The sequence below is a fragment of the Megalobrama amblycephala genome, linkage group LG15 (assembly GCF_018812025.1).
Source record: "Megalobrama amblycephala isolate DHTTF-2021 linkage group LG15, ASM1881202v1, whole genome shotgun sequence".
In the NCBI taxonomy this organism is placed as follows: Eukaryota; Metazoa; Chordata; class Actinopteri; order Cypriniformes; family Xenocyprididae; genus Megalobrama; species Megalobrama amblycephala.
In genome coordinates, this window is record NC_063058.1 from 29,712,951 (window position 1) to 29,839,665 (window position 126,715).

A 126,715-nucleotide genomic window follows, 5' to 3' on the forward strand; every position below is an offset into this window, starting at 1 on the left:
GAAATAAAGCCACAACACAACAGAATAAAGCCACAACACAACGAAATAAAGCCACAACACAACGGAAACAAGCCACAACACAACGAAATAAAGCCACAACACAACGGAAATAAAGCCACAACACAACGGAAACAAGCCACAACACAACGAAATAAAGCCACAACACAACGAAATCAAGCCACAACACAACGGAATAAAGCCACAACACAACGAAATCAAGCCACAACACAACGAAATAGAGCCACAACACAACGAAATAAAGCCACAACACAACGGAAAAAAGCCACAACACAACGAAATAAAGCCACAACACAACGGAATAAAGCCACAACACAACGGAAACAAGCCACAACACAACAAAATAAAGCCACAACACAACGGAATAAAGCCACAACACAACGGAATAGAGCCACAACACAACGAAATCAAGCCACAACACAACGGAATAAAGCCACAACACAACGAAATCAAGCCACAACACAACGGAATAAAGCCACAACACAACGAAATCAAGCCACAACACAACGAAATAGAGCCACAATACAACGAAATAAAGCCACAACACAACGGAAACAAGCCACAACACAACGAAATAAAGCCACAACACAACGGAATAAAGCCACAACACAACGGAAACAAGCCACAACACAACAAAATAAAGCCACAACACAACGGAATAAAGCCACAACACAACGGAATAAAGCCACAACACAACGGAATAAAGCCACAACACAACGGAAACAAGCCACAACACAACGAAATAAAGCCACAACACAACGGAATAAAGCCACAACACCACGAAATAAAGCCACAACACAACAAAATCAAGCCACAACACAACGAAATAGAGCCACAACACAACGGAATAAAGCCACAACACAACGGAATAAAGCCACAACACAACGGAAACAAGCCACAACACAACGGAAACAAGCCACAACACAACGAAATAAAGCCACAACACAACGGAATAAAGCCACAACACAACGAAATAAAGCCACAACACAACAAAATCGAGCCACAACACAACGAAATAGAGCCACAACACAACGGAATAAAGCCACAACACAACGGAAACAAGCCACAACACAACGGAAACAAGCCACAACACAACGAAATAAAGCCACAACACAACGGAAACAAGCCACAACACAACGGAAACAAGCCACAACACAACGGAAATAGAGCCACAACACAACGGAATAAAGCCACAACACAACGAAATAAAGCCACAACACAACGGAATAAAGCCACAACACAACGGAATAAAGCCACAACACAACGAAATAAAGCCACAACACAACGGAAACAAGCCACAACACAACGGAATAGAGCCACAACACAACGGAATAGAGCCACAACACAACGGAATAAAGCCACAACACAACGAAATAAAGCCACAACACAACGGAAACAAGCCACAACACAACGAAATAGAGCCACAACACAACGGAATAAAGCCACAACACAACGGAAACAAGCCACAACACAACGGAATAGAGCCACAACACAACGGAATAAAGCCACAACACAACGAAATAAAGCCACAACACAACGGAATAAAGCCACAACACAACGAAATAAAGCCACAACACAACGGAAACAAGCCACAACACAACGGAATAAAGCCACAACACAACGGAAACAAGCCACAACACAACGGAATCAAGCCACAACACAACGGAATAAAACCACAACACAACGAAATAAAGCCACAACACAACGAAATAAAGCCACAACACAACGGAAACAAGCCACAACACAACGGAATCAAGCCACAACACAACGGAATAAAGCCACAACACAAACGAAATGCTCCCGACCACTAGGGGGCTCTCAGAGCTCGTTAATATTAGTATTCCTTGCCAGTGTTCTATAAAGTCGACAGTCTTACAAAGATATCAATACCATGATTAGTTTTAAGTATGTAAACTATGTATATCGACATGAAATATTAATTCAAAATCACTTGAGTGCACAATAGCTTCATATTTATACCTGTGAATGATTTGACGCGCTACCACGGCGAATGATGAAGGGAACGTCTGACAATTCCACCAAGTGGTTAAAATGTATAATTTGTATTCATTACAATGACTTTGTTTAACATTTAAAAACAGACATGTTCAAATTCCAAAGCTTGTTACTTCCTGTTGGTAAGACTGACAAGCTTTGTAAATTGAACATGTCTGTTTTAAAAGTTTTAATGTTTTAATGAATACAAATTATACGTTTTAACCACTTGGTGGAATTGTCAGACGTTCCCTTCATCATTCGTTGAATACTGTTACTGTTGATACTGTTGAAACTAATCGTGGTATTCATATCACTGCCGACTCTGTAAAACATTGGCAAGGAATACTAACAATACCGAGCTCTGAGAGCCCCCTAGTGGTCGGGAGCATTTCCGTTTTGTTGTGGCTTTATTCCATTGTGTTGTGGCTTTATTCCGTTGTGTTGTGGCTTTATTCTGTTGTGTTGTGGCTCGATTTCGTTGTGTTGTGGCTTTATTCCGTTGTGTTGTGGCTCGATTTCATTGTGTTGTGCACTACTGGGCCACCGTAGTTAGGCCTAGGCAATCTACTGAATAAAATTCTATATAAATAAACGTGAGGCGACTTTACTGAAGTGCTAATTTGCAGAGCTCATGCTAACATACTCATGTTGTTATGATCAAATGCTTTTCTTATGCTTTATATTAAAAAAGCTTGCCGCTTCCTCATTTTTGTTGTGTTTATTTGGTTACTGAGAGGAAAGCGTGCACAACATATTTACATATTCATCTAAACGTCACTCTCAGCAGTGTGGGCGGCGTCAGATGTTCGATAACAGTATATCGCTGCTCACGCGTTGAGAACTTTACCCCTAAACGAAGAACGAAAAAGAACTTCGCCGTGAGTATAAAAATAGACATTACTGGCAATTAGTGTGTATGCATTCTATTAATATAAGTGTTACATGTAATTATTATTGTACTAAATTATCACTCGTCCTGTCTCTAATTAGCACAAACACACTCAAACAGAAGAGTAGCAATTTAACACATTAAATCAGCATGTGTAGAGGTCAGACAGGACAAACTTGTGTTCCACATGGGTTTTTGCTCTGAAAACAAATCTGCAACACAGCTCAGACTGAGCACATCTGGCTGGTGTGGCGGTTAAAGCTGGTAACTGGAAGATTAACTTAACCCCAGCTTGTCTGAACCTGTCATAAAATCAAGACATATTTAGTGTATTTCCTATTAATATTTAAAAACTAGGAATTGAACTCTTTTGACTAGTAAACAACCACACAGCAACTAGCTAAAAAAACACGCATAGCAACGCCCTGGTAACCCCCCAGAACACCCTAGCTGAGAGTTTGATACATTATTGATGCCTAAAAAGTGTATAATAATTATTCAGAGAGAATTCTAGAACCATGTCGAGTTCTTGAATGAGATGCAGAGAGTTCTGGCACTCCCTTTGAGTTCAGTTGCAGGCATCATTTCTGTCAGTTAAACTCCCTGGAGTTCCGTCAGGGCGATATATTGATCCGGCAGCTCCGTGTGTGACTGACAGCAGCCCAGCGCGGCAGGAGACGCTACTGTTTACATGATTCTCCAATGACTCACCGCCATGTTGTCTCACCATGCATAAATTTGCATCTCATTTATTACAGTACAAATTCATAAAGCTGAAGTAAAATTAATGTTTTATGAAGAGATTTCATCATTTTCGGAGCTAGAAAACAATATCGCTAACACTTTACACAAAGGTCCCATTTATCAGCATATTAGTTATTTAAACAAGAACCCCTGAAAACAAAACAACAAAATCTATATATTAAATATGCAGAGAACAAATAAACACGACACACCTGGATGGTTTACCCATAGCTTTAATATTTTATGAAATTATATTTAGGCTATATATACAGCAGGATTACTTCAGGCATTTTTATATTGTCTTATGACTGAATGTTGCTGTTTAAATAAATATAAGGAATTTGACATGCTACTGCAGTGTACTGGGAACTATTCTCTCCTTTCAAAACATGTTTAAAACCCACAACACATCTCAATCCTCTTTGAAATAATGATAAACAAAGATTTAGTTTTTAAAGAATTACTTTAATGAGTACTCACTATGAGTATGATTCCTGGTAGACTGGATTAAGGGAAAAGTTGATTTTTAAACCAATTTATTACACCAAAAAGTATTGTACACACTGTTTTTACTTCATAATATGAACTGTACTGTATGAATTACATATTCACAGATTCTTAATAAAGCTATGGAAGATATTCAGTCATTCAGTGAATGATTTTCTTTTGTTGTTTGATTAACATTAATGACAGGCTGCTGTCACTTTAAGACCTTATGCATGGATCCAATATAATGATAATATCACCCAACTGTTTCCTTTCACTTTAGACATAACTGGCTGTGTTTACGTGAATACTCACCAATACGGGCATTTGACACATACATGTGTGTATTTGACTGTTCAAGTGCAATAAGCCGCGAAAGTGAATTCACCACACAGTGAATTCGGATGTGCGCCACAGAAAGCCATCTGTCAGTACCGAATTCAGTTCTAGGTCACAGTTTATTGTGCTTTTAATCACACTCTTTCTTCTCATTAATCCATGTTTCTTTGCTGCTCTATAGTGTTTAAGGAGTCCTCCATTTACATACAGATATACTATGTAGAGAAATCTCTATCGACTGACATAGTCATAGAGCCCTTTTTAAAGCTAAATGTAAAAGAATAGCAGAGTCCACTCAAAGACTATAGATATAGAAAGACGGTTCACCCCTATTAGTTATGAATTGGAGTAACTCCAGCACGCAACATGGCGGAATAGGTCCCGCCTTCTAAGTTAAAGAGCCAATCGCTGATTGATAAAGTCGTTGCATCACTGCAGCTGCCGTTAGAGGCACTGGTTCCCATAGCTACTTTTCCATGTTTTTTCTATGTAAATGCACTAGACAGACGTGTGTGACCGCTATGCTCGTGTCTCACGTCTTTTGCGGCACCTTTTTTTTGACATTGCGTTTTTAAGACGCAATGTCACGTTGAAAGAATTTCAACTTTTATACGCAGAGCCACTCATCAATGTCAGTACCAAAACAGTGGACAAATCAGAAGAACTCGGATGCAGGGCAAGCGTTGCAAGCTTCTGTTTACAGTAGCAAGTTGGCATGGCAACTGTTTTATTTGTTCGTTATTGCATCATGTCTCAAAAGCGCATCTCGAGACCCTTGCGAATTGGCTCAGACTTGGCAACACTGGGTCCACTCCACAACTTTCACAGCGATTTTCTCCAGATGATGAACAATAAAAACACTGACAACCAATCAGAATTTTAACAGCCCGAGCATTTAAAGCAGCGGAATACGACATAACTGCAGAATTTGCTTATAATAAACAGAACAATACCATTGGTGAGGACGCTAATATAGTCATCGTTCTTGTTGTGAATGGGCCTTTAATGTGTGCCTTGAAATTGCAAAGGATTTTGAACTTTAACATGTATAATTGTAAAAGTAAACTATCAATTTTGCATGTCAGTGGCTGTTTTATGTCTTGGCCAGAATAAGTTGTCTAGCTATGCTCTACTACCACACACAGTCTATGAGAAAGTGAGCATCTGTTTCTGCCCTTTCATGAAGGTGAGGGAGATTTTCAGATGACTTTAATCTTGGAGACGGCGCTGAGCAGCGGTAATTATGAGCGCTTCAGAAAAGGAAGATTAACACTCTGCTTTTCAATTAACAGCCTGGAAATGTGATTATACAGCAGCACGTTTCTCAAGGGGGGAAGGTTTGTCCTGGCCACTTCATTCCTCTCTGCAGTGTTTGTTTTAATGGCTCTCAGTAAAGCTAACAGCGGATAGTGTTTCTGGCTTCATTAGAGATGAAACTAACACTTATCACGTTCCCCAAAAGTTCCTGAGCCACGGAGAGACGGGAAATGAGCGCGTGTGTGTCCGCGGATTAGACTCAAGGATTAACATTGACGCAGACAATGAGGAACCGACAATTAAAACAGATTAATTAGGGGGGAAATTTCCCTCGCAGGGGTCAACACAAACACTCTCACGGCCCTGGAGGAATGAACAAACAGCTCAGCACTAACAAAGCTTACTGAACCCTAGATAAATGAACTGGCAGATGTTCCGCACTGAATGTCCTCCGAGTTGCTCTTGATGTTGTTCTTAAGTGAATGTCGTGCTTTCGAGAGAAGCTGATTCTTCAGCGAGGGACTTCTTGAGAGTCACGCCTCATCACAGCCTGAGAGCTTTAAAAGCATTGTGAAACACCATCCGCAGTGTTTTTTAACTTCTGCTGTGTGACATTCTGTGTGAATAATCAGGAACTTTTTCAATGGACCATGCAATGCAAGTAGTCCAACTTCCATACATTAGGCCTATATTATACATTTCTAATCCACAAATTTTATTTGAGTGACGTGTGTTCGGCAGAGTAACAGTTTAACGATCTTAATCAGGGGTGTCCAAACTCGGTCCTGGAGGGCCACTGTGCAGAGTTAAGCTCCAACCCCAATTAAACACATCTGAACCAGCTAATCATGGTCTAATTAGGCATACTAGAAACTTTCAGGCAGGTGTGTTAAGGCAAGTTGAGGCAAGTTGGATCTGAACTCTGCAGGACAGTGGCCCTCCAGGACCGAGTTTGGACACCCTTATCTAGATCTTTGTAACGTTTTAATGATCTAGGGCATTAAAATATTTAATTACTACAATTAGGGGTGTAATGATACATGTATTCGTCCTGAATCGTCACGGTACGGATGCATACATTCAGACGACAAATACAGTCGGTCACAGGCGATCCACACTCCAATACAGAAGGGGGCATGCATGGTAATGCAACACTGTTTGCTAACCGCCACAACAGGAAAAATCACAGAAGAAGAAGAACAGACCATCTATGCATATATATATATATTTTACGTGTAATCTCTCAACTAGTGTTTCAACCGCAGAAAGACATCAATAAAACAGCTTGAGAAAAATATCTCACGTAGCATTACATTTACCTCAGGTCAGTCATTTAGTGTCCACAGCATGTTAGTTCACTAGAGAAATAAATTCTAGAGGGGAGCGTTTCACTAAATATATACAGTATATTAGCTTATGTATCTTAATATGTGTTTAAATAAATATGTCATGAAAACAAGTTATGACAGTGACTGGGTAAATGATCATATTTCAAAAATGAATTGGAATCACCAACCACAACTTTCAGACGGCATAAATTTTTTGCTCAACTGTCACAGGATGTGACAATGTGAATCGTTGGAATCACTTTCAGAATTAATTTTTCTAGCTGATGAACGATAAAAACAGTAACAACCAATCAGAATCCACCTGACTTGAACATTTAAAGTGGCAGACGACAAAACTGCAGCACGCACTTATTGTCCTTGGTCTGAACAGCCCTTAAAGGGATAGTTCACCCAAAAATGAAAATTCTGTCATCATTTACTCACCCTCATGTGACCTTGGTTTATCTTAGAAACACAAATTAAGATATTTTGGATAAAATCCGATGGCTCAGTGAGGCCTCCATTGCCAGCAAGATAATTAACCCTTTCAAAACACTGCTTCATGAAGCTTCAAAGGTTTATGAATCTTTTGTTTCGAATCAGTGGTTCGGAGCACCAAAGTCACGTGATTTCAGTAAACAGGGCTTTGTTACGAAGTGTTTCGAAACTTCAATAGTTCACGAAACATGAAGGAGTGTTTTGAAATCGCCCATCACTAGATATTGTTGAATAAAGTCGCTATTTTTGTTTGTTTGTTTTTTCGCACAAAAAGTGTTCCCATCGCTTCATAACATTAAGATTGAACAACTGTAGTCACGTGAACTGTTTTAAATATGTCTTCTGGGCATTAAAAGTGTTAATGCTGGCAATGGAGGCCTCACTGAGCCATTGGATTTCATCAGAAATATCTTAATTTGTGTTCTGAAGATGAACAAAGGTCTTACAGGTGTGGAACGATATGAGGGTGAGAAATTAATGACAGAATTTTCATTTTTGGGTGAACTAACCCTTTAAAGTGTTACTATTGTTTCAAATAATCAAATCAAAGTCAGTCATGTTGTGGGTTAAATTTATCAGGAATAGAGTATATTCCTATTCAAAAACTATGTAAACAATAAATTAAATAATAAAGTAAGTGTGTTTCTGGTCTTAAAGGTGACCCATGCACAACTGTATGAAGCATGACTGATTCTGAAAGCTGTTTCCCCATCCATAAAAGGGATCATAGCACTTTAACACACACACAAACACTTTCACAATGCCCTAGAAGGGTCATTCTTCACACTAAAGTGTCAGAGCTACAGATCAATATCACACTGAAGCAAAACTCTGGGTCTCTGTCTGTCTGTCTTTCTCTCTCGTGTTCTCTCCGCACTCTACTTGTTAAACAAGTTCTCAGGCACGTGTCATTTGGCAAATGTTCTAGCAAGATGAGAGGAAGGGTAAATATTTTCCAGGCAAATTCTGCCATCTGGTAGGCAGCTGGGACTTCCTGGTGGCGAGAAAGTGGATGACACACTTTTTGCAGAAACTTTTCATGCCGTTCATGCACAATATATTTATACACTTTTGCATAACTGTGTCTCATTCTCCAAGTTAGCATGAATGCGCTAAATGCTAAAGGCATATCATATCATATCATCTCACCACTGTGTTTTGAAATGCTAACTTACGGGTGCACTTACTTATTTAGTGGTGCTTACGACGATTAATAAAAGTATGAGCAAACTAAGTATTATATTTTTGTGCTACTAATATGATTTTTAGTAAGGAACACCTAGCAACCACTTTAGCAACTGCTTAGCAATGTGCTAACAACCACCCAAAGCATCTTAGCATTGAGGTGGCACAGACTAGTACTAATATAATAATCCAAAAATTATACTTTAACTTTCAAGAAATTTTGTGTTCGCTTGCAAAATGTTTGCGTTACCCTGAGAAACTTTGCGTTCACTCGCAAAATGTTTGCGTTCACCCGTGAAACAATGCATTCGTTGCAAAATATTTGCGTTCCACCAAGAAACTTTGTGATCATTGCAAAATGTTTGCATTCCCCCAAGAAACTTTGCGTTCATATGCAAAATATTTGCGTTCCACCAAGAAACTTTGCATTCGTTGCAAAATATTTGCGTTCCCCCAAGAAACGTTGCGTTCGCTCACAAAATATTTGCGTTCCACCAAGAAACTTTGCGTTCATTGCAAAATATTTGCGTTCCACCAAGAAACTTTGCGTTCGCTCTCTAAATGTTTGCGTTCCCCCAAGAAACTTTGCGTTCATTGCAAAATATTTGCGTTCCCCCAAGAAACTTTGCGTTCATTGCAAAATACCTGCGTTCCCCCAAGAAACTTTGCGTTCGCTCTCTAAATGTTTGCGTTCCCCCAAGAAACTTTGTATTCATTGCAAAATATTTGCGTTCCACCAAGAAACTTTGCGTTCGCTCTCTAAATGTTTGCGTTCCCCCAAGAAACTTTGTATTCATTGCAAAATATTTGCGTTCCACCAAGAAACTTTGCGTTCGCTCTCTAAATGTTTGCGTTCCCCCAAGAAACTTTGTATTCATTGCAAAATATTTGCGTTCCACCAAGAAACTTTGCGTTCGCTCACAAAATATTTGCGTTCCCCCAAGAAACTTTGTATTCGTTGCAAAATATTTGCGTTCCACAAAGAAACTTTGCGTTCATTGCAAAATATTTGCGTTCCACCAAGAAACTTTGCGTTCGCTCTCTAAATGTTTGCGTTCCCCAAGAAACTTTGCGTTCATGGCAAAATATTTGCGTTCCCCCAAGAAACTTTGCGTTCGCTCTAAATGTTTGCGTTCCCCCAAGAAACTTTGCGTTTGCTCTCTAAATGTTTGCGTTCCCCAAGAAACTTTGCGTTCATTGCAAAATATTTGCGTTCCACAAAGAAACTTTGTATTCATTGCAAAATATTTGCGTTCCACCAAGAAACTTTGCGTTCGCTCTCTAAATGTTTGCGTTCCCCCAAGAAACTTTGCGTTCGCTCACAAAATATTTGCGTTCCACCAAGAAACTTTGCGTTCATTGCAAAATATTTGCGTTCCCCAAGAAACTTTGCGTTCGCTCTAAATGTTTGCGTTCCCCAAGAAACTTTGCGTTTGCTCTCTAAATGTTTGCGTTCCCCCAAGAAACTTTGCGTTCATTGCAAAATATTTGCGTTCCACAAAGAAACTTTGCGTTCGCTCTCTAAATGTTTGCGTTCCCCCAAGAAACTTTGTATTCATTGCAAAATATTTGCGTTCCACCAAGAAACTTTGCGTTCGCTCTCTAAATGTTTGCGTTCCCCCAAGAAACTTTGCGTTCGCTCACAAAATATTTGCGTTCCACCAAGAAACTTTGCGTTCATTGCAAAATATTTGCGTTCCCCCAAGAAACTTTGCGTTCGCTCTAAATGTTTGCGTTCCCCAAGAAACTTTGCGTTTGCTCTCTAAATGTTTGCGTTCCCCAAGAAACTTTGCGTTCATTGCAAAATATTTGCGTTCCACCAAGAAACTTTGCGTTCGCTCTCTAAATGTTTGCGTTCCCCCAAGAAACTTTGTATTCATTGCAAAATATTTGCGTTCCACAAGAAACTTTGCGTTCGCTCTCTAAATGTTTGCGTTCCCCCAAGAAACTTTGCGTTCATTGCAAAATATTTGCGTTCCCCAAGAAACTTTGCGTTCGCTCACAAAATATTTGCGTTCCACCAAGAAACTTTGTATTCGTTGCAAAATATTTGCGTTCCACCAAGAAACTTTGCGTTCATTGCAAAATATTTGCGTTCCACCAAGAAACTTTGCGTTCGCTCTCTAAATGTTTGCGTTCCCCCAAGAAACTTTGCGTTCATTGCAAAATATTTGCGTTCCCCCAAGAAACTTTGCGTTCGCTCTAAATGTTTGCGTTCCCCCAAGAAACTTTGCGTTTGCTCTCTAAATGTTTGCGTTCCCCCAAGAAACTTTGCGTTCATTGCAAAATATTTGCGTTCCACAAGAAACTTTGTATTCATTGCAAAATATTTGCGTTCCACCAAGAAACTTTGCGTTCGCTCTCTAAATGTTTGCGTTCCCCCAAGAAACTTTGCGTTCGCTCACAAAATATTTGCGTTCCACCAAGAAACTTTGCGTTCATTGCAAAATATTTGCGTTCCCCCAAGAAACTTTGCGTTCGCTCTAAATGTTTGCGTTCCCCAAGAAACTTTGCGTTTGCTCTCTAAATGTTTGCGTTCCCCCAAGAAACTTTGCGTTCATTGCAAAATATTTGCGTTCCACAAAGAAACTTTGTATTCATTGCAAAATATTTGCGTTCCACCAAGAAACTTTGCGTTCGCTCTCTAAATGTTTGCGTTCCCCCAAGAAACTTTGCGTTCGCTCACAAAATATTTGCGTTCCACCAAGAAACTTTGTATTCGTTGCAAAATATTTGCGTTCCACAAAGAAACTTTGCGTTCGTTGCAAAATATTTGCGTTCCACCAAGAAACTTTGCGTTCGCTCTCTAAATGTTTGCGTTCCCCCAAGAAACTTTGCGTTCATTGCAAAATATTTGCGTTCCCCCAAGAAACTTTGCGTTCATTGCAAAATATTTGCGTTCCCCCAAGAAACTTTGCGTTCATTGCAAAATATTTGCGTTCCACCAAGAAACTTTGCGTTCACTCTCTAAATGTTTGCGTTCCCCCAAGAAACTTTGCGTTCATTGCAAAATATTTGCGTTCCCCCCAAGAAACTTTGCGTTCATTGCAAAATATTTGCGTTCCACCAAGAAACTTTGCGTTCGTTGCAAAATATTTGCGTTCCCCCAAGAAACTTTGCGTTCGTTGCAAAATATTTGCGTTCCACCAAGAAACTTTGCGTTCGTTGCAAAATATTTGCATTCCACCAAGAAACTTTGCGTTCGTTGCAAAATATTTGCGTTCCCCCAAGAAACTTTGCGTTCGTTGCAAAATATTTGCGTTCCACCAAGAAACTTTGCGTTCGTTGCAAAATATTTGCACTTTGCGTTCGTTGCAAAATATCTGCGTTCCCCCAAGAAACTTTGCGTTCATTGCAAAATACCTGCGTTCCCCCAAGAAACTTTGCGTTCATTGCAAAATACCTGCGTTCCACCAAGAAACTTTGCGTTCGCTCTCTAAATGTTTGCGTTCCCCCAAGAAACTTTGCGTTCATTGCAAAATACCTGCGTTCCCCCAAGAAACTTTGCGTTCATTGCAAAATACCTGCGTTCCCCCAAGAAACTTTGCGTTCATTGCAAAATATTTGCGTTCCACCAAGAAACTTTGCGTTCGTTGCAAAATATCTGCGTTCCCCCAAGAAACTTTGCGTTCATTGCAAAATATCTGCGTTCCCCCAAGAAACTTTGTGTTCGCTCACTAAATGTTTGCGTTCCCCCAAGAAACTTTGCGTTCATTGCAAAATACCTGCGTTCCACCAAGAAACTTTGCGTTCGCTCTCTAAATGTTTGCGTTCCCCCAAGAAACTTTGCATTCGTTGCAAAATATTTGCGTTCCACCAAGAAACTTTGTGATCATTGCAAAATGTTTGCATTCCCCCAAGAAACTTTGCGTTCACACGCAAAATATTTGCGTTCCACCAAGAAACTTTGCATTCGTTGCAAAATACCTGCGTTCCACCAAGAAACTTTGCGTTCGCTCTCTAAATGTTTGCGTTCCCCCAAGAAACTTTGCATTCGTTGCAAAATATTTGCGTTCCACCAAGAAACTTTGTGATCATTGCAAAATGTTTGCGTTCCCCAAGAAACTTTGCGTTCACACGCAAAATATTTGCGTTCCCCAAGAAACTTTGTTCGTTGCAAAATATTTGCGTTCCCCCAAGAAACTTTGCGTTCGCTCACTAAATGTTTGCGTTCCCCCAAGAAACTTTGCGTTCATTGCAAAATACCTGCGTTCCACCAAGAAACTTTGCGTTCGCTCTCTAAATGTTTGCGTTCCCCCAAGAAACTTTGCATTCGTTGCAAAATATTTGCGTTCCACCAAGAAACTTTGTGATCATTGCAAAATGTTTGCATTCCCCCAAGAAACTTTGCGTTCACACGCAAAATATTTGCGTTCCACCAAGAAACTTTGCATTCGTTGCAAAATACCTGCGTTCCACCAAGAAACTTTGCGTTCGCTCTCTAAATGTTTGCGTTCCCCAAGAAACTTTGCATTCGTTGCAAAATATTTGCGTTCCACCAAGAAACTTTGTGATCATTGCAAAATGTTTGCGTTCCCCCAAGAAACTTTGCGTTCAACGCAAAATATTTGCGTTCCCCAAGAAACTTTGCATTCGTTGCAAAATATTTGCATTCCCCCAAGAAACGTTGCGTTCGCTCACAAAATATTTGCGTTCCACCAAGAAACTTTGCGTTCATTGCAAAATATTTGCGTTCCACCAAGAAACTTTGCGTTCGCTCTCTAAATGTTTGCATTCCCCCAAGAAACTTTGCGTTCATTGCAAAATATTTGCGTTCCCCCAAGAAACTTTGCGTTCATTGCAAAATATTTGCGTTCCCCCAAGAAACTTTGCGTTCGTTGCAAAATATTTGCGTTCCCCCAAGAAACTTTGCGTTCATTGCAAAATATCTGCGTTCCCCCAAGAAACTTTGCGTTCATTGCAAAATACCTGCGTTCCCCCAAGAAACTTTGCGTTCATTGCAAAATACCTGCGTTCCCCCAAGAAACTTTGCGTTCATTGCAAAATACCTGCGTTCCACCAAGAAACTTTGCGTTCGTTGCAAAATATCTGCGTTCCCCCAAGAAACTTTGCGTTCATTGCAAAATACCTGCGTTCCCCCAAGAAACTTTGCGTTCGCTCTCTAAATGTTTGCGTTCCCCTAAGAAACTTTGCGTTCATTGCAAAATATTTGCGTTCCACCAAGAAACTTTGCGTTCGTTGCAAAATATCTGCGTTCCCCCAAGAAACTTTGCGTTCATTGCAAAATATCTGCGTTCCCCCAAGAAACTTTGCGTTCGCTCACTAAATGTTTGCGTTCCCCCAAGAAACTTTGCGTTCATTGCAAAATACCTGCGTTCCACCAAGAAACTTTGCGTTCGCTCTCTAAATGTTTGCGTTCCACCAAGAAACTTTGTATTCGTTGCAAAATATTTGCGTTCCACAAAGAAACTTTGCGTTCATTGCAAAATATTTGCGTTCCATCAAGAAACTTTGCGTTCGCTCTCTAAATGTTTGCGTTCCCCCAAGAAACTTTGCGTTCATTGCAAAATATTTGCGTTCCCCCAAGAAACTTTGCGTTCGCTCTAAATGTTTGCATTCCCCCAAGAAATTTGCGTTCGCTCTCTAAATGTTTGCGTTCCCCCAAGAAACTTTGCGTTCATTGCAAAATATTTGCGTTCCCCCAAGAAACTTTGCGTTCGCTCTAAATGTTTGCGTTCCCCCAAGAAATTTGCGTTCGCTCTCTAAATGTTTGCGTTCCCCCAAGAAAGTTTGCGTTCATTGCAAAATATTTGCGTTCCACAAAGAAACTTTGCGTTCGCTCTCTAAATGTTTGCGTTCCCCCAAGAAAGTTTGCGTTCATTGCAAAATATTTGCGTTCCCCCAAGAAACTTTGCGTTCGTTGCAAAATATTTGCGTTCCCCCAAGAAACTTTGCATTCATTGCAAAATATTTGCATTCCTCCCAAGAAACATTGTGTTCGCTCACAAAATACTTGCATTCTCCCATGAAATTTGGCAAAGTTTCTCGAGTGAACGCAAAGAAAGCATTGAAATATATTTTTTCCTTCACCATGTCCCTTTAGGGACTCCATATTACTGCAAAGTGTTCATCCCTTGAGTTAGACAAAGCAGTATAGTTGTTTGTTGTCAACATTGCGCAAACCATTAGGGCTGACCAACTCAAAAGCAGAATAAATCATCTTTTTAGACCACTGACATGACTGGAGTCTCAAGTGTACATAATTTTAGAACACATTTGTCAAAATTACGACTCAATCACAACTGTGCTCAATGTTGCTTCTCCTTGTCTTACAACCAAAATATCAACTACTGAAAATCCTCCCTCTGTAAAGAAAGACAAAATTAAAAGAGCATTTCCAAAAAATCCTAATGGCTTTTCCAAGAACCACATCACTTCTGATCCCAGTAAACGAGGGTACGACACACAAAGAGCATTAAGGTCTTCTATAGCTGCAATCTTCATAAACCCCCAACAAAATTAATCAGTTTCAGCATTACCGGAGACATTTTAATGTCTGTCCCTTGTTTCTGTTTCTGAGAAAGTAAACAGTCTCCGAGTGCATAAAAATATTAAGATTTAATTAAGCACCTTGCCTTCTTTGTCCCAGGTTAATTACAGTACTGTGTCAGGGTAAATAAAGCCCCGCTTTTGTACTCATTTATACTCAAAATGTGTCCAGATATGAGATTAAAAAGATTATATATGATGTTTTTTCCATTAGAGCGTTCATTATGGGGATCAAGAGCGTCTGATGTGCTGACTGCTCATGTTCATATGAAGCACATCTGTGTCCTTTCAGCAACATTGACCTCTGAGACTTTCAGCTCCTGCTGTGATGTGCTCCGAAATATCATCTTCATTGATGAATAAACCATCAGAATTGGTCATAATGTCAATAACGTCTTCGATTGGTGGTTTATAATTCTGAAGACGTGACAAACTTCTCCAGGCGGGGTTTATGTACTCAAATTAGTGGCCGCATTGTGAAGTTTTGGATTGAACCAGTAGAATATTTTCTTTAGTATAGGGAATAAACACAAAATGGAGGATAAAAAATAAAATCGTATTTATTTTATAACCCTTAATGTTCTATAAAGGTTAGCTAAGAAAATGTATTTAATACCCAAGGATTCTTGAAAGAAAAAAGAACTCAATCTCTTACAAAATTATATTCCCAGCTAAGAGGAAACATCTTTTTATGTTACTTGAGCTCAAGGTTAGTGTATTTGCTAGAGCTACAAGGTGAAACCGAACACACATTAAACAGAGGCAGACAGTCTTTCGGCTCAGCGTGAACCAACAGACTCAAACTGCTGTCAAAGAGCTGTCAGGATCATGGGTAAAGAGAGATACACACATCACAGAGAGAGGTTCTGACCCACTTCTGCTCATCCTGACAAGGAATACCTACACAACTGAGCTGCATTTGTTATGAGCGAACGAAGAGTTCACCCAAATAAAGTCTTAGTGGTTTAGAACGACACATAAACATGTTTCGTTTTTGGGTAAACTCTGTTTTTCTGGAGTTTAGCTACATGAAAAGCTAGATAGTTCACAAACACACGAATTATGGTTTGAGTTACCAAATTTCACAGCGACGGCATTTTGTAATCCATCAGGCGTCTCGTGCACTCCAGGGACGCGCGCAATCTCTGCCATTGATCCGCTGCGAGTCGCTAAATGGCAAAATAACAATAATCAAATCATATAAATTTATATTGTGTAAAACTTCTGTGACACTTTAACAAGTTATCATCAGAAGACTTCAAATTAATGATATTGCAAGCTGATAACTCGTGAAATTGCATTAACTGATCAATAAAGTGATTTATTCTTCATGTAGCGTTTATGTGATTATTTGTCAGCCAGCTCACTACTGTCCCCTACTGGTCATTTGTTTCTGTACCAGGGGCGATTCTAGGGTCAGAGCTTTAGGGGTGCTGAGCACCCAATGAGCCCCACTGCCACCACCCACCCCTTTTCACACAAAAACAAAAAATATGTCTATTGAAAAATAACTTTATCATTTTAACATTGATTCAACTAACTCCAAAATCCAGATTTTTTTTCTTTTTTTTTTAGCCTAGTTATTAATTGAATAACGAGACACAAATTCAATTGTGTTTGGTCCCATTTATTTTTGATCACAGTGCATACACACAAACTTTTAGTCCAAAAGTGTGCACACTTGGAGAAATACACGTTTACCTCAGATTTCATTAGATAGAATAAGCCGGGCCGCACGCCGGGTTTTAATTACCGAGGTCAGAAAATGTAGTTTCCTAGGGGGTTCGGGGGCATGCTCCCCCGAGAAAATTTAGATTTCCCTGGTGTACATATGTGCATTTTAAGACGTTTTAAGGCCAACAAATTGGATAACAATAGCTTTAAAACTATGTCAACAAATACATGCCTGCACAGTTTTGAGGCAGCTTTAATCGCATGTTTGGCAATTTCATGACTTCACTTACAACAGAACAACGACCATCATTGCTCGCAGTTTCTTTTGCGCTTTATTTAAGCTATAATAAAGTAATTATGCAGCACGCGCCGGCGCATTTGCGCATGCAATTCTTAAGAGCGCGCCGCGAGCACAGTAGCTATAACGGCTGATTGGACAGTCGTGTTCATTTTTCTGAGTTTTACCGACATAGCCTGACAACATCTCAACCGCAGTTCACTGTTGTTCAACTGAAGCTCCCTCGTTTAACTTGCGACTGGCGCTGAGGCGAGGTCGGAACGCGCGTCTGAAAAGTGTCCCGTTTGTTGTGGTCGTAAAGAGAGCGTTTTACTTGGCGATGTTTTAAAAAAAGATTTATATTTTTGGTATTTTATATGCTCTGTTGGTGGTTTGAGGAGTAGCATCACCCAGGGGGGATATTTTCCAGTACTCACCGATATGGTTTCGGAATCGGAACAACTCTAGGTAAAAGGAAAGAAGTGTGAGACACAGCTTTGGAGCAACTTAGTTGATTCACAACACTAGCCTACATATCGGGTTCTCACTCTGCGTGTGTTTCGCGCTGGATGACGGTCGTGCTGAGCGGTGCAGGTACAGAGGAGAAGTAGAAGAAGAGAAGAGGATGACATCATTTGCTAAGGGGGATGTTTTCATTTTCATCCTTAACACATAGGCTACATTTTAAACCACAAACTACGGAGTATGATTTGTATGGAAGCCCGTTTCCGCCACTAAAAAAAAAAAAAAAAAAACTCCACTAAAAAAAAAAAAAAAAAAAAAGCCACTAAAAAAAAAAAAAGATGAATTGCGACTTTATCTCAGAATTCTGACTTTTTAACTCGCAATTGCGAGTTTATATCTCACAATTGCGAGTTATAAAGTCAGAATTCTGAGATATAAAGTCGCAATTGCGAGTTATAAAGTCAGAATTCTGAGATATAAAGTCGCAATTGCGAGTTATAAAGTCAGAATTCTGAGATATAAAGTCGCAATTGCGAGTTATAAAGTCAGAATTCTGAGATATAAAGTCGCAATTGCGTGATATAAAGTCAGAATTCTGAGATATATAGTCGCAATTGCGAGTTATAAAGTCAGAATTCTGAGATATAAAGTCGCAATTGCGAGTTATAAAGTCAGAATTCTGAGATATAAAGTCGCAATTGCGTGATATAAAGTCAGAATTCTGAGATATAAAGTCGCAATTGCGTGATATAAAGTCAGAATTCTGAGATATAAAGTCGCAATTGCGAGTTATAAAGTCGCAATTGCGTGATAAAAAGTCAGAATTCTGAGATATAAAGTCGCAATTGCGTGATATAAAGTCAGAATTCTGAGATATAAAGTCGCAATTGCGAGTTATAAAGTCAGAATTCTGAGATATAAAGTCGCAATTGCGAGTTATAAAGTCAGAATTCTGAGATATAAAGTCGCAATTGCGAGTTATAAAGTCAGAATTCTGAGATATAAAGTCGCAATTGCGTGATATAAAGTCAGAATTCTGAGATATATAGTCGCAATTGCGAGTTATAAAGTCAGAATTCTGAGATATAAAGTCGCAATTGCGAGTTATAAAGTCAGAATTCTGAGATATAAAGTCGCAATTGCGTGATATAAAGTCAGAATTCTGAGATATAAAGTCGCAATTGCGTGATATAAAGTCAGAATTCTGAGATATATAGTCGCAATTGCGAGTTATAAAGTCAGAATTCTGAGATATAAAGTCGCAATTGCGAGTTATAAAGTCAGAATTCTGAGATATAAAGTCGCAATTGCGTGATATAAAGTCAGAATTCTGAGATATAAAGTCGCAATTGCGTGATATAAAGTCAGAATTCTGAGATATAAAGTCGCAATTGCGTGATATAAAGTCAGAATTGCGAGATATAAAGTCGCAATTGCGAGTTATAAAGTCAGAATTCTGAGATATAAAGTCGCAATTGCGTGATAAAAAGTCAGAATTCTGAGATAAAAAGTCGCAATTGCGTGATAAAAAGTCAGAATTCTGACTTTTTTTCTCGCAATTAACTGATGGTCAGTATCTCTGTCTGTAACAGTGCATCCAACGATAGCCGTGCTGCCGTGAAGTCTGAAGCTGTTGGTGTATAAAATGTGCCACTTCAGCTTTGTCTGATTTATTGCGCCTCCGCCACAGCTGATTCTTCTTCTTATTATGATTATTATTATATTGTTATTATTGTGTAAAATTCATTAGTGTATCCATTCTGTTAAAAACAACTTTTATTGCCCAAATACCTTGACTGTAATTTGCACAATTGCATGATTCTACCCTTGAGTTGCAAAGTTAATGAAACATGATAGGTATTGGTTGTTTTAGTATTAAGCCACTAGATGGCAGTAAAAGCATTTTTTTCTCCTTGAAACGCTGTGTACAAGGTTACCGTGGAAACATTCTATATGCATATTCCTGCATAATGCATATGTCCGGAGACTAATCTTTATGTGTCTCCTCCAGTAAAATCAATATTTCTTTATTGGTAAATCGGCGCTAAAAATAATTTTGATGTTTTTGATAATTTTGATAATTTATGATGTCCTTTATTTTATGTATAATAATAACAACAAAGCAGCATTCCTGATGGTCTATTTAATGTATAATAATAACAAAGCAGTAATCCTGATGGTCAGTCGCAATGAAAGGAAACGCAAGCAAAGTAAGAACTGTGAGAAATAACGTTTCACACATTAGTGATAAAAAGTCAGAATTCTGAGATATAAAGTCGAAATTGCGAGAAATAAAGTCAGAATTCTGACTTTTTATCACGCAATTGCTACTTTATATCTCAGAATTCTGACTTTTTATCACGCAATTGCGACTTTATATCTCAGAATTCTGACTTTTTATCACGCAATTGCGACTTTATATCTCAGAATTCTGACTTTATAACTCGCAATTGCGACTTTATATCTCAGAATTCTGACTTTATATCACGCAATTGCGAGTTTATATCTCAGAATTCTGACTTTTTATCACGCAATTGCTACTTTATATCTCAGAATTCTGACTTTTTATCACGCAATTGCGACTTTATATCTCAGAATTCTGACTTTTTATCACCCAATTGCGAGTTTATATCTCAGAATTCTGACTTTTTATCACCCAATTGCGAGTTTATATCTCAGAATTCTGACTTTTTATCACCCAATTGCGAGTTTATATCTCAGAATTCTGACTTTTTATCACGCAATTGCGACTTTATATCTCAGAATTCTGACTTTATAACTCGCAATTGCGACTTTATATCTCAGAATTCTGACTTTATAACTCGCAATTGCGACTTTATATCTCAGAATTCTGACTTTATATCACGCAATTGCGAGTTTATATCTCAGAATTCTGACTTTTTATCACCCAATTGCGAGTTTATATCTCAGAATTCTGACTTTTTATCACGCAATTGCGACTTTATATCTCAGAATTCTGACTTTTTATCTCGCAATTGCGACTTTATATCTCAGAATTCTGACTTTATAACTCGCAATTCTGAGATAAAAAGTCGCAATTAATCTTTTTTTTTTTTAGTGGCTTTTTTTTTTTTTTTTTTTTTTAATGGCCGTTTTTTTTTTTTTTTTTTTAATGGCGGAAACGGGCTTCCATAGATTTGGACATTATTTAACCTTGTAAAAGACGAACAAAAATTTTAGAATAACATTTCTTACTCCAAGTTTTAGGGGTGCTGAGCTCCTTTTTAGGGGTGCTGAAGCACCCCTAAAAAGGGGCTAGCCTCGCCCATGTTCTGTACCATGGGGTCATGACCCCAAAGAGGGCCTTGGGTCTGTTTTGAAAGGGTTGAGGGGAAAAAAACAAAAGCTAAATGCAAAAAATAAATAATAAAATTTAATCAACCATATAATCGTGCATAGTTAGGACTGCCTAACCTCTTTTATTTTTCATTATTATTATAGCTATTTTTCATACAATTTTTAAATTAGCCTACTGTTTATTTAATTTTCATTTCATCTGAATATTAAATTATTATTAATATTATTAAAATTGTATGTTTTTTTATTTAATTTTCATTTTATTTTTAAAATAATTCAATGATAAAATTATTATTAGTAGTAGTAGTATTAAATATATATTTTTTATTTAATTTTCATTTCATTTTAGTATTCATTTATTATTATTATTTAATATTTAAGTGTTATTTTTATTTTATTTTAATTTAATTTTTATATTTATTATTATTATTATTTTAAGTGTAATTTTTTAACGTTCATTTTTCATTTTATTTTATTATTCATTTAATGATAAATGTATGATGATAATGATCATTAATTTGTTATTATTATTAATATTTAAGTGTCATTTTTATTTAATTTTCATTTAATTTTAGTATTCATTTATTATTATTATTATTATTTAAGTGTTATTTTTATTTTATTTCATTTTCATTTTAATATTTATTATTATTAATATTTTAAGTGTAATTTTTTAAAGTTCATTTTTCATTTTATTTTATTATTCATTTAATAATAAATTTATGATGATAATGATCAAGTAATCATCATTATTATTAAATATTTTAATTATTTAATTTTCATTTAATTTCATTTGAATATTAAATTATTATTATTCCATTTGAAAGTCTTTTATTTCATTTTCATTTTATTTTAATAAATAATAATAATAAAAATAATAATCATAATTATTATTATTAAATATTTTCATTTCATTTCATTTGAATATTAAGTTATTATTATTATTATGTAATATTTTAAGTGTTATTTTTATTTAATTTTCATTTTAATTTATTATTTAATGATAAATTTATGAAGGTAATGATAATAATCATCATTATTATTAAATATTTTAATTGTTTCATTTTCATTTCATTTTCATATTAATTTAATTATAAAATTATTATTATTACAATTATTATATTTCACTAATTATTTTTATTTTATTTAATTTATTATTATTATTATTTTTATTTAATTTAATAAGTTTATATCATTAATAAGAATACTGTTATTATTTAAAATTTTATCAACAGTTCTGGTTCTGTGATGGTTCACTCAATGCAATCCTGACGCCGTTCCAGAAGCTTGGCTACAAACGTAGCCGTATTCCTCCAAACTAATAATAAACAACAAAAACACCCCATCCAGGCGAAGGGTCACCTCATTAACTTCATGAAATGGTGCTCACATTTCCCGAGCCCCGAGGCCTGAGTGGCAGAAACACCGTCTGTCACTCTCACATCATTCATGTGGACATGAAATTGATCCCTCAAACCACCTGGATTAATTACAGCCTTCAGCACATTGTCAGACTGTCTGTAATTCTTTCTGACACAAAGGAAAGTGTTTATGGAAACATGAATTGTCACAAACACAGTCGACTGTAATTCACACCTTCAGGTTACTTTAGAGAGTCAGAGAGTGTGCCATGATCAGCTGTCAGGTTTGCTGAGCAGCACATCCAGTAAATACAAAACTGGAAAAAGATTTTTCGATTTCAAATCATTTATTTACTTATTTACTATCTATATATGAGTTATAATACAGAACAGTCTATAATATTATCAGTGAACATGCAGCTTATGGCCAGTAGATGGCAGTGCGGCAAAGAATTTAAATCGGTAGAGCGTCAACTGACAAAACTTGATGTTACAAAGTGGGCGGGGCGACGTGTAGGAAAGTCGTTTTGGATTGGTCAGATGTGACATTCATAGTCACATGGTGAAGGGAAAACGGCATGATTTATTACTTTTTATTTATTTTTTTGCATTACACCATATGACAAAAAACAGAAAATACAATTTTAATAATTAATAGTTTAAATAAAAATTATTGAAATTAAAAAAGTGTGTTTTTAAAAAACATAAACATAAAAAATATGCTACGTGAACAAATAATATTAATTTTTTATTTTTTTTTTATTTTTTTTGCATTAAACCATATGACAAGAAGCAGAAATTACAATTTTAATAAATAATTTAAAGGAAAATTATTGAAATAAAAAAAAAGTGTTTTGAAAAAACATAAACATAAAAAATATGCTACGTGGCCGAACTGTATAGACAATATGTGAATAAATAATATTAATTCAATACACATTTTTATTCTCATGTTGTTGTGTATTAGATCCTTTTCCTCATGGAAATGTAGGAGAGGAGCGCCGCCATTACATCAGTTGCACTTGCAGCTTCTGGCCAGCGGAGGGCAGCAAAACACCACTAATCTCTCGTAACCCGTTTACACTCCAGCAGCGCTCCGTTGTGTCAGACAACACAATAAAGCGCGTTTACTGAGGATTTTAACGCAATAAATATTTTACTTATGTGGAGAGGATGATGATGAGGATGAAGTTTGGGATCTGGCTGGCAGGGCTGAGAGCGCATGACGGAGTCGTCCTGCTTCCTGTCGCCGCGTGATGACGTCAGCCGGCTTCGTGTATTGTTTTGACTCGGAATATTTTTCTCTCTAAAATTCCTGAAAAAATCGCGCGAAAAACACATTAAAGACGCACTTTTTCACCCGATTCCAGCTTCAGAACAAAAGACAGGTGAGACAATTGATGTCTGTCGGGTTTTGCGTGATTCTAATGCATCTGTTAAATTCATCTTCTGTAACAACATTATGTAAAGTACCGTGGCTGTACTATAGTAAAATGATTGTAATCAGATGGTTATGCTACTAAATTAATGCTATTAACCATACTTCAAATAATTATTACCATTAAGATAACATCATGGTACATGTCCCAAAAACATGTACATAATTGTTTTATATATATATATATATATATATATATATGTATTTGTATGAGTATATATATGTATATGTGTGTATATATATATATATATATATATATATATATATATATATATATATATATATATATATGTGTGTGTGTGTGTGTGTGTGTGTATATATATATATATATATATATATATATGTATGTATTTATATATATGTGTGTGTATATATATATATATATATATATATATATATATATATTCATTTTATATGTTATGTATATGTGTGTGTTTGTTAGTGGTAATAAGACTGAAAATTATTTATATATATTAATTATTTTATTTAAATGTATATTTATTTTACTTTTTAAAAATATTTTATATATATATATATTTATTAAGTTTTAATGTATTTTATTATATGTATAATTTATTCATTTTATTTTATATTTTATGTGTGTGTGTTAGTGGTAATTAAGAAAATGTATTAATATATAATATATGTTTACACATTTTATTCTTTTATAGATATGTATATTTATTTTATTTTTAAAAATATTTTTATATATGTATTTGTTTAAATATTGTTTGTACGGAAGAGGATTAGGGCCACGCAATAATAAAAAATTTCGAGAAAAAAGTCAAGATAAAATGTTGAGAATAAAGTCATTAAATTACGAGAAAAAAATTGTTAAATTACAAGAACAAATTCGTTAAATTATGAGAAAAAAAACTTAGGTAAAGTTAGTTTTATATTCGCACATTCGGACTTCTGATAAATTCAGACTTTCCAATAAATGTGCAGTAAATTAATGTTTGCGAATTTTAAGCAGCGACATGATATTGACAACCAACGATTGTCAACTTACAACATTTTTCACAGTCGATCAAAATAGGCAGGTATTGATTTAATGGCATATTTACTTGTGAATGTCCACTGAATGTCCAATGTAGTGTGATTAACAAGGCTATTGAATACGGATGTCCGAATGTGCGAATATAAAACCAACTTTACCCAAGTAGAAAAAAAGCGTTACATTTAGAGAAAAAAAGTCATTAAATTACGAGAAAAAAGTCGTTAAATTACGAGAACAAATTCGCTAAATTACGAGAAAAAAAGTCGTTAAATTTCGAGAAAAAAAGTCGTTAAATTACGAGAAAAAAGTCGTTAAATTACGAGAACAAATTCGTAATTTAACGAATTTGTTCTCGTAATTTAATGACTTTTTTCTCGTAATTTAATGACTTTATTCTCAACACTTTATCTCGACTTTTTTCTTGAAATTTAACGTGTTTTTTCTCTAAATTTAACAACTTTAATCTCGAGAACTTTAATCTTTTTTTATTATTGCTTGGCCCTAATCCTCTTCCGTAGGTTTGTGAGTATAAGATTAATAATTAAAAAAAATATATATACACACACACACATATATATATATTATATATATACACACACACACACACACATATATATATATATATATATATATATATATTATGTATATAAAATAAAATAAATGAAATATAATTCATCAAATTTTATACTTGATATTTTGAGTTTTGTTACAGTAGCTCAGAATTATTTTTAAATGCTGAGTTCAGTCATCTTCTCTTTTTACATCACTGCTATATGTGACACTAAAGGTCAGAGGTCATGGAGGAGCAGAGCGGGTCACCGGGGGGCAACACAGACAACAGCAGCCAGCGTAACGGAGAGGAGGTGAGCAGATCATGTGATCGCTGAGCCCGGGCTGTCGCTGCACAGGTTAATGAGTCGTGTGAAATGGTGTTTTTGGCAGAAACCTCGCAGGAGCAGCTGGACCAAAGGCAGGAGGAGGAAGAAGCCGCTGAAGGACAGTAACGCCCCCAAAGCCCCGTTAACAGGATACGTGCGCTTCATGAACGAGCGCCGCGAGCAGCTGAGGGCGGAAAGACCAGACGTGCCTTTCCCAGAGATCACCAGGATGCTCGGGAACGAGTGGAGCAAACTGCCCCCGGAAGAGAAACAGGTCAGGACACACAAAGAGCTTTTTTACATTTTCAATGCTGTTAAAGCTCCGCCCTCTTCTGGAAAGGGGGCGGGGAGCAGCAGCTCATTTGCATTTAAAGGGACACACAAAAACGGCGTGTTTTTGCTCACATCCAAATAGGGGCAAATTTGACTATACTATATTTATTAGCTATAATAAATGATCTGTGGGGTATTTTGAGCTGAAACTTCACAAACACATTCTGGGGACACCAGAGACTTATATTACATCTTGTGAAAGGGGCATTATAGGTCATCTTTAATCAAGATTAAAACCTCTACAGAGACATCTAACATCGCTCTCTGTCTCTCTCTGTCTCAGCGGTATCTGGATGAAGCGGATAGAGATAAAGAGCGTTATATGAGGGAACTGGAGCAGTATCAGAAGACTGAAGCCTATAAACACTTCAGCAGGAAAGTGCAAGAGAAACAAAAAGGAAAGAGACACAGAGGAGGTACGAAATCCAAAATTAACTTTTGGCATTCCTGCAAGTGACAGCCACAGCCAATCGGAAAACATTTGATGTTTACTATAAAGCTATGTGGAGCAGGATTTTGGACCGGTGAGATTTCACAGTTGAGGGTAAAACAAGAATAGAAATGAAGAGACTGACAAAATCTTGTGCATCACAAATCACTTGTCCAAACTAAAATTCCTCTCTCTTGCTTTTGTCCTCAGATGCTGGGCGGCAGGCACCTGGTGAATCCCTTCATGAGGTAAAATATCAACGACAGGACCCACATTTTTCATGATATGGAACAGCTGGAATTAACAGAAAATTGTGGTTTTCAGTCATGGAAAACTCTTTAATCAAAATCTATTTTAAAATATTTAATATGCTGTTTTTATGGAATTATTTTTTATGGAATTATCCAAAAATCATACAAGACTGGAAAAGTAATGGCAATAAAATCCCAAACAGCCCTGGGAAATTCAAGGAAAACTCTTTAGTCAACATCTGTTTTTATAGTCTTTTATTATTATCCTAAACTATTTAATTTACTATTTTTATACAGTAAACTTATCCAATATTTAGAAAAGTAATGGAATTTTTTATTTATTAAAAAGAAAATATAATAAAAATAATACTAAAATATTTAATTGGCTACAATTTTTATAAAGGGATTTTAATGAAATGGTCAAGTAGTCACAAACTGCTGCAAAATTACTGGAAAAGCACAGAAAATAATCAAAAACAGTCATTGGAAAGTCATGGAAAACTCTTATATATAAACCTACTTATATATATATATATACAGTAACGGTCAAAAGTGTGGAAACATTAGTATTTTTAATGGTTTAGAAAGAAGTCGCTTTTCCTCATCAAGCCTGCATTTATTTGATCAAAAATGCAGAAAAAACAGTAATAATGTGAAATATTATTGCAATTTAAAATAATGGTTTTCTATTTTAATATACTTTAAAATATAATTTATTCCTGTGATCAAAGCTGAATTTTCAGCATCATTACTCCAGTCTTCAGTGTCACATGATCCTTCAGAAATCATTCTAATATGATGATTTGATGCTCAGTTATTATCAAAGTTGGAAACAGTTGTGATGCTTAATATTTTTTATTTATTTTTTCAGGATTTATTGATGAATAAAAAGTTAAAAAGAACAGCATTTATTCAAAATAGAAATCTTTTCTAACAATATAAGTCTTTACTATCACTTTTTCTTTTTTTGTATCAATTTAACACATTCTTGCCGAATAAAAGTATTTAAAAAAAAAAAAAGAAAGAAAAAAAATTACTGACCATAAACATTTGAACTGTAGTGTATATTGTTATAAAAGATTTCTATTTTTTTTTTAAAAAACTGTTTTTTCTTAACTCTTAATTTATCAAAGAATACTGAAAAAAAGTATCGCAGGTTATAAAAAATATTAAGCAGCACAACTATTTAATAAATCATCATATTACAATGATTTCTGAAGGGTCATGTGACACTGAAGACTGGAGTATTGATGCTGAAAATCCAGCTTTGATCACAGGAATAAATTACACTTTAAAGTATATTAAAATAGAAAAACATAATTTTAAATTGTAATAATATTTAACAATATGTCTGTTTTTCAGTATTTTTGATCAAATAAATGCAGCTTTGAAGAGCTGAAAAGACTTCTTTCAAAAACGTTAAAAATAGTAATTTTTCCAAACTTATATTCCTATTTTTTTAATAAAATATTTAATAGGCTAAACTCTATCAAATTATCCAAAAATTAACTTGAAAATAGAAAGGTGTGGAAACCCTTATTTGATAAAATGTGTTAAATATGTTATTGGTAGCCGGAATATGACCAATTTAGCCAAAATATTTAATAAACTTGGATATATAAATCATTTTGACGGCTATTGTAATTCTGTTATGACAGTCTGAGCACTCAAACGTTCTGTCTGTCTCTCAGAAGGATCTGGAGATAAAGGATCGCTCTGTGTTTGATATTCCCATCTTCACTGAAGAGTTTCTCAATCACAGTAAAGGTGAGAGCAGAGTGCTGTTCAATGCATCAGTCTGTCTTTAAAGGTGCAGTACGTGATTTCTGAGAAATCACCCCAAACAAACACACCCCTCCCTTCATTGCTCCACCCTTAAATAATGCAAAAAGGTGTTTTGCTTCAGTGAAACAGCAAAACCAGTGTTACTCATGTGTGGGGCAGAAACAACACAACATTTGTGCCTGTTTTCAGACCTTCCCGCTTCACTCTCTCCAGCTCTGGAAAGCTTTTCTAATATTAACACGGGTCCTGAAGCTCTTGCCTGATCATAACCAGTGATATTCCTTTTGAGATTTTCTCTTTTGTAATGTCTCTCGGCCATCTCTCTTTCTTCAAATCTCCCTCTTATGCTGCGTTCACACCGAACGCATCTGGGGCGTCAAATTGGCATCAGACGCGTCTAGTTGGACGCTTGAACATTTTGAAGTCAGACGCGCGTCAAATTCGCTCTATTCGCGCATCTAAACAAAGTGTGTTCAGACGCGGATTCACATCATGGGAGGGGCTTCCATCTCTTTCTGCACAGATCCTCTGAATAAACACATCGTCTTGTCAGATGGAAACCAGTAGCGGTTTATGCTCGGTTATGCCGGCCGGCTTTTGCTAGCTAGCAGGTGGGCTAGTATCAACAGCTAAAATCGTTTTACAACTAACCAGATTGTCCGATTTCTTCGCTTATCCTCTTCCAGGCAAGGTCCTTTTTATTCCTGTCTAAAAATGTGATGACACATCAGAGTCCCTGATTGGTTAACGCGCCGCGAATATTCGCCAAAGTTCAGATTTTTCAACTCGGGCGTCTAGGGCGTCAGATGCTCAATTCGCGCTCAATGAACGCTCAATTCACGCCGTGCCATTCGCGCGTCAAAGGCCGATTTGTGCCGCGCTAGACGTTTGATTCACGCCGCAGGACGTCTAGACACTCGTTTGCATTGACTTAACATGTAAATCAGACACCCCAGACGTTTGGTGTGAACCCAGCATTACTCACTCTCTCTCCTCCCCCATCATGAGTGGACACACCCCCTTCTGCTGATTGGCTCACTCTCTCTCCTCCCCCATCATGAGTGGACACACCCCCTTCTGCTGATTGGCTCACTCTCTCTCCTCCCATATCATGAGTGGACACACCCCTTCTGCTGATTGGCTCACTCTCTCTCCTCCCCCATCATGAGTGGACCCACCCCCTTCTGCTGATTGGCTCACTCTCTCTCCTCCCCCATCATGAGTGGACACACCCCCTTCTGCTGATTGGCTCACTCTCTCTCCTCCCCCATCATGAGTGGACACACCCCCTTCTGCTGATTGGCTCACTCTCTCCTCCCATATCATGAGTGGACACACCCCCTTCTGCTGATTGGCTCACTCTCTCTCCCCCATCATGAGTGGACACACCCCCTTCTGCTGATTGGCTCACTCTCTCTCCTCCTCCATCATGAGTGGACACACCCCCTTCTGCTGATTGGCTCACTCTCTCTCCTCCTCCATCATGAGTGGACGCGCCCCCTTCTGCTGATTGGCTACAAGTGTGTTGTGCTGCTCAGTCCGATCCACTTTCAACAGCGTTTCTCAGAAAACTTACTGCACCATTTAATGTACAACTTGTTTCATTGAGCGTGTGTGTTTGTTACAGCGCGTGAGGCTGAAATGCGGCAGCTGAGGAAGACGAATATGGAATATGAGGAGCGTAACGCAGCGCTGCAGAAGCATGTGGAGAGCATGCGCTCCGCCGTGGAGCGCCTGGAAGGAGACGTGCTGCAGGAACGCACTCGAAACAGCCTCTTGCAGCAGCACCTGGACACCCTGCGCTCGGCCCTCACACACAGCTTCTCTACCGTCCCCCTGCCCGGTGAGACGCTCACACACACACACACTCACACACACACGACTGAACTCCCAGAGTTCACTGCAAAGACCTCCAGCCAGCTGGGTTCATTTAAAGGGTTAGTTCACCCAAAAATGAAAATTACCCTATGATTTACTCATCCTCAAGCCATCCTAGGTGTATATGACTATCTTCTTTCACACGAACACAATCGGAGATATATTTAAAAATATCCTGGCTCTTCCAAGCTTTATAATGGCAGTGAAGGGGGGCCAGATTTTGAACACAAAAAAATGCATTCATCCATCTGGAAGCTAGTTATTTGAATTTATGAAAGAAGATAGTCATATACACCTAGGATGGCTTGAGGGTGAGTAAATCATCTATCCCTTTAAGCAGTCTGATTGATTTTAGGTAATTTTGTTTAATTTAGTTCAATGATTCATTTGAGCCATGACCATGAAATATTACCTTTCATTTTCATCATTACTCCAGTCTTCAGTGTCACATGATCCTTCAGAAATCATTCTAATATGCCGATTTAATGCTCAAGAAACATGTTGAAAACATTTTTGATGAATAGAAGGCTTAAAGGAACACTCCACTTTTTTTGAAAATAGGCTCATTTTCCAACTCCCCTAGAGTTAAACAGTTGAGTTTTACCGTTTTCGAATCCATTCAGCTGATCTCCGGGTCTGGCGGTACCACTTTTAGCATAGCTTAGCATAGTTCATTGAATCTGATTAGACCGTTAGCATCTCGCTCAAAAATGACCAAAGAGTTTTGATATTTTTCCTATTTAAAACTTGACTCTTCTGTAGTTACATCGTGTACTAAGACCGACGGAAAATGAAAAGTTGTGATTTTCTTGGCCGATATGGCTAGGAACTATATTCTCATTCCAGCGTAATAATCAAGGAACTTTGCTGCCGTACCATGGGTGCAGCAGGCGCAATGATATTAGGAAATCACAACTTTTCATTTTCCGTCGGTCTTAGTACACGATGTAACTACAGAAGAGTCAAGTTATAAATAGGAAAAATATTGAAACTCTTTAGTCATTTTTGAGCGAGATGCTAACGGTCTAATCAGATTCAATGAACTATGCTAAGCTATGCTAAAAGTGCTACCGCCAGACCCGGAGATCGGCTGAATGGATTCGAAAACGGTAAAACTCAACTGTTTAACTCTAGGGGAGTTGGAAAATGAGCCTTTTTTTACAAAAAAGTGGAGTTTTCCTTTAAATAAAATGTTTTCAATTTTAAAAAATGTTCATATAACTTGCTTTGTTTTATTCCCAAACAAGCTTATTTGAGCGAAGGATGTTTCAGCTGTTACCATTGTGTGAAAGATAAACATTTCCTGACTGACTTTCCCATGTTCCTGCAGGCAGCGGAGAGACGCCCACACTCAATTCCATCGACTCCTACATGAAGAAGCTTCACAGCATCATCCTGTCGAGCCCACAGGAGAACCAGCACCTGATCAGCACCGTCAGGGACGTGGTCAACCGCCTCGACAGGTAGCTGCGCACCACAGTATTCTTGATTTTAATGTGACGTGTACGATAACACACTGCTCTGATTCACCTGCAGGTAATTGTGAGGCTCCGCCCCCTCTCACGCAGTAGCCCCTCCTCCTATCCTGCAATGACCACGTTTTTTGTGTCAAGCAATTATTCAGTTGTTTCCTATTTATTTTTTTACAATGCTGTTTTTATCTGCTAATTTTTATTTTTTTATTTAGCAGTTCATATTTGCCATGCATTTCATTATTTTAGAAAGGTTGTGGTTTCATCTGCATGTGTACATGTTATTTTGATTTTAAGCTGAATTTTATACTTGTAATTTCTTTCATATTATGTAAGAAGTAAGTGCGATGTTGTGTTCGTGTGAAGAGAGGCAGGTTCGTCTGCAGCTGGTGTCTTTGTGCTGAATTCCCTGTATGTTCTTGACATTTGAAGAATTCAATAAAGCAAATGTATGAAGACATTGATGAGTGTCTGATTCTGTCTCTCTCTCCTCCAACTCATTTGCTAGATGGTTGCTATTAATTAATTAGTTTTTGTTCCTTCTGGGATGGAGCGCTAGAGACAGCAGTGTTAGAGTTCTCAGGACAGACAGTTTGCTGGAAAGCTCCGGAAGGCTGGTACTGAACAGCTGTAACCCAGTTGGGCTTAAGCAGGTGTGAATTAATGAAAGGTTTTTATATTAATAAAGCCAATGTCTTGGGTGAAAAACGGTGACTCTGGTGTTTTTATTCAATGGAAGACTGCAAGAGCGATGTAAAAGAGAGAAAACTTCTGAAAAAAGTCACCGTTTTAATTCGGGCTTTGCAGTTTCTATTTGGAGTATTGATTTGATTAATTAAATGACATTCACACATTTGTAGCAGTGTTTTTTAGCATCATTGAGATACTTATTAATGTTTTGAATCAGTTTTTTATAATTTAAATTTTTGTAATTTTGTTGTGTGATTTTGTTATTTTTAATAGTTTTTATTCATTTTAGTTTTAGTTATTTTAGTGCATCAAGTTAAACTTAATTAACATTTGATGAAAGTGTAAAAATGTTATAGAAGTTTACTGTAAAACAAATGTACTGTACTAAACAGTTTTTTTTTACATAATATATATATATATATATATATATATATATATATATATATATATATAAAATAATTTGTCTAAAATTGCAATAAAATCAAAACCATATGTCTAACCAAGTTGTGTTCCAAATTTGAAGTTGATATCACAAAAATGGAAGTTCCCATGAGATTTTGTTTAGGCTCTATATCAAAAATAGACACCCATATTCCATTTTTTTGGTTGCATTCTCCTGTGACAAATGAACACATTTCTGTCACAATATTACTTCTATCACAAAACAGTCACCAAATATGGAACCTTGAGTCTCAGACCTTTCCGACAATATGTGACAATATGTGTCAAGATTAGAAAAGATTTGTTAAAATTAATTTTTTAATATGAAACATGACACCGCCCACTAGGGGGAGGAGACCACTAGAAGGTTAAAGGATTAGTCCACTTTTAAATAAACTTTTCCTGATAATTTACTCACCCCCCATGTCATCCAAGATGTCCATGTCTTTCTTTCTTCAGTCGAAAAGAAATTAAAGTTTTTGATGAAAACATTCCAGGATTATTCTCCTTATAGTAGACTTCAATGGGCACCAAACAGTTGAAGGTCAAAATTAGTTTCACTGCAGCTTCAAATTGTTCAACACAATCCCAGATGAGAAATAAGGGTCTTATCTAGTGAAACCATTGCTAATTTTCTGAAAAAAAACCATTGAAAATGATATAAGTTTTAGCCATAAATGCTCACCTTGAACTAGCTCTCTTCTTCTTCACCTCTATTAGAATTCCAGCAGTGTAAACACTGCTAAGTGTATTACTGCCCTCCACAGGTCAAAGTTTGAACTAAATTTTTATATGCAATATGCTAGTTCAATAGTATATAACAATTAGTTCAAACTTTGACATGTGGAGGGCAGTAATACACTTAGCAGTGTCTACACTGCTGGAATTCAAATAGAGAAGAAGAAGAGAGCTAGTTCAAGGTGAGCATTTCTGGTTAAAACTTATATAATTTTAATTTTTTTTTTTTTTCAGAAAATGAGCAATGGTTTCACTAGATAAGACCCTTATTTCTCATCTGGGATTGTGTTGAACAATTTGAAGCTGCAGTGAAACTAATTTTGACCTTCAACAGTTTGGTGCCCATTGAAGTCTACTATATGGAGAAAAATCCTGGAATGTTTTCATCAAAAACTTTTTTTGAATTTCTTTTCGACTGAAGAAGGAAAGACATGGACATCTTGGATGACATGGGGGTGAGTAAATTAAGTTTATTTAGTTTATTTAAGTTTATTTAAAAGTGGACTAATCCTTTAAAGCAACTGTTTCCATGGTAAAGCAATGTCTGATTTCAAAATGGTTTTCTCAGGATGAATTTTGAGTTTTTAAGCTTTCGAATGATACCTAAATTATGATCATTACTAAAATATGTTATAGGAAAAAAGTTCAGTTAATGGTTTTTTATTTCAAGTAAAGAAACTGTTTTATGGTTTCAGTTTAAGGTATTAGGTAACTATAATAACCCTGATTTGTAGGTGTGAATTTAGTGTCCAAATAATATTTGAGTCCTTGTTACTGCGCTTATATAGAGAGGAGATTGGCTACAGCTGCACGGGACTCAGGGACATGTGTAATTTCCTTTCTGTTGTCATGTCTATTTCCTGTCAGACAGCAGGACTTCCTGTCATCCATCAGGAATGGAGTGTACAGCATCCATGGCACAGGAGGGTCAGATGACCTAACTTCCTTTTAAACCTTATATCCTTCACTGTGTAAAAAGGGAGGGAATTTTTTAAGGGATGGTTCACTCAAAAAATAAAAACTTGTCATAATTACCCAACCTCATGGTGTTCAAAACTCATACTTTCTTATGTGGACCACAAATGACATTTTGAAGACATTTTTACATGTCCGATTGTGAACGGCTCATTCTTTTGAATTGGATCGTGTCAGTGATTCAATTATTCACAAAACCAGATTGAATGATTCAAACATTGGGTTCTCAAGTTCAACTCACTGAATCACTCAGTGATTAAAAAAATGAAGTACATTTGAAAAAAATGAAGACTTTGAATATAGTTGTAAGGACTACATTTATGATATTTTATGGTGCTTTTTTTTTTTAACTTGAAAGCTCCAGTCCATTTCATTGAAATTGCATGGAGGAAAAAAAACATGAATATAGTGTTTTTGTGTTCCACAGAAGAAAGAAAGTAATCCAAGTTTGGAACAACATGACATTGACTAGCTAAATGAGGACAGAATTGCCATTTTAGGTGAACTTTTCTCATGTTTACAAAGCATGGAATTGTTCCTCTTTCTCTCTCTCTTTTGCCCAAAGCGGAGAGAGACGGCTGATCTGAGCCCTGCTGTTTGTGTTCAGGGATCCAGCTGGATGCAAGAACTCATAATCATATCATAAAATGAGACTCCCTTTGCCCTAGAGATGTTTTTCATTTCCTCAAATGGGAGAAACAACATATTAGAGAGATAAGAAGAGGAGGAGAGGAGAGGAGGAGAGAGGAGGACAGGAGATGAGAGAGGAGGAGAGGACAAGAAGAGAGGGGAGGGGAAGGGAAGGGAGGAGAGAGGATGAGAGGAGAGGAGAGGAGAGAAGATGACAGGAGATGAGAGATTTGATTTTCAAAACCCCTTTTATTACAATTTATTCCAAAATCCAATACAACAAATGTAACTAATTAAATATTAAAGGTGCCCTAGAATCAAAAATTGAATTTACCTCGGCATAGTTGAATAAGAGTTCAGTACATGGAAATGACATACAGTGAGTCTCAAACTCCATTGTTTCCTCCTTCTTATGTAAATCTTATTTGTTTAAAAGACCTCCGAAGAACAGGCGAATCTCAACATAACACTGTAACACTGTTACGTAACAGTCGGGATCATTAATATGTACGCCCCCAATATTTGCATATGCCAGCTCATGTTCAAGGCATTAGACAAGGGCAGCCAGTATTAACGTCTGGATCTGTGCACAGCTGAATCATCAGGCTAGGTAAGCAAGCAAGAACAATAGCAAAAAATGGCAGATGGAGCAATAATAACTGACATGATCCATGATAACATGATATTTTTAGTCAGGGAGCAAGTGATTTAAAGGGGCCGCAGCCTGAATCGGTGCATAGTTAATGATGCCCCAAAATAGGCAGTTAAAATAATTAATTAAAAAAAATCTATGGGGTATTTCGAGCTGAAACTTCACAGACACATTCAGGGGACACCTTAGACTTATATTACATCTTGTAAAAACTGGTTCTAGGGCACCTTTAAAATTCAATAAAAAATCAACTCAACAAAAAAGAAAAATACAACTCTTCTTCAACAATTTCACAAAGAATTCCACTTAAACACCAAGTTGCTTCAAAGGATACAACATTATGCATTAATCTATAATGATTTTACTAATTTAACAAAAACAACTTCTAAGCTACTACAAACATTTTGCTCAACTTTTTCTTTTCTTGCAGCATAAATCGTCATTTTTGCTTGACCTAATAAGTTCAACAATTGAGACTTTTGTCGACATTTTTTCACATATGTAAAACCACAAATAAACATTTTCATTGAAAAGGTCACATCAAAAGAATTAAAAATCTTCTTTAAGATATCAGATAAAGGTTTGAATCTCTCACAGTGCATGAAAGCATGAAAAAAGAGTCTCTTTATGCAAACAAAAAGGACAATTTAAAAAAGAAACAAATGCATTAACTGTGATGGCACCATGCAACACTCTCCACTGTAAATCCCCAGTTTTTCTGACCAATGGTGACTTGTACAAAGCTCTCCATTCTGGTTTTTCATTGACATCAAGATTAAGTACACTTCGCCATGGAGTGTCACACTTCAAAGATTTCTCGTTAAAGGCTTTTACACAACTCTTATACAAATCCTTGCCACATACAGAATTTGAACCCACAAACATCAATTCTTTACAATCCAACAGCATACCATTACACTCAAGTTTGGAAAAGGGTTTTTATAGTCAAAATGAATAAACCCAGATGAGAGAGGAGGAGAGGAAGAGAGGAGGAGTGGAGAGCAAAGAGGAGTGGAGAGGAGAGAGAGGAGAGAGAAGGAGACGAGAGGAGGAGAGAGAGGAAGAGAAGAGGAGAGGAGATCCATCAGGATTAGGATGTGGTGTGTGTGAGTCATGAGATGTGGAGCTCATTTCCTGTCTCTTATACTGAATATCCACCCTGAACCCGCAGACAATAGACTCACACAAACCAATAACCCACACAATGAGCTCAGCAACACTTTCTCTGAATCAGCTTTGTCCTGTCATGAGGGAATAGGATTTTCCTGCATATCCCTGGCTGATGACGGTCTACTTCTGTCATTCTCATTCTTCAATATTCTGCCCTAAATATGGTTTCTGTATCATAGAGGGAAAAAAATATGTCTCAAATTGCATTGAGATATTTCATGAAGAGCTATGGTCAGATATGGATTAGATTAATATTGTAGTGATGGTTTATGCATGAGTTTCAGCTGACGCAAATGAAAAAAAAAATAGCTATCGGCTTTGAGGAATAATTCATGCCTTTCTTTCTTCTATATGACACAAAAGAAGAATGTTATGCAGAATGTTCACACTCCCCTTTTTTACAACAATGATAGCATCCAGCAGCTCCATAATGGCCAAATAAGCACTGTAAAAATAGTAAAAACATGGAAAGTTTAATTTCATTTTTGATTGGTTTTGAATAGCAGGATTAGTTCTCAACAGAGATGCAATGAGATTACACTGAGGATTCTAAAACAAAGATACTTTGAATGCTTCCATTGGGTTTCCATTACTGCAAATGTGTTTTCTGATGTTCTCCATAGATATTAAAATAAACCATAATACACTTTTCAAAAGACTGCAATGCTCAAATTAAGGCTGAAAGCATTTTAAAAGATCTGTTGTGAAACTATTTAGCTTTCACAGACTCATTCAGTCTCTGTAGGAGGATTCAGGGCCTCAGAATCTCTGAATCACATGGATGTTCTCATACATTGTCATTGACTTCATAAGCATGTGCTCTTCATTAACTGATGTCATTAAGTGAAAGAGATGACAACATGTGGTTTTAAAGTCATGTTGTACTTTCCTATGTCTTAAAGTAATTAATTAATTGTGCTTTACATTGTTTTACTATTTGTAATAGGCGTATCTAGTGCAACGCTAGTAACAAACTTGTAGTACGCTAGTAACTTGTAAACAAGTTAGCATTTTAGCACTTTTTTTAAATGGGTTTTTGGTTAAATGCCCAAAATAAGGTCTCAGGTTAACAAAGTCATGATATTTTCATGCTTTATTCTACAACATAAAATGCTCCACTAACACCCTTATGATTTTTAAAAGCTTTTACTTGCTAACAAGTTTTTTTAGCTGCTAACAAGTTGCTAAATAGGACTACAGAGGTTATCTGAGACATTAAAGGGTTAGTTCACCCAAAAATGAAAATTCTGTCATTAATTACTCACCCTCATGCCGTTCCACACTCGTAAGACCTTCATTAATCTTCAGAACACAAATTAAGATATTTTTGTTGAAATCCGATGGCTCAGTGAGGCCTCCATAGGGAGCAATGACATTTCCTCTCTCAAGATCCATTAATGTACTAAAAACATATTTAAATCAGTTCATGTGAGTACAGTGGTTCAATATTAATATTATAAAGCGATGAGAATATTTTTGGTGCGCCAAAAAAAACTAAATAACAACTTATTTAGTGATGGCCGATTTCAAAACACTGCTTCAGGAAGATTCGGAGCATAATGAATCAGCGTGTCGAATCAGCGGTTTGGAGCACCAAAGTCACATGATTTCAGCAGTTGGCAGTTTGACACGCGATCCGAATCATGATTCGATACGCTGATTCATAACGCTCCGAAACTTCCTAAAGAAGTGTTTTGAAATTGGCCATCATTAAATAAGTCATTATTTCGTTTTTTTTTTTTTTTGGCGCACCAAAAATATTTTCGTCACTTTATAATATTAATATTGAACCACTGAACTCACATGAACTGATTTAAATATGTTTTTAGTACATTAATGGATCTTGAGAGAGGAAATGTCATTGCTGGCTATGGAGGCCTCACGGAGCCATCGGATTTCAACAAAAATATCTTAATTTGTGTTCTGAAGATGAACGAAGGTCTTACAGGTGTGGAACGGCACGAGGGTGAGTAATAAATGACAGAATTTTCATTTTTGGGTGAACTAACCCTTTAAACATGATCACACTGAATAGGTAAATTCATCTACTTTTACAGCCTCTTTGTGTTTATAATTGCACTCTTTTAAACTATTATAACCCAAACTTTCAGGGAAAATGTTTTTTAAATAAAGTTGTGTGGCCATGGTGTTAGCTAGTTTGTTTATAGCCTGCATTTACTTGTTTACTTCTAGGCTTCAAAATTCATAAAAGTTATTATTCATTATTCAAATGATCTTAATGAATAAAATGCGAAACATAAATTTGTGTTGGTCACAGAGCTTATTTGCATTATAACCTAAAAGAAAATGTGTTAAAAAAAAAGAAAAATGTACCATATATGTTGGCAATATAGGCTACTTTACAAATTAAAAGTGTGGCCCTGCTTTGTAAAATTGTGCCCCCTTAGCTTTCCAAAGTTGAGTAGAAGAAAAGTGGTGAAAATGTCACTTGTGGGCGGGGTTAATAGTTTGCGCGCAAACGTTTCGCGGCAAAATTTACTTTTATGGCAACACAGATAGATATGTGCACGATTTATGCAAAACTGGACCTGTATTAACAAATTAAATGTTTTACTTAAGCATTTCTGAGTAGGCTACGCACGTTTTGATACTGTACAAATCATAATAATATAGTTTCTAAGAAAATGACTTCAAAAATAATACCTTATAATTTCAAATTTAAGTTTGTTTGTCACAAAATATAATACGGGTTCATTTTAGTCAGTATTATTATTAATGTTCTTCCAGTCTCAAATGAAAATCACAACAAAACTGGCTTGGAGCAAAAGCGCGTTTCCGACATTCCAACACGAAGTGCGCGTCCACAGCGCCCTGCCCTCTGCGCGTCCCCGTTCAGTAGGGCTCGAGCCGTTAACGGAGCGGCGGATCACGGACGTGTGATCACACATTTCTCCCCAACAAAATATCCATCAGAGCCCACGTTCAGTTTAACGACAGTTCCGCGATATTTGGATTACGATGGCGCACACGGGTTCGTGAGGAGAGCGTTGTCGTTCGCTGAAGGTAAGAGCAGAAAGTTCGTACGGAGTTTCACAGAAAGATCCACGCGGCGCTCCGCGAGACGCATCAGCTCGAGCGAATGGCGCATATTTAGACGCGAGAGACGCGTGACGGCGACGCGCAGCTGTGATTTTTCAACCAGTTTATTGTCGGTTTAACGAGTTAAACAATACAGAAAGGCCATGAAACGTTTGTGCTGTGGTATTTTAACGGTTAAACTGAGTCATTACGTGTTTTATGTCTGATTGAGGTGTGTAACAGCTTCAGGAGTGATTATTGTGAGGAAATGATAGTGTCATTCCTGCTAAATCATTTCTGTGAGGAGATAAAGTTTCATTTTCTCTGTAAAGTCCGTGAGGGAAAACCTGATGAGATCTGACGCCGGTTCTGGAGAATTCCTCAGTGTTTCTGTCAGGATGCTGGTGTGTGTGTGATCAGTTTTGATATCAGCTTTCACTTCAGTAACTATTAAGAAAATATGTTTCAGAAACGTGTATGTCATATATCTGTATGTTTTGAGTTGTCAATGTGATACAGGATTTTTGGATGGTTTAGCATTTTGCATTCACTGCCAACTAGTTTGTAAATAAGTATACATCAATTAAAGCTCACAGATTATACCTGTATAATTCATATGTGGTTATTAATAAGGCTGCTCTTTCACCTCTTATGACAGATGATAAACAGGAATTGCTGAAGTCTTATCCAGAGGTCACAGACAGTGAAAAGCGAGCTTGAGAGGCATGAATCATATGGGTTTCATTTTGGGTTTTGGTTTTGAGCGCTGGGCCTTTACCATGGTAACCATAGTTACAGTTATTCAGTTGTTATTATTAGCATTAGTTATTGTTATCGACCAATATTTGCTCAAATCGGCCAATTAAAGGTGCAATATGTAAGAATTTTGCAGTAAAATATCCAAAAACCACTAGGTCAGTGTTATATATTTTGTTTACTTGAGTACTTACAATATCACAAATGTTTCCAACTATTTGTAAATCGTGAGAAAATTGCAATTTTAACCAAGGTTGTCAATTGTGTCATACCCTCTGTTTCCCGTTTTATTTCGTAGAAACCATGGAAACACCAAAGACGCTTCAATATTTACATGTTTTAATAGACAAGGGAGCAACTGTTTGGATATATTTATAAACTAATTATTGTTATATAGCTCAACACGTTTAGTCTTATTGTTTAAATCTAATTTTCTTGATTTTTTGCGAGTACCATGCTTTACCATTCCTCAGAAAAAACACTATTTTGTGAAGTAGCTAACATAGGATAATCAGATGCAGCTTTATTTTTAGTAACAGTAATACAGCATTTTCTCCATCATATAATACGTTTTAAAATTAATTGCATGCCATTTATCAACACAATCATCCAGCATTTAATATGATATTGTAAAATCGATCTATCTTACTGCAGTGTGTAACGGTGTCTCACAGCAGCCGCCGAACGAACGCACAGAGTAACGCTATAACATAATTTTCAATGCACTCAAATGTATCTAATATGATAAACAGAGCTGCGTTACCTCATACTCATGACCAGAAAAGCGGAAGCAGCGCCGGCGACTGTGTCATAATAAAAGTCCCGCTGCTCGTGAGGCGTGTGTTGCGCAATCACTCCATCGGCCTCGTTCAGCTCCACAACACTCGCTCCTGCTCTGCTTCATACTACAGTAACGTTAATAATCGCATCCATGAACATGATTTCTTGCAGAGTCCTATCCCGATTTATTTCCATCGGATGTGAGGTGAAGACCACATGTCCCAAGATTCCGCGCTCAAACTCATCAAGCTATGCCTTTGTTTTGAATAGGCCTCTAGTGGACAGAAAATTCTACATATTGCACCTTTAACAGAAGAGCTTATTGCGCCTATAGTGTGAGAGTTACAAAATTAATAGACTGGCCCATGGATAGAGTTTTTTATTTTATTTTTATTTAAGAAAAAAAGGCCAAGCCCAAAATGGCTAAACACTAAGCGTTTAATTGTCTTGACCATGAAATTAAGAAATTAGCTAAATTTAAGCAAATGCATTACTTCAAAAGCCACTGCTGTCTCAGAAAAACATCAAAGACAGAATGAAGTTTTGGGAGAATATGGGGAGTTTTGTGGAGTGATGAATCACAATGAAACACGAGTTGGATGGTGATTCTCCTGAGCGACGTCTTCGAAAATCTGCTGAGAAATATAATAATAAATGCATCTCTACCACACTGAAGCATGGAGGAAGAGTGTCATTGTGCGGGGAGCCTTTTTAGCTGCTGGCATTGGTGAGATACTTCACTGTGAAAAGTCATTTGATGCTTTGGAGTACAAGAGGGTATTGCAGAATGGCTTGCTTCCCACAAATGAAAAGTTATCTAAAGAGGATGACAATGATCCTGCCCAAATAGTAAAGACAACCAAGAAGTGTCTTGAGAACAAGTCCATCAGGCTCATGTTTTGAACCCTACAGTGAATATTTGGTCTCTCATTAAACTCAAATGAACTGACTTAGAGACATTTTTCATCTACTCATGAACTCTTTGAAGCCTTTAACACTGAGTGGAACAACACTGACTCTTCTTGTAAGAAGATTATTCAGTGCCAGCTTACTTTATCTACAGTATTTGTGCAATTATTGCTAATTTCCTGACCAGTGATTTGAGATTAAAATGGTTAAGACCCTTAAAAGACCACTAAATGTTTTGCCATTTTTAGCTTGGCCCAATTTGTTCCCCCCAGGAGTGTATATATTAGCATAATGAGATTATGACATCGGAAGCTTATAGCAAGTTACTTACGTTTTTAATGGTCTCTGTAGTAGTTCATTGAAATTGTGGTTTCCATTGTGCATTTTTGTGAGATAGTGTCAGAGCTTGGAGAAACATCAATTTAAGGGTTTTTGTTTGTTTGTTTCTTGAGATTTTCTAGAGTCGATCCAGAGGTTTTAAAGTCCATGAAATCAAAAAGGACAATTCTTATTTTTTATGAAATATTGCAGTAAATGAATTATTGGCCTATGAGAAAACTTGCATACTTGAGTTTTACCTTTGCATAATCATCTTTCTGTTGGTAATCTTTTTGAGCAACTTCAAGGGTTAGTTCACCCAAAAATGAAAATAATGTCATTAATTACTCACCATCATGTTGTTACACACCTGTAAGACCTTCGTTCATCTTTGGAACACAAATTAAGATATTGTTGATGAAATCCGATGGCTCAGTGAGGCCTCTATTGAGAGCAAAGCCATTCAAACTCTCAAGGTCCATAAGGCCATCCTTAAAAATATTTTGGTTTGCAGTAACAGTAAAAAAAAAAAAAAAAAGGGTCGGTAGGTAGGTCTATATTTTTTTTTTCAAGTTTCAATGTAAAAAAAAAAAAGTACAATTTTGGTGATGGTGATTACGTAGGTATGAATTTAAACAAATTAGCATATTGTGATGTCACTGAATGGGTCTTTCAACCCGTGCCTTCGGGCGCAGCCGTGTTTCCACTGTCGGGCCTAAAGCGGGCGTGCTAGTGCGTGCCAGGGCCAGTCGCGTTTCCACTGTCACTTCCGGGGCTTGATCGTGCCTCATCGGGGCTTCCTCGGGGCCAACGGCCCGGGTTTTTCGGCCCGCCGAATACCTTGGTCCAAAGCGGGCCAGCTCGGGCTTGAGGATTGAGTGGTTACGAACAAAGGCGGAGTTTATCTGTGTGTGGAGACGGAGGCGCCGATGATTACATGTAGGTTACCAGCTAACACCAGCATTAAAGACTTTTAAAATCATTTTAGCTAAAAACTCACTTTCAGACAGCAGCAAGTGTTTTAAATAACTTATGTTTGTGATCCAATGTGGATTCTGATCACCAAGACTATGCGCGCTATTACCATAGTAAACATGGTAAATACGACGGCTTGAAGAAATCAGACAAATATACGTAGGCTATCACAATCATGTAATTATTTTATCTGTCAGCACCATAGACTCGTCTCTCAACGGGTTTGAGACGAAGCGAACGCACCAGCCATAGTGTGACATCCGTTAACCAATAGTGTAAACATAGATGACGGTTTTTATTTAAAAGAAAGAACGTAGCCTTCGTTTGTATGTAGGCCTAGGCTATTTATATATTTACAATACTTACTAAAATATAATTAATATTATTTTATTGCTTTTGTATTAGTTGTTTGAAGAGTAAAAAAAAAAAAGGTCGGTCTTAACGCAAATTTACAACCGGCAAGTCAGTCGGACTTAAAGTGAAAAAAAAAAATAAAAAAATTTTGAGTCGGTCCTAAATTGACAGGGTCGGTCGGGTTACGGCAAACAAGAATATTTTTAAGGATGGCCTAAAGGTACTAAGAACATATTTGAAAAAGTTCATGTGACTTCAGTGGTTCTATCTTAATATTATAAAGCGACAAGAATACTTTTTGTGCGCCAAAAAAACAAAATAAAGACTTTTCAACAATATCTAGTGATGAGCGATTTCAAAACACTGATTCAGAGCTTTACGAATCGAATCAGTGGATTGGAGCGCCAAAGTCACGTGATTTCAGCAGTTTAGCCGTTTGATAGAAGATCCGAATCACTGATTCGAAACAAAAGATTCATAAAGCTCAGAAGCTTCATGAAGCAGTGTTTTGAAATCGACCCATCACTAAATATTGTTGAAAAGTCTGTTGAAAAGGGTTTTTTTTGCCGCACAAATAGTATTCTTATTCTTATTCTTATAATATTAAGATAAAACAACTGAACTCACTCGAACTGTTTCAAATATATTTTTAGTAGTAGTTTTAATTTTTGGGTGAACTAACCCTTTCATTCTGGTTTTCGAAAATTTCATAGCAATGAAAAAAGTTATTAAAGTGATGAACAACTTACTTTTGGCATCTGATGCTGGATCTCCCTCTATTCTTATTCTCTTAGACATTAGTGCCACTTTCGACACAGTAGATCATACTCTTTTACTGAATCGCCTTTTTGGTATTTCCGGCACCGTCTTATATGCATGTTTGATATTGGGTCAGTTTCTACTGGCATCCCTCAGGGCTCAATTTTAGGACCTTTACTTTTTAGTCTTTTATTTATTCCCGCTTGGTCAACTCTTACAAAATGTGGGTATCAAGTATCACTTTTATGCCGATGACACACAAATCTATATTCACTGTAAACATGGTCAGAGTGAGGTCACTAGATGTACCTCTGAAATAAAATCATGGATGGCTCAAACTGTTCTGTGCTTAAACAGTGATAAGACAGGTCTTGCTTATTAGGGCTGACCAATGTCCTCTTATCATGGTTCTGTACTTGAGTTTCAGTGCAAATTAACGAATCTAGGAGTTGTTATTATTATTATGTGCACATCATTTTTTTAAATTCATGTGCCCTCATAATATTTAATCAAAATAACTTCCCCTCCCTCTTGCAAATGACTACAACCCAACCAACCTATCAATTCACAAAGGACACAATCAAGTCCCGCTTAATTTTTTCTTGTTCGAGAATCCGTTTCACTCGGATATACATCACAATAGTGAAAAAAAAAAGACTTCCTGACTTTCAGTGGAGTTTTGTGTTCTGGTGAATAGTTGTCAGAGGGTTGTGATTTGGTTAGGGAAGGATTTGAGCTCTAGGAAACAGGTGTGATGAGCACCCTGGGGAGGAGCGTATGTGCGAGTATGTGATTATGTTCACAGAGTGAGGACACTGAATCAGATCAGCACCTGACTGAGAACAGGGTTTTGAGCAAAGATCAGATTAACCAGACAAAATCATCCCTTCCTCTCAACTCTGGCTACTTTAACCTAACCCGTTATGGCCGTTCACACTGACAGCAACAAAGTGGTGATGTACTATAGAAGTTCAAACAGTGACACTTGACCTTACGACAGATAAATGAGTGACAGGCTAAATAGCCAATCAAATCGTTGCACCGAGAAGCCTTGTTGCCATCTGTCATTTTGTCCATCAAGCTTAAATGAACTGTCAGACACATACAAACCTCCTTTTTTGCCAAAATAAATTGCTGTCTATGGACATGTCAGATACCGCTTGGATTTTATCAAAAATATCTTAATTTGTGTTCAGAAGATGAACAAAGGTCTTGCGGGTGTGGAACGACATGAGGGTGAAGAATTAATGACAAAATTTTCATTTTTGGGTGAACTAACCCTTTAAGGTCAATTGGATTTGATGGTCAAGAACAAACAAAAACCAACAGCAAAGTGACTCGACAGTCTCCAGCGATTTAATCCCTGTCAGTATGAACCAGGCTTTGGTCAGATGTCTGTTTGATGTGTGTGAGTCATTACAGACATACCATTCAAACATATCAGTGCTATCATATAATCCAAACACATGCATGCAGTAGACAAACAAAATACCAAGCTGACGGTCATTCACCTCTGTGCAGTTGCGTGTGAAAATGGCATTAGTGCATTTGTAAAATAACAGGTGGTGTGAGTGTGTGACACACTCGATGACACAGAAGTTGTTTGTTGTGCGATAAGTCTGTGTTATGTAGCTGGCGTGAGTCGGACAGACAGACAGAGAGCTATGGGAGCATTTTGCCTCAGGTGTTTGGTATGAGACACACATAAGCTCTAGTTTCAGCCAGACAGGTTTAAATATACACCTCTACTAGCCCTGTGCCCAAACACTCCCAGAGTGGTTTGACTCTCTCGCAAGTTCAAGTTCAATGAAGCTTTATTGCGCTGGGCTGCATTTCATTTGTGCACATTAGCTCTGCCGCTTTAGAGATGATAGTAACATTATTTAGTGCTTTATCGGATAATGCAAGAGATGAGCAAAACTGCATATTTTCAGTGTAAACAAGTCAACAATGCCTGAACATCTAGTCGACAAATTGGTATTAAAGTAACAGTTCATCCAGAAATGGAAATTCTGTCATCATTAACTCACCATTATGTCATTCCAAACCCATACGACTCAACAAAAATTAAGATATTAAATTTATATTTATTTTACATCTCTCAGGTTTCATTAAAAATATCTTCATTTATGTTTTAAAGATGAACAATACATGTTTGGAATGACAAATGATGACATTATTTTATTTTTGGGTGAACTGTCCCTTTAAAGAAGATTGGCTGGTTTGCACCTGATTGATTAGATGCATTTTTAGGGGGCGTTTACATAAGATGTATTCTTGCTTTCAGAAATCCCCAAAACAAAAATGAAAATTTTATCACTTACCCTCAAGTTGTTCTTTCAAGTGTTTCTTTATGTTGAACACAAAATAAGATATTTTTAGGGCCCTATAATTTAATTTAGAATCCATTCATAAAAACGGAATTTACTATATAACGCGGAATGTCATGGAATTTGTCACATTTTTGATGAATGAATTAAAAGCAGGTCAGTACGCTTAAATTAAATCGCGATATAGACTAGTGTCTGTGAATATTAAACTGCAAAAAGACCATTTAAACATGAATCCTGCATGGCTGTGTGACTCTGAAATGAATGATGCGGAAGCAGTTTCATTTACCTCACACCGCCTCACACACAATCGCGCAGGCGCACGCACGCTGAAGCACATGCAACGCTCGCAGTGTTTTCGTCCTCTGTCGCCTCACTATATGAACGTACGAATTCATCTCCAGAGCTGCTCTGAAAGTCACTTCATCAGCATTTAACCGCTTCGTTTGAGAAAACTACCGTCATAAACACAGAGAAACTCAAAGGCAAACCGTCAAAATAAAAGTTCGATTTAACTTGACAGAAACATATTACTGTTGTACAGTAGAATTTAGATAAATTAATTTAACAATAAATTATTAAAATATATTTTTAAACTATAATCTCAGTGTTTCTTTCATGTTTTAATTTTAACAGTAAAGCTCTGTTGTGCAGGACATTGTTTGACAAAAAAGTTTAATTTCATGATAAAAAAAGATAAATTAAATGGTATGCGTTCATTTGATTGCCAGAAAAATTTAAATACACAACAGAACTTCTGAAGAAAAAAATCATAAAAATATATTTTTTAATTAATAAATATTGTTGTTTTTAAGAATTCAATTAATTAGACATGCTTTTTGATTATTAAAATGGAATTAAACCATTAAAATGGAATCCAGAAAACAGAATTTGGTAAAATTAAAAGAATAAAACGTTTATCATAGGGCCCTAAAAAAAATGTAATTTTTTTGTTAAACTTTTATTAAATTGTTGGTAAATTGGACAAGATTCATTATTTCAATTAATTAGACATGCTTTTTGATTACTAAAATTTAATTTAACCATTAAAATGGAGTCAAAAAAATAAATAAAACGAAAAAAAAAAACGGAATCCAGAAAAATTAAAACGGAATTTAGCAAAAAAATAAAACGGATTTCGTAGGGCCCTATATTTTAAAAAATGTTGGTAACCGGACAGTTGACGGTAGCCGTTGACTTACATAGTAGGAAGATGAACGATACAGGTTTGGAATGGCATGAGGGGGAGTAAATGATGACAGAATTTTCAGTTTTGGGTGAAAGTCCTTCAGCCAGGATAAAGAATATGAAAAGTGCTCAGAGTTGCTGCAGAAAACAGAAAAAAGAGAAAAAAACACGTTGCTGGTGAGCATAATGAGGCACTGAGTGCCAATTTCATGCTGAAGCGCTGAGGGCTCTGCGTTTTTTACCGGTCGCCAAGAGTCGAAGAATGATCAACTTTGGGTAATACGCTGCACTCATCACTGTCACTTTTTACCCAACCGTCCAATCACAGTGGAGGAGGGGCGGGACAAATACAACACTGATCAACCGCCACATTCTGCTTGTACAACGTCAACAGATGAAAACAAGCATAAGACAAAATTATTTAAAACAAGCGCCAGAGCAAATACTTTACATTGTATTGCCATTTTTAGATAGAAACAATACAGAAACAAACTATCTGTGAAATGAGATACTAGTAACACTTCCGCAGATTTTGAATATCATTGCAAGCAAAGCGTCTCAACTGAAAAAAAAAAAAAAAAACCCGCGCTCCCAAAACACTTTCAAGCGCTCAAAGCAACCCTTTTTCATCCGAGCGCCACTGCTTAGCTTTTTCTGGCTAAAATGCTTTGGTGTACATGCGCCATTTCTGCTCTTTCTGACAGCTGTGATGTAACTATATTGAAATATTGGAAATGTTTAAAAATCTATATATGTGGATATTAAATTATTGTCCAGCCCTAGTATTATTCAAAATAAAAAAAGGTCTGCCATCTTCTATACCTCTTTTTAGAGTCCTTCTTGAGCAAACAGCCAATCATGCTTATCGAAAGCTTTCATTTTGTCTGTTCTGCAATATGTAATTCTTTAGATGCACATCTTTGTATTTAAGCAATTTGCATTTCTTGTTAAATGTCAGTCTGAGAGGGTGGATGATCAAAAATACCTGCGGCTGTTTAAAAAGTACCCGCATTTGGCTGGTTACGAGTGTTAATTTCGTACTGTAGATGCATGACTCCAATAAGATCCGAATATACCAATAAAAATCTTAATATTGCTACTTGGAAGCACACAGCATCTCCTCAGCATTGCATTTGGGTGCCATCCAATATATTCACTTGTAACAGCAAGATTTAGGAGAAGGATTCAGTAGGAAAGTACTTTTGTTGCCTGCAGCAGGCAGAGGTTCCGAGGAAAATCAGTTTCTGCAGTTTGAATGGTGTTTTTACTAGTTGATTACTCATGCACATCCTTAGTATGTAAAAGCATGTGAATTGGGATTCATTGAAGTACATGATTATCTCCGTGGTGATGATGGGGTCATATGTCATAGAATTTTGAGTTTCAGTCATAGTGACATCATGACAACAGCATCAGCAGTTCCCATAGCAACAAAAGGTGCCAGTTAGCTCAAGGCTACTCTGAGTGAAGTGCAGATAATCCTGGCAGGGTCCGCAAAAATCGTCTCCAAAAACCCTTTCTGAACTCCATGATGTGTTTTCATTTGATGTTGACTTGAAACTCTGAGTCAAACGGCAGTCTCATACTGATCCAGGATCTGTTTGTGTGTCTTTCAGCGGATAACGTGCACCATCTGCCTGTCGTAGCACCTCAGGACCTAAATGTGATATACTGGCATGTTTTATGATCTGCTTTTCCACAGAGGGAATATTAGGCTTAATAATAGAGGGTGATATCATACATGATGTCATCGCCGAGACGTCTTCTCCATCATGATGACAGCATGCTTCTCTTTAAGTGATCCCTTTGGAAATCCTGATATCAAAAACATGTTTCCTCCAGACAGACTGCCCTGATTTGCCCTAATTGTCATGGAGATGGTTCGTTCTTGCTGTCATTGAATAGGAATTTGCTGGAATTGGCTCGGTTCTCACATGGGTTCTTTTTGTGTTGAGGTCTTGCATGCTCCGCCCACTCTCTAGGCCACACCCACAGCACATTAACCCCACCCCTGCTCTGCTTCAAATCAGCTGCTGAAATCTTGTCTGCCGTCTCAGGCTGCATGCAGAGACTTTTATAAGTTTCCAGACTCAGGCCACCCTGAACTGCATTTGGCTTGGCATGAGGGTCAGGAAGTGAAATGAATGAACTGGATTTTATACAAACTATCTGCTGGAAATAAAAAAAAAAAACTTTAGATCTTTACAAAACCACCTTAGGATAAAAGTAAGAGAAGACGTTATCAAACAAGCATGAGTGAGAGAGAGATACAGCCCACGGGCGTTCAGAGGGAATGTGAGAAGCCGAAGGAAAGAGAGACAGACTGCAAGAAAGAAAGAGTGGAGGTGGTATGAGGTTGGCATTGAGAGCCGTGTAGGCTGAAATTGTGTTAATGCTGATATTTTAGAGCTCTAGTGCTACCACTCGTTCACTCTAAAGTTTCCCATCAAGGTTGCATAATTGCCTGCCCATTAACACATGCACACTCATACATAACCGAACAAAGGGTTTTGAGCTGTGCATGAAGCTTTCAGCCTGAAACACACTCTCAGAGCCAGCTTTTTTCTCTTTCATTCTAGTTTTTCCGTATTTGCGGTGTATTTTTGAAGGCTTTCTATTCCCAATTTGGCCATTAGGCAGACTTTGTTAGTGTAATACAAAGTTGTTTATAAACACGCAAAGACGACTGATTTACACGTGAAGTAAGCATTGGTAAGTACTAATTTTTCTAATTTGTCGATTTGCTTAGAATAAGTTTACTGACATTTAAGCTACTCGTGTCTCTATTGTGAGTGTTTTGAAATGTCATTAGTAGGGGTGTAACGGTACATGTATTTGTCCCTAATTGTGACGGTTCGGTACGAATACGTGTACCATTCAGTGCTTCCCACAGGTTTGAAATATACTTGCGGTGGTAGCCGGGCGAAAAATCCTATTACCCACGGCACAAAAATGGTCTACTACATGTGACAAACAAACAATGTGTGATTTTTAACAGTATTTTTATTTATCGAAATTAATTTTAATTAAATAACATATTACATCTAATATTATGCATTATTATGCATTGTAAATGATGCAAAATTGCAGCATTTAAATGGTTCACATTTTCCTATGTTCTCCTTGCTGTCATATAGTGTCTCTCTCAGTGAATGGGACACAGATTTTACTAGTAAAATTTACAAAATGAATAATATATGTGTCAAATTATGTTCTTAGTCTTTTCTTTCTGTGGGGGAGACTACAATAATTTACTATGAATTAAATGGAAATCAAATTAAATACAATTTATAGTAACCAAAATACCAATAATGCCCAAAAGAAAAAGAAAAAACTTAGCGTGTGACTTTTAATTATAAACAAGCCCGAAATACACCGGGACTCTTATTTTGAAATGGCTGTACTATTGCAGGCTGATCCTTCAGATTCTTACATTCGTCTAAAACATTTTATATAAAGGCCATAAAGTAGACATTGTAATAATTCATCAACTTGAGTTCATTAGCAATCGCTTGGCATAAATCTGCGCTTTTCATTGATTGAGAATCACTTTGAAGCAGTCTGAAGCTCTGTTGCGTGAGCTTGTAGAATGCGCAACAGCGCCCCCTTGTGACTTTGCAAAATGCAGCGCCCGTGGGAATCTCAACGGGAGTAAACAGTTCTGACGCACACATAACGAGCAGATACGAAACGACTAGTTATTCGATCGCGGATGGTTTCATTATCTTGTGCGGATATAAGAGGATAAAAATAATAAAAGCAACAATGTGTCTCCGAATATACTTGGGCGGCCGTTATTATACGTGGGCGGCCCGCCCAAGTAAGTAGTCTATGTGTGGGAAGCACTGACCGTTACACCCCTACTAATGACACACAGTCAGGCGACGAATACAGTCAGTCACAAGCGATCCACACTCCAATCCAGAAGGGGGTGCGCGGTAATGCAACAATGTTTGCTAACTGCCACAACAGGAAAAGGGCAGAAGAAGAAGAGACAATCTATGCACTAAACTAAAACAAGAGTTCAGATGGCACGCAAGAGCTTGCTAACCTATACGCTTATACGCTTACCTATACCTATACTTTGTGATTAATTTTTGTGACGTGCTCCACAAGCTTCACGGAAAGGAACCCGGGACAGCAGAAAGCGCCATCCTGTTTGTTTACTTTATTTTACAAAAGCGCAATGTTTTGTTTTCATTGTGAGTTTAAACAAGTAAAAGTAGACCCTTTGCTGTTTCGAATGATTTCTTATCTCTTATCTGTATCACCATTAGAGTTGTCAGAAGTACCGACTTCGATACCAAGTCGGTACTGAAATTTTAAAAATGTGACGCTTTGAGCGCTGTTGAGCGGATTCGTAAACACCTCTGATTGGCCTTTGTGTTCACACGCTCATCAGATATGTCTGTGATTGGCTACAGTGATCAGTGCACAAGAGCGTATGAAAGCACACAGAAGTGTTTGAAAGTGCTTTGAAAGCAGGTGACTATCAGCAGACCAGTCCGCTAATACAGTGTTTCTCAAACTGGGGTACGCGTACACCTGGGGGTACGTGAGGTGACAAAATGGGGTACGCGAACAAAATGCGGAGTAGTTAATTTAACTCTACCATACCTTAAATTATTAAAACCTAGCATGTATTTCTAACTGGCAAAATGCCGTAAATCCTTTACATTTAATCAAATTACCTCATGTTTTGCAGTCTAAAATGACTGCATCCACACAAGCAGCATGCATATGATAGATTGCGTGCTAAATTACTGCTGTTCTCGACAATGCACCTTTGTAAAAGTGGGGATTTAGCACTTGCATGAAGAACAAATATAGACACAGATAGTGGATTTATGTCAATTTAAGACTCAAACTTTCTCCGATACAAAAACATACCTTGTGTGAGTTCTTGTATTTAATGTCGATAACGAGGAAGTATGCAATTGTGCCCAAAAATCCACATGACTGCAAACGTGCATTATTATACAACAGGTCAAAAAATAAAACGTACATTTTAAACACAGTACTGTCAGTATTTACTCTATTTTCCAACAAAAAAATATTTCTAACGAAAACCAGAGCAGAACTACAACACACAAATGCGGCTTTGAATGAATCGAGTCAATGATTCAATGATTCATTCACAGCCACTTGCTTCGTTACTGAATGAATGACTCGATGACTCACTCATAAAAACAGTGACTTGCTGCCACCTACTGGCAGTTTTAGTTTAATATTTAAAAGTATCACTTCGTTTTACCATCATTGCATATTTCTCTATTAAACATTTTTTATTTAAAACATTGTTTATTTTTTATTTTAAGTTATTCATAAACATAAAAATATGCACTGGAAAATCAATTTATTCCTTAATGGAAAAGGTGTGATTGCAGTCGAAGTGGAAGAGAGGGGACCAGAAGGATGGGAATCCCTTCAGGGGGTACTCCACGCTAAAAATTTTGAGAACCACTGCGCTAATAGATGCCTGCTTTCAAATGCTACCGTGTGTATCTGTGTAAGCGCTCGGTAAAGAGCGTCATTGATGTCTATTTACAACATGTTTTTGAAGTGTTGATCATTGTAGCCAATCACAGACATATCTGATGAGTGTGTCAAGACAATGTCCAATCAGAGGTGTTTACAAATCCGCTCAACAGCGCTCAAAGCGTCACATTTTTAAAATTTAAAAAGCACCAAAGTCGGTACTTTTGACAACTGTAGTTGTAGCATATATTTCTTAGTAACTAAAACCCACAGCTGCATTATTATTAGAGAGACGCTGCCACGTAGAATTAATTTACGTGCAATCGCTCTTTCACTAATGAATTCATATAATTATAATATTTACTGTGCTAAATCTGTATTTGATTTAGAACGAACAGAAATATGTGTTATATGCCATAGCTGTGCGCAAGGCAACCCGCGTTCGAGTCTCAACTCGAGGTTCAGGCTTATTTTTTTATTGACGCCATCGGCGAACAGTCGACGTCGAACTTTAATCACATAAATGTCGACTTTAAAAAAATCTGAAGCCCCTAGTCGCTACTGCTCTGCGCAAGTATAAAGTGAGACTCTTTTCTTCTATGGTCAGCTTTTTTCTTTTTGCAACCGTTCGAACAGAATCCCATTAATATCTAGTTACACATGTTTACTTATAGCGTTTCCATGTTGTGTGCATGAAATGGATGCAGAAAAATGCATTTCAAGGTAACTCTATTGCCCCCTTGAGTTCTTGAGGTTATTTATTTTAGTTATCATTACCTCTACAGTAACTAAAGAGCACAATCCGATGGATAAGCATTTGCATTCCTGCATATTTTCAGCACACTACCATACTACCATTTCTATTTTCTGTAAGCATAAATTACCTGGATGATGTGCAGTATACAACACTCACGAGATACTGTATCCCACAATGTCATCCTCCATTTCTAGTCAGGCAGACAACTTTTTTTCCAAGATACTAATCCGACTCTACGTTTAAATTAAACATTGAGGTAATGTGAAATACCATGGCATACTAATGCACTTTTTAAAAAAGCTGTGCAGTAAGCAGCTAGTATTCTCAAGCTTGTTAATTTAACCCACAGGGACTTCCGGTCGTTCACCCCAACAGGAAGTGATGTCAGAACCCCCACCCCCATAGGAAATGATTATTCTAATGGGTGTGTGTGTGTGTGTTGGTGCTCATATAAACAGTTGTAGCACAAACACACACATTCTCTGACCTCTCTAGTGTAAATATTAGCCCTGCTCCCTTATAAAGCACTAACAGTGACTCAGCCCAATGGAAGACGCCTTATATAGAATTGTGCCTGCGTTGTTTAGGTGTCTAGCAGAGGTACTTCCCTACATGTGAAAATATGGACTTGCTTGTCTTTGTCTTGCTTTTCTGTTTATCTCCAGGGAGATTTTGAGGTCATAATGCCATAATTGGTTCTGGATGCTGATTGGCCGATAGTGAGGCCATTATGGCGACAGAGGAATGCAGGAATGAGATCCCTGTTTTCTCAAAGCCACATCCTGTGAGCACACTGAACCCAAAAAACGCCTGATCTCTGTATCAAATCGGCGTTGAATGGTTGAGAAATGGTTAAAAGTGTTCATTGAATCAGTCAAATGGCACTCAAAAACCAATTACTGCAAATAAAATGATGCCCTTGCAAAGACCTCTCTCTCACACACGCACTTGAGTGGGTGACAGCGCTGAATTCCTCTGGTTTTTATCACCGTAGCTGCTGTTTAGTCTTAGACACGGTTGGAATGTGCCGTGGCATGAGAACATGCTATGAACGCTCACACAAAGGTTAGCGAAATGCACAAACATCTGTGTATACGTGTGAATCACGTTTCAGTTGTTCTTTAAACAGAACAGCTTGTCCCAAACACAGCAGCATTTCTTCTTCGTATTATAGTTAGTGTGCATCTCTTTGAGTGTGTTTGTAAGGTCTGCTTTGAAAGGAGGAGGGGAAGTTTACGGTTCGGATTAGAGCAGTTTGTGTCGGTTCGAGGGGCTTGACTTTATTGGTCGTCCAGGGAAACCACAGAAAAATCACACAACTACAACATCAGATAACGCTGCACCAATATGGCATTTGCTCATTTGGTATTGTGATATGATTAATTTCAGATGAACCTGTTGATAAAATGTTATGTAAAAAAAAAAGGTTAATGGATTTTTATGCTCATTTACCTTATTTGTCATCATCTAATGCTGACTTAAAGTTGATCTTTAAAAACACTAATAATTTAATAATGTTGTTATATATAATCTCCAGCAGATCTCAAAATCAACATCCATTTTTCATACTGTTATGCAGTCACTCCTACTAGCAACTTTGGTGGGTTGAATTTTATGTGTAATATATACATTTATTATTTATAGTCTGATATGATACATATCGATACTGAAATATTTGAAATACTTATTTTCCTCAGAATAGATACACAATACCAGCTGCGCTTTTTCTCTCTCTCATCTCTCCGACAGCGAGTGACACACAAACCCGCCTCCCATCACTCCCTCGTTTACTTTGCTCCAGATGAATATCGTTGGTGTTACTGGGCTTTAATTTCGGCGTGGGATTGGGAGTATTGCGCATAATTTGACTCATTCCTACAGTACTTGTGCTCACACCCAGAGTGCGCAAATAAAGCCAACTCACAGTACTAAACTAAGTTCCTTTTCGCTGCTTAATGTGCTTAAACAGTCAAATACACACAAAATTGCTGAAGAGTATTGACATAATCACAGTCAGTTATGTTTTAAGTGAACATAAACAGCTGAGAAAGAAAACGCATGTGTAACAGTATATTGGATCCGTGCGTCAGGTCTTAAAGTGACAGCAGCCTAATATTCCTGCTGCCAAATTATGAGGTAATATTAAAAATATCTATATGGCAGTTTTTCCCCATGGTATCAATGTCAAAATTGTGGCCAGTGAAAAAGCTGAGTGGCTAGTAACTTTGGAAAACCACTAGCCACAGTGACTGGTGAGCAAAAAAGTTAATGTTAAAGTTAAAAGTTAATTTTCTTTTTAATTTATTTAGACAAATTTTATTGATATTGTAATTAAATAACCTGTTTATTGGTTATGGTTATCGCATTCCTAAGGCCCTATGAAATCCGTTTTATTTTTTCCCAAATTCAGTTTTATTTTTTTCCCAAATTCCGTTTTTTCCGTTTTAATTTTTCTGGATTCCATTTTTTTTTCCCATTTTATTTATTTTTTGACTCCATTTTAATGGTTAAATTAAATTTTAGTAATCAAAAAGCATGTCTAATTAATTGAAATAATGAATCTTGTCCAATTTACCAACAATTTAATAAAAGTTTAACAAAAAAAATATATTTTTTTTAGGGCCCTAAGATAAACGTTTTTTTCTTACTTTTATTTTTACCAAATTCTGTTTTCTGGATTCCATTTTAATGGTTTAATTCCATTTTAATAATGAATAATTAAAATAATTAAATAATTTTTCTGGCAATCAAATGAATGCATACCATTTAATTGATCTTTTAATCATGAAATTAAACTTTTTTTGTCAAACAATGTCCTGCACAACAGAGCTTTACTGTTAAAATTAAAACATGGAAGAAACACTGAGATTATTGTTTAAAAATATATTTTAATAATTTATTGTTAAATTAATTTATCTAAATTCTACTGTACAACAGTAATATGTTTCTGTCAAGTTAAATCGAACTTTTATTTTGACGGTTTGCCTTTGAGTTTCTCTGTGTTTATGACGGTAGTTTTCTCAAACGAAGTGGTTAAATGCTGATGAAGTGACTTTCAGAGCAGCTCTGGAGATGAATTTGTGCGTTCATATAGTGAGGCGACAGAGGACGAAAACACTGCGAGCGTCGCATGTGCTTCAGCGTGTGTGCGGTAAATGAAACTGCGCTTCCGCATCATTCATTTCAGAGTCACACAGGCATGCAGGATTCATGTTTAAATGGTCTTTTTGCGGTTTAATATTCACAGACACTTGTCTATATCGCGATTTAATTTAAGCGTACTGACCTGGTTTTAATTCATTCATCAAAAATTTGACAAATTCCGTGACATTCCGCGTTATATAGTAAATTCCATTTTTATGAATGGATTCCATCCGCGATTCTGTGATCGCGGAAATTATAGGGCCCTACATTCCTAAAAATCTAAAAGCTTGGTAGTTTTAAAGTCCGCGTGAACCGGAAGTTGCAAACGACTTTTCTCCAGTGTTGTGACGTATTTCCAAGTGAAACGGAATATTGAATAGAGGGCAGAGTTTTACTTTAGCGCTCCTCCTCTCCGTCTCTCGCTCATAGCAGACTAACGGTTGCAGAGGAGTGGTTTATGCGTTTTCAACCCAAGCCGTCAAACTGACGTTATCAGAGAAGGAACGCCATTCCAGACCAGAAGTAACTTTAAAGATTACCGCGACAAACTATTTTTTTCTGTGTTTTTAACTTGCACGGATTAAGTGCTTACCACAAGACTAGTAATTTGCACTAACAAAGTAAATAAGGTAAATTTTGATTTCATGTGTACTTCAAGGCCCATTCATACAAGGATGATAACTATAACAATAAAGTTTTAATAATTGCTCTAATTCTATTAGGGTAATGATGTCCACACCGCAGAGGAACAATATTGTTGGTAAAAACAACATATAACAAACAGAACATTATCGCTAGGGCTGCAACAGCTAATCGATAAAATCAATAATGAAAATCAACGACAACCAATGTCATTATCGATTAATCGCGTCTGCCCACCGTGCACGGAAAATGTCCACCAGCTGGCATCAAATTACAGCACTGAATAACATTTCTATGGACAAAATGCATCTAAAAATAGTGGAGGAAACGGCGAGCTGCTGTGACGTGATCCAAGCTGCCCAAAACATGAGAATTCTTTCTTTTTTAGCTCCAAGCTAATGCATTAGCACAATGTTTAACATGGCTTGCCCTGTCAGGCGCTGTTTAATGTGTGATATGTTTCCTCAGCGCAAAACTTTCATTTTATGGTTATATCCTTATCTGTACGTGTTACAAATTCACACGAGTATTTCCATTTTGCATGGAGGTTTGTCCTGACAGTCTGCGTTAAACTTCAAACAGATGGGAGTCGGGACGCATTAGGGAGGGAGACAAATAATATTCAGCGAAAAAATATTCATTTTGCTGAAATATCTGTTGTTGGATGTTAAATTTAGGTTTCAAAGTTAACATGTAATTCAAGGATTTTATGAGAGTTGTTACTGCAAAGGGATTTGGCACGTTTGTTTGAAGGACAACATTGGGCAAGATGTGGAATAGTGTGTTTTGTCAATAAAATAGAAAAAAGAAAGGCTTTTTAATCCGATTAATCCGATAAATGATCGGCCAACTAATCGATAATCAAAAAAATCATTAAAAGTTATCGCTCATTAGCATGAACGCCAATATAGTTATAGTTATTTTGGCGTGAACAGGCTTTTTGGCTACTAGTCCATTAACTTCCTGATTTTCCTGATTCCATATTGGCTGGAATAAGCTGGATCAGTGCCGACAGTAAACGGTCGTGAGACTAGAGTTTAGGGTCTGTTGTGGTTCAGGTATTGATTACTTGATGAAACATACAGGCCGAGTTCAAAGCCTCTGTGTGTGTGTGTGTGTTTGAATTCTCACAGTATTTCCTCAGGACAGCTGCTTTGACCGGCTTAATGTGTGCAGGAAGATCACAGGCCATGGTGGCCCCCAGGGGCCCGGTGTAATCCTGAAGGCTTTTTGTGTCATCCGACTTACCCAGTCCTGCTCTGTCCTGCCCTGTTCAGGGTGGCCTGTTGTTGCAGCTGTGCAAGAGGATGCTGGAAATTATGCCTATATCAGCCTCTCCCTCTCCTACTGGAAAATCACTCTCTCATTCTTAATATTTTCATAACAGAAACGGCGACATCCATAATGTGACTCATTTCCGAATCGAACTGAATAGTTAGTGGGAAATAATGAAGGGTGGGACTTGATCAAATGCATCAGGATTTGCTCACGAAAAGCATTGCGGTTAAATTCAAATTTGTTTGTATTGTGCTTTTCATTTTTAATGCAAATCATTCTAAAGCAGCTTTACGAAGAATAGTGCATGCAATCCCCGAGCAAGTCAATATCACAGAGGCAAGGACGATAGAAGCGGTTTGTGAAAGAAACCTTGGTAGCAAGACAAAGCAGGCTATAATATTATTAGATGATAATATTTTTCTGTGCCTCTGCAGAGTTTGTTACATCAGCAGAAAGGAAAGGTCTTTTCAGAAGCAATGAAACTTATTACATTTTGATTTTAACTTCAGAATAACATGCAACATCCTGTCTTTGCAAATCCATACAACCTATTTTCTTCCATGGAGTGCATGCTTATTTTTCACAATGTTTGACTGCTCAACTAGTCATCCCAACAACCGACTAGTGTTACTAGTCATGATACTGGAATTTCCAACTTGAAAAATATCGACATTCGATGCCATTTCCGATACCACTGGGAAAACTGCCATAAATACCTCACACACAGCACAGGGAGGCTTAATGTGAGTCGTTAAACTACATTTACAAAAAAAAAGACAAGTCAACAGTAATATAATAAGAACAAATAAACAAATTGCAAACGATAACACAAATAAATACAATAGAATAAATAGACAAATAAACATGGATTTAAGTTTTGACATAATTTTGTATTTCAGCATTTAAGCGCAATAAGCAATGAAAAAGAAGTTAATTTGGCACTTGTGAGCTGTTTGAGAGGCGGCTTTATGTGCGTACCACTTATATAGATCAATGATAAGTGTGCTTTTTGGTGTAAGCCTGAAACCTGACTAAAATTATGTGCAATACAAACACTATTCAACCGGACCCTTTGAGACGAGTGAGTGAGAGGAGACGAGTGTGACTCAATTCGCCATTGGAGAGAAGAGAGAGTGAGAAATCAGATATTTCAGTATCGATACATATCGAAATATCGATATTTTTGACAACACTACTATATAGATATTTTTTGTATATATGTTAAAGGTGCCCTCGAATGAAAAATTGAATTTATCTTGGCATAGTTGAATAACAAGAGTTCAGTACATGGAAATGACATACAGTGAGTCTCAAACTCCATTGTTTCCTCCTCCTTATATAAATCTAATTTGTTTAAAAGACCTCCGAAGAACAGGCGAATCTCAACATAACACCGACTGTTACGTAACAGTTGGGATCATTAATATGTACACCCCCAATATTTGCATATGCCAGCCCATGTTCAAGGCATTAGACAAGGGCAGAACGTCTGAATGTCCACAGCTGAATCATCAGAATAGGTAAGCAAGCAAGAACAATAGCGAAAAATGGCAGATGGAGCAATAATAACTGACATGATCCATGATAACATGATATTTTTAGTGATATTTGTAAATTGTCTTTCTAAATGTTTCATTAGCATGTTGCTAATGTACTGTTAAATGAGGTTAAAGTTACCATCGTTTATTACTGTATTTGCGGAGACAAGACTGTTATTTTCATTTTTAAACACTTGCAGTCTGTATAATTCATAAACACAACTTCATTCTTTATAAATCTCTCCAACAGTGTAGCATTAGCCGTTAGCCATGGAGCACAGCCTCAAATTCATTCAGAATCAATGTAAACAATATAACAGTATACAATACTCACATAATCCGATGCATGCATGCAGTATGCATGACGAACACTTTGTAAAGATCCATTTGAGGGTTATATTAGCTGTGTGAACTTTGTTTAGGCACTGTTTAAGGCAAGCGTTGCATGATATTCTAATTGAAATTCTAATATGAAGTTGATATTCTAATTGAAAGGCCGCATTTACACTGCAAGTCTTAATGCACAGATCCGATCTTTTGACCATATCCGATTTTTTTTTGGACGACGTGCTTACATTTCTTTTAAAAGTGACCTGTATCGGATGTGTCCTTTTTACACTGCACTTGGCGAAACGTACCAAAAATAGCCTATTTGACATCACAAATCAATTTCAATGGTACATTGAGCTTAATTTATTGACATGAATTCATATAGAAACCCTTTTAATGCAATAGTTACATCCCTGCATAAAAATAATACAAATTCTTCACGACAGTATACGTACGCAGCTCTGCTGGAAGCGTGTGAGTTGAAGAATACTCGGGTACGGGTAGATATTCACAGCTTCTTGGGCTCGAATCCGCCATCCTATACTAGGTTTTTTTTTGTCATTAAAACAAATGCATTCATCAGTGATTGTATATCAAGGGCAGTTGCAAGTTTGTGTGCTTTTTATTTTGTGGTTTCAATGGAACGAATAGGGACTGAAGCGCGCGTCTGTGCACGAGCCGTCGTCACTGACAACAGTGACAACGAACACTCAGTGTGATTTGAAGAGCAACACATTTCAACGTCAGATCGCCTTTTATTTAACACAAACAAATTAAATTAATAATCTGCCAGTCAACTAGAGATGTTCCGTTTGTTATAGGTATGTCTGTACCGCGAAATGTTAAAAAACCCTCACTTTTCAATGACGCAGGAGTCGCATTTACAGGGGAATATCCGATCTGTCCGCTTACACTGCAGGCGCAAACGCACGTATCCGATTCATATCTGATTTATAACCACATATGAATGAGGCCTGAAACCGATCTGTGAAAATCGGAATCCATGCGCTTTTTTCCTGCTTACACGGTCGTGACTCATATCCGATCTGTGCCACATGGGAGGAAAAAATCGGAATTGGGTCACTTGAACCGTGCAGTGTAAATGGGGCCAAAATGACACCAACACTGTTTTTTCATGTTTAAATAGTCTTATTTTTAATGTGCATTTGTAATTTGTCTGGCTTCTGGTGTTATTTTTAGCTGTACAAAAAAACTCGATGAAATTGCAAACTGATATTTAATTCCATATTATTTTAATGTATTGTCATAATTATAAACGCACTGGTTTGCAGCACAAATCATTTGACCTTTTTTATGCACTGATTTACTTCTTGATATTTACATTCACAGAAAATAGTTCTGCATTGCAAAATTAGGTGGATACTGTAGATCTGATGTGGCTTACTAAAGCAATCTATTTGAGTGCTGAATAAATAAACATGACGTGACTGTACTTGATTTGAGTGCTGAATTGCAGAGCTCTTGCAAACATATCCACATATGATCTCACGCTTTCTTAACTGTTTTTTTTTTTCTTACTGCTGTCATTTTTGTTGTGTGTGAATTTTGTTATTGAGAGGAAAGTGCACAGTTTATATCTACATATTCATCTAAACGCCGCTCTCAGCAGCGTGGGTGGCGTTGGGATGTTCCAGTATATCACTGCTCAGGTATTTCGAACTTTTTTATTTTACCCCTAAGCAAAGAACTTTGCTGAATATATCAAGGCCTGTAGTGTGCCATATAAAGTTGCTGCCTATAAAGAGAGTTCCAATTCAATTCAATATGAGGATGTACCTCACTAGTTTTTGGAACAGACCCGTATTGTTGCTCGTCTCAGTGATTTGGAGCAGATGTTTGTGTGTGTGCTTGTATTATCTGTGTGCCATATTCGTGAATTTCCTGTCCTAGTTGCATTAAACATGTTTAGCTCTTCAATGAACCTCAACTGAATTATTTCAGCCATGGGTTTCTCGAACATATGCAGAATCGATTACCTGCTGAGAGAGGCAGAGACTGGAGTGATGGAAGGAATAAAAGAATTAGATGAATCTATTGTGTAGTGAAGATGAGTCGGTTATGTAACGCTCCCATATGGAAGCTGCATGCACATTGCCGGGGGATGCCAGCGCGCGCGCTCGTGTGTGTGTGTGTGTGTGTGTGTGTGCGCGCTGCAGATCAGTTTCTCATTATTATTCACTGTGTGATTAGAGTAAAGCTTTGATCCTGTATTCAGCTCACTGAGGGAATCTGTCATCCCTTTGATGACACACACGAGCACAATGGTTCATCTGCATGAGTCGGACTGAGCATATTTTTCTCAGACCATTCTGTTAAACATGCTTTTGTTTCCTTGGGGATTCAGGCTGATCACCCCTCTTATTTGTGTTCGGGAAAAACTGTGAGGTGTGCATTCAAGCGTTGTTAGGTCTGATTACAAGAAAATTGACTTGGCAGTTGCTTATATTACACAATCTTACAGGACAAAGGTGATCAATAAATCGTTTAAGGAGACAGGATATTTATTGCACTTTTGAAATAAGAGTTTAATCTATAATGTGTTTAACTACCACCCATTTTTTTTTTTTTTAACTTGGTAGTCAGTTGCAGGTGGTTTTAGTGAGAGGGACATACTCATTCCAGAGCCAATTTGATTGGACAAAAATCTGTGTAGTGCAGTATGAGTCATCAATACCATTTTCACAGAAAAGACAGACCTAAGCAGACTTGGGCCGCATTACACTGCATGCTACCCATGTGGCACAGATTGGATATGAACGTGTAAGCAGGAAAAAAGTGCATGGATTCCGACATTCTCTGATTGGTTTTAGGCCTCATTCATATGTGGAAATAAGTCTGATGTGAATCGGATACTTGCATTTGCGCCTGCCGTGAATCAGTAAATCGTGCACAGGATTTATAAATAAAGGGAACGAATCAGTAAATCATGTGCACGATTTATAAATCAAGGGAAAGAAATAGTAAATCGTGCACACGATTTAGAAAATTGAGGGAACAAATCAGTCAATCATGCGCACAATTTATACATTGAGGGAACGAATCAGTAAATCATGTGTATGATTTATAAATCAAGGGAACGAATCAGTAAATCATGCCCACAATTTGTGAATCAAGGGAACGAAATAGTAAATCGTTGGAACAAATCAGTAAATCATGCACATGATTTATAATTCGAGGGAACGAATCAGTAAATTGTGCGCCCGATTTATAAATCGGGGGAATGAAACAGTAAATCAAGCGCACGATTTATAATTTGAGGGAATGAATCAGTAAATTGAGCGCATGATTTATAATTCGAGAGAACGAATCAGTAAATCGAGCGCACGATTTATAATTCGAGGGAACGAATCAGTAAATCGAGCGCATTATTTATAGTTCAAGGGAACGAGTCTGTAAATCGAGCACACAATTTATAATTCGAGGGAACGAATCTGTAAATTGAGCTCATGATTTATAATTCGAGGGAACGAGTCAGTAAATCGAGCGCACAATTTATAATTCGAGGGAATGAATCAGTAAATTTAGCACACGATTTATAATTCGAGGGAACGAGTCAGTAAATCGAGCGCACAATTTATAGATCAAGGGAACGAATCTGTAAATTGAGCGCATGATTTATAATTCGAGGGAACGAATCTGTAAATTGAGCGCATGATTTATAATTCGAGGGAACGAATCAGTAAATCGAGCGCACGATTTATAATTCGAGGGAACGAATCAGTAAATCGAGCGCATTATTTATAGTTCAAGGGAACGAGTCTGTAAATCGAGCGCACAATTTATAATTCAAGGGAACGAATCTGTAAATTGAGCTCATGATTTATAATTCGAGAGAATGAATCAGTAAATCGAGCCCTAGATTTATAATTCGATGGAACGAGTCAGTAAATCAAGAACACAATTTATAATTCGAGGGAATGAATCAGTAAATTTAGCACACGATTTATAATTCGAGGGAACGAGTCAGTAAATCGAGCGCACAATTTATAGATCGAGGGAGCGAATCTGTAAATTGAGCGCATGATTTATAATTCGAGGGAACGAATCAGTAAATCGAGCGCACGATTTATAATTCGAGGGAACGAATCTGTAAATTGAGCGCATGATTTATAATTCGAGGGAACGAATCAGTAAATCGAGCGCACGATTTATAATTCGAGGGAACGAGTCTGTAAATCGAGCGCACAATTTATAATTCGAGGGAACGAATCTGTAAATTGAGCTCATGATTTATAATTCGAGGGAATGAATCAGTAAATCGAGCACACGATTTATAATTCGATGGAACGAGTCAGTAAATCGAGCACACAATTTATAATTCGAGGGAATGAATCAGTAAATTTAGCACACGATTTATAATTCGAGGGTACGAGTCAGTAAATCGAGCGCACAATTTATAGATCGAGGGAACGAATCTGTAAATTGAGCTCATGATTTATAATTCGAGGGAATGAATCAGTAAATCGAGCACACGATTTATAATTCGATGGAACGAGTCAGTAAATCGTGCACACAATTTATAATTCGAAGGAACCAATCAGTAAATCGAGAACACCATTTATAAATTAGAGGGAACGAAACAGTAAATCGAGCACACAATTCATAAATGAAGGGAACGAAATAGTAAATCGAGCACACGATTTATAATTCGAGGGAACAAAATAGTAAATTGAGCGCACAATTCATAATTCGAGGGAACGAAACAGTAAATCGAGCACGCGATTTATTATTTTAGGGAACGTGATTTATAAATCGAGGGAACGAATCAGTAAATCGAGCACACCATTTATAAATCGAGGGAACGAAATAGAAAATCAAGCACATGACTTATAAATCGAGGGAACGAATCAGTAAATCATGCTCGCGATTTATAAATCTTTGGAGACCCCAACATCCTGATTGTACATTCAAAACGAACAGTTCATAAGGGTTAATGTCACGTTTTTATGCCCAGGATATTTCAGAAAAGTTTCACTGTCTTGAACATTAAACCCGCAGGAGAAATTCGAAATGCACATGCACTGCATGAAACCTTTAGATCCCATGATGCATTTCTCTCAGTGGGGCACTATATGCATGCACTCATCTCTGCACCGATTCAATCAGACAACAGGGAGCCATCCACCAGCAGCCATCAGTTCAGATTGAAGGAACGTAAAGACTCCACATGGCACTTTACATTATACTGATAGATAATGGTTTCTGTTGTCCAAGAACATCACTCTGAAGATCCCATTGGTCACTGAGTAACATCCCGTACCAGAGGATCCATTTAAACATCATTTAAATGCAGGCAGAGAGACTCCAAGCCAAGTAAAGAGCTTCTAATGTTATAATGGATCTTACCCTAATGTCTTTTCTTCTTAGCTTTCCAAAGACTCGGGTTTCCCAAGCTAATTTGTTTAGGAGATTGTGTTATAAGTACTTTTTCCTCCCCAACTGTTTCTTTGTTGCCCATTCATGCATTTGTTGTTTAAAAGCCCATGAGTGCTGTTCAGCCTTCATAGCGGACAGTGATGAAGATGAATCATCTTTTATCAGATGCTGATTATTTTAGACAGGTGCCAGCTGTGTTCAGGAAGCTGTAAAATGTACTTGATCCACCAGGTCAGGCTGGTTCTGAGGTTTGGAGCATCTCTGGGTCAAAGGTTTATTGGAATGTGGGCAGATGAGTAACGGATCTCAGGCTCTCAGGGGTTTGGGTCAAATGATTTTAATGATCTTAAAGCTGCTGTGGTAAGCGCTCTTAGCGCTGAGAATTTTTTTTCCCTCCAAGTTGTGAAGAAGAGTAATTTTGGAACCTGCATTTCAGGTCTGTGTGCATTAGCTTTTAGGTTGTCATGGTAACCCAACAAGACCTGACAGTGGTGTTGAGTCGTTTCCAATCAGTTTTATACTAGCACAGTAAACATTCATCTTGTTGTTCACAAGCAACACGATTCCATTGGTTGTGGATCAAAAATAATTAGTTGTTTGGTTCTCTTTCTAGATCTGTTCATGTAATTGGCTATTTGTGTAGTGCCTATAAATATGTATTTTTGTCAAAGGCACAATAATACACAGATTTTATAACAGCTTGTTTTTCTAGCAAAGTTTATGGTGTTTCTTATGGAAGTTTGATTCCATCAAGGAATAAAACATTTAAAAGATAATTTCTCACAATTTAGATTTTTTTTTATCTTAGAATTGTGAGATATAAACTTGCAATTGAGAGTTATAAAGTCCAATTCTGAGGGGAAAAAAGACGCGTTTATAACACACAATTCTGACTTTATGACTTGCAATTCTGACTTTATATCTCACAATTCTGACTTTGACTTGCAATTCTGACTTTATATCATGCAATTCTGACTTTATAACTCGCAATTCTGACTTTATATCTCGCAATTCTGACTTTATAACTCAATTCTGACTATAACTCGCGATTGTGACTTTATATCTCGCAATTCTGACTTTATAACTCAATTCTGACTATAACTCGCGATTGTGACTTTATCTCGCAATTCTGACTTTATAACTCGCGATTGTGACTTTATCTCGCAATTCTGACTTTATAACTCGAGATTGTGACTTTATATTGCAATTCTGACTTTATATCCCACAATTCTGACTTTATAACTCAAGATTGTGACTTTATAACTCAGTTCTGACTTTATATCTCACAATTCTGACTTTATATCTCACAATTCTGACTTTATATCGCAATTCTGACTTTATAACTCGTGATTGTGACTATATCTCGCAATTCTGACTTTATAACTCGCGATTGTGACTTTATCTCGCAATTCTGACTTTATAACTCGCGATTGTGACTTTATATTGCAATTCTGACTTTATAACTCGAGATTGTGACTTTATAATTCGCAATTCTGACTTTATAATTCAATTCTGACTATAACTCGCGATTGTGACTTTATATCGCAATTCTGACTTTATAACTCAATTCTGACTATAACTCGCGATTGTGACTTTATGTCTCGCAATTCTGACTTTATAACTCAATTCTGACTTTATAACTCACGATTGTGACTATATCGCAATTCTGACTTTATAACTCGCGATTGTGACTTTATCTCGCAATTCTGACTTTATAACTCGCGATTGTGACTTTATCTCGCAATTCTGACTTTATAACTCGCGATTGTGACTTTATATCGCAATTCTGACTTTATAACTCGTGATTGTGACTATATCTCGCAATTCTGACTTTATAACTCGCGATTGTGACTTTATATTGCAATTCTGACTTTATAACTCAAGATTGTGACTTTATAATTCGCAATTCTGACTTTATAATTCAAATCTGACTATAACTCGCGATTGTGACTTTATATCGCAATTCTGACTTTATAACTCAATTCTGACTATAACTCACGATTGTGACTTTATATCGCAATTCTGACTTTATAACTCGTGATTGTGACTATATCTCGCAATTCTGACTTTATAACTCGCGATTGTGACTTTATCTCGCAATTCTGACTTTATAACTCAATTCTGACTTTATAACTCACGATTGTGACTTTATATCGCAATTCTGACTTTATAACTCGTGATTGTGACTATATCTCGCAATTCTGACTTTATAACTCGCGATTGTGACTTTATCTCGCAATTCTGACTTTATAACTCGCGATTGTGACTTTATATTGCAATTCTGACTTTATAACTCGAGATTGTGACTTTATAATTTGCAATTCTGACTTTATAATTCAATTCTGACTATAACTCGCGATTGTGACTTTATATCTCGCAATTCTGACTTTATAACTCAATTCTGACTATAACTCGCGATTGTGACTTTATATCTCGCAATTCTGACTTTATAACTCGTGATTGTGACTATATCTCGCAATTCTGACTTTATAACTTGCAATTGCTTATTCTCTAACCACATACCTGCTTTTTTAGCTTCTTTAATTGCTGAATCTATATCTGCTCTATTTTCTATAACTATACCTGCTCTAGCCACTCTAATTCTACACATACACAAGCTGCTATAAACCTTCTCTCTCTGCTCTAACTCTACATTTGCTCTAGCTTCTTTTGCTATATAACTGCTCAGTCTTCTCTACCCCTATATACCTGCTCTAGTTACCGCTGTAACTATATCTCTTCTATCTGCTGTCAATTTATATCTGTTCAGTCTGCTATAACGTTACATCTGTAACTCTATACGTTCTCTGCTGTAACTCTATCTGTTCTAGCTCCTCTAGATCAATCGGATCATACCTACACACTGAACACCCTGCACATCTCAGTCACTGAGCGTCACACAAACTGGCGGCTCTGGAGAGAGTGTGAGGGTGGAGTTTAGATCTGAGTGGTTGGAGTGATGTCATCACTCAGGTATGCGAAACATGAGAGAGACTCTGTGAAGGAGCCAGAGAACAACAAACTGAGATTGTACTGAGAAAAAGAGACTCATTACTATTTTGTCATATATTTGTTCAAAGGTGTCATATTTTATTCAAAGCGACTTGCAGATCTAGTCCCCCGTATTAACTTGGTGTTGCGTTCCTTTACTCGAGAGCTCCGTCATGGTGGTTTATCAATCAACCCTTCTGGGATTGAAGAACAATGTTTCAATGCTTTCAGATCTTTAACAGCAAAGATACTTTCAAAGATTCTCAAGCTCTGGCCTACAGAAGCAGGAGCCTTAAGGTTCTTCTCAAAATTGTACCTGGTTCCTGCCTCTGTCTGCTGTCAGGAGGAGAATTTCATGAATAAACCACACTGATTTTGTCTTTTTTTTTTTTTTTTTTTTTTTTTTTTTTTTAGCGAATGTGGCAGCATGTTCCTCATCTAGACAGCAGTGCCATATTTCCTGGCACTGTCCCAAAGCACATCTCTAAAAAACATCACATCTGCCTGTTTGATTCTGTGCTAAGGACATCTGGTGTGACTGTGCACACATTGTCCAGCCCTGTTCGGACAAGACTACTTCTTCTAGCTTAGATGTTTTCTGTAGTACAGTAACAGTTGGTGGTTCAGAAAATATATCCCATCCTACCAGTACTATGGAGCCAAATTTGACTGAGACAATTACTAAACATCTTAGTTTGGTTGTATGACAGGATTTTGTTTCATTCTTTACCTTGTTTTGTATTTTACTTGGAGGTTAAGTATTGTTTGTTTGGGTTTTAATAAAGCTACGAGTGCAGACTTAAGTCAACAAATCCTGAAAAAGAACAGTGGTGGAAGATAGTAGAAGTGACATGAACTCTGTGGAGGGAAATGAAGGGTAGAGAGATGTTTCTCCATCTGTCTGAAAGCCATAAAGAGCTTCATTAACGCACGAGCTGCTGCATCCTCCTGAGATCGCTCTGTCTCTCCCTCTCTTGCTTCCTGTCTCTCTCTGTGTCTGTCTGTCTCTCTCTCATTAATCTCAGATGCTGTGCAATGGAATGTTGTTCTCAGTCTGCAGATGGATTTAGCAGAGAGCACAAAAATATATCTGCCCCTAGACACTCACTCACTCACTCATACAGACAGACATGACAATAGGAAGGAGCTCTGTTAACCCTCAGTATTCCAGCGGTCATGAAAAAATAAGAGAAACATACAGCTGGGTTAGTAAATGTGTGTGTGTGAGAGAGAGATTAGAGTGGGTTTCTCTGTGTTCCTAAATCCTGATTTAGATTATATGCAATTAGCTGGTCTGTAAAGGGATATTTATTATGTTTCAATAGATTTACAGCTAATGAGGTTTTATAGATTTTATAGCTTTTTAGTTGTAGCAAGTCCAAACCCACATTTTCCAAACAGTAAATCTGTTTTAGTATGATTAATCAATGCTAATTCTCTGTTTTGCGTCTAGAAGGCAGGTACAGACACAATTACATATGAAGTAATTGATGGGCACTTTGTTTAATTGTTTTCTTAACCTTTTAAATGTAATGCCAGACCTATTATAAAAGTACAGCCATAAAGGTCCTATTCAGTATTGTACAGCGAGTAGCTTAGTTCTGCCTTTGATTTATATCAGGAATTTTAAAAAGTGAACAGTAGATCCTCTGTTAGATAAATTTTCTCTGTTGATTCGTGTTCTTTTATGGTTTTTGGTTATTTTAACCCTGAAGATCTGACCACTGTGACCCTCATTTGAGAGTCTTTGCACTGAGCAAGTGTCAAGCATTAGGGCACAAATTAAGAGTTTGTAAAACCTTGCCAGCACTCATCTTTTCATTCATTTATGTTCTTGACTGTATCACATATAACACACATAAAAAACAGAGCCACTACCCTAACCCTACCTATCCACCATGTTTTGCAACACGGTAGTAAGCAATTTTCTTTAAATGGTTCTGATTCATTAGCCACTAGAGGAAACTAGAAGAATAACAAAGTGCAGTAAATGGTAAAACAATGTGCGCTAAAAGTGTTTATGATTATGATAATAAATTAAAATAATAGTATAAATACCAGTTTGCAATATAAAGCAGCATCTCTACAAAAGCAGCGGACTGTTTTTGTAGAGATGAAATAACTGTAAGTGTAAGCCTTGTACATTCAACTTACAAATGGCCGCACCCACTCTTACGTTAAAAATAAGGTGAATAGTCCCTAATTTTTCCCCAACTGAGTTTGATACAATTGCTGTCATGTGTAGGTGGGATATTTGTGCAACACCGTGTCCTAACCAGACCCACCGCGATGCCGCGACACGCGATTAAATGTATTTTTTCCATGTTAATCTGGGTTTTTGTCCTAACTAGCCAACAACACTAGAACAACACAAACTATAGCATTGATAATCTCAAGTTTATGTGCTTTTTTTTTATTGTTAAAAGCATCTAATGTCCAATTGAATATAATTTTTTGTTCTCAGCTTTGTAGCTGTATTGAAAGTAACCATGGATAATTCACCTTGGATCATGAAAATAAAAAAATGGGCACAAGAACGTTTAAACTGTCAACTCATTGTGAACAAACAAGTGTATTATGACAAAGATTGTTTCAGTCACTCAGGATGTACTTTAAATAATGTTTAAATTGTGTATTACCTTGTGATTTGCTGTGGTTTTTGATTGATTTTGTTGTGTCTCGTAGTCGCGTCGCATCTGGTGTGGACAAACAAACTGCTTGTCCCTAGAATCTTACCACATCTCATTTGGTTAGGACACGGTTTAAGGGGTTTGGGTAATTGAAGTGTTTTAAATGTTGGGAGAAATTGGACACAATTCAACAGGTGTAATTGTTTCATTACTTTTGAGGTCCTGATGTCTGAGTATGTCCTCATAAATATAGTAAAACCTCTTTAAACTGACTTGTTAGAACGTCCCACACTTGTAAAAAGATTTACAGATTACAGGGCAGAGTTTGTTTTGGGTTACAGTTAAAGTACAGGTGTTCAAGTTTGACTGTGTGTGTATGTGCTGTCAGTATGTCACAAGGCATGATGTTTACCTGCAACTGCTCAGCGCTGCGTTGTGATCCAAAAATAAAGCTGTGAGAGTCTGGCAGCCTGTGTTTGTGTATGTGTGTAAAAGAGAGACACTAGAAAATCATGTTAAGAGTAAAACTCTGACCCCTGCTGGAAAGAGTAATGAGTACCTCATTCAGCTGCCTACATGTGAGATGAAAACAGTGATTACACTTGGTATCGAAATAACCCTGACTGACTCTGTTATTCTTTCTTTGCAGGTACTGACAGCACAGTTTATAAACTGTGTGTGGGTGTGAAGTTCAGCCTGCAGTTTGTGTGTGTGATGGAGGGTTTTCCTGTCCACTGATGCTGCAGCACTGCCCTTGCAGTCATGTCTGCATGCAACACCTTCACTGAACATGTATGGAAACCAGGGGAGTGCAAAAATTGCTTTAAGCCTAAGAGCCTACACCGGCCTCCAGAGCAAGCCAATGAGAGCAAAACGAACGTCAATGCCAAACTTACAAACAGCCAGAGGAGCATTTCCTCATCCCGTGCAGGGCAGGTCCGCCCACCTGTTGCCAAGAAACCTACTATTGCAGTAAAGCCAACCATGATGCTGCCATGCTCTCCACCAGGTCTAGACTCTGAGGGAAATGTGCCAAGGCTTGCAGAGGGAGCGCAGGTCACTAAGAGCTCACCTTTCACTGTGTGGAACCACAACAGCCTGAATAGCCAGAGACCTGCAGGAACAAACAACAATCAAGGAGAGGATTTGGTTGGGCAGACAGAGGCATATGGTGCAATCTCCCCACAGCCAACTAGCAGCAACAATGGACTGACAGACGTGCTGAAAGAGATTGCTGGTCTGGGATCTTCTCCAAGTTCAAGTAGAGATGACTTCTTTGGCCGGATCTGTAGTTCATACCGGCGCTCATTAGAGAGGGGCCTTCCACCGTCAAGCTGTCTCCATGCTGGGAGTGGTGGTAGAGGAGCAATGAAACGTGTTTCCCTCAGTGACAGTGCAGAGGTTATCAGCTCTGAGGGAGGACGGTTTTGTTATCCAGAATTCTCCAGTGATGGTGACGATGAGGAGGAGGAGAGTGGTGATGAGGATGATGATGGAGAGCATGACAGTTGGGATGAAAGTGACGAGGAGTTGCTAGCAATGGGGATACGAATGCGGGGTCAACCTCGTTTTGCCAATTTCCGTGCAGCCACGCTATCCCCGGTTCCCTTCGCTTTAGGGAAGAAGTGGAATACAGTGCCTCTACGTAACCGTTCACTGCAACGGTTCTGCGCAGTGGACTATGATGATAGCTATGATGAGATTCTCAATGGATACCCATCTGTTGACACAAATGGAGCACCTGCTCTTCTATCATATGCTTCTGACCACCAGGGTAGTGGCTTTCTGTCCACTTCTGAGTCCACCACCTCACCCGAGTCCTTGGCTTCTCTGCCCGAAGAATCCTGCGCTGGCAGCAGTAGGGGCACTGGTGACCAGAGAAATGGTCTTCCTTTCACACCCAGTAAAGAACCTTCAGCCAGAGGACTGAGTTCGCCTAAATCCAGTGAAACTCATAAAGCTGTTCTAGCCATTCGACTGGAAGAACAAGATGACAGTCAGAGAGAGGGTGGGGTTCTCCCGCAAGCTCTTCCAGGCCAGCCAATCACAATCAGCTTCAGCCCAACTGAGGAGCAGGCCAAGCCTTATAGGGTAGTTAATCTTGAGAAGGCTCCTATCTGTAAGCCCTATACGGTGGTGGATGTGTCAGCCTCTATGGCCACTAAAGATGATCACAGTCACTTGAGTGAAAGCACTCCAAAGTCAAGTGGGCACAACGTTGTGCTCTGCCCCTCTGCTGACCCCTGTCCTGTCTCACCCACCTCCCCTCAGTCCCCTAGATCTCCCATCTCACCTGTGGCATCTCCCTCCAAATCATTATCTCCACTGATGCCTCAGTCTCCCACAGGTTCTGCCTCTGCAGCCCCTGGCTGTTTCCGCACAAAACCTGGCAGTATCCGTTACCAAGAAGTGTGGACATCTTGCACCAGCCCTCGACAGAAGATCCCTAAAGTTGATTTTACATGTAGCGGTGCTGCTCCAAGACTCATCAATCACAAATCAGCTCCCACATCTCCAACTACAGGCTTCGGCTCTGCCCGTACAGTCCCGACTAAATCGCCTAACTTATCTGAGATCAAGTTCAACAGCTACAACAATGCCGGCATGCCCCCGTTTCCCATCATCATCCGTGATGAGCCTGCATATGCACGCAGCTCAAAAAAAGCAGTAAAGGTTCCCATAGTGATTAATCCCAGTGCTTATGATAACCTGGCTGTTTACAAGAGTTTCCTGGGGCTCAACGGTGAGCTGCCACATTCCAAGCCTGGGGCTGGAGAGCGAGTGGCCAGCCACACATATGAGGAGATTGGATCTTCTGAAAGTTCCCAGCCCTCTCCATCTGAGCAGACACCTCCTCAGTTGAAGCACACAACAGATGTATCTGTTACTGGAGAACTGAGGACCACAACAGTATCTGGACAGACTGTAAACGACGGTAAATCCAGGACTACAACAGGTGTCTCAGTCCTTCCTGCAGGTAGCTTAAGCCCTAAACCTGCTGTTTTGCCCCACAGCAGCCTGGAACATATTCGTAACCCCAGCAGTGAGCAACAGCCAGAGGGCAGTAGAGATTGCCAAGTCACACCAAGTGGAAGTACAGGTCAAAGAGAGAAAGCAAGTGCTGTTCTGTCTCAGATTGTGGCCTCCATTCAGCCGCCACCTTCTCCTCCAGACTCCCCTGCTGGCCAGAGTAAGACCTACAGTGCTGAGGAGCTTTACTCGCTGCCACCAGATGCTTCCAGAGATACTCTTACCCGACCTAAATCACTCCACTGTTCTGCAGAACCTCACAAAGACACACCACATAAACTCCTTCCCAAATCTCAGAGTGCCTCTGCTGCTGTACCGCCCACAAGCCCCAAATCTGAACCTAGTGCCCCATTTCCCCCAGCCCGGTCTAGCTCCTCTCCTTACCACTCAACCAACCTGCTCCAAAGGCACTTCAGCAACTGGACCAGACCAGCTGGGGCCAAACCTAGTGATGGAGAGACCAGTCCAGGTGCGGAAGGCAGGCGTTCGACTGACGCAAACAAGCCCAAGCGTTGGATATCCTTCAAAAGTTTCTTCCGCCGGCGGAAAGACGAGGATGAACAGAAAGAGAAAATGGAGCGAGAGAAGGAAAAAGGGAAGTTGTTGGGATTGGATGGGACTGTCATCACTGTACTGCCTCCTCCACCTTTACAGAGACAGCACTGGTTTTCAGAGTCCAAGACAGATGACCCTCACCAGAAACCCACGATCATATTCACCTACAAATCAGAGAGCGTCACCAGTGGAGAGGAGGGGGAGCTTCGAGTTGAGGAGCACAGAGAGGGTATCACAGCAGAAGGTGCAGCTTCCAGTCTGTCGACTCCACCCAAAAGCAGAGCCAGCATTCTCATTAGCAAAGTCATGAAGTAAGCTAACTTTCACTGTCAATACCCTCTTTCTCTTAGTTTTTTAATTTAAAAACATATACTATGGTCTTTTCTATGTCCTTATTTTCCTGTATTTCTTAGTATGTGTTTCCTTGCATGGCCTTCATATTCATCCCAGATAAAAAGAAGAATAGTTTTTGAGACACCCTAGTGATAAATGTGTGCCCCTATTGGTAGCTTTCTGTAATGCCTGGCAGAAAAGCTTTCACATTATCCTATTGTATCTGATAGCATTTTATGCAGTCACAGTATGTCAAAACTGAAAATACAGTATAGCATATTTTTCTTCAATTCACTATTGTAAAGGTTTAAATGAGACATTAGCATTTATGATAAAACAGTATTCAAAGCTGCTAACTTTTTGTGTTCAAAATCAGTTATTGAGCAAGTACATAACCAGCTAGTGTTCAAAACGATCTCCTTACCTGATTCACAACAGTAAGCTTGCAATAATGTTTTTTAATTTGAGTGGTACTGGTAGGTTTCCGCAGGAAATACAAGTTTGCTTTTGCGTCATTATGTCACGTCTATATACATAAAGAAGGAGTTCCAGATGCTGATCATTTGAAGGCTCTTTTTTCTCAGTTGGTCAGAACAAAAGTGGCAGATATGTTACTTGTTTAGATGACATTTTAAGGTGAAACTTCTTATTTTAGTCGTACTTCCAAGACGTAGTATCTGTAATTCTGAAGTACAGTATCCACCCTGGTGCGGTGACTGACAGCCTACTCCTCAAAACATTTGATTCATTCGTGCTGAGGAGACGTGCCGATGCACAACCCACATAAAATGATAATTCCACAAATAACTGCAATTGCAGGTTTCAAATAGAGATGGCGACAAAGAGGCAAAACTTACGGACTGCAGCTTTAAGTATATACATATGTTTTGGGGTACTACAAAGAGTGATAGTATAAGAAAAATAATAATGACCATATATCCTATACCATAATTATAGTATTTAAATATGATTTAAAATAGCAAGAAATTAGGATTTGGGTTTAACATCAAACACTGAGATCACAAATGCTACACAAAAGTTTTGATTATGTGTAGTAGTTAGGGTATGTTAGCTTAGGAAGGAAAGAGCTATGTTTAACTTGAATTCTAAGAACTTATTCTGTCATTTTTTTGCATTTAATTGGAATTGTAGTTTAATGGTAAGATTTGATTTCTAATCATTCTGTCTTCAGGTCATATTTAATTATTATTTTTCGTTAGTATGTGATTTCCTAACACTTCCTGTTATATTAGTCATACCATAAGAGTGCGAGTGTGTGATCTGCGGAAGCGAAGGACTTTGATCCTGATATGTCACAGTTGTGTGCTGATGAACAACCACAGGTAGATGTCTGTTAAGGGTTAATCATGTAGAGGAAATATTCATACCGAATGTTACAGCAGAGGGAGGAGGAATAAGAAAAACAGAATCCAAGAGAGTTTTGTCTATTAAGTATTTGAAAGCAAGGAATTCCTGTTTCTGATTTTAACTTTCATTGTCTCTGACCTTATCAAATGGGTGATTGTGTGAGCCAATATGGTGGGTAAGCATTACTTCCTCAAATTCCTTTAAACAGACCAACACTTTACTGAAGCTCTTAGCTGGGTGTTTGTTTCAGCTGCTGCGTGTGTGTGTTTGCAGAGCGTTATCTGCCTCAGTAAGAGAAAGATATAGTTCAGACACGTTGATTCAGGTTCTTTCTCACTGAGAGACACAGATACGCTATCACTTGAAGAAAAACACTTTTTTTTGCAGGGATATCTTCCCCTGTGTGTTTACAATACACTTTTGCACTGGTGTTTCAATAGAAGCTTTAGGAATCTTATCTTCATTTTTTGAGAGAACACCTTTCGTATAATAGATTTTTGAGGGTGTCATACCTTAATGGAACAGAATGTTTTTATATGTCCAGACATGCTCTGCCTGCAGAAGATTCCTCCCATTTAGTGTTCCTGGACCGGTTATTTAGGAGGGATAGTTTGGCACTGGTATACAGGCGGGATAGTTTGGAATCTAAGCAAAGGACGGCTGTATTTTGTGTCTGATTAGTCCAGTATAGATGGATCCCACCATGCTAATTAAATTAAATCTTTAATTAAAGCACTCTCACCAGGGTTCCCAACGCGCCTTGAAAGTACTTGGATTTCAGACACATGAATTCAAGGCCTGGAAAGTTCTTGAAAACAAATATTGGTCCTTGACAGTGCTTGAATTAAATTTGAAATAAATTTTGTGAAAATTATAACACACCCCTCTTAGTCCTAGTATATTTGTTTTGGAACCAAACAGATATCGCCCCCCCATTGACTACCATAGTAGGAAAAATAATTACTGTTAAAATAAAATAATGTTTGTGTTCAGCAGAAAAATGAAATTCAAACAGGTTTGGAACAACTAGAGGGTGAATAAATGATAGAATTTTAATTTTTGAGTGAACTAACCCTTTAAAAAGTCAAAATTGCATGATTATAAAGCCAAATTGTGTCTTATAAAGTCAGAATTGTGATATATAAATTGCCATTCAGATTTTTTTTTTTTTCTAGGAAGTGCTCATTTACATCTCTCAATTCTGACTTTCTTTATTCAGAATTGCAAGCTTATATCTATAATATATTGTATATAACTCCAACTTTAAGCCACAATTTCGATCCATATAATACTTTTTTTTTTTACTCAATTGCAAAATGTATTTTTATAATATTCTCTCTATATTATAATGTTTTTTACTCACGTAATGATTCATAAAAAATGAAAACCAAAACTAGTTTGGAATAACTGTTATCATTAGGGATAAGAAAGCTGCAAACGGTTTTAATTTATTTCCCAAATTAATGTACAAATGATTCTGTACCTCTTCCGGGTTAAAATGGATGCAAATGCAATAGGAGGATTAAAATGTTAAGAATTGTAAGAGGTCTTTCCTGACGCTCCGTATGTGATGTGAATTTGATAGGTGCTTGATATAAAATAAACGGTGCTTTAAAAAGTCCTTGAATCTGGTGTTCATGAAATAGTGGGAACCCTGTCTCACACAATTATTCATTCTTACAGGGTTAGTTCACCCAAAAATGAAATTTCTTTCAATATTTACTCACCCTCATGTCATTCCAAACCCACCTCTTTCATTTTCAGAAAGGGTCATTGACAAATAAGGTTTTTAAAAATGTAAAAAAAAAAAAAAAAAAAAAAGGAGATATAATTTATTTTGAAATTTTATTAAGTGTTTACAATGAGATTTTGTTTTTTATATAATCAATTAACACTGCTTTTGTCATTTTTTTTACAAGATTTGTCACCAAAAAAGTTTAACCAAAATTTCGGTTTTACCGAATGACAATATTTTCAAACAAAGCTAACAGGCTGATATCTAGCTAGCTAGCTAGCAAAAGGACAATCAAACATTTTATTTTTAGTACAAGTTTTTAAAGTATTACAACATTTTCCATGTTTTATAGCGGTTGCACCGAATGACCTGATGTTTCGAGACATGCGTATGATCAAGTGAAAACATTAATTTTTCAAATAGTTAAAAGAGAGTTAGTTACTTTGCTTCATGACCATGTGGTCCTTTGCAGGTGTCTGAATGATGTCACATCCTGTCACATGATATTGACCGCATGACTTGATCCAAAATGGTCTCTTTATATTGGTTACTCCAAATGACATCAATGAAATTCATTTTTCCGGACATTCTTTCTCATAACAAAGCAACGACTTCTACACATAATTTTAATACTATTTTGCACTATGTTGATATATGATGTTATAAAATCATGCCAGAATAAAAAATATATACATTTATTACATTTTAAGATATTTTAATCACAAATTAAATGGCTGTATTGGCCTTTGGACGGTTAAACCAAATGACCTTTTGACACTTCAAAATACCTTTTATATGTATCAAAATATAATTAAAACCTTTTGGATTCAATAAAAGAGATCTAGTTTTACTACCTTCTGAAGATGAACGAAGGTCTGACGGGTTTGGAAGGACATGAGGGTGAATACTTAATTTGTGGGTGAACTAACCCTTTAATCATTAGTCATCTCATTATTTACTCACTCTCATGACTTTCCAAACCTGTATGCCTTTATTTATTTATTTATTTTATTATTATTATTTTTTTTTTTGCTTTTTCAAGCTTAAAAATGGTGCAAGAGCATCATAAAAGTGTCATAGTAGTGGTCCATATGACTTGTACCAAGTCTTATGCAGCCATATGATAGATTTGAGTGAGAAATAAACATTATTTACAGTCAAATGGGTTTGAAACAAAATCATGGTGAGTAAATAATGGCAGAATTTTTATTTTGAGTGAACTATCCCTTTAAAAAAAGAAAAGAAAAAGAGGTAGTTCCAAAATAAGCTTTGTAAAATAACCCACATCCTCAATTTCTAAATCCTTGCTGTTTAGGTTGGAAATCTTTGGGCTGGAATAATTCTCAGTTGTTGTTTGTCTCTCTTTTATGCAGTCAGCTTCCAGTTCAGGATACTGAGAGCTCATCAGCCACCTCTCTTCCTGCTAAGCTGGAGCTGTCGCCCCTGCGTGAGCCGCCTGCCTCCTGTCCGCCCCCAGTGTCGCCCACCTCAAACAGCAGCAGCCAGGCAGAGCGAGAGGAAGAGGGAATCGCTCACACCATCTCACACTCTCCTGCGTCCAGCAGCTGCAGGGCCACGTACACCAACCTGGGTAAGTCAAACACACACACACATTTGATGGGTCACTTTGTGTGCTCTGTCCATTTATGTGGGCCAGCGGCGGGAGGTTCTGACCTGATTTGGCCGGCTCAAGTTGATATATTTAGGTTGTCATGGCAGCAGTGTGTGCAAGAGCATTTCTGGACCCATAAATAAGATCACTTCTCAATCTCTCAGTTTGAAATCATTTTGCTGATTGAGTCTCTCTGAAGTTTGTGCAGTGAGAGGAGGTATGGCTTGGTCTCTTTCTCTGCTTTTCTTTGCTCTTCTTCTTAAGGCTTTTAGTTTTATTTGCATGAATATGTAGTTTTGCTAGCAGGAAATGTAAATTACAACAATATGTCCTAGAAATAGTGCAAAATCTTAAATATTTCTTATTTTATGTCTTAACTTTTCTTTGTTTTAAAACGTTTAAAATTCTAATGCATGCTTATTTATAATTTTGAAATAGATTTTAAAACTCAGTTTTCATTGTGGTCTCAAACTTGACTCATGCATGACAGAAATTCTATAATTATATTTATGTTATGGCTGACAACTGATATGAATGTATTTTAATACTGTTTTTCCTGTTGGTTTGTTAAGTGTTTATAATAATGCTCCTAGAAGACATCGAATTTAAAATTCTTCAGACATTAAAACGCTATAATCTACAGAAAATATTAATGTTTGTAACCTGACGTAAAGATATAATATACTGTTAGAATTGAAAAAAATAAATACTTAAATTACCTTCTTCTAATATTAGCCATTGCAACAATTAAAAACATAATACCCTAAAAATATGACCTCAAAAAAGACTTTTTTTTGCACTCAAACTACTGGTTGTCCATGTAATCATGTGAGGTTTAATGAAGACGTTAGATGAGAAGATGCAGTAATATTCTCGCAAGCTGGCAGTAGTCACTGTGTGGAAACCAGGGATTCAGTTTGTGGAAGAAATTTTAATTTTAACTTTAATTATAATTAATCATAACTAACATTTCTTTCCTTACAGGGATAACATTTATATATGTTTTGATACTGAATGTCTCTTAACACTTGGGCCAGAATTACTGTGTGTCTGAAAATAACAAAAGGAGAAATAAAACTAGACAGGTGTCCAGTTTTGATATGTATGTCCAACCTCTACCTTGCCCCTACCTTGTTAGTTAGTTATTTTACTTTTACTTTACTTACTAATTTATTGTTCAGCCTTGGCTGAAAATTGGTCTTTGGCCTTGCCATACAATGACAATACATATAACAATACACAACATCCACTTCAAAAGCTAAAAATATTCACATTTCCTACCGCTTATTCAGAAGACCTATTGCATTCGGTACAAAAGTTTGCTTATACTGCAAAAATTGCTGTTCTTACTTTGAATTTTTGTCTTGTTTTCAGTTCAAATACCTAAAAATTCTTAGATCAAGAAGCATTTTCTTGACAAGTAAAAATTAATTTCTTGGTTTTAGGAAAAATAAGTCAAAATTAAGTTAGTTTTTCTTTAAAACAAGCAAAATAATCTGCCAATGGGGTAAGCAAAATAATCTTAATCCAAACTGAAAACATGATTATATATCTTATGTTTGCTTACCCCATTGGCAGATTATTTTGCTTGTTTTAAAGAAAAACTCACTTAATTTTGACTTATTTTTCCTGAAAACAAAAAAATAATTTTTACTTTTCAAGAAAATGCTTCTTGATTTAAGAACTTTAAAGGTCCCGTTCTTCATGATCCCATGTTTCAAACTTTAGTTAGTGTGTAATGTTGTTGTTAGAGTATAAATAAAATCTGTAAAATTGTAAAGCTCAAAGTTCAATGCCAAGCGAGATATTTTATTTAACAGAAGTCGCCTACATTGAACGGCCAGTTTGGACTACATCCCTCTACTTCCTTCTTTAATGACGTCACTAAAACAGTTTTTTGACTAACCTCCGCCCACAGGAATACACAAGAGTTGCGTTTGTAGAGTGTGTTTGTCGCCATGTCGTCGAAACGCTGTTATTTTCATCCCGCAGTCCAATCACCGGGTCTGATTCCGGCTCAAATTGATAGGGTAAAATTAAAGACATGTTTACAATAACACTGAGCGCGTGCATCTCCACGTTATGGTAAGAGGCGTGACCTTTCCGGGCAAGGTTCGCTAAGCTGCTGTCGAATCACAACACAGGAACCGCTGGCACAATCAGAACTCGTTACGTATTTCTGAAGGAGGGACTTCATAGAACAAGGAAGTCATCAGCCCGTTTTTATGACAGTGGAAACAGCGGTATACAGATAAGTAAATTATGTGAAAAATACTGTGTTTTTTTACACACGAAACATGAACACGTTATATTGCACACTATAAACACAATCAAAGCTTCAAAAAAACACGAAAAACGGGACCTTTAAGATATTTTGACTAGAAACAAGACAAAAACTCTAAGTAAGAACAGCAATTTTTGCAGCTTTAATTGCTTTGGGTGTTCAATAACGATGACGATAATTCAAAAGCATGACTCAAAGGGTGTGTTGTGTCTCTCATAATAGCCAAACCTAGTAACAAAGAATTATACATATGTAGAACCAATCAGGTTGGAGGAAAATGATGTAATGAAAGTGTCACCTTTACCATGTTCCTTTTTTATAAAAACTGTCGTACCCTCTTTGTCGGGAGATTTTCTCTGAAATTGGTCTGAGATCCTCACGGCTACGATTAAAGCATATTGAAGGCATTGACTGGAGTCTTGTCTGATTACTGCCACACAGCAGGTTAGTGGAACACTAAAGAGCTTAATCCCAAGTGTTAGGCCCTGTTTACACTAGTGCCTTTTCGTGTTAAAATGGCATTTTAAAATGAAGAAAATGATCTTCATCTACACTGGCATTTCCACAGCGTTTCAGAAACGATCTGCACTACACGACCGAAAACGCATGTCACATGACCATTCATGCACACTGGGCATGCGCGTACAAGTGTAAACGGTTGCCTCTTACGCATGTAGACAGACACTTGGCAGAATGCGAATGCAACAATGACATGATGAATATTCTAATTGCCTTATGACATCATCTATTGACATTTACCGACACATAAGGTGCGTCCCAATTCGCGTACTTGTGCACTATTCTATGACGTTTTTAAGTACAAATAGTGCAGTAGTGCGTTCACACTGAAAATTCCAAAAAGAAAAAGTGCACTTTAAATACCCGGATGGTGCACTAAATTAACGGAAAAAACGAAGTGTGGAATGTTGGACACTTCGTGCACTCAACTGTCACAACTTTAATTACGTAGCAGAGGGGAAGGGAGGATCGGACTCCGTTGTTAAATGACAAAATAACCTCATACAATTCACGCACTACATGGATGAGTGCATAGTGCACAAGTACATAGTGTATAAGTGCATAGTGTATAGTGCGTCACTTGGGACGCAACTATATATATATATGGCATTCAAAATTTTAAAAATTGGCATTAAAAAGCATTAAATTAGATTTGATGAAACCTGTAGACACCTCACGCTAGAGGATAAATTCTAACTCAAAACAAGTTGTTGCCAATAGACCCGCTAGAGTTCATAAGTGTCGATTAGGAGACGTTACACTTAGTTTCACTTAAGTCAGGTTTGTAGGGGAATTTGTGAAAGTGTTTTTGTGACTTTAATGACCACAGCTTTGAGTGATTGACAGGTTATCAGACAAAGTTCATTGGCTCCACACAGTATATTAGAAAAAATAATGAATTTTCAGTCTCGAGAGTGTGGGGTTGCTCCTTCCCTCTTTATTCTGTTGACCTCTGATATCTCACAATATAGCATTGCTGAGCTGATGACTAAGGCTTATGAACCTCTGAACTGCATAACAGGAGGGGTCTCCAAGGGGCTAAAGTGCTGTCTCTAATTTTGTACCACTGACTCTTTGATCGTTTTATAGACGTGACCTACAAAAATCCCTGTCCTGGTGAAAGGGCCTCAGAGGAAGCCCCAGTCTGATTATTGGGAGATTAAAGCAGATTAGTGAGGAATGTTAGATGAGGTTTCACGCTGTTAAATAATTCCTAACTCATATCCCACATCCCTGCGGATGGAGCATGTGTGAAATGCTTTAAGACCGTTCTTCCTGCAGATGGAGATATGGTAAAAGGGAACATTTAATGACAGGATCAAGGTTAGACAATGTTACTTGCTTTTAAAGGAAATCCAATAATGCACCAGTTAACAAGCATTTCAAATAAGCATTGTTGGTCAGAAGAATGATCACATTTTCTTTTGATATTCCTTCATATATATATGATATAACTTCAAAGTTCACGAAACTGAGATTCCTCATCTCTCACTCTACAGGTCAATCCAGGGCCAACATGATCCCTTTGAAACATCCTAGACACCCTAAAGCATCTGATGACACTTTAATGTCTGACCCAGAGGTCACTGAACCCACGAATAAATCCACCCCTCCTCCCCTGCCCAAAAAGTCAGTCCCACGTACTCAAACAGAGCCATCCGCTCTAGGTAGAGAACTCACTGCCCCGCGACCCAAAGGAGAGGCCAAACCTGGCGGGACCAGTCTGAGCGTCGCCAATCCACTCTACGATCTCGAGTCCACATGGGACACGGCCAGTCAGAGCTCCTCTCTAAGTTCGGAGGCACGACATCCCGATGAATCCGGAGACTCCCTGGAGCGTCCCGTGGGTGGGCGGAGCCTGTCTTGCCTTTCCAACAGCAGCTCCATGCAGGGATGTGACCGCCGAGGCTACCGCAGTACAGAGAGTCTGACGGCCCGAACGCGAGGGGCTGGGAGACCCGCCAAAGGCCAGAAGCAGGTGCCATATAGAGGCATGGAGAGCTGGGAGGAAGTGGTCGGGAGGATCCGAGGCCTCCACACGGACACCCTTCGTAAGTTGGCAACAAGATGTGAAGATCGATTCATGGCTGGACAAAAAGATCATCTGCGCTTCGGGACGGACAGCTGGTCTCACTTCCGGCTGACTGCGGGAAAACCCTGCTGCGAGGCTGGAGATGCCGTGTACTACACAGCGTCTTTCGCCAGAGAACCTCTGGTGAACTACGCTGTCAAGGTGAAAGCTTTTTACTGTGGCATGTCTGATAAATGGATGAACTGATTAGCTATCTATATAAGCATAATCTTTTAAAGGATTAGTTAACTTCAGAATTAAAATTTCATGATAATTTACTCACCCCCATGTCTCGAAAATAAATTAAGGTTTTTGAGGAAAACATTCCAGGACTTTTCTAAATGCAATGGACTTCAGTGGTTACCAACGGGTTGAAGGTCCAAATTGCAGTTTCAATGCAGTTGCAAAGGGCCCTACATGATCCCAGCTGATGAATAAGGGTTTTATCTAGCAAAACGATCAGTCGTTTTCTAAAAAAAATAAAACTTTATATACTTTTTAACCACAAATGCTCATCTTGAACTGCGATGCGATGCGCCACGCATTCCGTTATCATGTTGGAAAGGTCACATGTAATGTAGGTGGAAGTCAAACGGCCTTTACAAAAAAAGGTAAAACAACAATGTCTGACAATTTTGAAGGTGGAGGCGAAAATGAGACCGCGGTACTTCCGCCTACCTCACACATGACCTTTCCAACGTGATTATGTAATGCATGTTGCATCGCAGAGCAGTGCAAGATGAGCATTTGTGGTTAAAAAGTATAGAAATTTTTATTTACTTTTTTAAAATGACCAATCGTTTCACACCTTTATTCCTCATCTGGGATCGTGTAGAGCCCTTTGAAGCTTCACTGAAACTGCAATCTGAACCTTCAACCCGTTCTTCCCGTTGAAGTCCACTATATGGAGAAAAATGGAAAGTTTTCCTCAAAAACCTTAATTTCTTTCCAACTAAAGAAAGAAAGACATCTTGGAAGACATGGGGGTGATTAAACTATCATAAAATTCTTAAGTGAACTAATCCTTTAATTTTCTCTTTCTGTCTGATCTCAGATCTGTCGGGGTGTGGTGAAGGAGACTCAGCAGCAGTTTTTTCACAGCCTGGCAGTTCGGCAGAGTATCGCTGTGCACTTCAACATCCAGCAGGACTGTGGGCACTTCCTGGCAGACGTTCCAGCCCGTCTGCTGCCTTGGGAGCGAGAGGAGGATAGAGAAGACGAGCGAGGCGGTACAGAAGGAGGAGAAGAGGGAAAAGGAGACAAGGAGGATGAGAGAGATGCGGCAGGACCGGGTGGAAAACTCTGCAGCCGTGTTGTGGTGATCACTCGTGAGGTGCCGTTCCAGACGGTGGCGGATTTCGTACGCGAGGGTGTGGAGCGGCACGCACGAAACCCTGAGCTGTACGAACGGCAGGTGTGTCTGCTGCTGCTGCAGTTGTGTGCGGGACTGGAGCACATGAAACCCTACCATGTCACGCACTGCGACCTACGGCTCGAGAACCTCCTCCTGGTGCACTGTCAGCCCGGGAACCCTTGGAACCTGGAGCTGCTGGAACCGAACAACAACGCCGCGTCCGGACCTTCCTCCGCCACGGTTTCCGCTTGCCCCGCCCGCCTCATCATCAGCAACTTCTCTCAGGCTAAACTCAAGAACGTGGTGCTGGAACCCGCTTCGCTCCGAGACCAGTCCCGTCTGGCACCTGAGCTCCTCACTGCCACTCAGTACCGCAAGTGCGATGAATTCCAGACCGGCATACTGATCTACGAGATGCTGCATCGACCCAATCCGTTCGAGGAAAGTCCGGCGCTAAAGGAGAGGGAATACTGCAGCTCTGACTTGCCCCAGCTGCCTCTGCGCTCTCTCTACTCGAACGGCCTTCAGCAGCTCGCCACATTGCTGCTCAACCCCAATCCTTCTGAGCGCATCCAGATGGCGGACGCCCGGGCGTGTTTGCAGTGTCTGCTGTGGGGCCCGCGAGAGGATCTGTTTAATTCGCTAAACCCTGCTGTCGGGACAGTCCAGCGCCACACCGTCCTGCAGAACTGGCTGGACCTGAAGCGAACGCTTATGATGATCAAGTTCGCCGAACGTTCTTTGGACTCAGGCTGTGGCGTGAGTTTGGAGGACTGGTTGTGCTGTCAGTATCTGGCCTTTGCCACCACCGAATCTCTCAGCAGAGTGATCAAGATCCTGCAGCAGCCACAGGGCGTGCTTATCTGATCACGGCAATGAGGCTTTACACATGTGCGCTGTACAGACGTGTAATTTTATTTGAGGAAACCGTATCAGTTGACTCTTGTTAGTGAATGTGTTTGGGTTTGCTTTACTTTTAATACCATGCAGAGAGTTCGATCAAACCGTTTACAGGATGAAAAGTGACAAAGTGAAGTCATATTTAACTCCACAGATAATGGCACATTTATAGAGCTGCTTTTATAAACAAAGTGAAACTGCATGACGTGTTTGTATGTGTGAGCGTGTTGTGGGTTTTCTGCCGGTGTGTTTAGTTATGCTTTTCATTCTGCTGTAAATCAGCAGGAAACCACTGATCCAACATCAGCTGCATCATGATTTATGATTCCACTAACTCATGAAACTATTGGATAATTATTATGTAATCATCACGTATTGGAGTTTGTCTAAGGAGCCCCTAAAATAAGGCTACGTTCACACTACCGCCCCCCTTAGTTACTGTTGCTTTGTCCGACAAGCCATGGCGCTGTCACGCCGCACAGAGTGAAAAATACATCGCGGAGCAAAGAGGACACTGACAACACATCGACAGACAAGACAGAGCAGGTTACTTATGATATTAAACAAAGTCCCAGCTTTCAAACTGTGTAATTTAAGAAATTCGAACAATAAAAACTCTTTAATGTGTCGTGACAGATCGCTGTAGCTCCTCAGCTCAAGAGGCTCGTGAACCGATCATCTCTTCCTACTAGTTAATTTATAGCATCAAATAAACATGAATGAACATCAGAAGGTATGTTGTTTCAAACGCGGAAATACGTCAGTACACACCATTTTTCAAGTTCAAGTCCACCGAGGTTAATCTTCTAACTCCTGACTGCTTTATCAGACAAAATAGCAGATTCAGCGTTATGATTGGTTAGATCGCTTGTCAATCAAAGTCCCAGTGAAGGGTCAATTGAGCATTATGGCTCGCAGTGTGAACGTAGCCTAAGGGTCCTCCATTGGGTCACTGAATGAATGAATTTTAGTCTAACATGCCTTACTCTGTGTCTGTGTATGTATGTATGTATATATAGAGAGAGAGAGAGATTCATGGAAAGAGGGAAAAACATCGTCTTTATTCAGTCATTTCAATTGAATATGTTTTTATCAGATCCTGATATATCATACAGATTAGTTCGAGAGTACAGATTGGATATTTTTCTACCACAACAAGAGCACTGTATAGTTTACCAAAGACTAAACACTCAGACTTAAACATATTTTTACATTTTACATATTCAAAGAACAGATATTAATACTCTCCCTCATAAAGAAAGTGTCCTTATGTATCTAAAATCAAATGCAGTTTGGCTCTTTAGCAGTACTTTGGCTCTCAAGCATTTCCAATCACAGAGATCGGCACCGAACTCGCTTTAATCAAACTAGAGTCACTCCAGATTCTGATCGTAGCGTTCACACTTGCAGAAAAGGCTCTGAACTGCTTTTGAGACATATAAGGATTAATCTAACCCTGACCTTACAGAATTACGAACCGAATATTGCTATGCGGATATATGTGCAATCATTAAAAGTAAGTGTTAACATTTGTTACAGTATTTTAGATATATTTATCGCACTTGATATTCTCAGCATGCAGTTATTCTTTATCTTCCTGTTCCTGTCCGGCACATAATTGATGAGAATGCGAGATCTGGGATCAGACCCCCAGCAAGGCATATGTGAGAATATTTGATTGTGTGTGTGAATCATTAGTTTGAACCAGGGACGGCACATTCTTCAGCATTTTGTCCTTGTTGTAGTTTTATTTTGAGGCGTGCGTGTGTTTCAGGCAATGGCAATGTAGAGACGACATTAGAGTGAAGTGTGTTACGCACACACAGGCTGCATCCCAGTTTGCTTACTTCTGTGTACTACAGGTATGTACTTCGGCAGTTATGGGAAAGTAGTATGTAGTATGCTAGTATTGCAATTATATAACATTAACGCAGTATGGAAACGTTAACATCTAGCTAAATTCATTATTACTTTCACATGCATTTAAATTGCTGTGGCAACTTTGGCATTTTGTTTTTTTTTATCATTTTTCACTATTACAAAAAAAGTTGAAGATCTGTTACAAGCCCTCTTCTGTAGTACAATTGAATTGTGGGTAATATTTATAGCATGGATGGTATGCAAATTGGGATGCAGATATTGTCACGGTTCCCTGTTTCTATTTTTATTTCATTTACATGTTTAGATGAAAGAAAGGGATTGCCAGAAAGGGATTTAATGATTGATAGTGCATGAGAAACGGTTCGTGTGAGGTCATTGGATAGAGTCTCTGTCAATCACAAACTAGGGCGGGAACATTGGTTTGCTCCCATCTTCCATTTCCAAAGCAGCAATTATAGTTCAATCAGTTCCGTTAGAGAGAAACGGGAATATTGTGTGTGTGTGTGTGAGAAAGAGATTTCGGTGTGTGTCGCGCTGAATGTTTGCGGGTCACGCCGTAGCAATATGTTGTATTGATTTATATTTGTATATAATAATTTTGAGTGTAGTTTAAATTCATTTTAGCATTACGGGCACAATTCTGTGTCACAGAAAGAACTTGAGAGAGAGCGTGAAAGTATCAGCATATGTCTGTAACCGGAAGAGTGTGTGCAAGCGTGTGTTTTTGCTCATCCACCACCATTTTATCAGTTTCATTCACTTCATTTCACTGAAATCATGTATTTACTGTTATTTACAAATGTTTATTGCCAGTGATGATTTCACAGAACTGCTTTTTACCTACAACTGCATATCTCATGGTATTTAGCTCTACATTACTGAGTTAACTGCTCATAATAAAACTATGAATATGTTTTTAAACAAGACTTGTGTGTTTTTATAGAAAGACTACTTTCTTGTTATTCGTTATTAATGCTACACTGTATGAGCAATATGTCACAAGGTCCTAGAAAACCTGGAAATGAATTTCCGAAGGCCAGGAGAAGTCGCGAAAATTAATAAAATGCTAAAAATGTCATGCAAAATTAAAAGAAATTCCTATAGTGTATAGAAGTTTCATTTCTAATGTATTGAAGTGTCTAGAAGTGTCTTTTGTGAATGCAGGCTTTTTATTTTTAAGACAAAAATAGAAAAGTCAGAATGCAAAATGTTGAAATCATTGAGTCAGAACCATGATGTTAATATTAAATATTTTATAACTTTTAACTTTTTTTTGTTTTAATGCACTGGGAACTGTAAATGACCGTCATACTTTAGGTCAGAAAACAAAATAATCCTGCTGTTTTAGTTTAGGGCCAGTAGAGGGCGACACAAACCACATAAACCATCCCTGTTTATGCATATGGCCCAAAGCTCATAAAGTGTTTGTCATCTCCTGATGCCTTTATCAGATTCACGGAGAGTAAACAGACACTCAATAACAATAACGCATTGAGAATCTTCACACTTCTGATAACATATTGCATTTAAACAGCATCACGGTTCATGGTATCTATTGGAGAAGGAGTTTAAAACCTCTTAGTATCTTTAGCACATCATGTGAGAAATGGATAGGAACATGATGATGATGTGCGTTTGTTCCGACAGGATATGAAAGGATTATTGTGTGAGTCAGTGTGTAAGCCTGATGCTGTTTGTATGTGTAAGCCTGTGTTGATTCACCAGGGACATCGTGCTTCTGTTATTATGCACACGTGAACCTGATTAGTACACTGTGCAACCGAGGAACATACGATACACACATCCTTCAACTCACACACACTTCCAAACACTGCAGGTAAGACACTTTCATTTAATGTCCTGTAATCAATACTAATATACAGATATACCCATTTACAGTTGGTTGCATTGGACAAAACATTATGATTGTTAAATAATAATATATGTTTAAATTACATATTTTTGTCATTTAAATTAGTTAATTATATAAAAAGTTTTACTACAGTGATTGAGCATCATGTTGTTATTATTACATTGCAAAATCTTAAATTATTATAAGTTTTTGTCATTTAAGTTAGTTAATTAAAGGTTTTTACTAAAATTACATATGTTAGTAGTAGTATTATTTCATAGCAAAATCTTATTTTATTATAAATATATATTTAAATAAAATGATAAATATTCATTTTTTAGCTACTATTTTAAAAGTTTTTACTACAGTGAAGTGAGTATCATATTATTAGTAGTATTCAATGTTAAGTGTAATGCATTACTAAGTAATTACTGTATTTTTTACTAAAATAAAGTAAGGGATTACTCTCTTTTTCTGCAATTTAATTAGTTACTTCTGATGTAATGCTTTAAATATAGTCTATATAAAACAATAGTGTATTTAACATATTTAATGCTTTTAATGTAACCTTCTCCCTTTAAATACTTTGTTCAGCCCAAGCATTTTTTTATTGTTTATTTGAAAATTAAAAGAGAAGTTTTATGTCTGCTCGATGTTGATATGGAATTTATAAAATAATTAGTAATAAATAATGCAATGCATTTTAGAGAGAGAGTAATTAATCTAACAAAACTGTTGAAGATGTAATTAGTAGCTAGTAATTAATTACTTTTTTAGAGTAACTTACCTAACACTGGTATTATTATTATGACATTGTATGATTTTAATAGTTTTTTCATGAAGGTTTGAGGCAGCATGGGCCAAAAGCTCCCAATGTTGGATACATTAATTTAATGTGTTCAAAGCTAACAATTTTCCATGCTAGATTAATGTTGTTTCCATAATAGGTTATTAATCATTTGTAATAGCGCTCATAAAAAACATAGGATCTTTATGCTTAAAGCTGCAGGCTGTAACCTTTTTTGGTTAAAAATGATCCAAAATCAACTTTTGAGGCAGTGTTCAAAACTATCTACTTACCTTAGCTCGATTCATAACGGTAAGCTTGTAATAATGTTTTATAATTCAAGTGGTACTGGCACAGGAATTTTGAGCATGCAGCCATTCGTCTTTGCATCATTACGTCACGTCTGTTTACATAAAGAAGGAGTCCCAGCTAGTAGCTAAATCATGTGAGGATGCTGCAGGTGACGGATCATTTATAGCCTTTTCTCACAGCAGATGCAATAATTAAATTTATCATTTTGATGGCGTATGGTATGACAAATTAACGTTAGAGATTAGACTACAGAAACTGAAATACGGCAATACACTAAATAGTTACGCAACGCTGATATTGTTAACATGAACAATTTGAGAATAAAGTATAACAATAATAATAATTTGCACGGTTTGGCGTGATCCTAGCTAAGCGATCGTTAGATGTAATCAGCATTGGTAGCATGATTTATTGTAATGTTTTTTTTTAAGTCCTCAGTCTAAAAAGTGTCAGATTTGTTCCTGTTCATATGACATTTTCTGGTGAAAATTCTTATTTTGGTCATACTTCCAAGACTACAATCTGTAAAAATACCTGTACAGTATCCACCAGGGTGGTGACTGACAAACATTCAGCTTGTGCTGATACACAACCCACGTAAAGATGATAATTCCACAAATAACTGCAGTTGCAGGTTTCAAACAGAGATGGCAACAAAGAGGCAAAAATATGCCATTAATAGAAATATTGAGTAACAAAAATACTGAGGTACTGATTTACATAAATATGAACTGTTTGTGCATGTCAGCAGAATGTGTAGTCTGGATGAGGTTCCGTTTAAAGTCGCACTGGACTCTGTGGAGATACAGTTGGGTCAGAAAGAGCCGGTCACAGCTCCTGAAGTAAAGATCCCAGATTGTGCTCAAATACTGCGTGATACAAAGGTAAGAATGCAACAGTAGACTCATAACTAATGCTTTACAATCTGTAGGATCTTCTTTCTCTTAATGCTCACATGTTGTCCTGTTCGCCAGTATTCATTCACTTTGGAGAAACGGATCATGGCTGTATTGGGAGAACAGCAGCGGAAGAAAAGGAAGACCAAAAAAGCGCCCCCGAGTGTGTCCCCCACTTGCCCACCATTTTGGCTGATGTTCAACAGCCCACAGCAGAGCCGTATGGTGCGCATCAGAAGCGCAGAATTTTGGGAACTGGGCCCACGTCCCCGCAGCTTAAGCCTCAGCGCTGCTGACTCACATAGGCCCCGCCCACTGCGGGCGGTCCAGTTCCTCATCGCAGATACGGACTGCGAGGGCGGCTCAGATGACGAGAGCTCATCTACTGAGGAGGATGATGCTCGTTGCAAAGAAAGACCGAAGAGCTCCGGCTCGCAGTGCCTGCGATGTTCTGTTCGTCAGACCCACCGAGTCTCCACCCCTCGCCCCGCCCCTTCCTGCCCCCCTCCAATCCACAAGGCCCGACCGAGCTCCGCCTCCTCTCTAAAAGACATACGGAAGCCTGTCCCCTCTGCCCTCAGCCAGACGCCGCAGGGCAGTCCTCACGGCTCCAGAGCCCCCCGCAGGAAACCTGTCGTAATGAGAAACAGCGGGCGGCGGAACTCGCTTACCCTCCTACAGCCGAGACCTTCGTCCGCAGGACCGCTACCCTCAGCCAGGCCTCAGAAACCCGCCTCAAATGTAATATACACACACTGTTGATCCATAAATTTTATTTAGGATTATTGTTGAGCTGATGTGTTGCTACTGGTGCGTTTTAGGGTGTGCGCCCGCGGACGTCCGCAGGGCTGCAGGACACTCCAGTAGACTTACTGTGTGCTTTGAGTCAAGAAGAAAGGGATCTTCTTGAAGCCGTTACACAACAAGGATACACACTGCGCACTGCCATACTAGCACTGCAGAGGACAGGACCCAAGAGCCTTGATCAGGTAACACACACACACTGCACGCAAACGCACACAATATAAAAAACACATTCTGTCTGTAATTCTTTATTGATTTCCTCCAGATTTTGAGTTACCTGACCTCATGTGATCGTCTCTGTCGGCTGGGTTATGAGAAGACTCAGGTGGAAGAAGCTTTGGAGATGTTCCAGAACTGTGAGAGCAAAGTGAGACCTGGAAAAAACACTCAGCCAATCGGCATCCAGCACACAAAACACCCCTCAAATGAGCATATAGCGCTCTAAACACTCAACTAATTGGCATCCAGCACACGAAACCCCTCAAACCCGGGGCACGTTCAAGCTCAAACCGGTGCGCAGCGTTTTGCTACTGTTTCCAGGTTGAACGACATGTTTCCTAGAAACGGTGTGCAACGGGGTTTGAGATACATTTTCTCTTGTTTGGTGGGTGTGTCAAAAATGTCAGCCCAATCAGCAGCAACATGTATATAAACCACCCGAATAAAGAGACAGCTCACACAATGGGTCCAAGTAAAGTCGTTTACAAATGTGTCCGCTGCAGCTCGGTATACACAAGGGCAGTGACTGTGACACTGAGCGTATTTTGCAGTATTAAACACGTATTTATACTGATTTCGTCAGGCTCCGAAAATTGTTCAAAAAGAACACAAAGAATGAATCGAACAATCGGCATCTACCACGCAAAACACCCCTCAAACCAGTATTTAGTGCTATAAACACTCAATCAATCAGCATCCAGTACACGAAACACCCCTCAAACCAGTGTTTAGTGCTATAAACACTCAATCAGTCGCCAACTAGGGCGCGAAACACCCCTCAAACCAGTGTTTAGTGCTATAAACACTCAATCAGTCGCCAACTAGGGCGCGAAACACCCCTAAAACCAGTGTTTAGTGCTATAAACACTCAATCAGTCGCCAACTAGGGCGCGAAACACCCCTCAAACCAGTGTTTAGTGCTATAAACACTCAATCAGTCGCCAACTAGGGCGCGAAACACCCCTAAAACCAGTGTTTAGTGCTATAAACACTCAATCAGTCGCCAACTAGGGCGCGAAACACCCCTCAAACCAGTGTTTAGTGGTATAAACACTCAATCAATCAGCAACTAGGACACAAAACACCCCTTAAACTAGTATTTATTGCTATAAACACTCAATCAGCAACTAGGGCACGAAACACCCCTCAAACTAGTATTTAGTGCTATAAACACTCGATCAATCAGCAACTAGGACACAAAACACCCCTCAAACCAGTATTTAGTGCTATAAACACTCGATCAATCGCCGACTAGGACACAAAACACCCCTCAAACCAGTATTTAGTGCTATAAACACTCAATCAATCAATCAGCAACTAGGACACAAAACACCTCTCAAACCAGTATTTATTGCTATAAACACTCGATCAATCAGCAACTAGCACACAAAACACCCCTCAAACTAGTATTTATTGCTATAAACACTCAATCAGCAACTAGGGCACGAAACACCCCTCAAACTAGTATTTATTGCTATAAACACTCAATCAATCAATCAGCAACTAGGAGACAAAACACCTCTCAAACCAGTATTTATTGCTATAAACACTCGATCAATCAGCAACTAGCACACAAAACACCCCTCAAACTAGTATTTATTGCTATAAACACTCGATCAATCAGCAACTAGCACACAAAACACCCCTCAAACCAGTATTTAGTGCTATAAACACTCAATCAATCAATCAGCAACTAGGACACAAAACACCTCTCAAACCAGTATTTATTGCTATAAACACTCGATCAATCAGCAACTAGCACACAAAACACCCCTCAAACTAGTATTTATTGCTATAAACACTCAATCAGCAACTAGGGCACGAAACACCCCTCAAACTAGTATTTATTGCTATAAACACTCAATCAATCAATCAGCAACTAGGACACAAAACACCTCTCAAACCAGTATTTATTGCTATAAACACTCGATCAATCAGCAACTAGCACACAAAACACCCCTCAAACTAGTATTTATTGCTATAAACACTCAATCAGCAACTAGGACACAAAACACCTCTCAAACCAGTATTTATTGCTATAAACACTCAATCAATCAGCAACTAGGACACAAAACACCCCTTAAACTAGTATTTATTGCTATAAACACTCAATCAGCAACTAGGGCACGAAACACCCCTCAAACTAGTATTTATTGCTATAAACAATCAATCAGCAACTAGGACATAAAATACCTCTCAAATCTAATATTTAGTGCTATAAACAATCAATCAGCAACTAGCACACAAAACACCCCTCAAACTAGTATTTATTGCTATAAACACTCAATCAGCAACTAGGACACAAAACACCTCTCAAACCAGTATTTATTGCTATAAACACTCAATCAATCAGCAACTAGGACACAAAACACCCCTTAAACTAGTATTTATTGCTATAAACACTCAATCAGCAACTAGGGCACGAAACACCCCTCAAACCAGTATTTATTGCTATAAACAATCAATCAGCAACTAGGACATAAAATACCTCTCAAATCTAATATTTAGTGCTATAAACAATCAATCGGCAACTAGGACACAAAACACCCCTCAAACCAGTATTTAGTAGGGGTGTGACGAGACCAGTATCTCACGAGACGAGACGAGACTCGAGATTGAGTTCACGAGACGAGACAAGATGGCGAAATACATGACTAGAAAAAATATTCTGCAGGTGTATTTGAAATGTTTTAACTAATCATTTTGTAATCAATGTCATTTCAGTTCTACTTTCTGAGACTGAATTATCATATGCAGTAAAAGACAACAATACTCAAGCACTGTAAAAGGTTTTGCCACTAACTCAACTGACTGGCTTCTCTTCAGATCTTACTGTACATGAATTATGAACTTCTACAACTTTTGACCTCCTAACTGAACTCCTCTCCACAAACTGATCACAGAAATAAAAACAGTATAAATAAAAATGGTAACACTTTACAATAAGGTCTCATTTATTAACATTAATGTATTAACCGACATCAACTAACAACGAGCAATATATTTGCTACAGTATTTATTAATCTTTGTTTGTTAGTTGATAAAAATAGTCATTCATTGTTAGTTCGTGATAGTTCACAGTGCATTAAAGGCAGGGTAGGTAAGAAATTTTGTTCCAAATTTGTTTAAACTTTCTATATATATACATGCATAATTAAAATGTAAGAACTCTGATAAAAAGAGTATAAAAATCGAGTGACTCTAGACCGTTTAATCTGTATTAAACACAGCTCATTATTTCCATCCGGGACGAAACATAGGATTGGCTTAGGCGGCTGTCACTCTCTCGCAACCATGGCAACCACCCTTTTGCCACACATGACCTGCCCACTTGCGCGCGCACGTTTGATTTGGGGAATCCAAGAGGCATGGATCCTAGGAATACCAAAACAATGGCAGAGAAACAGCAAGCTAAATGCACAGTATCGGCCTATGCAGTTAGTGAAGGCAAACCAGGCAAAAAAAGGAAGACAGTAACAGTACAAGAAAAGGCAATGAACAAAAAGTCTTTGGATAAACAAAGAAATAAAACGCGAGTTAATATCGGCGTGGCTTTCCAGCGATGGCGAGAACTGAGGGAACTCAAGGGGCTGAAAAGTGACTCCTTGATGGCTTTATTTCTGCTGGACAGGTAAATCTTTCTTTTTGTATTTTGATCATACGTATTTTTTTGTTTATTTTTTCATGAAGCATGTGTCATTAGCACACTTAGCTGCGTAATATAGCTAACATAACATTACTTAGCGAGCCGTAGTAGAGACGATAAATAATGATAGCTATAGTGTTGAATTGTGCATAATTTTACCCTCTGTCTAACTCTTTTACCATGTTCACCTGTAAGTTTACCTGCACGTTTTTTTTTCGCCTTTGTTTTGTTTTTATATTCTCTACCTATGTTTACTGATGTCTTTATCTTGTATCTGTGTGTGTCGTACACACTTTGTTGTATGTGTGTGTTATTATTTTGTGTCTGCAATGCAGTTGTGAGTTGATATTTGAGTGTATGTTACTCTGTTGATCTGTAGAACAACGTATATGTTATGAATCTTACACGAAATTAATCTTCATCACAGTGTAAATGATGGTAATGGAAAAACGTGTATCATGCAACCTGTTTTTAGCTTTGCCTTATAGATAACTAGCTCGTTAGCGAATCAAAAAATATATATTTTAAACTTTACCAATATCAATATGCTAGCTTGATAGTGAGTACTAAAATACATCTTGTTTGTTTATCTTCATAATTATAAAGTTATTTTTATTACATGTGATTCTGACATGATGTCACTACATGCACTGTCCTCCTTCCTCTCCGCTCGTCTCAGGTAAATAACGCGTCTTCCAGCTCAGTGGTCGGAGTCGCACGTTCATGCGTTTTGGGGGCGTGGCTTTGGAAGGAGCCCAGAAGGGAGGGGGTGGAGTGAATGGAAATAATGAGCTGTCTTTAAAACAGTCGTGAGAGGTCTACAGACACTCGATTTTTATACTTTCTTTTTCAGAGTACTTACATTTTAATTATGTATTGATATATAAATAAAGTTTAAACAAATTTTGAAAAAAAAAAATTTATACATTTTTTTGCCTACCCTGCCTTTAACTAATGTTAACAAATGAAACCTTATTGTTTGTACTAGTAAATAATAAGAAGAGAAAACTGTTATTCATTTTTATGGTAACACTTTACAATAAGTGCAACCATAATCGCACTCTCTCAATATTCAAAGATCAAATAAGACCAAATTTTTCTTTGATACAGAGCTAGGAGATGGTTACAACTACACTGCCCAGCCTAAAATAGGTTTCATATTGAGAGATATTTGCATTCATCAGGGAGCCGCTTTCAAATGCGGGGTATTGAAATCACGTTTGAATGCGCGCGCGCGTTTACTTTCACTTTCAACGGTCGCGCGTACTCTGTAAATATGGAGCGGCGGCGACCGTTATCCAACTGAATTAAATGTTTTTTTTTATTTAAATACAAAGCAAAACGACAGTGGAGGCATAATGTAAACGTAGCGGTGGCATATTCTTTCCTAATCATCCTAACACTCTGTCATGGCAACATCACGAGACTACTTTTCGCCTCGACGAGAAATCTCGTCACAGTTTAGTCTCGCGAGATCTCGTGCCACGAGATCTCGTCACACCCCTAGTATTTAGTGGTATAAACACTCGATCAATCGCCAACTAGGACACAAAACACCCCTCAAACCAGTGTTTAGTGCTATAAACACTCAATCAGTCGCCAACTAGGGCGCGAAACACCCCTCAAACCAGTGTTTAGTGCTATAAACACTCAATCAGTCGCCAACTAGGGCGCGAAACACCCCTCAAACCAGTGTTTAGTGCTATAAACACTCAATCAGTCGCCAACTAGGGCGCGAAACACCCCTCAAACCAGTGTTTAGTGGTATAAACACTCAATCAGTCGCCAACTAGGGCGCGAAACACCCCTCAAACCAGTGTTTAGTGCTATAAACACTCAATCAATCAATCAGCAACTAGGACACAAAACACCTCTCAAACCAGTATTTATTGCTATAAACACTCAATCAGCAACTAGGGCACGAAACACCCCTCAAACTAGTATTTATTGCTATAAACAATCAATCAGCAACTAGGACATAAAATACCTCTCAAATCTAATATTTAGTGCTATAAACAATCAATCAGCAACTAGCACACAAAACACCCCTCAAACCAGTATTTATTGCTATAAACACTCAATCAATCGGCAACTAGGACACAAAACACCCCTCAAACCAGTATTTAGTGCTATAAACACTCGATCAATCGCCAACTAGGACACAAAACACCCCTCAAACCAGTATTTAGTGCTATAAACAATCAATCAATCAGCAACTAGGACACAAAACACCCCTCAAACCAGTATTTATTGCTATAAACACTCGATCAATCAGCAACTAGCACACAAAACACCCCTCAAACCAGTATTTATTGCTATAAACACTCGGTCAGTCGGCAACTAGCACATAAAACACCCCTCAAACCAGCATTTAGTGCTATAAACACTCAATCGGCATCCAGCACACAAAACACCCCTCAAACCAGTATTTAGCACATCAAATTCACCAACCTGATAAATAGTCACTGTAAAACTTGACGTTTTTGTTTTTCTCTCAGGCTTCAGAGTTCCTGTTTCTGCTGGCTCAATTCTGTGAGATGGGTTTCCAGCAGAGCACTATTAAAGAGGTTCTACTGGTGCATGAGAACCATAAAGAGAGAGCCCTGGAGGAGCTCATGACCCGGAGCGGCTGAGAAACCACAAGATGTGAACAAATCGCCACCTCCATGAATGAAATAACCCTGAGCTTAAGCATGAATGATGGAATGAACAAATTCTAATGACTCTTCATCACCAAAAATGAAAGTGTAAATGAATCATCAGCTACATGTGAATCAGTCTTCAAATACATTAATGAATTAATGAATCTCTATCTTCAGCTCCATAAATTAATGTATAAATATGTACAGATCTATCTGAAAGAATGAATTCTTTGCAGCTTTAATACTTCAGTCTTTCATGGAGAAGATGTCCTATTTGATGCTTTGATTTCATTGTATTATTGTTTATTATGTCGATGTCACGTGATTAACTGTAGATCTGACAGATTAATCGCCTAGATGATGAGAACCATAGCTCGAGTTCATCATGAAGAAGATTAATCACTACATATTTTGAAAAGAGCTAGAACAGTTAATTAAACACTCTATTGTCATTTATTCTGCATCAATAGGTTAGTTTCAGGATTGTATTCTACATGTTTAGAATTTAATAAAATATTCTCATAAAAGTTATCAAATAGTATCACTTATTAATCAATAATCACGGTTTGATTACATTCACTTCTGCTGATTAAAGGCTCTGAAATCAACAGCGTCATTCATCAGTACTTCTGGTTTAACTGGTCAGTCAGCTGGCTTGAACTGTCAGCCAATCAGTGTGCTGGAATATTCATATGACGTAGTTGTGTAGCTTGGTCTCGTCCAATCAGAGAGCAGAGGCGTATCGGTGCGGCGTTTGAATTTTTAGTCAGCGGTTCAAGCACAGCGTCGGATAGATCGTGAAATAAAGCGTAAAACAAAGTTTAGAAGTGTCAAAATATCATTTATCGATCGAATAAATCTCATCGGAGATCTCCGGCGAAGGACAGGATGAGGAAGAGGTAAGAGCGAGAGTTTGAAGCTGGATGTGTTTATATGGAGATTAATATAACAGTGTGTTGTGTTTTAGCTTTAGTTTCCGATGCTAATGTTTTACTGAAAGTCATAATTCCGGCAAAATATCTATATTTGAGTGATTTTAGTTTGATTTAAAATTACAAATGGATTTAGCATTAGCACGTCATTTATGAAAATACTGCGTATTTTAACGTCCTTTTCAGTATTAACGTTAGCAGTAATTCTGATATTATTGGAAAATATAATCATTTCATTATTCAATAATATACAACAATCAATAATGCTGTACAACTTATTAATGCAAATTATTATGCCTATTAAGCCCCTTTCTGGTAATAGCAATGCTAATAATTATGCTATTATTGGAAATTATGATTTTATTATTCGGCAATACAGATAGCAATCAATAATGCTACACATTTATAATGATAGTTTATTAATAAAAATGATTATTCTCCTTATTTATAATCATTGTAAAGCTCTTTTCCATCATTAGCAATGATAATCAATAATTCTGGTATTATTGGAAAATCTAATGATTTTAATGTTCAATAATTCAGATAGCAATCAATAATGATACACGTTTTAATGATGATTTATTAATAAAAATGATTATTCTGCTTATATTTATAAACATTATGAAGCCCTTTTCTATCATTAGCAATGATAATCAATAATTCTGTTATTATTGGAAAATATAATGATTTTAATGTTCAATAATTTAGACCGCAATCAATAATGATACACATTTTTAATGATCATTAATAAAAATGATTATTCTCCTTATATTTATAAACATTGTAAAGCTCTTTTCCATCAATTCTGATGATAATCAATAATTCTGATATTATTGGAATATAGAATGATTTTATTTTTCAATAATTTAGACCGCAATCAATAAGGCTGTGCATTTTAATGATAATTTATTAATAAAAATGATTATTCTGCTAATTTATAAACACCGTGAAGCCTTTTTCTTGTAATGGCAATGATAATCAATAATTATGCAGCAATATATAATGCTGCACATTCTTAAAGATCAGTTATTGACACAAATTATAATTCTGCTCTTATTGGGGGGAAAAACATTCATCTATAATACAGTCAGCCATCAATAATGCTGCACATTTTTAGTGATCATTTACTAATACAAATTATTATTCGGTTTATTTATAAATATTCTGAACAAGCCCTTTTCCAATAGCAGTACATAAATTTAATAAGTATAATAGTAGAGTAATGCTGTTGATTTGATCATTTATTCATCCATAAGAATAAGACTCAAGTTTTTATGGTATTAAATTTGTCTGACATCCGATCCTTTAAATGGCATCTAAGATAACAGGACGTATTCATGTAAATCTGAATGTGTGTGATTTCAGTGAGATCCACGCTGCACAGTCTGTCTCATATCTGAACAATGCTCTTGGTGAGCTGAAGGACATCTGGGAGGAGATCGGCATCCCAGAGGACCAGCGGCTGCAGCGCACGGACGCCGTTCACATGCACATCAAGGTCAGTTCGGGTCATGTGAGGTTCTCATCGACTGGAGAGTGACAACACCGATTCAATGTGAAATCTTCATTGTGATTTCAGAACCTGCTGGACATGATGATCGCAGAGGAGGAGGGCTTGAAGAAACGCTTGATGAGCAGTATTGAAGCATGCAGGAAAGAGGTGGCCAGCCTGTGTGATGAACTTCAGGTGCAGGAGTGTCAGGTGAGTGTTTTGTTTATCTGCATGAAGTCTTGGGTAAAAACCGGTGCCCTCAAACTCCCAGATGTTCTGTAAAGCCAGCCAATCAGATTTTGTGTGTTTGGCAGGAGGAAGACGGTCTTACGATGCTGCAGTTGGAGAAGGATCTCCGTACGCAGGTCAAGATGATGCTGAAGGAGAAGAGTGGGCGTCAGAGTGAGCTGAAGTCTCTGATTCAACAGGATCAAGATCTGTGTGATGTCCTGTGTGATGACCTCTTCCCCATCCATCCTGAACGAGTGCCGTCACAACAGCAGCTGCAGAACTACAGGGAACACATCAACGCCCGCAACCAGGAGAAGGTAAAATAGACTCGCAAAGCTGAGTAGCACTTTATACTCTGGTTTTTTAGTATGTGAAGTGGTATGTCATACACAATATTACAGGGATAGTTCACACAATAATGAAAATTATCCCATGATTTACTCACCCTCAAGCAATTCTCTGTGTGTATGACTATCTTTTTTCAGACAAACACAATTGGAGACATATTTAAAAATATTCAAGCTTTATAATGGCAGTAATTGGGGCTCAATATTTTGAAGCCCAAAAAATACATCCATCCATCCATCATAAAAGTAATCTATATGGCTCCAGGGGTTTAAAAAAGGCCTTGTGAAGCGAAGCGATGCATTTTTGTACGAAAAATATATATATATTTAAAACATTATCAACTATAATGACTGGCAGATGGCGGTTTGAACAATGTAAGGCTGAACACCATTACTGACAATCCTTATTTTGGCTGTGTGAGATTCTCCAGTTTTGTTGTTGTTGAGCAAACGAAACGCGAGCTGTTAAAGCTCCGCCCTCTTCTGGAAAGGGGGCCGGGAGCAGCAGCTAGGGCTGCATGATTAATCGGAAGATTAGAAGGGGAAAAAAAACATTGAAATTGTGCTTAAATGATTTGGCTAGTGCGATTATTTTTTTATGCGCGGCTTGTCAATGAAGTATGGCTCCAAATGCTAATCCATCTGAAAGCACTGCGAGTTTGAGTCGCTTATAATGTGCATTTGAAAAAGCAACACGCGTCAAACTTCTTCTGTTTATTTAGCTACAGCGATAGTATAGGATTTCCTGGAATGATGCTTGTTCTACTTCTGCGGCAGGGCATATTTGCAGTTTTGTGCGCGAGAGCGCCCTCTGGCTTTCAGATGGAGAAGCATTTACTACTGATCACAGAGCCGTACAGCTCTGACAAGTTGCGCATAAAATAATCGCAGCCTTTGCCAAATCACGTGCGATAAAAATGCAATAAATCTTGCAGCCCTAGCAGCAGCTCATTTGCATTTAAAGGGACACACACAAAAATGGCGTGTTTTTGCGCACACCCATATAGGGGCAAATTTGACAAGCTATAATAAATGATCTGTGGGGGATTTTGAGCTGAAACTTCACAGACACATTCTGGAGACACCAGAGACTATATTACATCTTGTGAAAGGGGCATTATAGGTCCCCTTTAATAATAATTGATGGCAAATGAGGACCAAATCAGCATATTAGAATGATCTCTGAAGGATTATGTGACACTGAAAACTGAAGTAATGATGCTGAAAATTCAGATTTGCATCACAGGAATGTTACATTTTCAAAAATCGTATTTATTCGAAACTTTTGTCCGCTAGTGTATACTGCATTCTTAAATGAGAAGTGTGGTAGTTTGCCTCTCTGAATGAGAAAATATATCCAGAATGGTTACAGGAAGTGGGCTTGTGTGTGTTTACAGGAGCGTCGTCATGCCGAGTTTGTGGAAATGAAGCGCCAGATCACAGTGTTGATGGAGGATTTGGAGCAGCATCCTGACACAACCTTTGAGAAAGACGCTGTGTGTGAGGATGAAGACGCTTTCTGCCTCTCTGTGGAAAACATCAGCTCACTTAAAGTGTTACTGCGGCAGGTACACACACTCTTCACACAATTCATTCAGCCGTTCCTATGAATTATTTATTTGCATTTTTATTCTGCAAGGATGCATTAAATTGACCAAAAGTAACCACAAAGACATTTATAATGTTACATGTACTTACTATAGTAATAACAGTAAATTATGCATAAAATATGCAACTAATCCTAACCCTACTGTTAAGTAAATGTATATGTTGTTAATTAATTTTACACCGTATTTAAATGTATAAATACAAGGACACCTTAAAATAAAGGGAACCTTATTATGCCAATGTTTGGTTTTCAGTTTCAGCAGGTGAAATGTCACTGGTTAATGGTGTGTGTGTGTTGTATTTCAGCTGGAGAGCCGTAAAGCTGAAAGTGAAGCACTGTGTGTGTCCATCCATAGCCGTATTGAGGAATTGTGGGAGATGTTGCAGATTCCTGTGGAAGAAAGAGAGAGTTTGATGCAAAACACCCGCACTAGCACAAAGAGCAGACTGAACGCAGTAAGTACACTCGCGTCTGTCACCAAAGTAGGTCATGTAGTTTCGTCTTGAGCTTCTGCTGGAATTATAAAACACTCTTTCTCACTGTGTCACAGCTGCAGGCAGAGCTTCAGCGATTGGAGGAGCTGAAGAAGAAAAACATTGAGCGTGTTATTCACACAATCCGATCAGAGATCGTCAAGTTTTGGGAGAAATGTTACTACAGCCCGGAGCAGAGACGAGCCTTCGTTCCTTATCACAGTGGTATGCTAGCAGCTCGTTTTCAAGAACTTGGCTGAATCCCAATTTGCATATTTCAGAGTACAAAAAGTTCCTGCTGTGCTGCTGGTGGGAAAGTACATACTTGAGAATGTAGTAAGATGATATTGTGGAGATTATTAAAATTTTATGTTGAGACCACATTGCACTCATGCATACAATATGTAGCAAAAGACTTTGTGGATAATATCAGCCCGAAAACATGGATGTGTACTTTGAAACCAAATAGTATGAAATTTGAGACCAACCTAATCTTAAAGTCACCATGAAATCAAAATGGACAATTCTTATTTTTTTTATGGAATATTGCGTTATTTATTATAAATGATTTATCCGTGCACTAATTTTTTTTCTAATTCATGTGCCCTTGTTATCTTTAATCAAAATAACTTCCCCTCCCTCTTGCATCTCTTCTCTGGTGATGTTTACTGGTGTGAGGGCGGGGCAACCTGTCACTCACATGAGATCCACCAATAGCAAACCACAACCATCTAATCAATTTCAAATGGACAAAATCAAGTCCTGCCCTCTATTTTTTTCTTCTTTTTTAAAAAAAAAAATAACAATGGAGAATAAAGGACAATTGCAACGTCTGTTTCATGCCGACTTTAAAGGGTTAGTTCACCCAAAAGTGACATTTCTGTCATTAATTACTCGCCCTCATGCCGTTCCACACCTGTAAGACCTTCGTTCATCTTCAGAACACAAATTAAGATATTTTTGATGAAATACGATGGTTTCTGAACCACACATAGGCAGCAACATCATTGCACTTTCTGAGGTCCAGAAAAGTAGTAAAGATAAAATAGTTCATGTGACTGCAGTGGTTCAACCTTAATGTTATTAAGTGACGAAAATACTTTTTGTCTGCAAAAACAAAACAAAAATAACTTTATTTAACAATTTCTTCTCTTTTCTGTCAGTCTCTTACGGCGTTTATGGTGTAAACGCAGTTCAGTGCTTCTGTGTTCTACATCAGAACGCCGATTCATTATTGGCCGGCTGAATCACATTCACTTGAACAGTGTCGGACGATACTGAGCCGGCGTTCTAATGGAAACGGAAACGCTGCACTGTGTTTACTTCGTCAACTGCGTAGGAGACTGACAGGGAAGAGAAAAAAATTGTTGAATAAAGTCGTTATTTTTTTGCTTTCGCGCACAGAAAAGTATTCTCGTCGCTTCATAACATTAGGGTTGAACCACTGTGGTCACGTTGACTATTTTAACCGTGTCTTTACTACTTTTCTGGACCTTGAAAAGTGACATTGCTGCTTATGTTGTGGTTCAGAAACCCTCGGATTTCATCAAAAATATCTTAATTTGTGTTCTGAAGATGAATGAAGGTCTTAGGGTGTGGAACGACATAAGGGGGAGTAATTAATGACAGAAATTTCATTTTTGGGTGAACTAACCCTTTAATCTGAATAGTAAAGATTTTATGTTAATTGGGATTAAGCAATAATATGTAATGTGTTAGGTACACAGAGACTGGATGACGATTGATTTTGTTGTTTTGTGCTGTTAGACGATCTGGACGAGGAGGTGTTGCGTGAACATGAGCTGGAGTTGGAACGATTGAAGCATGATTACACAGAACACGGTGAGCTGTACGACGCCGTTTCCACCTGGAGCAGCAACTGGACTCTCTATCAGGAGCTGGAGGTGAGGAATCACAGGAAATCATCTGAAAAGATTCCTAAACCTATTAAAGAGCCTTCTGAAATTAAATCTAATTATGATTGCTCTTCTTTCTCCAGAAAAAAGCCACAGACCCGTCTCGCTTTAACAACAGAGGAGGAAACCTGCTGAAGGAGGAGAAACAGAGAGTCGACCTGCAGAAGAGTTTGCCGAAGGTTTGAGCTGCTCTTTAAGTAAACTCTGATGTTTGACTGGAATGGCTTGTATGCTGACATGTCCTTGTTTTGTTTGATTGGTCAGCTGGAGAAGAGTCTGAAGGCTCAGATTGACCAGTGGGAAGCGGCGCACTGTAAGGAGTTCCGTGTGAACGGACAGGCGTTCCTGCAGTATGTCGAAGACCAGTGGGATCAACACCGTATGGAGAAAGAGAGAGAAAAACAGGAGCGGGTATGAACGGTTTCTTCTTGAAATTACTCCTCCTGACATTGTTAATTTGATCTAATATTACTCTGAAGTTCTGGATCATTCTGACATGATGTTTGTACTTTGCAGCAAATGAAGAAATTAAAGCAGACGGAGGAAGATCTGCTGTACGGCACCGTCATCAGAACCCCGACCAAGAGGAGAATCGCCGGAACCCCGACACCTAGCAAAACACGCAAGGTACTGATGGAATATGTGTACCGATTGATGACCAATTAAGTTTATCAAATGTTAAATTTAAATGCTTTTATAGTTATCAAAAAATGTACATTTATAATTTGCCCTGATGCTAATATCAATAGTAGGGAAACTAATACTAGATATAATGCACATAAAATAAATATGTAATATATTACAAAATAATTTAATGATAATATCAAATGTATACTATATATATATATATATATATATATATATATATATATATATATATATATATATATATATGTGTACATAAAATTACTGAAACAAATTATTTATAATATTCCTGTATTTATTTTATTTTATTTTTATTTTTTATATATATATATATATATATATATATATATATATATATATGCTATCTTTTTTTTTTTTGTTTTTGAAAAACAAAAAATTAATTAATTTTTAAATTAATGTTAATTTAAATGTAATATATTACTTTAATTTACTAGAATGTAATATAATATTATAATATTAATTTATTAAAATATTAATACATAATAATATTATTACATAATCTTATTATTAAAATAAGAATTTAATATTAACATTTTAATTAATATTACAGTTAATATTTTATAGCTCAATTATACAGTCCAGTCCAAAAGTTTGGAACCACTAAGATTTTTAATGTTTTTAAAAGAAGTTTCGTCTGCTCACCAAGGCTACATTTATTTAATTAAAAATACAGTAAAAACAGTAATATTGTGAAATATTATTACAATTTAAAATAACTGTGTACTATTTAAATATATTTGACAAAGTAATTTATTCCTGTGATGCAAAGCTGAATTTTCAGCATCGTTACTCCAGTCTTCAGTGTCACATGATCCTTCAGAAATCATTCTAATATGCTGATTTGCTGCTCAATAAACATTTATGATTATTTTCAATGTTGAAAACAGTTGTGTACTTTTTTTTTCAGGATTCCTTGATGAATAGAAAGTTCAAAAGAACAGCATTTATCTGAAATACAAAGCTTCTGTAGCATTATACACTACCGTTCAAAAGTTTGGGGTCAGTAAGAATTTTTATTTTTATTTTTTTGAAAAGAAATTAAAGAAATTAATACTTTTATTCAGCAAGGATGCATTAAATCAATCAAAAGTGGCAGTAAAGACATTTATAATGTTACAAAAGATTAAATTTCAGATAAACACTGTTCTTTTGAACTTTCTATTCATCAAATAATCCTGAAAAAAATATTGTACACAAATATTTTGTACAATTGTACACATTAAATGTTTCTTGAGCAGCAGATCAGCATATTAGAATGATTTCTGAAGGATCATGTGACACTGAAGACTGGAGTAATGATGCTGAAAATTCAGCTTTGCATCACAGGAATAAATTACTTTATGAAATATATTCAAATAGAAAACAGTTATTTTAAATTGTAATAATATTTCACAATATTACTGTATTTTTAATTAAATAAATGTAGCCTTGGTGAGCAGACGAAACTTCTTTTAAAAACATTAAAAATCTTAGTGGTTCCAAACTTTTGGACTGTACTGTATATCCATTATGTTTTAATACAGAAAATTTGTCATTTTACATTTATATATTTTATTAGAAAATGATATACTATATATTTTATATACATAAAAATATTATAATATTATAAAATATAATATTATAAAATTGTTTTAAATTGATGTATTTCTGTATTTTTTGCAAAATATGCATGTATAATATATACACATTAAAAAGATTAATTTAAAATATTACAGTAATAAACTATTTTATAGATAAATTATATATATATATATATATGTGTGTGTGTGTGTGTTTAATTTTATTATAATTATACAATATTACACAATATTTAAAAAGTTATCAAAAATCTGTTGTGCTTATTGATTGATTTTCATTTGTTTTTTAAAAAAGCACACTAATTATATGTTAATTTTTGTTTTGTTTTATTAGCTGATCTCCACCTCCAGCATGTGTAGCTCCACCCCCAACACGACACTCCGTTCCATATGCTCCACCCCTTCTATGAGACCGCCCCTTTCTTCTAGCAAGGTGAGTTATGCTGTTTTTAAACACTGTATAAACATATTATACTTTCATTTGTATTATCGTCAACAATATTGTAAACTGCTTCTCCGCTAGTTGGGAGCGCGAACACCTGCTCGTGGCCGAACCCCTCGTGGTCTGGAGAGGAATAAGGAGAATATTTCTCATCTGAGCGGAGCTTTGCGCACGATGACCGCCAGCCCTCACAGAAACTACTCCATCACGTCCGTGGCCTCTTCCTACTCAGAGTTTGCAGTAAGTTCATTATCTTGCCGTTAGCAGTCTAGACACACAGGCAGCAGATGTAATCGAGTGACCCCCGTGTGCTTATTCTGCCTTCTGTTATAGAAGGATTCTGAATCCACTGCAGCGTCCAGGTCTGTATGTCTAAGAACATTCACTGTCCATCACACTAACACACACTCTTCTCACCTAACCCGACTAACAGAGGAGGGTCTGTGTGCGCTTTCAGCTTCTAACAGTGAAGTGAGCACTTGGAGAATGACAAGCACAACTGAAATTCAATCAGCTGTTTTTAAAGACCTCATGAAATTTGAAGTTTGTGGCATTCATGTGGCTTAGCCTGTTAACTGTCAGTGACCTGGTAGCCGGTGACTTGGAGTGCTTTATTTATTGCCTTTTTTCCTTATCGCATATTTTAGTAATCATCATAAATTAGGTATCGTTCAAGCTTGAAATTAGATGTTGCGTTTCCATGAAAACAGTACTTTAACTGTCACCCCCCTTTTTGAGCATAGACATGAAAATGCACTGTCCAAACCTAAATGGTTGTCAAGTCAAGTCACCTTTATTTATATAGCGCTTTTTACAATGCAGATTGTGTCAAAGCAGCTTTACATTGATAACTGGTACATAATTTGGCTGTACAGCAGCTCTTAAATAATGGTGTCAATGCAGGCAGATCAAAGCACTGTTGAATAAATGTCAAGAATACTATCAAATGTCAAGTGTCCCCAACTAAGCAAGCCAAAGGCGACAGCGGCAAGGATGTAATTCAAGAATGCTGTGGAATATAGACATATGGTTAGTCTTGTTTTTTTAAAAGACACTCAGCAGATTATTCCTGAAGTCAATAAAAAATAAAAGTATGAAAAAGTTATGGAAGTTTGTATTGTACTGTAAATCAAATGTACTATACTAAACATTTAATATTTTATCAAATGTTCTTTATTCTAAAATTGCTATCAAATCAAAGCCATGTGTCTAAACAAGTTGTGTTCCAAATTTGAAGTTGATATCACAAAAATTAAAGTTCCCATGAGATTTTGTTTAGGCGTTGTACCAAAAATATCCACCGGGGGTCACCGGCATTCTATTGACTTTTTTTTATCTACTCTCCTGTAACAAATTGATACATTTCTATCCAAATATCACAAAACAATCACCAAATATGGAACCTTGTGACTCAGACCTTTCCAATTATGTGTTTTGTCAAGATTTGAAAAAGTTTTAAATATATAGTAGTTAAAATAAAATTTGTAATATGAAACCTGACACCGCCCACTAGGGGAGGAGCCTGCTAAAAGAAATTAGTATACCGTTTCCATGGTAACAGAATGTCCAATTTCAAAACAGTTTGCACAGGATGAATTTTGAGTTTGTAAGCTTTTGAATGATACCTAATTTATGATGATAACTAAAATATGTGATATGTGAAAATGCTAAATAAAAAGTGCGCCAAGCGTCCGATTTTTGATAGTTACTTCAAATTTCATCAACTGCTTGGTTAGACTTATGCCTTTTATTTTATAGCAATTTTAGTCAAAATTGTTTTGTAAAAATGTATGTTTTATATAAAATGAAAATGTTTAGGGATTTACAAAAAAACTTAATGTATTACCTTTTTTGTTTACACTTTCAGAAGGCTTTCACGTTTACGATTAATCTGTTGAGTGTCTTCTTTAAAAAATGCATGAATTACAACCATTTAATTTCAAATCTATGCTCAAAAAGGACAAGGTGGGTGACAGTTAACAGGTTAAAAAGCTGAATGTTGTCAAGATCATTTCATTGGGTCTTTAACGATTTGAAATGTGTATTTTCTGTTCAACTTAGTTTCCTGGATTTACAGGTTTGCTGGGAAGAATGTTGAATTATTTAACAAACAATCACTATTCCTTCAACTCTTTAGAGTCGGCATGAAACGAAAGTTGCAAAATTCTTTTCTTCCCTGTATTGTGACGGATATCTGGGTGAAACAGTTTCTCAAGTAAAAAAAAAAGTAGGATGGTACTTGATTTGTCCATCAGGAATATATTGAATTTTTGTGGTTTGCTATTGGTGGATCTCATGTGAGTGACAGGTTGCCCCGCCCTCATGACAGTAAACGCATCATCAAAGAAAAGGATGTCGATGCAAGGGGGAGGGAAAGTTATATTGATTAAAGATTATGAGGGCACGTGAATTAAATAAGAAAATAATGATTTGTGTTTTTTGCCAACAGCGGGAGCTCTCAAATGCTAAATCCAACGTCAAGACTGGAGTTCTGAACTCAACCATCACACACTGAACGCGGAGGATCGAAGCAGCTCGACTGAACTGATGGGCGTAAATGAAGACAAAAAGAGCTTTTATGGAGATATTGAATGTAAATCATTGACTTTGTTGCAGAATTGTAAATATTTTATCTCTGCTTTTTTACAATTTTTCTCTTGACTTGTTTTTTCCCTTTATTTAACTTTCCTTTTGAGTTTCAAACAAATGATTTTCTGTCTATGAGTTTGACTTGTGCAGTTTTTATAAAAACTCTGTTAACACTGATCTTAGGGCTCTGAGAGATTTTATCTTTTATACACTAACATCACGATGGCATTTTAGACTTCATTTTCTGTAATTGCACAGCAACACTAAGTTACTTGGCATTACTCCTGAAATTGCTGCTAACTGTAGTTGGCATCCTGTAAATAAATGTTTTTCATGGGGACACTCGCATTTGGAAGTCTGTTATTCATAATTTATACCTGAAAAGTAACTTAAATAGCCATTGAACTGAAGATACACAATAAAAAATGTAAATGGGAGATTATTATTTTGACTTATTGTAGTGGGACAACTTCTGACTGGCTACAAAGACTATAAAGCAGAGCCATGTAGAGATACAAAGTCGGTTCACTGCTATTAGTTATGAATGGAAGAAACTGCAATGCTCAATATGGCGGAATATGTCCCGCCTTAGTAAAAGAGCCAATCGCTGATTGATAAAGTCATTGCATCACTGCAGCGGCCGTTAGAAGCTTCGTTAAACCTGAGACTCGCACTTAGGACTGCATATGCGCATTTGGCTTGTCTAGCCTGAAAAGCTTTTTTAACACTACTTAAGCATATGAAACAACATTTATGGGACAGTTTGTCAGATTTTGTTGCTGATTTGAAATATGTTATTGTGAGTTCGCCAAGCAGTTTCTGAGATTTCAGGATTCCGCCATTCAAACAGATGGGACTTGCCCTGCATCCCGATGTGCACACTATCCACCCTAAATAGTATTGAGTTTTACTAATGTTACATACTATTTAGAATACATTGAGACGCAGGCTTGGTCTTGGATACAGGTGGTGTGCCTAATTTCGACCCCCTGCCATATTATTACCCCCCTCGTTGATGTCGCTGATTGCCTAATCTTCAAGGGTTAGTTCACCCAAAAATAATGTAATTTATTACTCACCCTCATGCCGTTCCACACCCGTAAGACCTTCGTTAATCTTCGGAACACAAATTAAGATATTTTAGTTGAAATCCGATGGCTCTGTGAGGCCTGCATAGGGAGCAATGACACTTCCTCTCTCAAGATCCATAAAGGTACTAAAAACATATATAAATCAGTTCATGTGAGTTCAGTGGTTCAATATTAATATTGTAAAGCGACGAGAATATTTTTGGTGCGCCAAAAAAACCCCAAAACGACTTATTTAGTGATGGCCGATTTCAAAACACTGCTTCAGGAAGCTTCGGAGCGTTTTTTGTGTCGAATCAGCAGTTCGGAGCGCCAAAGTCACGTGATTTCAGCCGTTTGGCGGTTTGACACGCGATCCGAATCATGATTCGATACACTTGATTCATATACTCAGAATCTTCCTGAAGCAGTAGAAATCGGCCATCACTATATAAGACGTTATTTTGTTTTGTTTTTTGGCGCACCAAAAATATTCTCGTCGCTTTATAATATTAATATTGAACCACTGTACTCACATGAACTGATTTAAATATGTTTTTAGTACATTAATGGATCTTGACAGAGGAAATGTCATTGCTGGCTATGAAGGCCTCACTGAGCCATCGGATTTCAACAAAAAAATCTTAATTTGTGTTCTGAAGATGAACGAAGGTCTTACGGGTGTGGAACGGCACGAGGGTAAGTAATAAATGACAGAATTTTTATTTTTGGGTGAACTAACCCTTTAACCCCACACCTACCAATACTAGGGGGGTAATAATCTGGCAGGGGGGGAAATTCAGCACAACACCTGAAAGACTTCCGGTGGTTCTTAATGTTGCAAACTGGTGCTTGTTGTTATTTATTATCGTAAACTTTCAACGCAATATTTACTGTTTTCTTCATCTTGTTGATGTTGTTCTTATTTATGGCCACTGGGGGCGTGTGAGACACTCAAATACTATGGTACTATAGAAGTAGGCCTATAGAGCACCAATTAAAATACCATAGCACACAAATGTGTTAATAATCATCTATCTATCGTTCTGTCCGAACTCGCGATATAAATTAAAACATTTTTGCTATTTAATTTGTCCAACAAAATAAAATACCACTATATCAAATGAAGGAGTGCTAACGAAGAGCTGTTCTAAGGACAAATGTATTGTTTATATAAATATTGTACTTATTAATTGCAATATTTGATGATATAAAATAATGTTTTCCATGTTTTTGTATTATGACACATTTGCTGTTTAAGTATAATCATTTGTTTGTCCATTGTGACAAATTACCCCGTGTAGTGCCGCTGACGTTTGTTCAATGAGCTGTGTCTTTTTCTTGGGTAATAATGGTGGAAATGTTCACTAGCTCTTTTTGCAGCCAAGACACTAGTGTCGTCCCTGAGAAATTTTCAGTGTGACAACTAGCCCCCTTCATTTTCTATTATTGCGCGTGCGTGTGTGTTGGTGCTGAAGTTGCATTGCAGGGGTGGGACTCCTGCATTCAGATCTTCATCATGCGCAGAGGAAAACCCAGACACACTTCAGTTCAGATCTGATCTAAACGCGCGCGCGTCAGATGTGATCGAATCCTGCACGTGCGTCTGATGCTATATTGCGCGTTAATTGATGGATGAAAGTGTGCGCGAGCAGGAGAGGGAGAAACAGACACTGCTGAAGGTAAGAACACACATGAGTGCTCATATTTCACATGCATATCCTGCACACTGAGTTATCCTATATGCATATCTCATGCATTAATTTATTAGTGTGCTTTATGTATTTCAGACACGCATGTGCTGAATTATTGTCATGTTGCCTATTTCTGCCTGTTGGTTTCGCTTCGATGTGGAACTCGAAGTTCGGCACCGTTCACGTGCTGATGCAGTGCGCGTGCCCGCGGGTGGTTGTTATGGTGATCATGATGGACCCTCCTCTGATGGGGGCATTAATTTAACACCCAATGGCCAAATAAAACACACTGCAGCCCCTGTACAACAGCTGCGAAATGAAATGTTTGTTTTGTGCTGAATGTGCCACGTCTTTTGTGAGTGTTTTTGGACACTTTTGTGTCTGTTGTGCGTCATTTTTGTGTGTCTGAGGTGTTTTGTGCGTCTTTAGTCTCTAGTTAACGTGTCTATTGTGGTTTGTCGTTGTTCATATTTCGTGTCAGTTGTTCTGGTGGAGTTGTAACGTGTGTGGGTCTTTCTCCAGAGAGGTTCATCCTGCAGGCAGCTTCTCGTGTTTCAGTGAAAGTGTTATTATAATGAGTCATTCTGGAGATTAAAAGCACGGTTGATTTATTAGTGTTCGCTTCCTTCAGTCCTGCACGAGAGTAGCTGACAGTGCAGACTCGAGCCCCTCCATCCGCCCGCAGCACGCTTCTGATCACCGACACTATTTCATCCGCTCTGAATGCAGCGCTGTCCGCTGGAAAACAATCATATCTGAATGATTAGTGCCACAGGATCGTTTAAAGCATCTTGATTAGCTCTAGTGATTTAGTTTCGCTGGCCATGGATGGTTTGGGCCTCCTGGAATTTCAGTCCTTGTTAGTGGAGTGGCTTTCAGAAGAAAATCAATTTGTTTTTTAAGGCTTTTTAGAATCAGTTTAGATGCTCTTTACAGAATATTAACTGTGAATTTAGGGGTTTATGAAAGATATAGATCTTTAAAGGGATAATTCACCCAAAATCATGTCATTATTTTCTCTGATTTTTTTTCCTTAGTAGGCCTACACAAAATGTCCTCTTTTTATTATTAAACAACAAATGGCATAAATTGAATATATATGATTAACAAAATGATAAACGGTTTTCCTGTGAAAAATTTTTTTTTGCCATGCCTTAACCCTTAAATGCATACCTCGGGTCTTTAGTGACCCGGGACGTCATTCAGTGCCCTCCTCCTCTTTCATTTTTAAAGTTAGACATCAACCTTCTTGGTATTCCTCAATCAAATCATTATAGAGAATATAACAAGAAAAAAATCATAAAATTATAAAAAAGAATGCCTTTTTTTGTACTCATTTTTTGTAAAAAATTGTATAGGGTCGCTAATGACCCGAGGTGTGTATCAGTGTAAGTATATTTTTTTTGCACAACATTAATTGAATTTTAGATGACGGAATAAGTGCAGTTTACCTTTATTCCACAAGGTGGCAATGTCTGATACACAATGATGAAGTGATGATTCATTCAGACAAAAAACGAAAGAATAAGCAAAAAGGTTTGAGAATGTGTTTGAGATCACGAATGGGCTCATATTCGTGACCTCAAACATAAAACTAGCCTATTATTTGCTGAATTTACTGGGAAATGAGCTCTGATGAGGACAGTGATGATGGCATAAAACATCTGCTCAAAGTGAACCCTTTCAAGCTCCGAAAGGTAACAAAATACGATTTATTTTATTCTTCTGTAATTGTTACTCTAATATAAGAAGAGTTTTATATTATCACGACAGGTAGAGATCCTTCCGTGTTAGATATAGATCCGAGCCGATAAAGACTCGAATATGTAAGAATGATTGGCGAAACAGTCATGCATTTAAGGGTTTAAACAGCTTGAATGTAACTCTACACCCTTTCTTTATTTAATATACACAAATCGATGAATATGTTAATTAGCTCCGCCTCCACTCACTTGCGCGAGCTCGGAGATCCACTCGGTCAACTTACTGAGGTAAACGCTGCACAGTGGTATCGCTCTTTACAATGTCGGACACATAACTGTAATTAATATAATTAGCCTTTAGCTTGACTATGTTATCAAACAGTTAATAATGTGTTGCTAATGTTACACATTCTAATCAGACAGTCGCGAGTCAGACAGTTGCCTTCTAACAAACTAGTATCCTTATAAACACTTTGAACAACTCAGAACGCCATTGGAGAAAGGCATATAGTTCATCATAACATCGTAATATACATCATACACCCGCCATATTGCTAAATCTACATGATTTTTCACATCAACAGAAAATAGTTTCTCTAGATAAGACCCTTATTCCTCGTCTGGTATCGTTTAAAGCCCTTTGAAGCTGCACTGAAACTAATTTTGACCTTCAACCATTTGGAGGCCATTGAAGTCCACTATATGGAGAAAAATCCTGGAAAGTTTTCATCAAAAACCTTAATTTCTTTTCGACTGAAGAAAGACATGAACATATTGGATGACATGGGGGTGAGTAAATTATCAGGAAATTTTAATTTGAAAGTGAACTAATCCTTTAAAGCTGTGGTTACTATTACATTTTTCTTGATTTGTTCTTATTGCATCATGATTGGTCAATACAAATAAAAGTTAATTGAGGATTTTAATAAATATGTAAATAATACTAAAATAACACTGCATGAGGGTGAATAAATTATTGGCTGAACTATCCCTTTAAACCTAGACCTTTAGGTCTGTAAGGTAAAGACTTTAATCTCTATACAACCACTTCAATCTTATTTCACTAATGGCGTCCTCATAAAAGGCAAGAGAAGCGATCATCACTTTTCTACACAACCTGACAAGAAAGAAGCCAAAGCGAACTGAAGAAAGCAAGCTTGGGATTTCTGCTCCGTGATTCATTGTTTATCAAGATGAAGGTTTACAGCTCAAGTGAACGTGCCATTTGGGAAATTATTTTGGGATATTGGCTTCAGCATCCAGACAGTATCACTGTTCCAAGAGTGTGTGTGTGTCCATCTGTGCTCCTGTAGTCATCACAGACTGAGCGTGGGCTGTTACACAAACACACACACTTACATAGAGCTGCTGACATTCCTGACAGTGCGACTTCAACACATATTCATTAGATATTCTGTTTCCGAATCCCAGCTCTCATAACCCTGCGGTTGAGAGCATGAGCGCTCGGGTCTCAGATGCTTTAATTGGCCCGTTGTCATAATCTTCTGCAGGAGTCTTCCTCAGCTCCCGCTGCTCCCTTCATCTCATTATTACCCACAAGTCTCGGCGTGACTCGTAGCATATACGCCTCTCACTTTCTCTCTTTTTATATCTAACTTGACTTTTTTTCATGCTTCAGGTGTCTTTCCCAGGTTTGAAAGATTGAATCGCTGATGCTTCAGTACCCTTTTAACAATTTACCACAGTAACATCCATAGCTTCTGTCAAAAATACCATAGTAATTGCAAACTGTGGTAAATTGCGATTAACCACCACTGTCACAGAAATTAAATTAAAATGAGAGAACGATTCTGAAAGCATGTAATTATGCCACTTGCCAAAAGTATCACAGTAATGCACATAATACTAATATATTTAGTTAATTTGTACATGTAACATGGCAATACCATGTTTTTTGGGGGTATTTACCACAGCAATACCATATTTTTCTGGACATTTGTTTCCATGCACCATGGTAATACCATGTTTTTTGGGGGTATTTACCACAGCAATACCATGTTTTTCTGGACATTTGTTTCCATGCACCATGGTAATACCATGTTTTTTGGGGCATTTACCACAGTAATACCATGTTTTTCTGGACATTTGTTTAAATGCACCATGGTAATACCATGTTTTTTGGGGGCATTTACCACAGTAATACCATGTTTTTCTGGACATTTGTTTACATGCACCATGGTAATACCATGTTTTTGGGGCATTTACCACAGTAATACCATGTTTTCCTGGACATTTGTTTAAATGCACCATGGTAATACCATACTTTTGGGGCATTTACCACAGTAATACCATGTTTTTTTGGACATTTGTTTAAATGCACCATGGTAATACCATGTTTTTGGGGCATTTACCACAGTAATACCATGTTTTTCTGGACATTTGTTTAAATACACCATGGTAATACCATGTTTTTGGGGCATTTACCATAGTAATACCATGTTTTTCTGGACTTTTGTTTACATGCACCATGGTAATACCATGTTTTTGGGGCATTTACCATAGTAATACCATGTTTTTCTTGACTTTTGTTTACATGCACCATGATAATACCATGTTTTGTGGGGTATTTCCCTCAGTAATACCATGTTTTTCTGGACATTTGTTTACATGCACCATGGTAATACCATGTTTTTTTGGGGCATTTCGCTCAGTAATACCATGTTTTTCTGGATATTTGTTTACATGCACCATGGTAATACCATGTTTTTGGGGCATTTACCATAGTAATACCATGTTTTTCTGGACATTTACATGCGCCATGATAATACCATGTTTTTTGGGGCATTTCCCTCAGTAATACCATGTTTTTCTGGACATTTGTTTACATGCATCATGGTAATACCATGTTTTTGGGGCATTTACCATAGTAATACCATGTTTTTCTGGACATTTACATGCGCCATGATAATACCATGTTTTTTGGGGCATTTCCCTCAGTAATACCATGTTTTTCTGGACATTTGTTTACATGCATCATAGTAATACCATGTTTTTGTTTTCCAAACTTTTGTTTACATGCACATAGTAATACCATGTTTCTGGGGCATTTACCACAGTAATACCATGTTTTTCTGGACATTTGTTTACATGCATCAAAGTAATACCATGTTTTTGGGCGGCATTTACCACAGTAATAACATGTTTTTCTGGACATTTGTTTACATGCATCAAAGTAATACCATGTTTTTGGATGGCATTTACCACAGTAATAACATGTTTTTCTGGACATTTGTTTACATGCATCAAAGTATAGACTATAAAACCATAAACCATAAAACCATATTTTTGGATATGTACCATAGTAATTATGTGGCATTTTAATGTTTTTTAGACATGGCCAATGTTAAAACCATGTTTTTCTGGACATTTGTTTACATGCATCTTGGTAATACCATGTTTTGGGGGGCATTTACCACAGTAAAACCATGATTATTTGGATAGGTACAATGGTGAAGCCACGTTTTTGACATATGCCATATGTACCATAGTAATGATATTTAGACATGGGCCATGTTGATACCATGTTTTCTGGCTTTGGTATTGTGTACCATGAATATGGTTATAATTCAAAAATACCATAGTACCATTGTCTGACCACCGGAATCCATCACTTTACCATAGTACAACCACAGTATGTTATTTGTAAGGGTTATTATGGTTTGTAATAACAATAATTCTGTTAACTATACCATGGTAAATGTATAAATGCCATGTTTAAGAATGTGTTTGCTGTGTTTTAGGTGGCACTATGTCTGTACAGGGTCAGGATATTTCTGAATATCATCTGAGCGGTGAGCAGTCATCATTCATACGCCTCTTGATTTCATATGAGTCCCTCATAAGTGAGTTTCTGATTGTGTTTTGTGTGTGTTTGTGTGTCAGTGGTGCTGAACCCGCCTGGCTGGGAAGTGTGTTTGTATGTGTTTGGGTTCCTGGTTCTGTTTGCTGTGGTTATAGTGAATCTGTGGAAGTTATATAAATCCGGCTCCTTCCCAACTCCCTCTCCATATCCAAACTTCCACTTCCGCTACCTGCAGGAGAAATATGGCTCCTCCCACTCTGAGATCAGACAAAAGGTAAGCAGGGGTTTTCAAACTGGGGTCTACAAGGGGTCTGCAGGAGATCTGAGAAAGGAAAATTTATTATAAAAAAGTATTATAATAATGATTTATCAAATATATCAAATTTAAATTTACAAAATATTGTCTTTATAATATGATGCTTACTGTTTTTCGTGCAGCGTGTTGCAGCTTCCAACCAGCGGAGGGCGTCCTCTGCGAGCCGAAAGCCGAGTCTCCAGCTGTTGGACACTCCAGATGGTCTTCGGGATCTCGGAACGCTGGAGCTGATGAGCCGAGAGTTGGATCAGAGCGGAGGCACGCTGAATCGTTCCATGTCCTCTGAATCGCTGTGTTCCATCTCTTCCGTCGCTCAAACCTTCGGGCACGACTTTACGGTGGGACAGCTGGAGGTCACGCTGGAGCTGGACACTCGAGCTTCACTTCTGCTCGTCTCACTGCACCAGGGTAAAGACCTGCTGGAGAAGGAGGAGGAGAACTTCCCTGGATGCTACATCACTGTCACTCTGGTTCCTCAGCAGATCAGTCTGGGAGCCACACAGGTATTATAAATCATAAGACACCTGTCTTTTCATGAAAAATATTGATTTTTCTTTCCCTTTTCATATTAAACAGCTAGACACCTGTTCTCCCTCATTACCTACCTTGTTTGCTCTCCTATTTATTCTCCTTGTGTTTGCAGTCCTGTGCTGGATTGTTGTCTTATGTTTCCCTTCTGTGATTCCTTTTAGTCAAGTCAAGTCAAGTCTGTTTTCCCTCTCGGGGTAGTTTTGTTTGTTTTTGTTTCATTTTTATTATTAATAAAAAACCTATTTCTCCTGCAATTGAGTCCTCGCTCATCCTTCCCTCACCCATACCTGACAGAATGATCCAGCCATAATGAGGACTCAGCGGAAGAAGGGCTTGTGTCATCCACCAGCTTCCACCCTCTCCAGCCCTCTCTATGACAGCATTCTCCAGTTCAAGGCTTTGAGCTCCCTTCATCAACGGGGGAATGATTTGAGGAGGTTTGCACTGGAATTCAACAGTGTTGCAGAGGGACTGGGGTTTAATGATGCAGCTCTCAAGGACCTATTTAATTATGCCCTTGATGAGCCCCTCAACTGATGTAGAATGAGAGGGCTGGACCACCTGACCTTTGAGGCTTTTGTGGAGTTTCTCGCTTGCCAGACCGCCCTTGCCCTGCCGGCGCCACCAAAGCTCCTTGCCCTGCCTGTGCCGCCCTTGATGCCTGTCGAGCAGGCCCTGCCCTTGATGCCTGTCAAGCAGGCTCAGCCCTTGGTGTCTGCACTACTGGCTCCACCCATGCTTTCTGCCAAGCCAGTTCTGACCTTGCTGCCTGCCCTGCTTGCTCCACCCATGCTCCCAGCTCCACCCCTAAGCCTGCTGGAGCCCACCTGGTCCATTCCTCCAGCACCACCCTGGCCCTCAGCCAGGACTCCAGACCTGCTGGAACCCGCCTGGTCTATTCCTCCAGCACCTCCCTGGCCCTCAGCCAGGACTCCAGACCTGCTGGAGCCCGCCTGGTCAATTCCTCCAACACAACCCTGGCCCTCAGCCAGTACTCCAGACCTGCTGGAGCCCGCCTGGTCCATTCCTCCAGCACCACCCTGGCCCTCAGCCAGGACTCCAGACCTGCTGGAACCCGCCTGGTCCATTCCTCCAGCACCTCCCTGGCCCTCAGCCAGGACTCCAGACCTGCTGGAGCCCGCCTGGTCTATTCCTCCAACACAACCCTGGCCCTCAGCCAGTACTCCAGACCTGCTGGAGCCCGCCTGGTCCATTCCTCCAGCACCACCCTGGCCCTCAGCCAGGACTCCAGACCTGCTGGAGCCCACCTGGTCCATTCCTCCAGCACCGCCCTGGCCCTCAGCCAGGACTCCAGACCTGCTAGAGCCCGCCTGGTCCATTCCTCCAGCATGACCCTGGCCCTCAGCCAGGACTCCAGACCTGCTGGAGCCCGCCTGGTCCATTCCTCCAGCACTGCCCTGGCCCTCAGCCAGGACTCCAGACCTGCTAGAGCTCGTCTGGTCCATTCCTCCAGCACCGCCCTGGCCCTCAGCCAGGACTCCAGACCTGCTGGAGCCCGCCTGGTCCATTCCTCCAGCACCGCCCTGGCCCTCAACCAGGACTTCAGACCTGCTGGAGCCCGCCTGGTCTATTTCTCCAGCACCACCCTGGCCCTCAGCCAGAACTCCAGACCTGCTGGAGCCCGCCTGGTCCATTCCTCCAGCACCACCCTGGCCCTCAGCTTGGACTCCAGACCTGATGGAGCCTCCCTGGTCTGTCCCTCCGGTCTCGCCCTGGTTTTCTGCCAGGACTCCAGACCTGCCTGAGCCTCCTTGGCTCAACCCTCCCATCCCTCCCTGGTCATCTGCTTGGTCTCCAGACCCACCTAAGACTGCTGTTATTTTCCTGCGGGCTCTGACTTGGCTCCCCTCCCTCCCTCCCCTCTTTGTCTCTGTGTATTAATCTTTTTTTCTTGTTGTCATGTTGGTGTTTTGGTCTTGTGTTGTTGTGTATGTTGGTCTTGTGTTGTCATATGTTTCTGTCTTGTGTTTGGTGTCCCTCTAAGGGATGGCAGGATGGCTAGTGTATTTCTTGGTTTTGTGACAGAGCTCTGACACTCCCATTTTTGTCCTGTCTTTGTGTGAGCGTACAGACTTGAGAGTTCTCGAGCCGTGCACCTACTTCTCTGCTTGTCTTGTTTCATGTTGGGAGCGTGGCGTTCGGCGTGGCGTTCAGATCCAGACACTCATGTCTAGTTTAGTTTCGGTTTCGTGTCGGGATTCATACACTCGTGCTCCCTGTTCTGTCTTTATTGTGAGCACACGGTTTGTGTGTACTGAGCTCGTTTCATGTTTTGTGAGCGCCTAGTCAGTTCTTATTGGCCAGGCGCTCTTGTATTGTCATGTTTTGTGTATGTTTTGTTGCTTTCACGTTGTGTTTTTGTCTTGTGCTGTGTAGCAGTTTGTGTTTTACGGGCTGCATGGGTTTTCTCATTAGCTGCGTGTTCATGTCTCATTTTGTGCTTGTGTTTTTGTCATGTTTCGTGTGAGCACATTGTCATGTGTTTCTTTGTGCCATGTGCTCTCATGTCTATTGTCTTGACCCCGCCCATCTCATTATTGGTTCATTTTCCCCACCTGTCCTCCCTCATTACCTGCCTTGTTCGCTCTCCTATTTATTCTCCTTGTGTTTGCAGTCCTGTGTTGGATTGTTGTTGTATGTTTCCCTTCTGTGATTCCGTCAAGTCAAGTCAAGTCAAGTCAAGTCAAGTCAAGTCAAGTCAAGTCAAGTCAAGTCAAGTCAAGTCAAGTCAAGTCAAGTCTGTTTTCCCCCTCGGGGTAGTTTTGTTTGTTTTTGTTTCATTTTTATTATTAATAAAAAGCCTATTTCTCCTGCAATTGAGTCCTCACTCATTCTTCCCTCACCCGTACCTGATCAGCCAATCAGAACAGAGCTCATTTAAATATAGAACTCTTCAAGTTTACAAAAACATCCAGTTTAATTCTTAGGATCATAAAAAGAGTGTAAAATTATCATGTAAAAATCATATCAACACCAACTTTTCTTGTATCTATATCATCATCATATATCATCAGTGTCACTGAAACATCTCTTTCTGTCATTCTCTTCTGCAGGTCAAGAGAAACGCCTTCACTGTGGTGTTTGACGAGCGGTTTTCTGTTCCTTTGGATTCAGTAAATCTGGATGAGAACAGTCTGCGATTCTCCACCTTTGCTGTCGATTCAGACGAACGGAACATCAGTGCTGGAGTGGCAGAACTTAAACTGTCGGATCTGGACCTGACATTCCGGCCGTTTAACGCCTGGCTCTACCTGCAGGACATCAACAAGGTACATCACACCTGGTCTGGATGCGTCATTCTACCTCTGAACTGGAAAAAATGAAAGTCAATAAACGTCCTCCTATATGTAGAAATGGAAAGAATGAGTTTTGTTCAGAGGGTTCAATTCATAGAAGTACTTCAAAAAGCTGATTCACTTCTTCTCCTCAGGCTGTGGATGCTGTCGGGGAGATCCTGTTGTCTCTCAGTTATTTGCCGACTGCAGAACGTCTCACCGTTGTCATTGCCAAAGCCAAGAACCTGGTCTGGACTAATGGAAAGACCACAGCAGGTGTCAAGCTGAGCAACATCTGCGTCAACTGATTACTGCTTACTGGCTAGAACAATGACTAGATAATAGGAATATTGTTCCAGGAACAGAATGCAGGAATATCTCCTACTGTGTTAAATTATATTGTGTGAAAGACATGTACTGAATGTTGTCTCTTTCCACGTGAACAGATCCGTTTGTTAAGGTTTACCTGCTCCAGGACGGCAGGAAGATCAGTAAAAAAAAGACATCCAT

The 126,715-nt window shown here is 38.0% G+C and overlaps 5 protein-coding genes across 12 annotated transcripts in view; all 5 read left to right on the forward strand.

Annotated features, from left to right (window-relative positions):
- Positions 1-23,396: 23,396 nt before the first annotated feature.
- Positions 23,397-32,272, forward strand: hmg20a (high mobility group 20A). 3 transcript variants are annotated; one of them, XM_048159035.1, is made up of 9 exons: positions 23,397-23,735; positions 25,573-25,648; positions 25,728-25,937; positions 26,280-26,412; positions 26,637-26,674; positions 28,372-28,444; positions 30,090-30,305; positions 31,671-31,803; positions 31,877-32,272. In XM_048159035.1, the coding sequence occupies exons 2-9, from the start codon at positions 25,583-25,585 to the stop codon at positions 31,878-31,880; spliced, it is 873 nt and encodes a 290-aa protein (XP_048014992.1). In that variant the 5' UTR covers positions 23,397-23,735; positions 25,573-25,582; the 3' UTR covers positions 31,881-32,272. The 3 variants fall into 3 exon arrangements, with proteins under 3 accessions (XP_048014992.1, XP_048014991.1, XP_048014990.1); XM_048159033.1 differs by having other exon boundaries at positions 23,400-23,735; positions 28,369-28,444; XM_048159034.1 differs by lacking the exon at positions 31,877-32,272 and having other exon boundaries at positions 28,369-28,444; positions 31,671-31,807.
- Positions 32,273-39,930: 7,658 nt separating this feature from the next.
- peak1 (pseudopodium-enriched atypical kinase 1) lies at positions 39,931-88,993 on the forward strand. Its single transcript, XM_048157680.1, has 5 exons — positions 39,931-40,132; positions 73,351-76,597; positions 81,096-81,313; positions 85,637-86,370; positions 87,263-88,993. The coding sequence occupies exons 2-5, from the start codon at positions 73,464-73,466 to the stop codon at positions 88,427-88,429; spliced, it is 5,253 nt and encodes a 1,750-aa protein (XP_048013637.1). The 5' UTR covers positions 39,931-40,132; positions 73,351-73,463; the 3' UTR covers positions 88,430-88,993.
- Positions 88,994-89,159: 166 nt separating this feature from the next.
- Positions 89,160-102,095, forward strand: ubap1la (ubiquitin associated protein 1-like a). 3 transcript variants are annotated; one of them, XM_048158595.1, is made up of 6 exons: positions 89,160-92,180; positions 94,043-94,178; positions 94,269-94,931; positions 95,012-95,179; positions 95,260-95,361; positions 101,358-102,095. In XM_048158595.1, exons 2-6 carry the CDS (start codon positions 94,047-94,049, stop codon positions 101,490-101,492), a joined length of 1,200 nt encoding a protein of 399 aa, XP_048014552.1. In that variant the 5' UTR covers positions 89,160-92,180; positions 94,043-94,046; the 3' UTR covers positions 101,493-102,095. The 3 variants fall into 3 exon arrangements, with proteins under 3 accessions (XP_048014552.1, XP_048014553.1, XP_048014554.1); XM_048158596.1 differs by having other exon boundaries at positions 94,046-94,178; XM_048158597.1 differs by lacking the exon at positions 89,160-92,180 and having other exon boundaries at positions 93,419-94,178.
- Positions 102,096-102,244: 149 nt separating this feature from the next.
- On the forward strand, positions 102,245-114,115 carry prc1a (protein regulator of cytokinesis 1a). Of its 3 annotated transcripts, none has more exons than XM_048158591.1 (15): positions 102,245-102,400; positions 103,799-103,931; positions 104,013-104,135; positions 104,240-104,473; positions 105,901-106,071; positions 106,418-106,567; positions 106,663-106,810; positions 108,353-108,489; positions 108,585-108,680; positions 108,766-108,912; positions 109,018-109,128; positions 111,079-111,177; positions 111,268-111,426; positions 111,520-111,548; positions 113,636-114,115. In XM_048158591.1, exons 1-15 carry the CDS (start codon positions 102,390-102,392, stop codon positions 113,679-113,681), a joined length of 1,794 nt encoding a protein of 597 aa, XP_048014548.1. In that variant the 5' UTR covers positions 102,245-102,389; the 3' UTR covers positions 113,682-114,115. The 3 variants fall into 3 exon arrangements, with proteins under 3 accessions (XP_048014548.1, XP_048014549.1, XP_048014550.1); XM_048158592.1 differs by having other exon boundaries at positions 111,523-111,548; XM_048158593.1 differs by lacking the exon at positions 111,520-111,548 and having other exon boundaries at positions 102,246-102,400.
- A 1,372-nt stretch (positions 114,116-115,487) lies between these two features.
- Positions 115,488-126,715, forward strand: part of syt12 (synaptotagmin XII) — a 17,654-nt gene continuing 6,426 nt past the window's right edge. The window contains exons 1-7 of one of the 2 annotated variants that reach the window (XM_048159277.1): positions 115,488-115,541; positions 122,001-122,051; positions 122,143-122,336; positions 122,501-122,881; positions 125,984-126,199; positions 126,361-126,481; positions 126,652-126,715. The exon at positions 126,652-126,715 is cut by the window's right edge and continues 70 nt beyond it. In XM_048159277.1, coding sequence (XP_048015234.1) covers positions 115,505-115,541; positions 122,001-122,051; positions 122,143-122,336; positions 122,501-122,881; positions 125,984-126,199; positions 126,361-126,481; positions 126,652-126,715 — 1,064 coding nt within the window. In that variant the 5' untranslated portion in view covers positions 115,488-115,504. Of the gene's footprint in view, positions 115,542-116,220; positions 116,525-122,000; positions 122,052-122,142; positions 122,337-122,500; positions 122,882-125,983; positions 126,200-126,360; positions 126,482-126,651 lie in introns of those variants that run through there. The other variant, XM_048159278.1, reaches the window with a different exon arrangement.

Bases quoted from the DNA above. Each gene is read 5' to 3' on its own strand.
- prc1a (XM_048158591.1), top strand. The intron at 106,811-108,352 runs GTATGCTAGCAG...TTGTGCTGTTAG, and splicing joins CTTCGTTCCTTATCACAGTG to ACGATCTGGACGAGGAGGTG. The intron at 111,549-113,635 runs GTCTGTATGTCT...TTTTGCCAACAG, and splicing joins GAATCCACTGCAGCGTCCAG to CGGGAGCTCTCAAATGCTAA.
- ubap1la (XM_048158595.1), top strand. From the start codon at position 94,047: ATGTGTAGTCTGGATGAGGTTCCGTTTAAAGTCGCACTGGACTCTGTG. The intron at 94,179-94,268 runs GTAAGAATGCAA...CCTGTTCGCCAG, and splicing joins AAATACTGCGTGATACAAAG to TATTCATTCACTTTGGAGAA. The intron at 94,932-95,011 runs GTAATATACACA...GGTGCGTTTTAG, and splicing joins CTCAGAAACCCGCCTCAAAT to GGTGTGCGCCCGCGGACGTC.
- peak1 (XM_048157680.1), top strand. From the start codon at position 73,464: ATGTCTGCATGCAACACCTTCACTGAACATGTATGGAAACCAGGGGAG. The intron at 81,314-85,636 runs GTAAGTCAAACA...CTCACTCTACAG, and splicing joins GGCCACGTACACCAACCTGG to GTCAATCCAGGGCCAACATG. The intron at 86,371-87,262 runs GTGAAAGCTTTT...GTCTGATCTCAG, and splicing joins TGGTGAACTACGCTGTCAAG to ATCTGTCGGGGTGTGGTGAA.
- hmg20a (XM_048159034.1), top strand. From the start codon at position 25,583: ATGGAGGAGCAGAGCGGGTCACCGGGGGGCAACACAGACAACAGCAGC. The intron at 25,649-25,727 runs GTGAGCAGATCA...TGTTTTTGGCAG, and splicing joins GCCAGCGTAACGGAGAGGAG to AAACCTCGCAGGAGCAGCTG. The intron at 26,675-28,368 runs GTAAAATATCAA...TCTGTCTCTCAG, and splicing joins CTGGTGAATCCCTTCATGAG to AAGGATCTGGAGATAAAGGA.